At 36.6% G+C, this 144,179-nt stretch overlaps 3 protein-coding genes across 7 annotated transcripts; 1 reads left to right on the top strand and 2 right to left on the bottom strand.

The window, feature by feature from the left end:
- Positions 1–32,644: 32,644 nt before the first annotated feature.
- Positions 32,645–38,102, bottom strand: tmem30b (transmembrane protein 30B). The gene is made up of 8 exons (XM_051133336.1): positions 37,963–38,102; positions 36,627–36,823; positions 36,227–36,334; positions 36,040–36,147; positions 35,849–35,939; positions 35,613–35,756; positions 35,300–35,506; positions 32,645–33,455 (listed from the first exon to the last, which is right to left on the bottom strand). Exons 2-8 carry the CDS (start codon positions 36,810–36,812, stop codon positions 33,274–33,276), a joined length of 1,026 nt encoding a protein of 341 aa, XP_050989293.1. The 5' UTR covers positions 36,813–36,823; positions 37,963–38,102; the 3' UTR covers positions 32,645–33,273.
- A 456-nt stretch (positions 38,103–38,558) lies between these two features.
- On the top strand, positions 38,559–59,395 carry kdm1a (lysine (K)-specific demethylase 1a). 5 transcript variants are annotated; one of them, XM_051133334.1, is made up of 21 exons: positions 38,559–38,662; positions 39,489–39,773; positions 40,092–40,257; positions 40,375–40,508; positions 45,733–45,811; positions 45,958–46,050; positions 46,278–46,384; positions 46,477–46,558; positions 46,676–46,770; positions 47,987–48,004; positions 48,864–49,006; positions 49,125–49,215; positions 50,400–50,534; positions 53,851–53,924; positions 54,036–54,147; positions 54,269–54,401; positions 54,495–54,682; positions 55,605–55,719; positions 57,777–57,904; positions 58,143–58,289; positions 58,376–59,395. In XM_051133334.1, exons 2-21 carry the CDS (start codon positions 39,510–39,512, stop codon positions 58,562–58,564), a joined length of 2,493 nt encoding a protein of 830 aa, XP_050989291.1. In that variant the 5' UTR covers positions 38,559–38,662; positions 39,489–39,509; the 3' UTR covers positions 58,565–59,395. The 5 variants fall into 5 exon arrangements, with proteins under 5 accessions (XP_050989291.1, XP_050989289.1, XP_050989290.1 ...); XM_051133332.1 differs by having other exon boundaries at positions 40,092–40,269; XM_051133333.1 differs by having other exon boundaries at positions 40,089–40,257.
- A 9,303-nt stretch (positions 59,396–68,698) lies between these two features.
- luzp1 (leucine zipper protein 1) lies at positions 68,699–126,055 on the bottom strand. Its single transcript, XM_051134273.1, is given in 5 exon segments — positions 68,699–72,202; positions 73,324–73,510; positions 82,721–84,792; positions 84,795–85,873; positions 125,754–126,055. Coding segments are annotated over 3 exon segments (3,105 nt in total). The 5' UTR covers positions 85,669–85,873; positions 125,754–126,055; the 3' UTR covers positions 68,699–72,202; positions 73,324–73,351.
- Positions 126,056–144,179: the final 18,124 nt, after the last annotated feature.

Raw genomic sequence — 144,179 nt, 5'->3', positions numbered from 1 at the left:
TGCTATTGTACAACTCATAATAGCTTTAACAGTAGCTTTTTTACTAAAACAACTGCACAACTTTATCAACTCGGTTCTTGAAACCTCGAGTAAGGTTGCCAGTACAATCTAAAGAAGCCATTTGTCACAACAACCACTTGTGTAGTTTTCTTCGTCAGCCGTAAATCAAAAAAGCCTATTTCATACATGGGTAGTCAATGAGACTCAGTAACATACCATAAAGTGAATGTTAAATGAACAGAATATCTAGAATGGCAGAACAACTAAATATCTCTCACGCAATAAAGGCCAAATCCACATAGTAAAACAACTTGTGAATTGTGTTATTCCCACTTCGGAGTGCTCATGTACTGCAAGAAATCTCAGCAAGCCTTCATTAATTTTGATCTCAATTGGTGTTTCATTATGGTCCTTTGGGAGGTTGATGTGTTTGAACAGGCTCAACTGATCTGCTTTGGTCTTGTGCTTTGTCCTTTGTAAAAGCACAGCATCAGTAAGTTATAAAGCACTGAAATGAATTTTATGGAGAAACATCTACCCTTTACATCAAAAGCACCCTGTGAGAGACAGCTTTGGGTTCTGGATTAGCAGGTAAAGTGTGGAGATTTTGACATTTTCAGAGGCCACTGGTGTGATAGTGATGCGCGCTGGCGTCACTGACACTGGGCAGGATCAAGGGGGCTTGACCCAGAAAGACTGAGAACTGACTGCATTGCTGGTAGTCATGTGGCTGCTATACAGCACTAAAACAGCAGCTTGGTTAAAAAATAAATAAATACTAAGCGCATTGATTTATCCTGATTTTTTACATGTGCATTCTTAGGATTTTTTCACAGAAAAGTGAGGATGGCTTGAAATACAAAAGGTGGATGAGTGGCAGTTCTGTGGGCAAAAACACCTTGTTAGTGAGAGAGGTCAGAGATGAATGGGCAAATTGTTTTGAGCTAACTGTAAGATGACTAAAATAACCACGTTACAGCAAAGCTGTGTAGACAAACATCTTTGAACACACAAAACCTTAATGTGTATGACCTACAGCAGCAGAAGTGCACACCTGAGGCTACAGAAACTCTACAAAACTGGACAGAATCCTGACTGGTCTTAATGTCTGCTCGACATAAACCATAAAGCCTAGTTTAGTCTGGCAGGTATGGAAACTTGTTGGACTTTTTATCTGTTTTATCTTGCAATTCTGAGAACAGGAAGTCAAAATTGCAAAATGTAAATAGCTATTTAGCATTATTTAAACATCCTGAATATTGACTGAATATTGTTGCTGACAATGTGCATGTCTTTATGGCCACTAATGGCTACTTAAGCAGGTAAAATAAATAGGACTTTTTCAGTGTATTCCAGCAGCCTTTTACAGTCACGAGACCTCAGTCTTACTGAGCCTTTGGCATGTGGCTAAAAATGTAAAGGGGTCCTATTATGCTCTTTTTCAAAGTCTTGATTTGTTTTGGGGGTGTACTAGAATACGCTCTCATGCTTGGTGGTTAGAAAAACACATTATTTTTCACATAATTAACATTATTACAATACCTTTCTCTCAGCCTGGCACAAATGGCTCGATTAGTTCTGGGTTTAATGAAGGCCAGCCTTCCGAAAAAAGGAAATGTGTTATGATTGGTTAGCTGTCCCAGTATGTGTGATTGGTGAACAGCTTGGATGGTGTTTCAGTACTGCCACGCCCCTTGTCAAAGCAGTTAGTGCAAACTAGATTAATAGTGACTGTTACGTTTTAAATATGGATAAAACGCATTGATTTTATTTTTTTATTTAGGCACTTTTTATTATGGATGGATGCACTATATTAGACTTTATTAGACTCCGATTGCATTCATCTGAAAGAAGGAAGTCATATGCACCTAGGATGCATGGAGGGTGAGTAAATAATACACTACAGTAGTGTTGAGTCCTATCCTCAGCCTGTGAGATCACTGATGCATGATATCATCGTACTAATTTATTTAAGTATTTTACATACTTAGGTTCATTGCCCGAAACCAGCTCCAGCATAAGGCTAAAAGCAACCTAACATTATCAAAAAATATCATCACTGATCAGCCTATTCTAGTGCAACTTTATGCATTTTACAAAACACTCACATTATAAGTGAAGCTATCTACACTGTATGATGAATAAATCTCTTACCACACACTGGACACGTCTGCGGTGCATCATGGCTCCGACGCGGCAACCGGAGTAGATCACGGCTTCAGCATGTGTTTCGATCCCCTGTACTGAACATGTCTGCGGCACGTTACTGCGCTGAAGCGGCCACCCTAGTCAATGCTTGTGTTTATACCCACCACGCTGTGGCTCGTTGCAGCGGTTCTCCGCACTGCATCTCTAAAGTTTGGCTAATCCCCCACCTCTTCCCTACACACTGCCCAACAATTTGAATTTCCGTAGGCAGGATTTAATTTAATGATATTCTAATGGTCCGCTTTGTGACATCATTGCATGCGGAAAACAAACATTCTAGTCCAAAGGAGCCATTCGTTGTAGTTCTTGAAAAGAGATTTTTAAACACGAAATATCTCTTTTTGGAGTGGACTTTGAGATTTGTAACTTTGTAGATCTTTTTTATGCCCAAATATACACACCACACACTGACTAAAATTCAAAAAGTGAAAAAGCATAATAGCACCCCTTTAAAGCAAAAAACAAACATAACTATTGAAACTGGACTGTATTTATTTATTTTTTATTTTTTTAGATATATATTTTTTTCAGTTAAACTCACTTGAAATGTAAATTAGCATAGCCATTAGTTTATGTTAAAGTGTTTCGAAACAATAATTTGTTATGGGCAAATGTTAATTGTTAATACTAATTCTCATTCTTAAGATTGAGTCAGTTTTTTTTATTATTATTATTCAGTTAAACTTACTTGAAGTTTTAATTTAAATGTAACATTTTTAAATGTAATTTAACTTTTAAAAGTTTGGGATCAGTAAGATTTTAAATATTTTGAAAGAAGTCTCTTATGCTCACCAAGGCTGCACTTAATTACAGTATTTAATTACAGTAAATGTAAAGTTCTGTCATTAAAACTGTGGATGGTGCAGTCCAATGGGTTCTATCACAGTCTGACATAATGACATCATTACTCCAGCCCATGCTCATGAAAATGCGTGCCTCTATGTACATTTTTGCAGCACCGTAATTATGTACCTTACTGCACGTTTTGCGGCAGTTTCAAAGTGAAATGTCCAGAGAGTGGCACTAAAACACGCGTTCAATACGCGATCATGGCACATTTTTATTCTGTTGGTACAAGCATGTATTACTGCATTTTTATCACGCTGATTGAGGTACGTATTGCAGCTGTTCAGAATTCAAATTTCCGGGGAGTTGGAATGCTAAAGCATTAACCTTTAGCATTGCTAAACGTTAATGCTCTGTTGTGTTGGAAATATCCCCTACACCAAACCCAACCCTAAACCTACCTGATAGCGTTAACAAATGCAAAAGTGATATAAAAATGCATCTGTTGACGCAGCTGTGCTATTTTAACACACTTATGTGGATTTGAGCTGTTTTGTCAAACTGTAGTTTCACAGGGTTCCAGCCACAGCTCTTAATTGCTCAAGTGCAATGCTGTATCAGGTGAGCTACCAAGCAAACCTACAGAATAAAAAAAAACCTCATGCATATGCATGACTTTTAAAAGTATCAGTTTTCAAATCAAGCAGGATGTTGCAATTGTTTTGAAGTCACAACATCATATTCTGCAAGTAACTTTGTAAAAATTAGGCTTTTATTAATTAAAACTCTGTACCTGTAAATCATATTTTGTGTGAAAAGGAATAAAAGCTGTGAGTTTTACTGCCTCTAGTGTTCAATTTAACTGGAAAATGCGTAGTTTTCTAGATGGTGCAGGCTGACGGGTGTTAATGTAACTGATGATATTCACAGCCTTATACCACTTGGCACAAGCTGCTTGGTTCATGTCACGTACGCAGCCAATGAGTTTGAACCTTTACCTTTAAATGGCTGGTTGGCATTCACTTGAGCCTTTTGCAGCAGCGCACGTTGAGTTTCTCTGAAACCCTCCACCTTCCCCAGCTCCACCTGTATAGATCTGCTATGGGTTGTTTTGTATGCTATTGTGCAGCAGCAGCATGTCTTAGATACTTACAGCACTGTATTGCCACATTAACGTTACGGGGCTGTCACGTGATGAACGAACGACTCAAACCCGAAGACTCAAAAGATGAACTAATCAATTCTCCTTCCGGCTCAGACTGCATAGGTTAACATTACGGGGCTGTCACGTGATGAACGAACGACTCAAACCCGAAGACTCAAAAGATGAACTACTTAATTCTCCTTCCGGCTCAGACTGCATAGGTTAACGTTACGGGGCTGTCACGTGATGAACGAACGACTCAAACCCGAAGACTCAAAAGATGAACTAATCAATTCTCCTTCCGGCTCAGACTGCATAGGTTAACATTACAGGGCTGTCGGGTGATGAACGAACGACTTAAACCCGAAGACGCAAAAGATGAACTACTTAATTCTCTTTCCGGCTCAGGCTGCATAGGTTAACATTACGGGGATGTCACGTGATGAACGAACGACTCAAACCCGAGGACTCGAGAGATGAACTAATCAATTCTCTTTCCGGCTCAGACTGTGTTGGTTAGCTAATTGGGCTGTCACGTGATGAACGAACAACTCAAACCCGAAAACTTGTCAGATAAGAGGCAAGGTGAGCGAATCATAGAATAAAGACCCAGGTAAAGAATGAATGAATCTTTTTTGTTTCTTATAGCATTATAGTTTTGTTTTGTTTGTAGTGTGATCAACGTTTGTGTAAGCAGTAGATGTGTTAGGGAGGTAAAACGTAACATTTTAATTATATTTTGCTAAAATGAACGAAATGAACGAAATGACTCGAAAAAAGATTCGTTCATTTTGCTGAACGAGACTCAAAGGACCGAGTCGGTAAAATGATCCGAACTTCCCATCACTAGTTGTCATGGAAGAACTGCAGTGATTCATACATATACGTATGTTTTTTCAGTTTTGCGAAAATGACGCACGTATTTCCAATAAGCCTATGTTGCAACCCATTACTCACATGGCACAGCTGATTGGTTCTTTTTGTATCAGCAGCCAGTGAGCTTGCTGCTCAAAGTTCAAATACTTGGCTAGTGCTTGCCAGCTCCACCTGTACATTGTTGTACACCTGCTACATTACCATGCTAAACTTTCAGAGAGTTGTCATGACAGAAATATAGTTATCTTGTGAAATATTGTACTTTAAAAAAATGTTCTCTGTTATAATATTTTAAAATGTAATTTATTCCTGGGATGACAAAGATGAATTTTCAGCAGCTATTACTACAGTCTTCAATGTCACATGATCCTTCAGAAACCATTTTGATGCTGATTAAATGCTCAAGAAACAAAAGCTTTTATAAAAAAACTTACGTTGACTAAAGGCCTTAGTACTTTACATTTTGACGTCTACCAATGGGAGCGCAGGAAGTAATTTGCCTCATGACAAATTTGAATACTTCAGCAGACCTCCAGCGATTTAATCACAGTCGGTTTGAACAGAGCTTAACAAACTTGACACTTTAACAGCTGAAATCTCAGTGTTCTCTATCTCGGTGAGGTTCGTGTGTGGTAATCCTGACAGGGAAATGTTCTTGTTGGAAAAATCAGACACATGCATTCACTCTCCCAGACACATCCTCTGAGATATATAATAAATGTACACACGATGGATGTTTTAAAATTGATCTTGAAGACATTCCATCATACTGAAGCTTTTAGAGAGGACCACAAAAGCTATTAAAGGTGCTCAAAAACCCACAGCAGCACACGTCTCTCTTCTGAACCCTGACCACTTTCTCACCTGGACTCAACACCTTTCCATTTAGCAGAGCCTCTCCTGAACTGAACACTTAAAACCTGCCTCTCTCTTGTGAAGAAGATGGGTGACAACTTTGGAGATTGCAGAAACCTTTGCAAGACCCCCATAACTATATTCAGTTACATGTTAAAAGTGCCATTTAAACACATTCACAATAACTGTCTTCTCTGTTAAATATATAAATGTTGCAATGTAACGTTTCCTAAATACACAAATCCAAATTGCTTCAGTGTCAACTGTTCATAAATAAACCATGATGTGCTTAGACCTTTACAGAATATGTAATTTTTTACACCGGACACACCTGCATCAAATCACTTTAGATTCAGATGCTCATGAATTAATCATCCAGAATTTTTCTGCACTGTGGTTTTTACAGTACGGGCATCATTTTCAATCCAGTCACACTTGCATTTGCGTTCAAGAGACTCAGGCGCAACGCACCATATCATGGTCATGTTTCGTATAGATCCCAAGGCATACCACACTGCATAAAATGCTGATTTGAAGCACAAACAAGTTGAATGCATGCTTGAGGACTCCTGCTGCGCTGGGTTTGATGCTGTGTGAATTCCATTGTATTTGAGGTAGCTTATATCTAACCGTAACACTGAGTGAAATGGAAAAACAGAGTGCCGTAATGCATTGATTTAAGCTCATGAAAGCATGAGGAGCTAAAAGTGCAATGTTTTTTTAAGCGATAGAGGAGCTTTTGTTGGGAACATTAAAACATCAGTGCTGCATTTCCTCTGATGTGACACCTGAGGGGAATGTATGTAGATTGTTTGAAAAGATACACAGTGCCTGTTTGAGGGTGGATAAATAAGATTATAAAGGACTATAAAGTAGAGCTGTCACTAACGATTATTTTGGTAATCGAGCAACTGGTTGATTATTCTGACGATTAATTAAGTAATTAAGTAATTGGATAATTATAATGAATTTTTTGTAGTAAAAAAGTAGACCTAAGCTAACAATAGCCTTTAAAATGACTTAAAATACATATATAATAGCAAATAATTAGTTCAAATAACGTATCAAAAGCAAGTAATCATATGTTTATTGAACAAAACTGTTAAAATACATAATGTATTACAAACAACAGAGCTAATGTACATTACGCATTATAACAAATGACTACAAATGACTACTGACAATTGTTTCTATGCACTTTACTGTGCGATCTAATCCTTGTTTAATATTAACTAAACAACATTTAATTCAAATGTCACTTAATCTTTAAAATATGGCCATTTCGATACGACATGAACTCTACAGCCACTGTAATTTCTTCAATATATGGACATCAAAACGTGTAAACGTGTAAACTCAGAATGAGTGTTTGAGTTTTATTTTGAAATTGCGATGAACAGTTAGCATATTGTGCTACGTCTATGCAAATTTCTTTTCAGATTCAGATGAGAAAATTTCACTGGAAAGCAATGTTATGAACAGAGGAGTTGTATTTTTAACTGAAAGCAATTTTTTTTATTTTAATGATGGATTTGTTTCTTAAAACTTGCAGATTTTCGCTTTATAAGACATTATGGACTGGAGTCATGTGGATGTTTTTATCAGCTGTTTGGACTCTCATACTGGCAGCACCCATTTACTGCAGATGATCCATTGGTGAGTGGGTGAAATAATGCTAAACTTCAAATCTGTTCTCCTAAATAGACTCTTTTACATCTTGGATGGCTTGAGGGTGAATACATTTTCATTTTTAGGTGAACTATTACTTTAACTTGGGACACACAATTTCCGCCACTGACAAAAAAAAAAAAAAAAAAAAAAAAAAAAAAAAAACTCCAAATGAAATGCCATTTTCAGTTTTCTGCTAGAAGAGAAATGATTAGAAATGTTGACATGGTAAGTGGAACAGAACCTGTTACTTTGAATTATTGCCATGAAGAAAAGCAGTGGACATAAAATGATGCTATTTTAATTCATGTTTAATGCATAACATCACAAAACTATATATGTGGTGTGAGAGTCTTGCAGAGAAATACATACATTCACAACAAGCCCAAAAACAGTTTCAAATTTAGTTGTTTTGAAGTTCTTACTGTGCTTTAAAAGTTATTGGTACAACATTAATAACGAAAATGAGGTGTCTGTTAAATGCATAAATATAAATGTACATTATACAATATTTTATGAAAGCTTTTGAAGACTAGATAGTGTTTTAGTGGCAGCATAGTATAATCATTTAAAAAAAAAAAAAAAGACAGTACAGTTCTTAAAATATTTGTACCGCACTTGGGAGTTTGGGAGTAATAGTCAGAATTAATTAGTCATGAAAGAAAGTAGAAAGTCTTAAGTTTATTTCAAAGTGATAAGAAAGGAATTTACATAATTTTTATGAAAAATTTATCACACTGTTCTTGATAGAGTCTAGAAATAAGGAGCTAAAGCCTTCAGTACATAATAAATAGCGTGTGTTCAGTAAAGTCTTCCTTGATACAATAAAATCACACAACACAAAGTGTGATCAAAAGAGTTCATGGGTAATTATGTTTTGACACCAATGGTTATTATTCTAAATGAGCTTATTAGAATAAATTCTCTTCTGTAGTGAAACTAGAGTGTAAAAAAGGAAATAATGAATCTTACCACTACACACAGTGGAATATCATACACTTGAAGCAAGTAATGAAGCACAGAGCAAACACAGTCATACAATGCGAAATAAAAGGATCATCAATATTAAGTTTTTCCACTTCATCCTAATAAAACTTAAACCAAAACACTTCTTCCATGCATAAATATTGTCTTTCAGCACAGAAACCTCGAGCTGGATTATTGTATCAGATGTTATACAGTACATCTCTGCACATGAAGCTCATTAATCACTTAGAAAGAGGTTCCATCATTAGGCTGCTGTCAGGCTGTAAAATTCCCAGTATTCTCTCTCTGGCCTGGTTTCCTGTCAGTGATCATCTCTCTCTCTCTCTCTCCCTGTGTATGTGTCTCTCTCGTTCTGCCTGTGGGTAGGTTTAAACATTGGTATGCATGGCGAGCAGTGGAGAGTCGTTCTGCTCTTATCTGCTGTGCGGAAAGACGTGCGGAGTAGACGAAAGAGAATTAGGAGAGAAACAGAGTGTTGGAGACCGCAGGCATTACTGAGCAGCTCACATTTGTAATTACAGGCTTTATGCTATTGATTCCATAGTCTGACTTCTCCTTTCCATTCCGAGTCCTCCAGCCAAAGAGATTTGCACAAGCCACACAGAGCTGCTGAGAAAGACCAACCAGTGACAGTCAAACCAAGGGTCTGAATGCAGTTGATTAAACATATTCAACACAAACAAAACTACAGCTGTCACATGACATCTATTTATCTGTCTCTGTATCTATCTATCTATCTGTCTATCTATCTATCTATCTATCTACCTATCTATGTATCTATCTGTCCAGTCATCCATCCATCCATCCATTTGTCTATCTGTCTCTCCTACTTTTTATCTACCTGTCTGTTCATCTGTTCATCCATCAATTCATCCATCCATCCATCCATCCATCCATCCATCTATTTATGTGTCCGTCCATCTATCCATTCGTCCATCCATCCATCTATCTGTCCATCCATCTATCTATCTATCCCACTTTTACTATATACCTGTCTGTTCATCTGTTCATCCATCTATCAATCCATCCCTCCCTCCATCCATCCATTCATTTATCTGTCCATCCATCTACCTATCCATTCATCCGTCCATCCGTCCATCCATCCATCTATCTGTCCATCCATCTATCTATCTATCTGTGTCTATCTATCCCACTTTTTATCTACCTGTCTGTTCAACTGTTCATCTGTCTATCAATCCATCCCTCCATCCATCCATCCATCTATCTGTTCATCCGTCTATCCATCCACCCACCTGTCCATCCATCCATCTGTCCATCCGTCTATCCACCCATCCATCTGTCCATCCGTCCACCCACCTGTCCATCCATCTATCCATCATCCATCCATCCATCTGTCTGTCCGTCCATCATCCATCTATCCATCCGTTCATTCATCCACCCACCTGTCCATCCATCCGTCCATCTGTCTGTCTGTCCATTTATCCACCCATTATTCCATCTGTCATTATTCCATCTATTTATCCATCTATCCATCCATCCTTTCACCAGTCCTATCTGATATGATATCTAATCTGATATGATATCTATCTATCATCTGTCCATCTATCTATCAGTTCATCCATCCATCCATCCATCCATCCATCTGTCCATCTGTCTGTCCGTCCATCATCCGTCTATCCATCCATCTATCTGTCCATTCGTTCATCCATCCTTCCGTCTATCCATCCGTTCATTCATCCACCCACCTGTCCATCCATCCACCCAACTGTCCATCCATCCGTCCATCTGTCTGTCTGTCCAGCATCCATCTATCTATCCATCTCTGTCCATTCGTTCATCCATCCTTCCGTCTATCCATCCATTCATTCACCACCCACCTGTCCATCCATCCACCCAACTGTCCATCCATCCGTCCATCTGTCTGTCTGTCCATTTATCCACCCATTATTCCATCTATTTATCTGTCATTATTCCATCTATTTATCCATCTATCCATCCATCCTTTCACCAGTCCATCTATCTATCATCTGTCCATCTATCTATCAGTTCATCCATCCATCCGTCCGTCCGTCCGTCCGTCCATCCATCCATCAATATCTATCTATAGATAGAAGTGGCAAAAATAAAAATGCTAATGAAATAGCATATATTTACAGTATATACAGTAAATATTAAATATGTAAATATTTTGTAGCACAGTGAAAAGTGAACTAGCTTTGTACTGAGACCATTCTTCTCGTTCACCCATCTTTCTTTCTCTTGCAAAACTGATTTAATGCTTAACCCTGCAGGAACAGAGTTATAATGGAGAAAATATGAATTATGCTGCAAGTGAATGGAGGTGGAAAGTTGAAGAGCAAGATAGACAGAGATAGATGGAGGGAGAATATACAAAGTGATATCTGTATAATAGACCATTGACGAGAAACACATGGTCCAGAGCTCAGGTTAATTCATATGAACTCGGTTTGGTAATGGATGATAGTTTAGGGAGCATCAGTATTACATATGAATGCTTTTGTATTGGCCTGCCATCCATCTGAGCTGAGGTCTGCTTCATATTATATAATAGAAGTGGAGGGATAAGGCAACGTCTGGCAAGCCCTTCATCAAAACCACCAGTCGCAATAATGAATGAACTGCAGCCATCTGTCGTCAAACTTAGCTTGATGTTGGGTTGATTGGAGAAATCTGTGCTCCTTTGTGTCCATATTAGTTCAGACAAAAGCTGAATAATCTCTAAAGCTGCACTTGAACTCAATGTAGTTTCAAATGAGGATTTCAAATCTTTGTAATCACAAAGTCTTACACATAATGACTTGACTCAAGTCGCCATGGGGGACAACTGGGAATTTCATCAAGAGTTTAGGTTTGTTTACAAATATAAAACATAGAAGTTCTCAAATTAAATTAACAAATTGTTAGTAGGAATTACTTTATATAGTGTTTATATATTTTTGGCATCACAAACCACAAGTGTTGTAGCCCACAGCAGTGTTTCCAGCAATGAGTTACACAGAAAACAAACCTACAGACCAATTCACAAACATATGGCTAATGAATGTGAATTGGTTCTTTGAATTAATTGTTCAAAAGACTCACAAACTAAAGATTTACCAGATTAAATAAACTCATAAATCCATCACAGCAGCTAATCAACATATGACACACTTACTGAACTGCAACTTATTTAGCCATTAGGCTGCTATTACTTGCTATGCCAAGTATTATGTATTTGAATTTTTATGTTTACTTCACATTCATGTATTTGTGGATGTTTATCTTCATTTTATAGCTTAAAGCATTCAGACTCAGGCAAAGAAATTGATGAGCAGGCCTACCCAATATAATACAATGACAAAGAAAATAAAAACAGTAACTTAAACTAGAACAAATGCATTTTTTCCCCTCATGTTTTACTAAAATGTTTTCAGTGTCCTCCAGGCCCTGTAATTTTAAGCATCAGCCCTGTGACCGCATAGACATGAATAAATTAATGTTTTTCTTTTACTTGTCTGTTTTTGAGACAAAGCTATTGCACAAGTACTGTACTGCAGACACTGAATTGAAGTGAAGTTGTCTTTTATTATATACAAATTCCTTTTGAATAAACTATAGATGGAGTTCATATCTACAAAAATAAATCTCACTAATGAATTTACTAAAACATTACGTCTGTTCCAAAAACTACTGAGCTGCTTCACTGCCTACATAGGAAAGTGTCTCCAATGACTGCATCCTAACTAAAAAGGAGCCCATTATAACCATGAACTCTGTAGTGGACAGCACATTCCAGGGCCAAGTTTATTGCAAGGGGCCCTCTCTGACCACAATAGTGGACAGAGGTTTGCTACATTTTGATTGGATCTTGGTGAACTAACATAAACAAACTGTCCATCAGATAAAGATGCCAGGACAACAGCCAGACATCTCTTGGAGGGCAAGTAGAAAACCTTTCCCAAAGCCCGGGAAGGACAGAGCTTCCTATTGGTCAAAATGCAGTTTGTGCCCTTCACCCACCTTGAGACTGCTTCCTAAGGGTTTGGCCTGTGACCGACCATAAAAATTCCTTTGGACCTCCAGATGCAGCAGCATTGGGTGAAACAGAGGGAGATCACAAAGATTCATCCAAATCCAATCATAACTAGGTTTTTAAACCCTAAAACCGATGCACACTACAACACACACATCTTATACTTATTCAGAGAAATACATCTTAGTGACAGCGATGTGAGTTTTGGGTATCAGACAATTTTGGATCTGGTGAAGAGTCTGTATCCAGTATTCCTAGTGTGGAGCACAATCTAAGTACTTTTGAAACAGGCTTCTTGTTGAAAGCGTGCCTCAAAATGCTGCATACAGAACCAACTAACTAGGTTATGGGAACAGCTTATCTGAAGCTAAACAGAACTTAACATGTTTTGCAGTGATGCATCATGAAGAGTGGGGTTGCATCTGCTGAATCATTCTCATCTTGTCTGTTAAGGGCAAAGGGAGTGCATTTTTTTTCCTTGCCTATAGTGAAAACGTTGAACATATCTCTCCAGCAGAGACCCGCTGGCATGAGAGGAAATTACAGAAGCCTTACCCTACTTTTCTACATGCATGTTATCGCCCACCTGCACAAACAGGAAATGAGGCATGCTGAAGATACAACTTCCATTATGGCGTCACAGATGAGCGTTCATGTGGAGACAGGGACGCTCACATACTCATCCACACCGTGAAAAAAAACCTCACACTTCCTGTTCCCATCAGCGTAATTGCCATGGAATTCTGATAACCTGCCACAGAGCATGATGGGATTAATTAGAGCGAAACAGAGACTCGTTTGTTACTGTTACACTTTCATTTTCCTGCTCATTTACTTCCATTCACCCTCTCAAAGTCAGTGCAGTCGTCGAAGACTGGCACTCTGTCAAACAACAACACTTCATCACTCAGACTAGGACTCAACCTGAAGGTCCAGAGAGAGACAGAAAGGATTTATGCACTAAGCTCATGTTCAACCACAGCCAAATCAACTGGGAATCATAGAGTAAAGGCCAGTGTTTCATGTACAAAATGCTTTGGGGATTCTCCTGAATAATGATCGCAGAGCTTGAGAAAGTCTAAGTGGAGTCAAGCATTAGTTTTCAGGTCTAGTGGAAGCTGTTTCTGCCTTTTTGGCCTAAAGCATTCTCAACTTTACATTTCCTCAAGCCTCCCTAATGGCGTCTGAGTGCAACAAATCATCATTAATTGGTTACAAGCCTCAGCATTGGTAAACAACCTTCATGTGGGCTAAATATTCATCTGCCTCTCATTCGCTTCGCATTTAGGGAAAAGTGTAAAGAATGCGTCTGTCAAAGCACCCTGCAGGAGAGAAAGACGCTCCATTCCCTACCACCACCTGAAGGCTGTTATAAACAGTAGGCATCCAAATAATGCTAGCATCAGAGATAGTATTGCATCTGAACTTTAAAGCCTTTGGAGAGCGCTTTTTGACAAAGCCATTATACATACATGAACAGAGGCATCAATGCAAGCACATTTAGTATTAAAAAAAATGTAAATAAAACACCCTAAATAAAATATTTGTGTGCTATTTGTGTGTATAGAGGCTAATACACTGTGACAATACACAGCAACAAACATCAAATTACAACAATTGTTTGCCAGGGAGGGTGATTGTTGAGTCAGTGAACATGATACTTGTATTTCCCAATATTCTACATCTAATAGCCAACTTTAAAATGATTGAATTGTCATTGTTTGGCTAGTTTGAACAAGTATTGGGTCAGTTGTTAGCTTAGCAATAGGCTAATGTCAGAATCTGTTGAAAAGAATGGTAAAGTCTTAGTCTCAGTAAACAATAGTTTGCCAAGTCCCTCATAGTGTCAGGAGCACTATATAGCAAATGGAAGAGACTTGCTAATTGTATAGAATATTGCTTTTTTATGTACTAAATAAACTGATCTTATAAAGGTTCAACTGTAGTTTGCAAAGCTATGTTACTCAAAAGTAGTTCAACTTCCATCAAGATAGCCTTTCGAAAAAGCTATCTGAGATAATCTTGAATCTGAGGGTGCAAAACAATCATAATATTGAGAAAATCGCCTTTAAAGTTGTCCAAATAAAGTTCTTAGCAATGCATATTATTAATCAAAAATTAAATTTAGATATATTTACGTTAGGAAATTTACAAAATATCTTCATGGAACATAATTAATATCCTAATGATTTTTGGCATTAAAAAAAATCGATAATTTTTAATTTTCCTAAATATATACCCATGCTACTTAAGACTGGTTTTGTGGTCCAGGGCCATATATTTAATGTTTTAATATTTTGTATTAAGTTTTTTTGTAATAAATATAAGTATTTGTAGGGGAGAGTGGGGTAAATTGAGCCAGTGGGGTAAGTTGAGCCACCCCTGTATCTCAACAACTGTACACTTTTACTGTCATGTGACCATGTATTTTGGAAAAGGAGAAACACATGGGAGGAGTGGAAGGCACCCATTTACTTTAAAAACTCTTTTTGGCTTGTCAAAGTAAATTGTAAATGCTGTTACATCAAAGGAAATTTACTGAGGTCTAAAAATATTTATGATGCATATAGGTAATTTAGCAACATATAAAACTAAACGGCATGCAATTGTTCTGTGCAGGGACTCTGTGAATCATTTTTTGAACTGGCTCATTTCACACAAATCAATTCACTAAAATGAATCAGATTCCAAATGCTTCATATTAGAGTGCATATATCTTGGAAGTGCACTTTTGTTACGTCTGTTCTCATACAGTCTTGCAAAAATAGTGATGCATCTGTATCTACCCTGCTGGAAAATTGAGACCAGTTAGCTGACTAAACCAGTTAGGCTAAGCTAGTGGCTTTGCTACTTTTAACTAGTTACTTGCTAGAACTGAAACAGAGGTAGTGTGTTTACTCAACACGTTGCAGCATCATATTGAATCACGCCCATGAAGGGACTCAAGATATTTTTGTGTCCTGGGCTGGTTATCATTTCTGTTTATAGGTCAAATACCACACTCCACACTTCCAATCTTCTGTCTGCCTCTTATCTCTTTCGAAAGGCTGGCCATTGCTTCAACTTCAACTTCATAGCTTGCTGCACAACTCAGATTAGGCCAGACAGCCACTTAATCTCAGAGCCCGAGAGCTCTATCGGCCAAGAGCCAATGAACATGTGATGGAACTCAAAATGACAGAAGACCAACAGAAAGGAATGGTGAACTGGAGAAGGGGACTGAATAAACAGGAATCCGAGAGAAAAGGGGAGATGGACAATGAGACAGCAGGACAGACTGAAAGCGAAGAGATGAAGGAGAGAGTCCGAGAAAGTGTAAATGGAAACTCAAATGACAGAAGGATAAGGAGAAGGGCCATTACACAGATCAGAGGAGGGAGAGGGCAGGTGCGCAGCGCTTTATAGTGTGTGAACTTTATCTGGCCGCAAAGAGTAGAGAACTTCACAGCGAAGACGAAACGGAGAGAAATCCATTCCACTATTTCCACTCCAGCTGTGATCAAAACAACCTGGAGATATAGGTGACCACCAACACACACTGTGTGAGGTTGACAACCATCCTATATAATGTGAAATTGTCCCATAACTGAGGGCAAAGAAAATGCGTTCTGTATTAATTCCGTCAAACAATGAAATGTATTAATATAAACTGAACTGCACAGAGCCAATATTGCCAAAATGATTAACATGCCTTAGGCCGAACAAGAAAAGTGGCAATTTTATGAATGCATAAACAACATCATATGTGTGATTGGTTTGTAACTGCTAATTGAATTTAAAAATTTTATGCTCTTGGCAGCCATACAAAACACTTTGTGGTCAGCACAAACAATGTTTATTCTTATATTCTGCAATTAAACACATTTAATGTAGTATTTGTCATATCTTATGCTGTTTTTTGGAAATGAGATTTGAGAAGGTGAGATTTATTTCGCAATAATTACCATATTATTCCAGTTATTACACAGCTACATAGCAAATAAATAAATATGTGGGCATGAAATATTTATGTGGGATGAAATTGGTTTATAATATCGTCTGTATATTATCTTAAAGCTTCTGCTAAGCAATCGTTCAAGCAGTTGGTGGTGGCATTCATGTACATTCAACTCATAAATGCAAGTTCTGTCATGAAACTCTAGACGGCACAGGCTATGGGTCGTTAATGCAAACTGATGATATTTACAGTGTTAAACTACTTGTTGTCATATTGCATTCACTCTTAAAAATAAAGGTGCTTCACGATGCCATAGGAGAACCTTATTTGTTTAAATGATTCCACAATGAACCTTTAATGTCTGAAGAACCTTTCTGTTTCACAAAAGGTTCTTTGTGGTGAAAGATGGTTCTTTGGATTATAAAAAGGTAAGAAAGAGATGGTTCTTTAAAGAACCTTTGACTGAATGTTTTTTGTGGAGCCAAAAATGGTTCTTCTATAACATTCTGTGAAGAATCTTTTAAAGCACCTTTATTTTTAAGAGTGTACTCAGCCAATGAGTTTACTGTTTTACATTTAAATGGCTAGTTAGCATTCACTAGAGTTCCTCTGAAACCCTCCACCTCCCCAGCTCCACCTGTATAAATATGCTACTTGTGCAGCAGCAGTATGTCTTAAATACTCACAGCCGCATATCTGCGTATGTATTGGCAATAGTAAGCTCCTGTACTTGCTTTGTAGAAGCAGCAGCAATAATCTACAACAACAGCAATAACCAACAGCAGCAGCAGTAAGTATGTTAGCACTGTCATATCCATTACCATGCTAAAATTGTATTTATCATACGATTGTTCTGACATGCTTAAACACACTATGCTTCTAACAATCTGATCTCATGACGAAAACATACCTATGGGAACTTTTTTGCAAGACGCAAAATATTTAGTAGTATGTACGTTTCGTGACATATTCGATTTTAAATGTCCACTGATTGGCACTAAAAGAGTGTTCTCTTTTTTTCCTGGAACAGATGAACAGACATATGGTACGTTTTATGTGATGTTGGTTTTGTGCATGTCACCACAGTTCTGACTTGAAATGTCTGTTGAGTGGCGCTACAACTCTAATGCGCTGTGACGTTTTAAAATAACGTACCATCTACACTACACCTAAATCTACCCGATAGTATGAACAAAAGCGAATGTGATGTAAAAATGCATTCGCAAGCATGCTTTTTTAGCTTGTTTTTCAATCTTTCAGCTCTTTCATCATGAGTCATGTTTTTCACTGGATTCATACCCAGGATTCCACATTTTAGAAGGCTAATTTCATGCCAGCTGAGCTACCGAGCAAGCTTGTTACATCTGGTGTTCTGACCCCCTGCCAAATTATTACCCCCTCTCATTGAAATTGCTACATGATAGCCTAATCATAACACCACCCCCACACCTAACCCTAAACCTACCAATACTAAGGGTGCAGTAATCTGGCAGGGTCAGAATTCAGCCCAACACTGGAAAGCAAAACATATGGAGCTGTAATTATAACTGTGTACGAAAACGACTACAAATGTTCACTGTTTTACCACCTCTAGTGTTTATTTCTGTTGGAAACTGCAGTGATATGTACTTATTGGTGCGTATTTCGAGCCTTGCGAAAAAGTTTCCACAGGTACGTTTTCGTCATGAGATCAGGTAGGGTTCTAAAGTCCTCTAATGTAATTTTCACTACAAACTGAGCTAACTGAGATTATAGCAGTTGAATTTGTATAAAACACAAGAGTGTAAGGACACAGTGTGATAGGATAAAGTTGAGGTTAAAAGCTGACATCCCCCTTTCAGAATCATTCAAAATGTTAATTATTTTGCCAAAATAAGAGGGATCATGCAGAATGCATGTTATTGTTTATTTGGTGCTGCTCTGAATAAGATATTTCATTTTACATATAGTCCAATACGTTGAGTCTACTAAAAAAAAAAAAAAAAAAACACAGCTGTGAATCATTCAACATCATGAATCATTATTTTCTCCTGTGGACTATATGTAAACATCTTTTATGTGAAATATCTTATTCAGGTCAGTACTAAATAAACAATAAAAAAGCACATTGTATGATCCCCCTTATTTTGGTAATATACTTAACAATTTTAATTATTCTGAAAGGGGATGTAAACTTTTGACCTCAACTGTACAAGAGATATATAGATAGCGATATAACAAGATCAGACTGAAATAGAGTGCACACTGGATGATGAAGAATATTATGAAATTATGAAATATCTTATGCTGAATGAAGCAGCGTCTTCCGCAAGGGAGCGTCTTCCGGTTCAAAGTAAACAAGTGGGACGTGATACTCATTCATTCAGCAGTTGACAGGAGTGACGGGCAAATGAAGCCTCGTGAAGCACTGAGACTTTCCTCTGACTGTTTTGGGAAAAGATTCAAAGCTTCGAGAGTGTCGAAAACAGCGTGATCTGGTGGTTAGTAAAAAATAAAGCAGCCAAAAGCCTGTGAAGCTCCGTCGGAAGAAGCATTCACCACAATTTCCATAGATCGATCCGTGTTATATGCACAAATAAAAGCCTAACCATGTGTTCAGATGCAAAACCAGCTAAATCCATCTGACGTATTTCTTTTAAACTGAGCATTTCTTTCTGGATACTTTGTATAGGTTTCTATGTAAGTACTGGCACTTCTGATTGGGCTGAGGCTGGAATTTAGCGAGTTTGAAGTAAAAGTATTTGATGGACGTGCACTATGTGTCAGGAGCATTCACTCAGTATCATTATCTCATTTTTGACCGAGATGGCTTTTAGCTGGTTTTGCATCTGAACTCTTCGTATGTTGTCCATAGGAACGTAATGACATTTCTCATAAAGGTGTGCATCTTTACAAAGTAAACAATGGTCTAAAAACATTTTTAGCCTCTAAAAATAGCCTCTTTGCTAATTAACACACAAAATACCATTGGCATACTACGTCTGCCGCCTCACCGGAAGTTGTACCCACGTTCTTTTTTACAGTAGTGCCCCCCGGAAACTTGTGGATACGTTGTTATATAGTTGTATTATTTGCGTTTAGCATTTAGCATTTTTTTTTTCCTCTTCTGAGCTCAAACTGATACAACAAAAACCTGCGTTTCTCTCTCTTTTTCAAGTCTTCACTGTGAAAGGTGAATAAAGACGGAGTCCTAGTAGAGTGAGTAAGACACACACGTACACCTGCCTGCTTGGGAGTCCAGGGGATTGATGCTTGACAGTTCTTACCCAGTAAAGAAGAGGAGCTGTCATAACGCTGATAAAAGACTGATGTCACGCTCATCATGATGAGCTCCTGCCAGATCCAAGCCCTTAACCAGAATGAGGGAAAGCCTGACCTCTGTGACACTGCTGTCAGCTTAGAGGAAATACAGCTGTCCAGCGCTTCTCTCACAGTGGTCCAGCATTCACACCGCAGTCAGGGGTTACATGGACTGCTGAGAGTTTTACATAATGTGTACATGCGTGTGAAAAGAGTATTATTAGACTCGGGTCAAAGCCTCAGGTACAGCGGCAATGCAACATACACTGCTCAGCATTGTTTCATGCCTTACCCAAGGTAGCCGTGGCCTCCTTAACTATGTCTACTGGTCAGTAGGGATGTGCCACAAAGGCTCTTGGGTATGGGAATATGAATGCTACTCCATGCTCTAATCAGGCGTGATACATTTCCAGTGACAAGTAATTTGTCTATGCACACCGAATGCAAAACTACTGCATGACGCAAAGTACATTTACATGTGCAGTTATGATCAAGCTGCAATGGGTTTTGCATAGTTAAGTTTCATATCACTTTATAAATATACATGACTATTTTAAAAATTAAATGCACATTGTGTGCAAAATAATCTACCTGAACTCATGACGAAAATGTAGCTGTGGGATTTTCGCAAGACGCGAAATATGCATATATAAGTACATATCACTGCAGTTTCACAAAAGCTTGTGTAGCACAGGCTCTGGGATGCGCGTCCACGACGCTACGAATCACGACTAAGTTTATCGTCTGTGTACTCTGGCTCAAAAAGGTAGAGTGTGGTGAAAAACTCCATCTCATTTTCTCCTACAACTTCAGAATTGTCTGACATCGTTGTGCCTTTTTGTTTGTAAACAGCGTTTGACTTACTTGCACTTCCTTAGTCTTTGCGCGTTCACTTTGTAAACACTGGGTCTGTGGTTCCGCCTACGTTCCACGTGACCTTTCGACCTCATTCAATAGTACGTAGTGTCGTGGACGCGCATCCCAGAGCCTGTGCCACACAAGCTTTTGTGCTTAAAAAGTAAACAAATTTCTATTTTCTGAAAAAAATGACCGTTTCGCTAGATAAGAGCCTTCTTCCTCAGCTGGGATCGTTTAGAGCCCTTTGAAGCTGCATTTAAACTACATTTTGGAAGTTCAAAATCGGGGCACCAATTAAGTCCATTATATGAAAAAAAAAAAAATGAAATGCTTTCCTCAAAAACCATAATTTTCTCATGACTGAAGACAGAAAGACATAAACATCTTTTTGCAAACTGTTGCTCTGAAAGTGGAGTTCTCCTTTAACACTGTTGTCGCGGGTTGTTTTTTTATGTCCACGGGTTGAAACGACCCCAATAACATGATATTTATCCCCTGGAATGCAAATTTAACCAGGGGAACCCCACCAAAAAACATGTATTTTACCCCACAGAACATTTTAAACAGGGGACCCCCCTCGAAACACGATTGAGCTAGTTTTGAGTAGCAACTGGGCGGTTTTGTTGTGACTTTGCTGTGACTAACTTGGCAACCCTGTGTAACAAGATTACTCAGCTCAGCCGGCACAGAATTGGACTTAGGATGCAGAATCCTTGGGTATCCTTGCGTTTTTACATCACATCTGCTTTTGTTCATACTTCAGGGTAGGTTTAGGTGTAGTGCCGATGGTACATTATTTTAAAATGTCACGAGTTATAGCACCACTCAATGGACATTTCAAGTCAAAACTGTGGTGACATACAAAACCAGAATCACATAAAACGTACCATATGAAAAAAAATGAACACACTTAGCACCACTCAGTGGACATTTCAAATTGAATGTGTCACGAAATGCCGCCACGTATTTCACGTCTTGTAAAAAAGTTCCCACAGGTACGTCATGAGATCAGGTTGAAAATAATGCATCTAGCTAGTGTGATTTCAATCAGACTAAAGTGCTTGCATCACATTTAAGAAAGGAGTTGGGCATATTGTTTTAGTCTGACTGAAATTAAACTGAATGAAGTGTATGTCAAGTGTATGCCAGTCAGAATATATTTGATGTTTAAGGTACAATAAGAAGTACAAATGAAATTTTTTTGGGGATACTCAGCATGACACCATGGATATAGAAAGCAATCAAATGGCAAAATGTCCTGCCTCGCATCATTTGTCACGCCTGTGGCAAGTTAGGACATAAAGATGTATAGTGCTGTAGATTTACACTTCTGTTCAAAAGTTTTTGAAATAAATTAATACTTTAAATCAGAAAGGATGTATTAAATTGATCAAAAGTGACAGTAAAAACATTTAGAATGTCAAAAAAGATTTATCCTTCAAATAAATGCTATTCTTTTGAACTTTCTATTCATCCTGGAAAAAAAAGTAATATGGTTTGTATGAAAATATTAAGCAGTAGTTTTCTGCTTTTAAAATTGATAATAACAAGATGTTTCTGAAAAATGCAATGAATTTTAAAATATTATAGAAATTGGAAATAGTTATTTTAAATTGTAAAAATATCTTATAGTATTACTCTTTTAACTTTGACTGGTTGTGTATATGTAAGAAATGTTATCAATTTATCACTTGTTGCTTTTTCGTACCGCTTTAAATGTGGCGTTATCTTATAAACTAAACATTTATTGTTTATATTTTCTGTTATAGTAGAAACCAGCCAGAGGGCAAAGTTAATGTTTACACCATTATACAGATATGTTCCATGCAAACGTTAAAACTTAATACAACAACAAAAACAAAAGAAAACTGCATACATTTTTAAAGTGTATGGAGAAAGATTTTTTGTGTAATAAAAAGGAGTAGAAGGCAATACACCTGCTACCCACAGAAAAGCAGTTGGACAGCTCTTCGGGCTCATGTAAACAGACACTGGTGAGTTCATCAAAAGCTCTGGGCTGAAAATGCTTTAAAGGGATAGTTCACCCAAAAATGACAAATCTGTCATCATTTACTCGCCCTCGTCATTCCAAACCGGTATGACTGTCTTTCTTGTTTTGAAGAGTATGCTGGCCACTCTGGTATACTCAATATAATGAAAGTGAATGAGGAATGAAACCGTCAAACTCCAAAATAACAAAAAGGCACCATAAAAGTTTTATAAAAACTTCAGGTAAGTCACTGTTGCCTAAACGGCACAGTCTAACTGGTGAATGAGTCATTCTTTGAATCAGATCATCAAATCAGAGTAATTAAATGACTAAACTTCAGCAATTAATAGGCCACTGCAGGGAAAGATGAGTGAACAAAAACTTTCATTTGCTTAGACCACCTTTATAATACTTTCATGGGCCTTTTTTGCCCTTTTCGAATTCTCCATTCCCCGCTTTTTCATAGAAGAGCACCCAACACATCACTCAAAATTTCCACAGAAGGAAGATAGCCATGAGGGTGACTAAATGATCACAGAATTTGTTTTCAGGTGAACTAATCTTTTTCCTTTCAATGCCGAGTGATGTGGTTTCACAGTGTCGCACACTTCACGTGATGTCACAGCATTTCTCTCTTTGCTGTCGCTCCCGATAGCTCTCCAGTCAGTCTCCACAATGCAACAACATGCCAACTGCTCCATCAGTCCAAAGGGATTGTTTGAGAGCGAGACAGCCTCAGGGTTGATGGGCAGAGGAAGACAGAGTGTGTGAAGGGCAGTGTCATCTGCTCAGCTCTTGAGTGAATGTGGCAGTGTGAAATAGCGTTTTCCTGTTCAGCGTTTCCATGCTGCACACCATCAAACACTGACACATAAATGTGAAACTACACTTATGAGGTTCAGAAATACATGAGAGGTGTGAAAATTGCGAAATGTGGAAAGATGAGTGAATCTATTCAAGGTTGTTGCATCATGTAAGAATAAAAATCCCAAATGAGACCCCTGTAATATCTCAACTGTTTCTTCTAGACAGCAAGGACATCAAAAGGAGGACAAAATAAGAGAAACTTGGATGGTTCACCCAAATTCTATCATTTGACTCACTGTCATGTTATTCCAAACCTATATGTTGTTTTTTCCTGTTTAGCACAAAAGCAGACATTTGGGCTCTTGTCCACAAGTACAATTCATATGGTTGTCATGCTTTAAGAAAGACCAAAAAAGGCCATAAAAACACCATGAAAACTACTATATTTTGAATATGGTATGGTAGGTTTTAAGCGGATTGCGCTATCAGTATTCACAGAAAATCTCCTCTTTGCTAAAGCTCTGATATGTTTTACAGCTCAGATCAAAAGTTTACATACACCTTGCAGAATCAAAAATGTTAATTACAAAATGCATGTTATTTTTTATTTAGTACTGACGTGAATAAGATATTTCACATAGCGGATATTCACATATAGTGCACAAAAGAAAATAATAGCCGAATTTATAAAAACGACCCCGTTCAAAAGTTTACATATGCTTGATTCTTAATACTGTGTTATTACCTGAATGATCCACATTTTTTTTTTTTTTTTTTTTTTAGTGATAGTTGTTCATGAATCCCTTGTTTGTCCTGAACAGAAACCACTGTTCTTCAGAAAAATCCTTCAGGTCCCACAAAATCTTAGTTTTTGTTTTTTTTTCAGTATTTTTGTGTATTTGATTTTTTTTTTCCAACAATGACTGTATGATTTTGAGATCCATCTTTTCACACTGACAACTGAGGGACTCATATGCAACTATTACAGAAGATTCAAATGCTCACTGATGATTCAGAAGGAAACAAAGCATTAAGAGCCAGGGGGTGAAAACTTTTTGACTTTGAAGATCAGGGTAAATTTAACTTTTGTCTTCTGGAAAACATGTACTCTTCTTCATGTGTTCTGTAGCTTCTGAAGGACAGTACTAAAGGGAAAAAAATATCAAATTTAGGCAAAATAAGAAAAATGTACATATCTTCATTCTGTTTTCACCCTCTGGCTCTTAATCCATCGTTTTTCCTTTTGGAGCATCAGTGAGCGTTTGAATCTTCTGTGATAGTTGCATATGAGTCCCTCAGTTGTCCTCAGTGTGAAAAGATGAATCTCAAAATCATACAGTCATTGTTGGAAAGGGTTCAAATACACAAAAATGCTGAAAAACCAAAGAATTTGTGGGACCTGAAGGATTTTCAGAAAAACAGCAGGCTGTTCTTAACAAACTGTTCAGGACAAACAATGGACTTATAAACAACTATCACTAAACAAAAAAACACAGCTGTGGATCATTCAGGTAACAACACAGTATTAAAAGTCAAGCATATGTAAACTTTTGAACGGGGTCATAAACTTTTGACCTGAATTGTATGTATATGTGCTCAAACTTAAAACCTACATGCTAAAAAATTACTAGGAGAAAATCTACAATACCTGAGCTTTTGCGAGAGTAACATTTTCTCCTGCACTCTCAGAAAAAGGTACAAAAGCTGTCACTGGGGTAGCACCTTTTCAAAAGGGTCCACAAAGGGTCCTTAAAGGTACATATCAGTACCTAAAGTGTACATATTAGTACCTAAAAGGTACAAAAGGTACCTTTTGAAAAAGTACTACCCCAGTAACAGCTTTTGTACATGTGGGAAGCTATGATGCAACAATAAAGATGTAAATAATGAAAACCTTTGGCCAATTTCTGAACAGTCTTCCCTGTTTGTGTTCAAAAAAAAAAAAAAAAAAAAAGACCTGAACTCATTACCGATGTTATCAAAACACTCTTATTGAGGGATGCTTTAGAAAAAGAAAAGCGGGAGATAAATATCAGTCACGTAGTAGATTAAAAGCAGTGCGAATCAGAGATAAACGCACATAACATTTCCACAGAAATGCATTTTCTAATTAAAGATTTCTACTGTAAATTGGCTTTCAAAAATAGAGATTTCCACAAAACAGCTTAGGATGTCAACCCTAAGCCCCCCGGTCACCAAGCACAAGGTCATTGCAATAAAAAGTCTAGAAGTGCCAGAAAGCAACCTTGAGAGGAACAGCCAAAGTTGACAAATATGAAACAATTTTAAGCCCCAAAGCGAAGCTGTCTGTCTAGAATGATTACTGCTATGAACCGCAGTAAACTTCAGGTCTAAAAAGGAAACAAAACAAAATTTATGATATTGCATCATATATAATGGACCACTGGCTAAGTAATAACTTAAAGTTATATTTCCAATGCAACTTTATAAATATGCACCATTTACTTTAACTGCATCTGACAAAATAATATGAAAATATCACATCTATAAAGTAGCTTATTTTCATAGCATTTTCTAATCACAATAATACAGTATGACATATAACATATAATATTTAAATGTGTTATATTCAAATACTATATTAATTTTTTAATTTACATTTTAATATTTTTTTAAAATAACCTAATTCCAAATGATAGTGTATGTTCAGAAGGACATGCACATTTACAGCTCTTGGTAGCTTCATTTGTGGCCTAAATGACACCATGACATGATTTTTTATGTACATGATTAACAAAGAACGTAAGCAAAGTTCATTATGAAAACACCTTATACATAGTTGCATACTAAATCAATATTCTTCCAGATTTGATAAGTGCATAAAAACAGCACAAAACCTCAGGAGGACTGCCACAAAAACAGACAAAGTCACGAGGCAACCTAGAAACCACAATGGCCTGAATCCCAAACTCAGCCAGCGAGTTTGTCTATATCGGAGACAGTGAGGTGACACGAAGAAGCTAAATTTATCCACGCGGACTCGCAACTAACACCCTGCTTTGCATAGAGTCAGCCCATCTCTATATGTGACATGAAAGAAACAGAACACAAACAGACAGTCAAACGCAACGATCAGTCCCTTATTTTAGAACAAACTTTTGTGTCCCTCAGTCATGCAATGAGGGCTAACCGTTGGGTTCTCACAGGATCCAAAATAAAGATGCCAATTCTCATTACCGTCAGACATAGCAACGCAGCAAGACACTTCCTCAAATCTGGTGTGTAGGTTTACTTACAGATTCACTTGGGAGAAAAAATAACAAATTCAAATCAAGCAAGCCCAATTCAAATAACTGAATTTAGGGCCAGTGCAACACTGTGTGGCAGCGTTTCTGTCTGACAGGGTTTCGTAAAACGCGTGGATTGTGCACTACTTTAAATCAATATTAATTTTAAACACACACACATACGGTCGACCGGCTGAATATAACTCAACCTCTCCTCTGCATTTGGGTGGCTGATGAAGTCAGAGCAGGCCAGTTATCAAGCACACCAAATGAGACCACAATTACAGTGATTAGCACTGAACTGCCAGCCATTTACTTCCAATTAGAGGCAAATCAGGGTTTAATGAGAGAGACAATGTAGAAAGATGATACAAATCGTGAATGTTAATGCAAATTTAAGACTGTATCCAGACCTGCTTAAAGTGACGCCTGAGGTCAAGACTCTCAATCTTTATTACTCCTACTGCTTGAAATTTATTATCCCTCTCCCAGTTTAAGCTCCTCGTTCCTAGCTGTCACATCTCTTCTAGATCAAATTCATATATGTATGTGTACATCATAAATTTGACCATTTTTATCACAATTACGAAGCTTTGCCATTTATTATGTTTTATGGCATTATGAAAATGTCTCTCCCAAAGGGACGACCATAGAGAGAGGAGTTCCTTCCCAAATGAAGGTGGCCAGAGGGACAGAGGGACCAGCGTCCACTTGCGAAGGAATCTTTTTCTAATTAACGTCAAGATTGATGATCACTTGGAAAACTCAGCTGCAGGGTGCAGTTCTCAGCCATTTCATTTCATATTAATGGAAAGCCATTTAAGAAGAATCTTTAAATACTTGAGGGTATTATGGGTGTTTGGGGTATTTGTCATTTTTGTAACTTCACTTTAATGCTGATTGTCCTTTTGAAGCTATAAATCAGCACTGAACATGCAAATTAATCAATGCTAACTGGAATGCCACAATATTTAATCCAATGAATAAATTGAGATTTATTTACTCCACATTTTCGGTTTATAATTACATTATATATGCATGAAATGCAAATAATTTGTCAAACTCAACACCCAGTTCAAACGGGAAGGCAATGTATATGACCTTTTCTTATTTTAACCATCCGCTGCCATTCAAGAGTTTTTTTAGTGTTTTTGAATGAAGCTTCGTATGCTCACCAAGGCTGGGTTTGATCAAAAATACAGTAAAAACAGTAATACCATGAAATATTAATAACATTTTAACCGTTTTAGATTTTAAGATATTTTAAAATTTAATTTATCCTTTAGAAACCATTTTAATATGTGACCCTGGACCACAAAACCAGTTTTAAGTAGCACAGGTACAGTATATTTGTAGCAATAGCCAAAAATACATTGTATGGGTCAAACTTATTGATTTTTCTTTTATGTCAAAAATCATTAGGATATTAAGTAAAGATCATGTTCAATTAAGATATTTTGTACATTTCCTACCTTAAATATAACAGAACTTAATTTTTGATTAATAGTATACATTGCAAAGAACTTCATTTGGACAACTTTAAACATGATTTTCTCAATATTTTGATTTTTTTGCACCCTCAGATTCTAGATTTTCAGATAGCCGTATCTCAGCCAAATATTTCCTAACAAACCATTCATTCATTTATTTATTAAGAAAAACTGACCCTTATGACTGGTTTTGTGGTCCAGTGTCACATATGCTGCTCAGAAATTTTTTTTGTTATTATTCATTATTTACAAAAACTGCTGTGTGTAATATTTTGTGGAAATTGTACCACATTTCTAAAGATCCTTTGATGAAAAGAAAGTTAAAAACAGCATTTATTTGAAATAGATATTTTGTAACAACGTGAAACTTGTTAACACTTTACAATAAGGTTCATTAGTTAACATAAGTTAACTTCATTAGTTAACATTACCTAAGAATGAACAATACTTAATTTCAACATTTACTAATGCAATATTAAAATCACAAGTTAATGCACTGTGAACTAACATGAACAAACAATGAATGACTGTATTTGTAATAACTAACATTAACAAAAATTAACAAATAGTGTAATAAATGTATTGTTCATTGTTCGTTCATGTTAGTTAATACATTAACTATAATGTTAATAAATGACACCTTATTGTAAAGTGAACACCTTATTGACAAATTATTTATATGTTACAAAATGTTGCAATGTTTATGCTTTAAAAAGCCCTTCCAAGGATCTTGGTTAATTTTGCTTTTTAAGAAAATATATCTTGTGTTACAATGTTTAGACATTTCTATTGGAAAAAACAAGACACATACTAATTACGATTTTTTTTTTTTTTTTACTGATTGACTGATTTAGTGTTTTTGCAGTTTCTGACAGTCTTGTCAATACTCACATCTTCAGATGAGTGTTGTTGTTTCTCTCTTATCTGACATCCATCACTATTGTAAAAAAAAAAAAAAAAAAGTAAAAAAGAGCAAGCTGTTATCTGTGTGAAACTGATGGGTGCTTCCAGACACCCAGACCATCACTGGATTCATCTGCTCATGTCTGTTTTGCATAAAATGCCTGCAGTCACGTTGGCTGTCTAATTGTTCGACATTTTGCATTCCGTGATGCCGAATCGGCACTAAAACCCTCTCTAAAAGTCACAGGCGTCACAAAGGCTTCCCGTCACCTCAGAAACCATAACATGGATTCATAATTGCTTGATAATGTGGAATCAATCTATTATTAGAGCCTGAGTGAAGTTGTGCACTCATTTAAATAAGGGTGTTGTCGCAGTAGGATGTGCTAGAGCGATCCGAATGCTTGAATTCATTAGAATTGATGTTTGTTTATCAACACTTTGCAAACACTGCGGGACTGAATCACTGTGAAGACACAGGGCTAAACGTACACTCCACTGCGCTAAAATTTCCTCCACTGACTTACAGCATCAATACCACCGACGTGCGCTAATGAAGTCCTGGCGAGTCAGTAAAGATTCGACTCTTCACTTTCATTTAACTTGTCCGGTCCTAATGGCGCTTCAGGAACACCTCGCTCGGGGATCTGTTGTTATGGCAACACTTATCACTTCAATAATAACACAGTGCTTTGCATTATTGGTCAGGGTCCCACAAATGAAATGGCTATGAAGAGTAAAACAACATATGGAGCTTTCCAGAAGGACGGAACTAGTAGGATAATGTCTAATAAATATCTGTTCTGTTCATAAAGACCCTCGCTCTGCAAAAAGAAAAAGAAAAGAAAAAAAGAACACCCACACACAAACCATCATCACTTGCACTTATAATGCAATGCCTATATTAAGAAAAGAGAGAGGAAAAATGAAAGCAAGAGATGCACTTCTGGCCTTGCTGTTGTGTTTTTTTGCTCTCTCCTCTCAGCCTTTCCAATATCAGGCCTGCTTCAGCCATCTGAAAGAACAGGAAATGAAGGCACCCATATCACAGGCTAATAATACAAAAACAGTGATAGCAGCTCGGCCAAAACAGTCGGTGTCGACGGCACAGAGTCATCAACGGGAGAACCGCCACTACAGGCACTTTCACTTACTCAACACACAACCACATCCTGGTGCACCTTACGTCTACAAACCTAACAACCGAACGAGGTGAGACTTTTAATCATTTTAATAAGATTAAAAATCGAAGGGATTCGAATATATAGCTTAGCCTACTCTAGCTTTAATAATAAAGCAGCCTTGTAAGAGTTAAGACATTTAAACAACACAAGTTTACAAAGAGTAAAAGAAGCAGTGAGAGATGGAAATAGCCTATCTATGCATTAGGTTTACTAGCACATTACCTTGACCCAACCATGCCACCTAGTGCACATACAGCAGTGTTACGAATTTCATTGCACATCATCTCATTTGCGTCTTGATTATTTAGCAGCTATTAATCAAAATCTATTTATAGTTCTCTTATAGTATACAGTACCGTTCCAGGATTTTCTTTTATTCAGAAAAGATGCATTAAATTTATCAGGTGTGTCAGTAAAGAAATATAGAAAGTTGAAATTTCTATTTCAAACAAATAGGGTTCTTTTAAATATTCCAGTCATCAGACAATCCTGAAAGAAATTAATCTTGGTTTCTACAAAAAAAATATTAAGCAGCATTGTTTTCAACATTGATATTAATTAAAAGTGTTTATCAACCAGCAAACTAGCATGATTTCTGAAGGATCCTGTGACACTAAAGTAATATTTCACAACAATACCATTTTTACTGTATTTCTGATCAAGAAAATGGTGAGCATAAGAGAGTTTAAAATCATTAACCAATTGTCAACACCAAACTTTTTGGGGGATATTATAGGTTCTCACTGAAGCAGTCTAATGCTAAATGATGTATACAAAAGCCACAAAGGTGATGGAGGATTGCAGTAATTCACTAATATCCCTGATAGAACAAACATCTGGGAGACATCTATTTGACGTCTGCATTTACATCTGGATAACGTAAATGAGTGTTTGCTATCAGATGTCAAATAGACGTCTATTAGATGTCTTTAAGATGTTTATGATTTAGAATGTATGTAAAACTGACATCTTACAGACGTCTGTCAGATGTTTGTACACAGCTGATGCTTTCCAGATCAAGCGATCTTTAACAGACATCTTGCAGACGTGCGTGTGCTATCTGGGATTGCATTCGAATTCATCACAAATCTTGATTATGTCATTTTTACTTGCCAAATGTGCAGACTATGGCCTTTTTTATTTTAAGTAACATTAAAAATTAGGTCCAGACAATCAAAAGTTGTTAACATTATAATATGATCGCTGGTGAAAAAAACAGCATATGCTGGTAGGCATGTTTTGGTGCTGGTTGCTGGTCCTTTGCTGCTTGACGCTGGTCCTTGACCAGCAACATGACCAGCATAAACCAGCAAAGGACCAGCTTAAACCAGCATCAAAACATACCTAACCAGCATCCCAGCATCAAAACATACCTACCATCATATGCTGTTTTTTTCACCAAGGATGAAAGCGATAATTAATGAAGTTCCAAACGTATAGGTTAGAGGAGCCTAATCATTCAGTCCTGTCAATCATCTTTACGAGCCTATAGACCTTTTTCCTCAGTAAACGATGAGTGCCGCCATTACGAAATCTAACTTCTGATTGGATGCTCTTTTGTTCTGGTCTTCTTAAGAACCCATTCAAATAGCACCCATCTGTTTTTAGCTAACCTCAGCAGCTTTGTGTCATCTACACACTCATTAAACTTTGAGGTGTGAGGCACTAACAAATGGTAATTGCGACATTGCCAAGTGATGGCGCTATGGAGCCATGTGCTTTTTAAAACATTTTGATAGGTTCAATATTTAATTATCAGATCGGAATGTACGCTAATTTGACTAGAAACTATGGAGACCCGGAAATGCAAAGCATCTGCGGTCAGGAAAAACGTCTGTATAAGCAGCAGTCATTATGCCATCCCAGTGTCAGTTCTTTCGGCACCCCTCCACCTCCCCATCTTCTCCTCTGTTTTTGTTATTCTCCCTCTGGGCAGTAACCCAATGGGGGCTTCGGAGCTCAAGCTGAGCTTCGGGTTCAAGCCTCCATTAAGGACAGCAAGCCAAGTTTGTTTACCATTAACCATCAGAACTTGAAGGGAAGGCGAATTTGTGAATGAGCAGATTCACTCTGAATACAGTTCCATCCTCACTCTTCAAACATTGTACTTCAAAAGACACTGAACCACTGCGGAATTAGAGTTAAACTCTGCACAGAATACTGCTGCCAAATAAGATCTCCTTCACTAACAGGGATCAATATCAGCGATGCGTGCAAACGAAGTCAAGATTCGCCTTTCACTTTCATTTAACTTGTCTAGTACGAATGGCACTGTCAAAGCGCACCATTTCCCTTGCTAGGAAATAAAATCTTTCATGCTTGAAACAGTTAAGAGCTCACAACAAAAACAGTGTTGCGGTTATGGCTAAATATGATAAGACTGCAATAAAAGACTGTGTAAACTTTTTAGTATTATAAAACAGCATTTTACGTTTATTACATAAAATATACAAGCAGAAATACATTTTAAATCTCAATATATTAAACTAAACATACACAAAGCTTTAACCAAGCTATGAATTTGACAGGTAGATATGGCACCTGAGACTGTCTCTGTCCATATATCTTTTAAACATTTCTTGAACAGTCAAGAAATCCAAGTTTTAAACAAATGTAAAAAACATTATGAGCTTTATCTGTATTGTCCAGAAACTAAATGAAACTGCTAATTCATCATACCTGAGACAGTTAAAGTAGACAAAAAGAAACCTGTAACATTCCCTGAATTGATCTGATTCTAAGACATTTGAGCAACCTCTTAGAATATTAGCCTAATGGTTTAATAGTTTTTCCTTAACTCTAAAGCACGCCCTGTTAAAGCTCCTTCAGTAAACAAAAAACTCCTGATTAAAAATAAATAAATGACCTGAAGTTAGAACCTTCTAGCATGTGAATGCAAAATGATAATCTAGACCATGATGTTTTTGTCTAAAAAAAACAACAACATTTGGCTCCATCTTACTGAGACCCTTATTTCTGTAATTTTTTTTTTGATGAATGTACGAGGTGCACTTTATAAGCACAGCCGCCTTGTGTCATCATGCATCATCATCTGAGAATTTGAATTTGGCATAAACAATTAGCATAACCACTGACATGACCACACACAAGGAGCCAACTACTAAATAAGCAATGCCCAAGAAGTCGTTCTTCCCTCCCATCCAAGACACGTTGCTGAAGACCACCTTCTTACGTCCATCAAAACTCAGTACTGGGTAGTCTGGAAATGATGTAGTTAAGGAACAAACACTGTTCACTCACACTGCACATGAACAACAACAACAACAAAAAAAGACATTTCCTCAGACAACAAGTGCTTCTGAAACTTTGCCTTAAAGATGCACTAAGTAACGTGTTTATGTTGCACAGGCAGTCATTTGGACGCATTACGACACCTGAATAAAAAGCACATTTTCAGTCACCAATTATTGTTAAAGTCCTCTATTCATTATCAGCTATAAATAATTTATTCCACAAGTGAAAATGACAATAAAAGGAGGGTTAAAAGTATAAAGCGAGATTTCAGCTAGTCTTGTGGTCCGTTCTTAAAGAAATTAATGCTTTATGCAGCAAGGATGATTTAAATTGATCAAAGGTAGTAAGGTTGTAGTAAAACTTCCATAAAAAAAATTAAATTTGAAAAAAAAAAAAAAAAAAAAAAAAAAAAAAAAAAAAAATGATTATGGTTTTCATTAAAAAAAAAAAAAAGCAAACTGTATTCTACACTGATAATAATAACAGGGTTCGTACAAGGTGCTTAAGGTACTTGAACTATTTGACTTTTTGAAATTTAAGGCCTGTAAAACTCTTGAAAATAGCAATACTTCTGAAGAGGTACTTGAAAAATGATCTAATTATTTTACATTACATTACATTACATCGAAATGTATTTATTTAAAAAAAAAAAAAAACAATACAACATAAATTTCGTCATTGTTTGTAAAAGTTTTAAAAAGCACATAGTGATGGGTGAAAAATCAGTTAAACCATCGCGTCACAAAGTGATTCACGGTTTCGAAGCGTTCTAATTGGATCGCGTATTGTGAATTATTTGATTCAAATTGAGAATTTAAGATCGTGTATCACAAATCATTTAATTTAAATCTGGATTTTGGAGCGGGTTCGCAAATCATTTGTTTCAGATTGGGATTTCAGAGTGTTTTCGCGAATATTTCTTTTCTGATTTTTTTTTTTTTTAAACAGTAGAACACATCAAACCAATATGGCAGTACAGTTATAAAAACAAAACAACGCAAAAAAGAAAAAGAAAGTATATACAAATACAAATCCCTTAAGAAAATTAACCATTGTTTCATAAGTGAGATCTCTGATAGAAGTCATTGAAAATAAAATTGAGAGTGCTTGAAAAGTCCTTGAAAGACCTGGAAATTCATTTTACAGTATCTGTACGAACGCTGTTGCACCGAATCAGCATATTAGAAGGATTTTTGAAGGATTATGTGACACTGAAGACTGGAGTAATGATGCTAAAAATTTAGCTTTGACATCACAGAAATAGATTAAATTTTAAAATATATTAAAATAGAAAAGAGTTGTAATAACATTTCAGAATAATACTTATTTTACTGTGTTTTTGATCACATAAATGCCTTGGTAAGCACAAAAAAATTGTCTTAAAATATTTTTCAGTGTATTGCGCATGACGTTGTTTTTCGAACATAAAAAATGAATTTTTTACTTTTTACAAATGTGCACCTTTAAGACAAATTTCATCTGCTCCTTTGACTGTCATGCCTTTTCGTCGATTTACATATTCAAACCCCTGGTTTGTTGCTTCTACATTCTGCTCTGGACCAGCTAAAAGCCACACCCAACCTGTAAAACCTGTTCACCTGGATCACAGGCAAACATGGTCAAAAGACATCTGTGAAAAAGGACTGACGCCATATGCGTCTCTTAAGACTAAAACATCTGAAGACTTCCTGATTGTAGCCGTGATTTAAGTCATACAAACTCCAGAACTTAGTAAAATGAATAAAACATGAAAATCCTAATATTAATCCCCATGTCTTAAGTGAGTTTTGACTTTCATGAGAAGGATACTGTAATGGACTGTAAGAGAGTAGTTTCCAGCAGGGAGCCCCGCAGAATAATCACCCTCTGTGATTCGCCGGTACAGCTTCCTGAACTGAGGAAGCGCTGATCTCCTCATCCACACTAGAAAGTCCTGATTCAGAAAGCCATTGTTGTATGGGTCTGTGAGGTCCAGCTCATAAGCTGCCTTAGGCCAGTTTATGGGCTTCACTGTACCTGGTAATCAGCATCAATAAAGAAAAAATATTTCAGTTCTACTCCAAGTTTCAACTCAAATCTTGTAGCTACGTTTTACATTACTATAAACTTTAGGGCAAAGTACCTTCGAAAGCATTTGCAAAAGAGCCATTCACAGGCGAAGGGTTCCTGTACTTTATGTTGTAATCAGTCCACCAGGAGATTCCTTTACCATCTAACGGTACCTGCTTCTTTGTACCATTGATTATTTGGTAGAGCTCAAATGTGTCTTTGCGGAAACACACAAACAAATAATTAGTAATTCATTTATTAATAACTAAACTCATTTACTAAACTAAACATACAAAACTGAAATGATACCATTGAACATGCTATTCGCTATAGCTCCGCATGGGACAATGGGGTTACTTTTGGAGTCATACGCATATGGAGCGCAAACATCTTGTGGACTCTGAAAAGTCAGATGAAAATAAAAACAAGGAAAGTAGGATTCATTACATAAAAAGAAAGATCCAATAAGGAAAACAACATGATAAATGCAAAAGGCAAACCTTGAAATATTTTGTATCGCCAGTGAGCTGATAATAGTCTTTTGACACACCATATTTTCTGAAGTTCTGGAAGTAATTAGACAGGCCATAGTAAAAGAAGACAGGGCCCTGTAAGCACCACAGACATTATTAGTCACTTTCTAACACTGAGAGAGAAATAACAGGCTTCGAAACGCAAAGACTTTACCGTAAACAATGTGCTGAGGGAGAACGTGACATCACAGGTGCAGTTTTGGGAACTTTGGATCGTACAGCGGAAACAGGGTGAATCCTTCTCGACGCCTGTGTAATCCATCTGTGACATGGTAAGAAAAGAGATCATTAATGTTTAACTAATGTCTCTCACCTTCCACAAAACATCATGGTATGACAACACCTCTAAACTAACTAGACAGGTTCATTAACTCTAAAACAGACTTAAATAGTGTTGTCTATCCTTTAGTAAACAAGAAATAACTGACCTCAGTACAGTTGTTTAAACTACTAGATATGCTACTTAATCGAAGGATGAACAAACTCTACTGTAAAATGCCATGTCATCCACCCAGTGAAGTGGTTATTCTTGTTGTCCCGGAGTAAATACGTACCTCCAGCACTTGGATGGTTTGTGAGGTCAGAAAGAGGCCAATTCCGATGCCTATGAAAGCCAAACCAATGATTAGAAAGCCAGGAATAACGATGCCAGCGGAGAGTATTGGCTGCCATGCCGGGAGCCGTTGCTGCGTGAATGCCGTGTTGTCAGGCCGTTCTGACCCCTCTCCCTCGTTCTTCATCCTGAGGTCCTCTGAAATCAAGGACAAGCTTATAGTGTGCACCTCAATTTCATAAATTAAAAAAAAATACTCTTTTAAAAGCCCAATGGAAAAGAGAGTGCAGTGCAACAAATAATACATCAGACACTGGATGTTTCTTCATCTTTGGGAACTTGTGTAACCCGGGAGTTTATATTTTATTAAACAGAACAGATTTTACCTTAATCTTTTTGTTATATTAAGGTTACATAAAGCTGTATCGGAAATGCCTTCATTGATGACTTTTCAACAGATTTTTTTAGTTGAGCTTTGTCCCAAAATCTTAAATTATGAAAGTTCACAAAAAGATGAATTAATGTTAACCATCTTCTAACATAAACCATTTTAACATTCATTGTGTGAAAATTATTCATATACATTCATTAAAAAAAAAAAACTTAGTTGTGGCATCATTTCCACCCTACAGAACAATAACAGTTAACAGCATGCTTGAGATCAAATACGACACGTGATGTGTGACCAAAACAAAAACAACAACAACAAAAAAAACAACAAAAAACTATAATTAAGTAAAAATGTAAAAAATAAACAAATTTACATGTACTAAGCATAATTTCTAATCAAGATTTAATTTTGCCACATTATGGAAAAGGAAAAAAATACAGGTGAGTTTAATTATACTGTACTCAGGGTAAATAAAGCATTAAAAAAGCAATTTGCCACTGTATTGGAAATAATGTTTAAAATGTAATTTAAAGGATATTATGGATGATTAATACATGATTTGAGATGTGGCGAAGATTACTTAAAAATGCTAATTATTCTGTGATGCATACCTGCTGACAATGTCTATTAACTGTACAATGGAAACAATGAAATAATCTAGAGACATTAAAAAGTGTTTTAATAAATTTGACTTAAATTAATGGAATTATTTTTAATGAACCCTCATAAATCTGTTAACTTTCAGTTTACGGCCATAGTTATAAAAACAGCTAAAAAGCTTGGCTAACATGATAAAGACAAAAAAGGATGTTTGTAAGAATGACCTGCACTACAACAACAACGGGTGACGTCGCAGGAAAACAGAACCGTGCTTCATGAATCTCGACCAGAATCACTTACTCTGAAAGTAGAAACTTTAAAGCTTTATAAACAGATCAAAACTCACCTTTAGAAAAAGATCAGCGCGGTCAGTTTTGGCCTTTTATAGGTGCCTCCTGTATAAAATCGGGAAGAATTGTACATCGACAGGAGACACACCTTCACACACTCCCGTACCTGTTTTACCTGTCCCACACCTACATCAGCTTTTCCGCTTTGCGTACGCACCTCCCACCGCGCCTACGTCATACGATTGGCTCCTCCCAATTCCACTTCAGTCCGGTTATGATGGTTTATTATAGAAAAAGACATTTTTTAGGGCGTTTGTAAGCCCCAAACCTTGTTATTTATTGTCTGAATCTTATATTCATATATTATGTTCACAACTTTATTTATTTTAAGTAAAAAAAACGTACAGCTTTCATTTGAAAGCTTGTTCAAATGAAAACGTTGAAAATGTATGAAAACGTTTTTGGAGTTTTCTACAGAGTAATAAATGATGTCCAAATCAATTTAAGCCATGGGACCTATTATGTCATTGATTTAGGACGTGAATTTTGCATACAGGTGAACGTTGCATGCCAAATTTGCATAAAATGAACCTGACGTTCTGAAACATTTGATCGATTGCTCTTTAAACCAATCACAACACTTGGCAATTTAGATCCCGCCTCCTGTACCCTCGTCGTCTACCCGGATTGGTTGTGAGGTTCCGGTAGGGACAGGCGTCTGTTTCTTTGTGCTAGACTCCGCATAGCCGCGAGGAGGTAAATATGAATAATATTTATATAAACAGATCGTAAGACGGCAAATGAGACTAACGTATACATTTTATAAACGTGTAGTATCTTATGTCATAATTATAATGAATAAACAGCAATGAAGAATGGAGTTTTTTGCAGTTTGATAAGCAGACAGAACAGCTCGTGTTGCTAGCGATAGCATATTAGCTAACCAGTGCACATATTTTCTTATTTCCCCATAGTTTCAAAAAATTTGCCAACGTTTAAGAAAATATTTTCTTAAACAGGTTAGCCCACACTTAGAGCTGCGATTTGGTGCTGTGATCTTCAAATATGTGCGGTATAGCGTTTATCTGCTAGCTTTATTAACGCAGCTAAACTTTAATTATATTCAGGCTGGTTATTTATTTCGTCGGTTTTTGATAAAAAGAGTCAGTTTGCTTCAAATACATCTTTAGTTAGGTTCACAGCTGCCAAATTTGTGGTCACGTTGTAATAACAGTATGTTTACGGTCTAATGAGCAAAGAAATTATGCCGAAATATCCTAAATTTAGCACGCCATACAGTGTAAATTAAATTTGCAACATTTGCCATCATCTCTAATCTTTCATAACAGCTTGTGTCTCTCCATCAGTGGCTGTTTGTTCAGAGCAGGTGCACAAGTACAATCTTAAACTTCTGCAAACCTCATGTTGATTTGAGCAGTTACAGCCTTTGGTACATATGCTCTGTGATCGAAAACAGTACGCTCATGTATAAATAAACAGCATGTTGTATTGTCTTTGTTCATATGGTTTGGTCGTCTTTTGTTTGTACACCTACATTCAGCTCTTGTTTTTGTCATTTCAGGAGAGGCTTCTTTCATCTGTAATGCTGTCCAGTAAGAAGTCAGACCCAGGTTCCTCCTCTTCCTCTGGGGGTAACGGTGGAGACCGTGCTCCTGAAACCCTCTCTGCTCCTCAGGCTGGTCCGGCCGGTCCCTCTGGCCCAGGTTCAGCAGATGTGAAAAAGAAAGAGAGAGCCTCTCCAAGTGGAGAACCAGGTGGACCTCCTCTATCGCACCCTCCTGGACCAGGAGGGATTGATCAAGATTCAGCAGAGGGACGCAGGACCAGTCGCCGCAAAAGAGCAAAGGTAAACATCTCTAGTAGCTGTTCCTGTTCTGTGAACAGGAATAATTGAGCCAGGGCTATATATTTAGCTGAAAGTAAAACTGAGTGAAGTGAAATAATTTATCGGCACTGAATTATACGCTAATTTTTAAATATGTACTATATAGTGTTTTTAGATTTTTAAAAAAATCCTTAAATAAAACTGGGTAGATCATTAAAACACACACACAAAAATCAGATAAAAGTTGTGATGCTTTGTCTAAGGGAATAATTGTCATGTTTTACCCAGGTGAAGTAGAGCTAGGTTTTAATGAAGCTTTTATTGTGCCTCCTGCTGCAGGTGGAGTACAGGGAGATGGACGAGAGTCTCGCTAATCTGTCGGAGGATGAGTATTACTCGGAGGAAGAGAGGAACGCTAAAGCTGAGAAAGAGAGGAAGCAGGTGATTCCTCCACCAGCACCACCAATAGAGGAAGAGAATGACAGTGAACCTGAGGAACCATCAGGTATGGAAAGAGGTTGGATTAATTTACAATTTTGCACCTTTTACAGAATTTTATAAAAACACATCATACATCATTTTGACACTGTTAAGATGTTTAATGGATGTTGTGACTTCTCAGGTGTAGAGGGGGCCGCCTTCCAGAGCCGTCTCCCACATGACCGTATGACATCACAGGAAGCTGCATGCTTCCCTGACATTATCGGTGGACCACAGCATACGCAGAAGGTCTTCTTGTACATCCGGAATCGAACGGTGAGTTCACAGCTGGAGACATCATTTTATGATATATATATATATATATATATATATTTTTTTTTATTATAATTTAACTTACAACTTAACCAGAATCACACATCAATTCAACTTCCCCCCACCCTCCCAACCACCCTTCCCTCGCGGTCTCTTTAAAATGGGGTACCTAATGAAAAAAAAAAAAAAAGATAACAGAAAATCAAAGCCACAGGAATCATAAAACATAAAATCCAGCAATCAAGAATGCAAACTAAAAATACATAAAATAAAAACTACAGCGTTAAAACATTCTTTCTGAGCCCTGGTCATTGTTTTGTGCAATGAACTTGGAGATCTTCTCAGCAGCTATAGTCCAGATCTTTAATGTAGACATTTGTGCCAGGTTCACCCGAGCTGTGGATATTTAAAGCATTATAATGTCCTGAAGTTGTATCAACCATTTGTACATATCCAGGCTATGTGGTGGAAGCCAGTGTTGCGCTAACAGTTTTTTTGCTGATGTTAACCCGGCCAGCCAAACAGTTTTTTGTAGCTTAGAGAGATTCAACAGAGAATCGTCACTCAGTAATAATATAGACGGGTTCACCGGTATAGGATATTCAATAATTTTTGAAGATGGCACACACCTCATTCCAAAGTTTTTTTAACTTTATCACATTCCCACATCATATGAAAAAAGGATCCGAGTTGTTGGTCTGGACATTTATCACAGAAGGGACTAAAGGAGGAATCAATACAATGTCTTTTAAGTGGGGTCCAATAAGTTCTGTGACAGAAATTATAGTGAATCAGTTGGTGGTTGGGATTTTTAGATGAAGAGAAAATATTCAACCATACTCTTTCCCAGTCCGTAACACCTTCCTTTTGTTGACAGTCTCTTTCCCAAGTGCGCTGTATAGCTAAGCGTTTTGTTGTAGCCACTAAAGCCTTTCTGTACATCCATAAGGTGAAATGGCTAGAAGAGGACAGATCAAACCAGGCAACGATTGGATGCACGGGTAGATTTTCCCCCCAGGGAACCCCATAGGCCTTCATGGCCGACCTTAGACGCAAATATAAGAACAGAGAGGAGGGTTCAGGTCCATACCGCTCACACAATTCTTGAAACTTAACATGCAGTTAGAACCAGAAATATCTTTCAGTGTATAAATGCCTTTCTGCATCCAATCTCTTGAAAAAAATGGTGCACCACCAGAACGAATATCATTATTATACCAAATAGGAGTATGGGTGTGCCAATTATGTGAGTGTTGAATGCATTTTTCCATCAGTTTAAAATTGGCTATTGTATTGGCAATGATTGGGCCAAAAGCTTGCATACATTGCTTGTTGTTTAGTCCAGAGAACAGTATATCTTGTAACCTATATTTATGTGCTAAACTCATTTCAGTCTCTCTCCAGGAAACCCTAGAAAGCGGGTTGAGCCAAACATTGATGCGTCTTATTTGAAAAGCCCTATGATATAATTCAAAGTTCGGAAGAGCTAATCCCCCATTGTCTTTTGTACGCTGCAGAGTTTCAAATTTTAATCTAGGCTGTTTCCCATTCCAGACGAATTTACGAATCATAGAATTAAGTTTAAGCCAAAACTTTTTAGGAGCAGGTGAAGGAATCATAGAACTAAGGAAATTGATTCGCGGCAAAACGTTCATTTTAACACTCGCTATTCTGGCATGTAGTGATAAGGGCATCGAGGTCCATCTTTGGAGATCTTGCTCCACCTTAGTTAGAGTTTGAGGATAGTTGGCATCTGGAATAGCCTGCAGGGATGATTGAACAACAATGCCTAAGTAACTCATGGACGTTTGTATGGGAACATTACATGGTAGTTTGACTTTTTTAGCCACGCAATTAAGTGGAAGCAAAGCGGATTTATCCCAATTGATTTTGTACCCGGAAAGCAAATTGAACATTCCAAATACCTTCAGTATCCGAGGAAATGATGCTTGTAGATGAAAATAAACAGAAATAAACAGTAATATATCATCCGCATAGAGAGATATATGTTGTTTGTAGGACTTAACTGAAATTGAACAAATGTTTTCCTGTCTTATCAGCTGGGCTAGTGGCTCGAGCGACAGTGCAAATAACATGGGGGATAACGTGTATGACATGCAGTAATCTACGGATCTTATCAGCTGCCAGTCTGCCTGGCATAAAGTCGGTCTGATCTGGATGAACTAATTTGTTTATATATCGTTGCAATCCCAAGGCCAAAATTCTGGCATACATTTTAATATCCATATTTAACAAACTAATGGGTCTGTAATTTGCACACTTTAAGTGATCCTTCCCTTTTTTGGGTATCAACGATATAAGTGCTGTATTCAACTGTGGGTGAAAGGCCCCAGCTTCTACTGCCGCATGGATGGCCGTCAGGAAGACAGGACCGAGTAGATCAAAGTATTTAAGAAATAACGCCCCTTTAAGTTCCTCCAAGGTAACAGGCTGACCTAATTGATCCACTTCCACATGACTAAGACGAGGTAAAGTAAGAGAATGCAAGAAAGTGGTACAGCTTGGACTTGAGGGATTAAGTTTAGATCTCTCTCGCTTGACTTTGCTTCAATCTAAGGGCTAAAAGTTTGCTAGGTCTAGCACCACTAAAATAATAGTTCTGTCTGGTCCTGTGAAGTACAAATTCTGCTTTCCTTCTCAGAAGATCATTCAGTTCAGCCTTAAGGATTTGAAGCGTCTTAAATACCGAGTTGGAAAATGCCGATTTTAACGAACGTTCAAGTGATTGACATTCTTTTTCTAAATAGTCGATTCTCTGATTTTGCATCTTTTTTTAAATTAGTAGCGAAGGATATTGAAAAATCTTTAATAAAACCTTTCGTAGCTTCCCACACAAATATAGGATCTTCAACCGAGCCAATATTAAATGAAAGAAATTCAGACAGACCGGCCTTAAAATCTGCATCGAACTGGTTATTCAGTAAAAGAGAAATGTTAAAACGCCACCGCTGAGATCTTTCAGCAAACAAATTACAATTGAAATCTGCCATTATAGGATTATGATCCGCAAGAATAGCTGGAAGTATCAACGTCTGATCAAAAGAAATCAAAAGTTCCTTGGAGCACAGTAGATAATCTATTCTGGAATATGAGAGATGCCGTGTCGAGAAAAATGTATAATCTCTACTCAGGGGGTTTCCAGATCTCCAAACATCGATCAAATTTAGCGCTTTTACAAAATTATTAAGCACGGCAGAAGAATTGAGCTGAACTTGATTGCACAAGGAAGATCTATCCAATACTGGATCTATAACCGCATTCATATCCCCCCCAATAATCAGAGAATAGTCTATCAATGAGATCAGGCGAAGAGTCCTGTTTTCTGTTTCCGTACATAATGCTGACACTATCGCAAGTAGAAATTACTGACTGTCAAGTACAATAAACTATTTAAATGGAAAAAGAACGGGGGTTTGGGCTGAGCATCAGTATCTCTCAACCATCGCATGTATGGGTCACGTGACCACCATCATTTTATGATATTTAAAGCATTTGGATTTATTTTTTTTAAGCTTTTCTAGAAGTCTTATTGGCTAATAATACATAGTTGTAAAGTTTGAGGTCAGTAAGTGTGTGTGTGGTTTTTTTTTTTTTTTTTTTTTTTTTTTTTTTTAATATTAATAGTTTTATTCAGTAAGGTGCATCATGACAAAGACATTTATAATGTCACAAAAGTTTTCTGTTTCAAATAAATGGTGTTTTGAATTTTCAGTTCAGCAAAAATAGTGAAAAAAGTATCATTTTTTTTTTTATATTAAGCAGCGCAACAGTGTCTTGAACACTGATAACTGATCTTGAGCAACAAATCAGCATGTCATCCAAGAATTTCCTGTCTTTCTTTCTTCAGTCGTGAAGAAATAGTTTCTTGAGGAAAACATTTCAAGAATGTTCTCCATATAGTGGACTTCTATGGTGCCCGTGGGTTTGAACTTCCAAAATGGAGTTTAAATGCAACTTCAAAGGGCTCTAAATGATCCCAGGCGAGGAAGAAGGGTCTTATCTAGCAGTTATTTTCAAAAAACAAAATGTACAATTTATATACTTAGTAACCTCAAATGCTCATCTTGTCTAGCTCTGCAATGTGCATGCAAACTCTATGTAGCCCGGGTCAATACAGTTAGGTGGTGTCAAAACTCCCATCTCATTTTCTCCTCCAACTTCAAAATCATCCTGCATCGCTGTTTTACCTTTTTTTTGTAAAGGGTGTTTGACCCTCTTTGCATGTTCACTTTGTAAACACTACTTCTGCAGCAGAAAATGAGATGGGTGTTTTTCCACATACCCTGACTGTCTTGACCTGGATTAAGAAGAAAATAACTGATCGTTTCTTTAGATAAGACCCTTATTCCTCAACTGGGATCGTTTAGAGCCCCTTGAAGCTGCATTTAAACTGCATTTTGGAAGTTCAAACTCACGTGCACAACAGAAGTCCACTATATGTAGAATATTCCTGAAATGTTTTCCTCAAGAAACATAATTTCTTTACGACTGAAGAAAGAAGGACGCGAACATCTTGGATGACATGGGGGTGAGTAAATTATCTGTAAATCAAAAGGGAACCCTGGGTATTAAGATTTGTGTGGCTTAATATAACGAAAGTTATGTCTCTTACTAAAATATGTAGTAGAACGCCTATGAAAGATTTATTTTATTTTAAAAATCCACATACTTTTATACATATTTTGGACTTTTTTTTATTTTGATTACGTAAAACGGTTATACTCTGTGAGCTACTGACTACTAAGCAGATGTAGGTCTTCACTGCTTTTCTAGCTATAAGAAAATTGATGGTACGGCATTTGGTTTAAGTTTACGCTTAATCCATCACCACGATATGGATGGGTGATATGGGCTTAAAAATTTATCATGATCATTTCTGGTATTTATTGCAGTAACTATATCAGTGACGATAATGCAGGGAAATTATGTTTCTTTAGAGAAAAGTGTTATCTTTCCTATTTTACCCAAAATAGGGTGTTGTGAGCATTACTGAGTATACATGTAATGTAATGACCGTTTAATTCACTGGAATTGTTTGTACTTTCTGTACTGGAAGCTCCTAACATTAAGATGAATTCCTTGTGTGTGAAACACTTGGCATTAAAGCTCTTTCTGATTTCAAAAGCTGCCACAGAATAATTCCAGAATCAACAAGAATCATACGTTTTCCAGTCAGTTTTGAAAATGTCTTTTCTTGAATGTTCAGCTTCAACTATGGTTGGACAACCCCAAAATCCAGCTGACCTTTGAGGGCACTGTGCAGCAGCTAGAAGCTCCATACAACAGTGAGTCTATTTCACCTGACAATGCTCTGATTCCAAAATCAGTTCTCTGAGAATTATGTTGTTAATTGTATGTTAAATACTTACATGTATTTTTTTTTTTATTTTTTTTATTTTTTTTTTTTTTTGTCTGTGTTTCTTCTCTGCAGGTGATGCTGTCCTGGTGCACCGGATACACAGCTACCTGGAGAGACACGGGTTCATCAACTTCGGCATCTACAAGAGAGTAAAGCCTCTGCCAAGTAATTGAAACTTGATGCTAACACAGAGCACATCTAGAAATACTGATGTGTAAACGAACAAGTACAAGGCTTTTTTCCACAATTACTTTTAATGGCAGCTTGTTTGCAGCAGGCATTTAAACAGACAAATGGTTCTAATGCAAAGACAGACAGGGTAACAAACCATAACACAGAAAGCATGCTGTTCTCCAGTGTTGTTCTAATTATACTCTCTTATGTTCTTGTAGCAAAGAAAACAGGAAAAGTCATAGTGATTGGAGGTGGGGTGTCAGGTCTGGCAGCAGCAAGGCAACTGCAGAGTTTTGGGATGGATGTGACCGTTCTGGAAGCAAGAGTAAATACATGCTGCTTTGAAATTCTCTACAGCATTTTACACACTGAGCTGAAAAAGTTTTTATTTTACAAAACCTTGATTGTTCTTGATAGGATCGTGTGGGAGGACGAGTGGCCACTTTCAGGAAAGGGAACTATGTAGCTGACCTGGGTGCCATGGTGGTGACTGGGCTAGGTAAGCGTGATCAAATACCCTTCTCTCCAGGAGGTGGCACTGTTGACCATGTAAAAGAGTCATATGTTCAGGCTGAGGTTTTGCACCAGTGTGAAATGGAAATGTATGTCTTTTTAGGTGGAAATCCTATGGCTGTAATAAGCAAACAGGTCAACATGGAGCTGGCCAAAATCAAACAGAAATGTCCACTCTATGAGGCCAATGGACAAGCTGTGAGTGCTCTTGAAACATTAAATAGACACACATCATATTAGGGTTCATACGTTAATAGCGCATACACTACTAGTCAAAAGTTTTGTTTTGTTTTGTTTTTTAAAGAAGTCTCTTCTGCTCACCAAGCCTGCATTTATTTGATCCAAAATATTTTTACTATTTTAAAATAACAGCTTTCTATTTAAATATAATTTAAAATGCAGTTTATTCCTATGATCAAAGCTACATTTTCAGCGTCATGACTCCAGTATACAGTGTCACATGATCCTTCAGAAAACATTCTAATATGCTGATTTGCTGTTCAAGAAACATTTGATATTACTATTATTATTATTATTATTATTATTATTATTATTATTATTATTATCAATATTTAAGCAGTACTTTTTTTCAGGATTCTTTGAATAGAAAGATCCAAAGATCAGCATTTATCTGAAATAAAAAGCTTTTGTAACGTTTTACTTTATACCATTCAAAAGCTTGGAGTCTATTCAGCTGTTTTCAACATAAAAATAAATGTGTTTTGAGCAGTAAATCAGAATGTTAGAATGATTTCTGAAGAATCATGTGACTGGAGTAATGATGCTAAAAATTCAGCTTTGAAATCACAGGAATAAATTATGTTTTAAAATTTAATCAAATAGAAAAGTTATTTTAAATAGTAAAAATATTTCAAAATTGTACTGTTTTTGCTGTACTTTGGAGCAAATAAATGCAGGCTTGGTGAGCAGAAGAGACTTCTTTTAAAAACATTAAAAATCTTACTGTCCAAAAACTTTTGACTAATATTTTGATATTATGTAGGAATATAAGTAAGAAGTGATGTATTAAAATAGGTGTATAATTTAAAATCTGTCACAGTTTGATCTTCATGATATTAGATGTGTATGGCATCCCTAAGGCCTGTGTTTATAGTGGTATAGTTCAGTTGTTTTTGGATTAGTTACCATGTTTAAAATCAAATATGAAAAGTCAGTGCTCCTCCCATTCTCTTCTGATTGGCATCTTAACGTTGTTTTAAGTCAAGCACCCAGACTCTAATTAGAGAAAAGAACAATCTAACGTTTTTTTTTTCCCTCTCTCTCACTCTCTGCCCCATCTTAACCTCCGTACATTTCCTCTTTTCACATCCCATCCTTCCCTTTTGTTTTTACCTCTCACTCGCTTTCACTCCATTTTCATTTCTTAAACTGATGGATTGCCCTGGTTGTACAGGGAGAGCGCTGCACAAGTGTAAGTATTTCTGTTTATAATGTTATACAACAGATGTAATCAGAGGAACTGTTTTAATGGATTTATTTACACATTTAAAAACAACGCCCAGTGATAACGGCATATTGAATAAAGGTTTATGATTTATAAACAGCGTTTAGTACAGATTGATAGAATTAAATGCCAGATATCCTGCTTTCATAATGCATTCTGATCCTCTAAATGCGTCGTTAATTATCTGCATTGTTTAGTGATACAACTGAAATGATGAATTATTAAATTAAGTGCCGTGTGTCAGTTAAGGTCAGTGTAATGCCTCAGGGGAAACAGTTCTCCATTAATAAAATGTTACAATTTGCTTCTATACAAGTCCAAACATGACATTGCTCTAAATATTTGTGTTTTGCACTTTGTTTTAAATTGAGATTAATACATCATCTGAAAGAACATAATTTGAATAAATAAGCTTTCCATTGATGTATGGTTTGTTAGGATAGGACAATATTTAGCCAAGATACAACTATTTGAAAATCTGGAATCTGAGGGTGCAAAAAAATCAGAATATTGAGAAAATCTCCTTTAAAGTTGTCCAAATTAAGTTCTTAGCAATGCATATTACTAATCAAAAATGACGTTTTGATACATGTACAGTAGGAAATGTACAAAATATGTTCATGGAACATGATCTTTACTTAATATCCTAATGATTTTTAGCATAATAGAAAAATCTGTAACTTTCACCCATACAATAAATTTTTGTCTACCAAAAATATACCCATGTTTCTTAAGACTGGTTTTGTAGGCCAGGGTCACATATATAAACACAAAAAGTGTTTTGCGTTTCATTTAAGCTAATTTAATGGTTGTAACCCTGCTGAAGGTCCCTAAAGAGAAGGATGAGATGGTAGAGCAAGAGTTCAATCGCCTGTTAGAGGCGACGTCATACCTCAGCCACCAGCTCGACTTCAACTTTCTTAACAACAAACCTGTGTCTCTGGGACAAGCACTGGAAGTAGTCATACAGTGAGTGAGCTCTGATTTTATTTGCTGTTTATTTTGTTTCTTGAGCATTGAAAATCAAGTTTAAGAACATAAGCAATTCTTGTCGTAAAGATAATAAACATTGCTGATCTCCGTTCAGGCTGCAGGAGAAACATGTGAAAGATGAACAGATCGAACACTGGAAGAAGATTGTGAAGACTCAAGAGGAGCTTCGAGACCTTCTGAACAAGGTAAAACATGCAGTTACGCATCCCTCAGGGCTGTACGCTTACTTTTCTTTTTAGAAGCACTTGTGCTCCTAAATTTAAAAAAAAAATTTGGAGCACAGGTAAAATTTCAGGAGCACCTTCTAATCAATTATTTAAAAATATGATAAAAAAATTAGCATTCCCTTTACGAGGTGATATTTGACTCCATAAAGTGATTTACAGAGGAATTTTGTTTAACTTTATTAAAAGTATAACATCTTTTGTCCCATTTTTTAAATAATGTTTTATAAGCTTTTTTAAATTTCTAATTAAAACAACAGAATAAGAACAAGTAGGGTAAGAATCAAATTACCATTCAACAGTTACCAATCAAATGAAATCAGTATTAACAAAAATAATTTGTACTACAGAGGTGGCACAGAAGAACACGAAAGTGGCTTGTAGTGACTTTTCATGTTTAATGAGGATTAAAGGTGTCATGCGTGCAATCAAATTCATAAATTTATGTTGAGATTTATGTTTTATATAAATATAACATTTTTAATGTAGAAATATTAAATGATTTAAATAACTGAAAAGATACTTTAAAAATTAAACTAAAACTGCCAGAAGGTGGCGGCAAGTCACTGATTTAATTACTGAATCATTCATTCATTTGATTCGTTCGAACAGCTCATTCTGTCAGGAATAAAGCAAGTGACTGTCTTAATGAATGGGAAATTGAATCATTGACTCACTAGATTTGTTTAAAAATGCATGTTCGTTCATAAACTAAACACGGCTGTGTTTGAATGGAGATGTGCAGGAGCTCAGTTGTGACTTCTTTCAAACTATTTTTGAGCAAAATCAGGCAATAGTGTTATAGTCAGACAATGTAAGTCACTTAATCTTAACATCATTTATTTAACTGTTGTATTAAATCAATATTACATTTACAAACTCACTTAAAAAATCATTAGAACTCGTCTTAGTTCATCATGATCTCACAATGATGATAATCAACAAAGCTCTCTACACTGCACTATGAATCTCTTATTTACACTCTATCTACACTGTTTATGAAAGGATTCATGAGATATGTCTGTGATGCATTACTCAACATTGCAAAAACCGTAAATGCGGCTGATATGGTCGCACTGTAGAGCCCTGCCCAGTTACAGCTTGCTCATCACACAATTAACTTGATTGCACCTGCTCTTGTTTAGATGGTGACTACTAAGGAGAAAGTGAAGGAGCTGCATCAGCAGTATAAAGAGGCCAGTGAGGTAAAGCCACCCAGAGACATCACAGCTGAGTTCCTGGTGAAGAGCAAACACAGAGACCTCACAGCACTCTGCAAGGTAGTAGACCAAACTCCCCACATTGACAGAATCCACAAGACCTCATCCCACACTGACCATACACGCTTACACATATAGAAACTCTGATAGGAAACCACTTCAATGACAGGTTCAGTTCGCTGCGAAAGATTCTGGCTTGGCTAATTTCCTAATCCCATTTCAGTGGCCAAAAAGCTTTCAAACAAGTATGTCTGTCCCTTTCAGCCTACCTCTTTTGTCAATTATAGCCGTAGTCTAATCAAACTAAGCCCTGAAACTCATTCGGTGTCCTAGAAACTAACCCGCCAGCAATGCTAATCACACATTCAGTAGCCAAACATCTTTAACAGCATCTCCTCTCGTAGACACTACTGACACCTCTGGATCCGTCATGCTCAATCTTAATATCTTTTTCCTGCACAGCAGTGTTTTCCAGCCATGCCAAACACCTCTGCGCTTGGTAATGGAGCATAATACCATTTCAGCCTGCTGTTTCAGTTGGGTTGTTTTAGTACATTTTCCAAACCGCAGTCTAACACTGTCGTACTCTCTTTAGCACCCACAGAGCAGAAAGTTGAATTCCTAACTTAAATGGTCTTCACTGGTGAGATTTTTAGCATGTTAATTCACATAATCACTCTCAATTGTAGCCCATTAGAGGCATTCAAACCATTTACGGTCAAAACATGAATTTCGACGCCTGCTCGCTCGCACTGGGGTTTGACTTCATTTTAAACTTTTGAGATGCTTTTAGTGCATTTCTCTTGACTAGATGTAGCCTTAAGCTTTGGCTTTCAGATATTCAAAAATAAAACTGTTTCATGTTTTATTCACATCATTTTCATATACTCAATTAAAACAACTCCGAAGAAAATGTTGCTCTTTACAAATCAATATGCGCAAAATTACTAGTCTTCAAAGAGGCCGAAAAATCTGTTTTCCATAATATGCACTACTGTTTGGAAGTTTGGGGTTGTCAGAATTTTTTTTTTTTTTTTTTAAATGTTTTAAAGAAGTCTCTTATGCTTAACAAGGCTGTACTTATTTGATCAAAAACAGTAATATTGTTACCATTTGAAATAACTTTTGAATTTGAATCTATTTTAAAATGTAATTTATTCTTGTGATGGCAGAGTTACATTTTCAGCAACTATCACTGCAGTCTTCGGTGTCACATGATCTTTCAGAAATCTAATATGCTGATTTGGTGCTCAAAATACATTTCTTATCAATGTTGAAAACCATTGTGCTGTTTAATATTTAATTTTGAAAGGAACAGGGTTAATTTGACCTTTATAAATGTCTTTACTGCCACTTTTGATTAATTAAATACATCCTTGCTAAATAAAAGTATTAATTTCTTTCTTTTTTTTTTTTTTTGAACTTTTGAACAGTAGTGTACATACTTATAAAACGAAAATGTGTTACTATACCTGTAGTATAGCTAGTGCATAGCACATGCTAATGAATGTGAAAATCATGTTCTTGCAGACTATAACAGTCTGACACACTGAGAAACTATAGCATGATATTTCAGAATTCTTTGATGTGGTTTAGGGGGACGGGTTTCCTTTAAATAGTCCCGTGATGGTTAGATGGGTGAACGGCTGGCAGGCTCAGAGAAGGATGACTCTGCCCTCTGGTATAAAACCACTGCTGCTTCCCTCAGCCGTTCAGCAAAGAGTGTACACATCCGAAAACCTCACACTCAGGTGCTTGGGAAAAGAGAAAGGCCCAATTTTGAACTGTTCCATGTTCATGTTCTTCTTTCAGAAGAATACAGTCAGAGTTATATTAAAAAATGTCCTGGCTCTTTCAAGCTTTATTATGGCAGTGATTTTGAAGTCCAATAAAGTGCATCCATCCATCATAAAAAGTACTCCACATGACTTCGGGGGGTTCAAGGGATAGTTCACCCAAAAATGAAAATTTGATGTTTATCTGCTTACCCCCAGGACATCCAAGATACAGGTGACTTTGTTTCCTCAGTAGAACACAAACGAAGATTTTTAACTCAAACTGTTGCAGTCTGTCAGTGGGATCCATGGCTTTGAGGGTCAAAAAAACATACACAGACAAACCAAATTAAACCCTGCGGCTCATGGCGATACATGTTTCTTTTTTGACTCTCAAAGCCAGAGCAGGAGCTAGTTGCTTAAGACCATCTTAGGACCAGCACATGACCAGCTTAAACCAGATCAAACCTGCAGCCATGCCTCAAAACATACCTAACCAGCATATGCTGGATTTTTCAACAGGGGTGGATCCCATTGACTGCCATCATATGACTGACAGACTGCAATGATTTGAGTTAAAAATCTTTTGTATTTGTGTTCTCCTACATCTTGGATGCCCTGGGAGTAAGCAGATAAACATCAACTTTTCATTTTTGGGTGAACTATCCCTTTAATAAAGGCCTTCTAAAGCGACTCCAAGCGTTTTTGCAAGAAAAATATCCATGTTTAAAATTTATAAACCGCAATCTCTAGCTTATGCCAATTATTGTACGCATGCTTATGAGAGAGTGGTGTTCCAGTGGGTAACATGGGCGTAGCGTAAGCTCCAGTGAGAGTATGCTAGTCTTGCAAGAACCAAGTTTTGTTTACAGCAAAGGAAAACCAGTCTCCTCTTGGTTTACATCGAAATGTTTTTCTCACACGTTGATTCACTTCAGAAGGCCTTTATTAAACCCCCCGGAGCCATGTGGAGTACTGCTTGTGATGGATAGATGGACTTTATTGAACTTCAGTATCTCAACAGCCATTCACTGCCATTACAAAGCTTGGAATAGCAAGGACAATTTTAATATAGCTCCGATTGAATTCAGCTGAAAAAGAAAGAAGGCTTGAGGGAAGTAAATCATGGGGTAATTTTCATTTTTGGGTTAACTATCCCCTGAACTGTAAAAAGTGTGCATTTACTTTCCCCAGTGTTGCGTCACATATGACAGCGTTTCCCAACTCCAGTCCTGCCTGCAGCGTCTTCACACACAGACGAAGTGTGAAATGTGACATCATATACCTCTGTAAATAAATACAACTTAAATTCACCTTTCACACTCTTTAATGGGCTTTGAATGGAACATATACACTCGTTTCGAACTGGCGGAATATCCGGTGATGTCCACTTCGCAGGGCACTTCACAGTCGAATAGAACAATTGCCGTATGTGATAAGAGATACAAAATATGCAGAGCGGGGGGCACGAGGACTGACGTTGATAAACGCTGACGTGTGCTATCTTTAAAATGCATTGTGCATTGTCAGCTTTTTGCCACCCTGATCTTTCATTTAAAACACACTTGTTCCTATTTAGTGATCTTGTTCTTCTGTTGCAGGAGTATGATGAGCTGGTGGAGATGCAGGTAAAATTAGAGGAGAGACTGCAAGAGCTGGAGGCCAACCCACCCAGGTAATCAAATACAACCCATGCAAGTAATCGGACACACTGAGGTCACATTAACATACCTGTTTAGCATTCCAAATGGAGTCCAAGTAATGTCATCCTGGATCTCTTTCACAGTGATGTTTATCTGTCTTCGAGAGACCGACAGATTCTTGACTGGCACTTTGCAAACCTCGAGTTCGCCAACGCCACACCTCTTTCAACACTCTCGCTCAAACACTGGGATCAGGTGCTGCACAGACAGATTTTTTATTTTTTTTTGCACCTTTCATGTCTTAGTGTTCGTGTAACTTTAAAGAAAACAAAGTTTGCCTCTCCAACCCGTCCCTTTTCCTTCTGTGTTTGAGTAGGACGATGATTTTGAGTTCACGGGCAGTCACCTAACGGTACGGAACGGATACTCGTGCGTCCCAGTGGCACTCGCAGAGGGTTTGGATATCAAACTCAACACTGCAGTGAGACAGGTCCGATACACAGCATCTGGTGAGTCAGTCAGTCCCGCTCCTGCTGTTTGTGACTATATTTTGGTGTGTTTGTGTACGTACATTTATGACCATCATTTCCTCCCCGTCTCAGGTTGCGAGGTGATTGCGGTGAATACCCGCTCCACTACCCAGACGTTCATTTATAAGTGTGACGCCGTGTTATGTACTCTTCCCTTGGGAGTGCTGAAGCAGCAGCCGCCGGCCGTGCAGTTTGTGCCTCCTTTGCCAGAATGGAAGACGGCTGCCATCCAGAGAATGGGCTTTGGGAATCTCAACAAGGTGTGAATAATTCCTGTTTATTCCTTTGCAGACGGGAGGGTGTTGATGTAATGACAATGCTGGCCTGTATCGGCATGGGACTTCTTATGTGTATATGTCTAACTAATCCACTTTGGCTAATGCACAGTGATGCTTAGGGTTGGGCTGGTTAGGTCAAGTCATATTTAATATGATAGATATAGGTGAGTATTCAGTGAGTCCTGAATGAATTTACCCCCCCGCATATTGAGTGTCCAGAATGCGTCATCCTCCTCCTCTGCACTCTCTCTCCCCTCACTTCCTCTTCTAGTTCAGCTGCAGCAGAAAAATACTGCAGTATTATGCAATTGTCCCAGTCCATTTCTCTGTTTTTGTCACAAGAGGGCACAGTCTGGTACTGGATTCATTCACAGAGCTGCCGTATCAGAAACAGCTGTCTGCATACACCGCAGGAAGTCAGAAATGTTCACTGAAACATTTTTTCAATGACTCTATTGAAAACAAGCATCTTTTTTTTTTAAGACTGCATGTGTTGTTTTCTGTTTATCATTATGTATCATATTTGTGACAAAAATAATCTCTTGGTAGCTTTAGGCTTCTTTGTGGCATTGTGCATTGCATTGTAAGTTTTGCTTCGTAAGCATCTGCTGAAAATATGTGCTTGTGATTTAAAAAAAAAAAAAAAAAAAAAAAAAACCTGCATTATGATGATGCTGTAATTTATAGAGGCTTGTAAGTGGACTTGAATACATTTAAATTATGTTGATGCAGCTTTAGGCTGCTAGTGTTTTAATGGGGTTTAATTAAAGGGCCAGTTTATCCAAAAATTTTAATTCTGTCAATTTACTCACCCTCACGCCATTCCAAACCTGTAACCTGGAACACAGAAGATATTTTGAAGACTGTTGGAAGCCAAACCTAATCTCTGTCATCCTTGTTCTAGGTGGTGTTGTGTTTCGATAGAGTATTCTGGGACCCCAGCGTTAACCTCTTTGGACATGTGGGAAGTACTACGGCCAGTCGAGGGGAACTGTTTCTCTTCTGGAATCTCTACAAAGGTAATCATCGTTTAGTTTAGGGATGCTTCAATATTAAACTTCTGGCAATTAAAGGAGAGTTCACTTCTAGAACAAAAATTTACAGATAGTTTTCTCACCGCCTTGTCATCCAATATGTTCATGTTTGTCTTTAGTCGTAAAGAAATTTTTTTTGAGGAAAGCATTTCAGAATTTTTCTCCATATAGTGGACTTCTATGGTGCCCATGAGTTTGAACTTCCAAAATGCAGTTTAAGTGCAGCTTCAAAGGCCTCTAAACAATCCCAGCCGAGGAAGAAGGGTCTTATCTAGCAAAACGATCAGTTCATTTGTATAAAAAAAAAAAAGTATGATTTATATACTTTTTAACCTCAAATGCTCGTCCTGTCTAGCTCTGCATACTCTGTGCACTTTGATTCTAGACAGTTAGGGTACGTTGAAAAACTCCCATCCCATTTTCTCCTCCAACTTCAAAATCGTCCTACATCGCTGTTTTACCTTTTTTGTAAAGGGCGTTTGACCTTCTTTGCACATCCACTTTGTAAACACTGGGTCGGTACTTCTGCAGTGATGTAGGATGATTTTGAAGTTGGAGGAGAAAATGAGCTTTTCAGAAATGAGCCAACACAATGAAGTTTCCAATACTCAGTAATAAAAATATTGGTTGAAAAATTGTCATTCAGAGCTAGTGTTCATTTCATTAATGAAAACTATGACACGATGTTCATTGACGAGCTTTTTTCTCCATGACTAAAAGAGGTGATGACGACGAGACGACAGTAAGGTCACTAACTTACTATATCAACATGCAATATCGTTGACGCTGAAAGACAAGACTAAAATGTATTCAAAAAGATTCAGACTTTACCAAAATCTCTTTATTTTTGTCAGGAAAAAAATAAATTATTGCGAACTGTTGTACGTACCTCTACTACACAAGCTTTAACGTGTGCGGTTGCCAGATATCAAGAGTTCAGATCCTCAAATCAGAGCTACAGAGCTGTGTTAAAAGGATTAATTTTCTGCCCAGTGTTTTGCTTAATATTTTGCATATGCTCACTCTTGCGAAAGTGCCGGCAATGTTCTGAAACACACCAACAAACAAGTACACTTGTGTTTAACGATTTCAATGTGAGATATTCGGCTTATATAAAAGCCTTATTCAGCCTGTCAGTGTTCTGTCATGAGATCTCGACTATATTTACGATTGTGGTTGCTGATAAAATGTACTTCCCACTTTCCCAACCACTGTAACGTTGCAATTTGGAATTACTATTAGGAGTTTCACTGTTAGAGTATTGTTTTTGTTTGTTTTACAGGTTTTTATAATGTAGAGAGAGTGCATATCATAAGTATTTAATATTAATTTATATAATAAATAGCCTATAACAAATCAGCACATGATGAGGTAAAACAAACCATGTGTTATGAGTCCACATTATGTTGGTTTGTGCTTATTGGTGAAAGTGTAAAAATAATAGGGCTGCAAAATGATTAATTGCGATTAATCGCATTCAAAAAAGTTTAACATACTAAATGTGTGTGTAATGTGTATATTTATTATGTATATGTAAATACACATGTATGTATTTTTTTTAAAACATTAGTATGTATATATATTTATACTTAATATTTCATGTCTAACATATTTTTCCTTAATATATACATGTATGTGTGTGTATTTATATATACGTAAATATACAGTGTACACGCATATAGTATGTAAACATCCTTTTATTTTGAGTGCAATTTATCGTGATTAATCATGTTGCAGCCCTAAAAAACAGATTTGTCAAATGACTACAGTCATTGCGATTATATTTTTTTATGTTTAACCATTATACAGCATGACAAAAATATGACTGAGTTTTCATTGACTAGAACTAGACTGATATGCTCAGACATTTAGTCGACTAAAACTTGACTAAACAAAAACAGGCCAGTGTTGACTAAATATGGCAACTAAAAAGTACATTTGCCACATGACTAAGACTAAATAAAAAATCGCTGACAAAGTGAACACTAATCAGAGCTTACTTTTTTTTTTTTTTTTGAATCTGACCTTTTGTGTCTTCTCAGCTCCCATACTGCTGGCTCTGATGGCAGGAGAGGCCGCAGGCATTATGGAGAATATCAGCGATGATGTCATCGTTGGCCGTTGCCTGGCCATCCTCAAGGGCATCTTTGGTAGCAGCGCGGTACCTCAGGTGAGCTCGGATACGTTAGAATAGAGTTTGCTTAATTTGTAGTTTCGCACTACGCAACAAAAGCTTGTGTGAATAACAGTCATGAGAGGAAACGTCAACCTAAATCTAATGAAAAGAGTTCAGTTCTCTAATATATCACACGCTGAGACTCTGCGGCTCGTTCCCGTGCTATGGAGCGTCTGGCTGTGCTCCAACGACAACAAACTGACTGTGTTTTCTGTGTCTGTCGTCATGGCAGCCGAAGGAGACGGTGGTGAGTCGCTGGCGTGCTGACCCTTGGGCTCGTGGGTCTTACTCGTACGTAGCAGCCGGTTCATCTGGTAATGACTATGATCTGATGGCTCAGCCCATCACACCTGGTCCTGCCATACCTGGAGCCTCACAGGTGAGTGTCATAGCTTATTGCTCATTTCCTCCGATATGCTTATGTCAGCAGAAGCAGATGTCATACTGATTGTGTGCGTTTCGCAGCCTGTTCCACGTCTGTTCTTCGCTGGTGAACACACGATCAGAAACTATCCCGCAACGGTCCACGGCGCTTTGCTGAGCGGGCTGAGGGAGGCAGGAAGGATCGCTGATCAGTTCCTGGGAGCCATGTACACTATGCCACGCCAAGCCACTGCCAATCCAAACCCACAGCCGTCCCCTAGCATCCAATAAACATCTAAACCCACACTTGGTGTGCACCGAGAGAAAATATGAGTTGGGGATTTTTCAGTGAAAGAATGTCTTGCTTGATAAAGAGCGGGCGGGTTAAGTAAGGACACCGGGTGACTCCTTAGACTGGGAATGTGTGTTTGTGTGCATTTATGGGAGAGTTTGTCTGCGTGTAAGAACATGCCTTTAGGGAAATCGTTCACTAATCTGGGAGCTGGAGATTTAAAGCAACCCTTCACTCATTTACCTTCTGCTGCTGCAGCTTTACTGGGTAACTCATCTAAGTAAGTCATCTAAAAGGACAGGTGGATGGTTTCAGAAGAATTCCCAGGTACGTCGGGATTTACCTGGAATGGTTTGTTCCCCACTAAGGCACGTATTACGTCAGGGACTGTTATATACACATAATGGTGTCAGGTGTTTTCAAGGCAGAGCATTAAAATATCAATTGTAAAAATCAGATAGGAGATGGATATGGATGCATTAGTTGAAATCCAACTGCCTACCCAACCCATTCCTTTTTATTTTTGCAGAATAATGAAAAAGAACAAAAAGAAAATCAAAAGCAAATGTTATGAATTTGCTATGCCCCTCACTTTGTAGCTTGAATGTTTTTGCTAGGAAAAAATCGCTTATTAGCTGGAATGCACATTTAGTGTTGCTAATAAGTCTGTTTATGTTAAAATAGAACATCAGTTATAGCTTTGTATCTTTCTTGAGCAGCTCATGTTTTTTTTTTTAAGTTTTATTATTTGTTTAATTATGGTCATTGAAATCTTTTTTTTATATTTGTGTGTTTTTGGTAGTAAAAATAAATATGAAGTCTGCTTCATACCCACAGCTTTCTGGTCGTTTATGCTTTTGTGTGTTTTGTATTTAATCAATACCAGATTTGCCTTATTTATAGGGTTCGTTTGTGTTTAAAGTGCTTGAAGTACTTGAATTTTACTTTCTTGGAAAAGCAATATCCTATTAAGAGAGAGATGAAAAGTACTTGGAAATACTGAAAGGCAGATGTATCTATGAGTTAAGTGTTTAATTGTTTCAGTAAACTCATCTTTTTTTAATTGGTCAGATCGCCTGTCAATCAAGCTGTTTGCAAAGGGTCAATTAAAAAAACATACTTTTTCGCTTATTTCAGTTAATGTCATAAAACTGGCGAGCTAAGCCAGTAGCAGTACTGACGGTGTAGTGTAAACATGGATGAAGATGCGAAAAGAGGAACAGATGAATTGAGTCATTTACTTTGGAACCACTCCGACTGATTCAAACTCGTGACTTCGATCATTTACTTCAAGTCAACGTCCAGCAAAAACCAGATCAAACTAAAAAGAGCCGTTAATTTTCGAAGCTTTTCGAAACTCTGAATCAGTTCGCAAAATGATTCACTGTTTCGAAGCGTTTCAGTCGGATCACGTTTCGCGAATCATTTAATTCAGATCTGGGCTTTCTCAGCGCGAATCAGTTGATTTATATTTTGGAGCGGGTTTGCTAGTCTTTTGCTTCAAATCGGAGCGAGAAACGCGATTGTTTTAGATCGCGATTTCGAAACGGGTTCGTGAATCATTTCATTTTTAGATCGGAGCTTTGCGTAATGAATAAAAATTATTTTATTCAGATTGGACTTTGGACTGGGTTCGCGAATCATTTGTTTCAGATCAGGATTTTGGTAGAGTTTTGTGGATTTTAATTTTTTTGTATTAAACAGTAGAAACATGGTTTGTACAAGGTGCTTAAAGAGCCTACTTTAATTAGTTTTTTTTTTTTTTTTTATAAATTTAAGGCCTGGAAAACCCTTGAAAAAGCCAAAATTCCTGAAGAGGTACTTGAAAAGTGCTTGAATTATTGAAAGACATTGTATCTATGAAATAAGTGTTTAGTTTTTTATATATCTTCAATAGCTTTTCATGCAAAATTCATGCAGTTCAAAAAACAAAATACTTTTTTCCACTTATTTCAGTTAATAAAACTAGTAAAAAAAAAACTATAAAAATGATAATAAAACAAAACTAGCGAGCTAAACCAGTAGTAGTACTGACAATCTTGTGTAAACATGGCTGAAGATGGGAAAAGAGGAACAGATGAGCTAAATCAGTTGAATCAAAACTCATGACTTCATTTATTTCAAGTGATTTTACTAGCAAAAAAAAAAACAAAAAAAACTTGAAATTAAAAGAGCCAGTTATTTTTGAATTTTGACATTGCTTGTAACGATTTTAAAAAGCATGTAGTGATGGGTGAAACTGAGTGTTTCAAAACTCTAACTTAGTTAAATCATTGGATCGCAATATGATTTACTGTTTCGAAGCGCTCCAATCGGGCCATGTATCACAAATCATTTGATTCAGAGTGGGACTTCAGAGCGTGCATCTTAAATCATTTGTTTCAGATCAGGATTTTGGAGTGCTTTCACACATCATCTTTTCTGTTTTTATTTTATTTTATTTTTTTTATTATTTATTTTTATTTATTTATTTATTTTTAATGAAACCATTAAGGCAGTACAGATATAAAAAAAAAAAAAAAAAATACACACACACACACACATATATATATATATATATATATATATATACATAAATCACTTATAAAAATTAACCATGGTTTTAATTTGAAAGAGAACACATTTGATAAGTGAATTTTCATTGACTAGAACTAGACTGATATGCTCAGACATTTAGTTGACCAAAACTTGACTAAACACAAAAAGGCCAACTAAATGTTGACTAAATATGGCAACTAAAAAGTACATTTGCCACATGACTAAGACTAAATTAAAAATCGCTGACAAAGTTAACACTAATCAGAGCTTACTTTTTTTTTGAATCTGACCTTTTGTGTCTTCTCAGCTCCCATACTGCTGGCTCTGATGGCACTTATAAAAATTAACCATGGTTTTAATTTGAAAGAGAACACATTTGATAAGTGAGTTTTGCTATAATAAAAGTATAATAACCATGTTTTATTTTTATAACCACAGTTTTACTACAAATACTATGGTTAAACAATGGTTACTGTAGAAAAACCATAGTTCATTTGTAATTACCATGGTTTAACCATGTGTTTTGTTGTTTTTTTAAATAAGGGATGTGTTGCCAGGTTGACAAGAAAACAAAACATTAATTAGTAATACATTTACACCTAAGGAGGATGCACAGTTTTTTTTTTTTTTTGGGGGGAGGATGAACAGAGCTATGCCTACGTCCTACATCATCCGCTGGAACGCTACTCTCTTGTGAACGTGCGTACGTCAGTTAGCAGAAGCTAGATATTACAGTTTACAAAGTTTGGACATTTTTCTTACACACATGTATCGATTCACTTCAAAAGGCCTTTATTAACTCCCCAGACCCATGTGGAGTACTTTTTATGATGGATGGATGCACTTTATTGAACGTCAAAATTTCATCGCCCATTCACTGCCATTATAAAGCTTGGAAGAACATTTTTTTAAATATATCTCTAATTGTATTCATCTGAAAGAAGAAAGTCATATACACCTAGGATGGCTTGAGGGTGAATACATTTTCATTTTTGAGTGAACTATCCCTTTAACCTGCATCTTCAGCCTCTTTTCATGGTCTCTTTTTCCTCTTCTTTAGGTTGTAGCCATTTCCTTCCTATTTTTGTCTGCTTCGCTTTTTTATTCTTAGTTTAACCAGTCTCTTCCCATGTCATGCTGGCCAGAGGCTTTCTTGGCCTCTCTCTGCCGCTCTCTGTTCCTTCTATAACCCCTCCAGGCCTCTGGCCTCAACCCCAGTTTGTGTGGTGTGGGCCCTGGCAGCTGCACTGCACTGAGGGAGTCTGAGGGACCTGAGCTGATATTGGCCCCAGCAGTTTGGTTCATGATTAGAGCCTTGAGCAGCCTGCACCACGATGCCACAACCATACTTTAATTCATAATACTGCAGTCCTCCAGTGGTTTTGATAATGTGAGTACATTTGGTTCATTGACCGCAGGGCCGAATCGCCCTCAAATCATGTCTATTAGATATTACGGTATTTTGTGGATGCTTTTATGTTGAACTGTTAACTGCAGGGAACTTCAAGACCAGTTCCTCTAGATTTATTGACTTTTCTAGAGCCACGACGTTAGTGGGTAGCAGGAAATGATGCGCTAGCTGCGCCGCCTCAGGACAGACTCTATAATCTGATTGCATAATATTAATATTCATTTTACCTCCTTCGCAATTAAACTCATATTTTAACACCTTTGACGTCCTTTAATATTCTCAGACACCTGGATGCCTTCTGGGATCTCTATCAATGTTTCATTGCGTTAGACTCTGAGTAGGTCTCTTTTTGAGTCTGTTTTCTGATACACGAGCATTGCAGTAATGGGTACAAGAGCGTGTCAGAACTCAAACCTGACTCATCCTGTTCACAGGCAGATGTTACTCTTAATCACCCACACACTACAACAACTTCACAATGTGCCCTTCAACGCAGAAACCCCCACACACCTTGCATCCCAGAGTGCAGAAATATACTTCCCATGGACTAAAATACCCATACATACACACAGATACTCACACAGGCCGTCTAACATTAAGTTTTTTTTAAATCACCATTAAAATGCTTTAAAACTCTTCTTCGGTAATGCTGATGAATGTCCCACACTGGAAGAAGAGGCAGGAACAAGATTGACTTCACTGTCTAGACTTTTCGTACTTATCCAGTTTGAACGTCTTTCAAAACACTGTCCCATTAGGCTGATATTTCTCAGTCTCACAACAGGATTAAACTTTAGGAGCCGTTTCAAGGACTTGGACAAATAATCGTGAATTGTGATGCTGAGTGAACTTTGCATCATCCTGTCATATTTATCTTGATTTGTTGTGTCTTTCCATCTAAACAGTGTTATTTTATGAACTCGTTGAAATTTTGCTGTCAATACTACTTATCAGTACCATGCCATAAAATGGTGACCTTACGTTTACTATGTACTGATGCCTTAAAGGAACAGCTCACAAGTCATTTACTCACCCTGTTGTTGTTCCAAACTGCATGGCTTTTCTTAGTTCACACCAAAAAGAGATAACTGCATTAGTGCCCATAACAACAGACAATAATATTATGTTGCCTGACTGTTTAAACGCTCATTTCTTTAACGTTGTCTGGATTCCTATGGAAGCACGTTTCCGCCACTGAATAAAAAATAAAAAGGTAATTGCGACCTTTTATGTCACAAATCTTTTTTTCTCAAATTGCTATTGCAAAGTATAAAGTCAGAACTGCAATTCTGACTTTATGGCACAGATCTGTGAGTTATAAAATCAGAATTGCGAGATAAACTCACAATTAAAAAAAAAAAAAAAAATAGCCAGTAAGAAAACAGCCTTATTTGGACTTTATAACTCCCAATTCTGAGGGAAAAAAGTGAGGGGAAAAAGTCTGAATTGCGTAATATAAATTGACAATTGCGAGAAAAAGTCAGAATTGCAAGTTATATATTTTAAAATCTTCACATTTTCGCAATTTATATCTCGCAAATCTGACTTTAAATCTCAGAATTGTGCAATCACGCATTTCTGAGAAAAAAAAAATCGGAATTATGATATAAACGAGGTATTGTGAGGTATAATCTAAGAATCGCAAGATATAAACTTGATATTCTGATGTTTTTTCTCTGAATTCTGAGTTTATATTTCAATTTTTAAACACAGATTTGTGAATTATAAAGTTAGAATAAATTTGCAGTTTGAAAAAAATACTAAGGAAGTACCCCATTTTTAGTTTCTATCTCACAATTCTGCCAAAGTCAAAATTGTGAGATATGAACTCACAATTGCGAAATATAAACTTGAGAATCAGATTTTTGAGTTTATATCTGACTTTGTAATTCGCAAAAGCCAGAATTGTGAAATGTAAACTCATAATTGCGGGTTCATATCTTGAAATCTCATTTTATTTAGCAATTTTTAGTTTACATCACGCAATTCTATGAAAAAAAAAAAAAAAAAAAAAAAAAAAAACTGAATTATGAGATATAAACTCACAGTTGAGAGGTATAAAGTCAGAATTGCGAGATATAAACGTTTTTCCTCAGAATTTAGTTTATATCTCGCAATTCTAACTTTGTAACTTGCAATTGTTTATATCATGTAATTCTGAAAAAAAAAAAAAAAAAAAATCAGAATAGTGAGGTATAAAAGAAAAATTTTATGTCTCGCAATTCTGACTTTATAACACAGATTTGTGAATTATAAAGTCACAATTGTGAGATAAAGAAAATAGCCAGTAAGAAAATAGCCCTTTTCCCCCCTCAAAATTGTACTATGAGTTTATATCAGGGTCAGTATCTCTGTAGGGTGCCTTTTGGTGTCCTGTACATACATAACTCATTTGCCATTATAACTTAACATAAAAATGACTATGAAAGGGTGTGTTATATTAGACCAAGTTTTTATATTCATAACAAAAGTATTACTTGGCCATTTCGATACATTTTCTAGATTTTTTTTTTCTAGTTTTGTGTAAAAGGATGTGATATTTTGCTGTGTCACATGCAGTGCATATTAAATTTGAATGAGAGTAGAATATAGTCAGATAATAAAATTAAAAAACTTTGTTCTCCTATTAATAGATTGGTAAATAAGAGAACACTCAATTTGAGTGTATTGATCATTTGGTAATAAAAACATTATTTTTATTTAATAAAATGTCCATGTCTCTTGAATGGTTGTCCACCCTGTCATATTGGGGAATTTCAAAAAAATCTGAATTTACAAGATAAAAAGTCAGAATTGTAAGATATAAGCTTGCAACTGCGAGATATAAACTCAATGTTCAGTTTTTTTTTCCTCAGAATTGCAGATTTACGTGTGGAAATTTTTTTCTCAGAATTTTGAGTTTATATCTTGCGATTCTAACTCACAATTGCGAGTATTACGCAATTCTAAGAAAAAAATAAGAATTGTGAGATGTAAACTGGCAGTTGCGAGGAAAAAGTCAGAATTGCGATCGAGTTTATATCTTGAAATTCTCGCTTTATTTATTGCAATTGCGATCTTATATTCACAATTCTAACGTTATAACTGAGTTTGTATCACACAGTTCTAAGGGGAAAAAAAGCTGAATTACGAGATATAATGTAAAAATTGTGAGATATGAACTTGAGATTCAGATTTTTTTCCTCAGAATTTTAAGTTTATATCTGACTTTGGAATTTGGAAATTTGCGAGTTCATATCTTTAAAGTTTTATTTCACAATTCCGAGTTTATATCAGGCAATTCTGAGAAAAAAAAATCAGAATTATGAGATATAAACTCACAATTGCGTGGTATAAAGTCAAAATTGCGAGATATACTTTTTTCCCCTCAGAGTTTTGTTTATATCTCACAATTCAGACTTTGTAACTTGCAGTTGCGAGTTTATATCATGCAATTCTGAGGGAAAAAAAAAAAGTCATAATTGTGAGATTCTAATTGTGTGAGACTCGCAATTGTGTGGCAGAAACGGGCTTCTGAGAAAGTTCCAGCAACATCGCTGCTCTGTCGTCAAAGTTTGTAGTTGTAGACTTGACTCATTATACTTCTTGGTGTGAACAGGCCTTCAAGTTCCCAATGAATTTTGGAACAATATCCAGCGATGTTCCTCCCAATAAAATTGAAGTGAATCACAATGGGGGCTCTCAAGCCTCAAAAAGACAAAAATACATTGGAAAACCCCTCATTTTTTAGGCAAACACCTAACATTTGCTGTCATGACTGGAATACACTGTTACTTATTCTAACAGCGTTGTATTTAGATTGATCTATCTGGCATTACACAGAGAATATGTTCCGCCAGCTGAAACCAAAGGGGTGTGATGGTCAAATATACTGAATATCTATCAAAATCCTATCTTTTATTGTGTTTTTATTACACTGTTATCACCAATCAATCTATTAAATGAGGGCAGAGCTTCTTGGATGTACATTCAGTCTATCAGTCATGTCTAGTAACCATCTGCCAGCAGATTATCCAGGAAAAAAAGAGACACATATCCAGATAAAAACACAAGACCAAACCTTTTACAAACAAGTTGCTTTTATTATATTAGCTGGAATACATATAGTCTGCAGTTCAGCCTAAAGAGATGTCTAGCTCCATGCACAATGCTGAAACATGTTAAGCTGAAACATGCACAAATATTACAGTACAAAGGTGTAAGACAGAAACACAGAGCGTGTTATTGCTGACACTGAGAGGCTGAATACAATGAGCACGTTCACCTGTGTCCTCACCGCAGGTTCGCTCTATACCAACATCAGAGAGACGCTCTGAACTTCCGTCTCCCTTCTTTAACCATGCAGGCCTGTATTTAGATGTGCAGTGTCTTCGAAAGACAGTGTAAGCAAATATCAGTGAACTGTATGTGTGTTACAGCATGTTTGCGTATGTGTTTAAGGCCTGAAATCTGTCTTTGGCAGCGCTTTTAATACGGCACAGGAGATGAATGAACCCTGAATGAACAGAAGGGAAACCCACAGTCTGAGCGGTTAATAAAAGATGAGAACAGTACAGAACTGAACCATACCGAGCCCCTGGCTCAACATAGCCATCTTACTTCTCCCAAACACTTCCCTTAGAATGGAGGAAAGAAGCAAAAGCTGGTGAATTAACACTTTTAACTGAGTCTGCTAACTTTAATAGTTTATACAAATTCTGAATAAAACATAATATTGAAATTAATAATCCGAAAAACACTCTCCAGGAGCCCAATAAGGTACACATCTACACAACAAACAAAAAAGGGGGAAAAAAAAACAGCAACAACTTAACATATCTTAAACATGGCCCACTTTACAAAATTACACGATGCTTTTAAATAAAACCGATCCGATTGTAGTTTAAAAAAAAAAAAAAGCAGAAAGAAGGAAAAGCTTGACAACAGAAATATTTACCCTTTTAATTTCAATAATGCTCAAGAAGCTGTTCGTTTCCTTGTAAACTACAAAAATATCTTGGAATGATTTTTGGCACATTACGTGTCAACTGAAACAACACAGAGCACTCGGCCTTACAGAAAGAAAGAATAATGACACAAACTAAAATAAACACTTGCAGTCTATACAAATAACGTGGACAGCCCGTTTCTCAACCCCAAAAAATACAAGATCTGTCTCACAGTTGCTGCAGGTGAACTTACTATTCTGTCATTTTGGCCAGTGCACAAACACACGTACATATATACACATCTTTGCTGGCTGTACATTCACTTAATTAGGGGAAGCAATACAAAAAAGGGGGAAATTAGAAAATGAAATCCATAGAGTCATTAAGTGCTGGTTAAGTGCAGAATCTGGAGTGATATTTTATGACACCGTGACCTATTTGTGACCTTTCAGGGCCAACGTCGGCTCACAATGCGGGTAAAACAGCCTTCGAAATGTCTCTTCTGTACATTCAATATTACTTTATTGCTTATAAATGGCATTTAGAAAATAATTACAACTACTTTCCTCAATAAGGCTTAGAAAATTGTCACTAAAAATGATTAAAAACCATTCTGAGTCAACTGTCAGAAGCTAGACAATGTTTTACTGAAGGGTGTCATCATAACTAGGTTAAGTCTGATCTCCTAAATGTACACAAAAGTAACGTCGATGGGAAAACCTTGACGTACGAACAATATTTTCATGATTTAGTTCTGTCAAATTTGAAACTATATAACCTCTGATCCGTCCTGAGACATGTAATCGAAGCTCACAGCCATTATTTCCACAGAGAGCTAAAGACAGAAGTGGAGGAATGAAAATCAGAGACATGTGTTAGATGACTTCTGAGGGCGAACGGCACACTGACACATTAGTAAATGGGGTTGAGAAATGAGGAAGAATTCCTTGAGAATTGCGGTTTCGGTCGGCCTCTTTAAAAAGGCCTCTTTCAGAAACTTTGGACTGTCTTGTGAGCACATAAAAACTACGGTTTCCGACAGCTGCGGTTGTGCGTCGAAGCCGCGGAGCAGCCGAGAGACCTTTGCCTGGCCGGGGGGTTGGGAAGGAAAGAGTCTGCTGGTATTTCCAGTACAGACGTGCACTATATCATCACATCGATTTGGGTCATGCTGCAGTTTTAGGATCACGTTTGCAAGCTTTAAACAGGCACAAATTTATTATAGAGGGATTTACAATTCATAATGCCTGGAACTATTTGTACAATGGCTAAAACTCTACAGAATCCAGGTTGACCTTCCTGGTTCTTCTTGGTACCATGCATGGCATGGCCGTTCACAGCTTCCTCTTTTGCTGCCAGCTGGTCTCACTTCTTCCCTCAGAAGCTATAAGCTCATCAAGTGCAGCACCGACCTCCGACCCGCAACCAACCCGGGGGTCGTATATCAGCCACTGCTTTAGCCAGCTAATAAAATGGCTTTAGGGACCGGCAGCTTGGATTACAGCAGCCCAGAGCGCTAAGGTATTCTGGGAAAGCAAGGGCATGAGATATAGGAACCAGCATGTTCGCTTCAGCCCAAGACCCCTGAACAGGAAGTAGAGGTGAAGTCTGGGGAATGCATTTGGAAAGACACATGTTTGGTTTTACGGTGCAGAACAAAGCAGAAACCAAAATTTGGGAAGTACAAAGCCAAACCACCGCCTGAAGTCAAATGAGTTATTGAAAACTTTCAGAAATGAATCAAAACGTATACAGTTGAATTCAAAAGTTGACACACCTTGTTAATTATTTTACCAAAACAAAAGGGATCATACAAAATGCATGTTTCTTTTTTTATTTAGTACTGACCTGAATAAGATATTTCACATAAAAGATGTTTACAAAATTATAGTTACATTAAAAAAAAGACCCAATTCAAGTTTAAATACACTTGATTCTTAATACTGTGTTGTTACCTGCACGATAGTTGTTTATGTTCATTGTTTGTCCTGAAAGGTTAAACTGCCCGCTGTTCTTCAGAAAAACCTTTAGGTCCCACAAATTCTTTGGTTTTTCAGCATTTTGGTGTATTTGGATGATTTTGAGACACAGAGGACAACACAACTGAGGGACTCATATGCAACTATTATAGAAGGTTTAAACGCTCACTGATGCTTCAGATGGAAACACGATAAATTAAGAGCTGGGGGGTGAAAACTTTTGAACAGAATGAACTTGTGTACATTTTTTATTTTTCCCCAAACATCATATATTTTTTAATTTAATACTGCTTTAGAAGCTACAGAAGATACGTTTCCCTGACGACAAAATAAGTTACATGTACGCTGATTTTTAAATTCCAAAAGTTTTCACCCCTGGCTCTTAATGTGTTTCTTTCTAAAGCATCAGTGAACGTTGAACCTTCTGTAATAGTTGCATATGAGTCCCTCAATTGTGCTCATTGTGGAAAGTGTGAATCTCAAAATCATAAGTCATTGTTGGAAAGAGTTCAAATACACAAAATGCTGAAAAACCATTAAATTTGTCAGACCTGAAGGATTTTTCTGAAGAACAGCAGGCAGTTCAGGACAAACAGTTACTCAAACACAGCTGTGGATCATTCAGGTTACAACACAATATTAAGAATCAAGAACTTTTGAAAAGGGTCATTTTTATAAATTTAACTATTATTTTCTTTTGTGTACAATATGTAAGTGTCTTTTATGTGAAATATCTTATTCAAGTCAGTACTAAATAAAAAAATAACATGCATTTTGTATGATCCCTCTTTTTTTTGGTAAAATAATTAACATTTTGCAAGGTGCACGCAAACTTTTGACTGTAGTCATAAACGCTGTACTCTCTGTATGTTTTTTTTTTTTTTTTTTTTTTTTTTCCTATTAAGCCACATATCCATTTCTGAGGTATAATCCAAACCAAGGCTGTGAAAACAGTATTAATACATCAGAAATGACTTATTTTCAAAAGGATCTACTCTGTTACTTTACTTTATAAGACTGTTTTAATGATTTAAGTGCAATTACAAATTCATTAGAGTGACTTAAATAAAATGGATAAATCAACACACAAAAAAAAATTTCCACTTGTGTATCAAAGCAAAGGGATGAATGACTATACAGACGATACACAGAAGCACATGAAACCAGAACGAAGCAAAACTGACCGTGGATCTTTTTAAAGCTGTAATAACCAAGTAAGATGCTGCCCACGTGAACACAACTCCCAGAACATTACATGTACAGCATTCGATTAAAACAAACAAAAATATAAAACATCCCACATTCCAGTGACATTGGAGACTGAGATCATCTGGCGGGCCGAGGGATAATGGACCCTTCGTCGTCATTGTCAGGTTCAATCACGGTATTGGATAAGAGAGATATTAATACACACAGACACAGAATAGTGTTCAAAGACAAGAGGAATCTGAGTCTGAATGAGAAAATAAGTCTGCACTGGAATTTAAAACCAAAAAATAGAAACAGTACAAGACATTTCAACTGCAGCAGCTCTATTCAATAATATTTCGACAAGTACTAACCGCAAAAGGACAAAGTGATGGGCATTCCGATGCTTTCGACGACGAGGCCGTTTATCCAGGCACAGGCATTCCTAACTTAAGCATTCTGGATCTTCTGTGGTGTCATGCTAGCCACCCTGAAGGCTCAACAAGCTCTACGTCTGAAAAAACTGAAAACACAACCCATCTAGGGGTTTATTAGACTGACTCGGACCAGCAGAATCCCTAACGCTGGTTTCCTGCGACACACCGAGAGTTCGGATCGATGTCTTTCTGTGCAAAGTTTGCGAGTAGAGTCACAGAGCGGCTGTGAGGAGTCCGTTCTGAAAATCCTCCATAAATGTCTAGCATTTGGGTTTAGCTACCCAGATGGACGAGGTCACAGCTCTAGATGATTGGATTTGGAATCCAAAGCCAATATCCCATCAGAGCTACTGAGACGGGGAAGGGTCAACATGCAGATGCGTTTCCCAGATTTTTAGTGTTGGTGGTCCTGCATTCGCTATGCTGGTTGTGCGACCATCAAATCCAGTTAAAGAGAAGATGAAGGAATTAAACAAACTAGTAACAGAATAGAGGTCAATTGACATGATCAGATACAAGGAGCAAATTACAAATGAGATCAAACTTGGACACTAGGTGCTAGGGCATATGTACATGTATGTATACTGGAGACTTAGCATGTGGTTGACTACTGGCTCTACGTGTGAATGAATTTTAGCTGTGTTTAATAATCCCAATGAATTTCTGAATTAAACACCATCCAGAAAAAAAAACAGATGTGAGATTGTCAAACTATTCAAAAGCCACAAGCTGTAACTCGCTCCTTGTGAGAACAACACATGAAACTCAAGTTTGGATGTCTACCAGGACCTGTGGGATCAGAGAGGTTTGTGTGGGGGTCTCAAAATGCTCATAAATGACCCAAAGTCCCTTTCACATCATCCAAACACCAAGACCAAGTCACATGTCTGTGCCTCTCCCTTGTCACATCTGACGACTTTAATACACTATGAGGAGCAGAAGAGGATTCATCGCTGTGACTTCTGTTCCCAAAGCGGCAGCTGGAAGATGGTGAATTCATACAGGTGTGGTTGATGTAAAAGTATGACGAGAAGGTTCCCAGGAGTCACCACCTGGAAATCTGATCATCTGATGGGTCTTTAAAAGATATGGTGTAACTGAAGAGATAAGATGAGCTTCGTTCCTTGCGCACAAGAGCCGCTTTGAGATGTAAGAACTGAGGCAATAAAAACACACGAGGATAGTTTAGGTCAGGACTCATTATCATGTGAGTAATTAGCTTTTAGACTGTTTTAATTAAGCTTAACCCAGAATTCTCTATGGTGTCTAGCTTTAGATAAGTAGGGCCTTGTGAAATCCGTTTAATATTTCGTAAATTCCGTTTTTTTTTTTTTTTTTTCCAGATTTTTCCATTTTAATTTTTCTATACTCCATTTTTTCCTGTTTTAATTTTTCCAGAATTTATTGGTTAAAATAAAATTATTGATCCAAAAGTATGTCTAATGAATCAAAATCATGAAACATATACAATTTAACAGCAAGTTAATAAAAGTTGAACAAAAATTACATTTTTAAGGCCCTATGAAATACATTTGAATTTTTCCTCAAATTCAGTAGTTTTACCAAATTCTGTGTTGTCCATTAACTTTCTGGATTCCATTTTAATGGTTTAATTTATCCTGTTTATTTAAACAAAATAATAAAAATGTATTAGAATTTCATTTATTTCTTGTTTTTTAGTAAATAATTTTTAAATATTTTTCTCTGGTAAATATTCCTTAAAAATGTTTTAATAATAATTTGATCACAAGTAGTAGTAGCACCATCATTGCAGTAAGAAATAAATTTCTGTCATAGTTTCTTCAAGTTAAAATGAACTTTGCTGTGAAGACCTGCAAGTTTCTGTTCGATAAGTTTTTTTTTTTTTTTTTTTTTTTTTAAAGAAAATCGTAAAATGCTAACGAAGTGACTCTCATAGCAGTTCTAGAGATTATGTTTATGTTGCTTTATTATGTTGTTTAGTATGTGTGTAGTAAATGAAACCGTGCATCTGCGCCATTCATTCACACAAACACGTAGAACATGCAGGATTCATATTTAAATATTATTTTTGCGGCTTAATATTCACATACACTAATCCACATCGCATTTTGATTTAAGTGCACGGACCTACTTTTGATTTATTCATCCAAAATTTGGCAAATTCCGTAATATTCTGCATTATACAGTAAATTCCACTTTTATGTCTGGATTTCGTTATTCCGTCCATGTTCCACATGTGGAAATCATAGGGCCCTAGATAAGTTTAAATGAATAAGGTTATAAAAAAAAACATACCTCTAGTTGGAAATGTGGTTAATTTGGGTCAGTTTTCCTGGTGGCGATTTGACCACGACCGGCTTCCATCAGCTGTCCGGTTCCTGCTAGACCAAGCTGCACGACTCCCAGACCTATCATACAGGTCCACGTCGCCTGCGAGCTGCCTTCGCCACGAGGAAGGAGCAGTTTCTCGATCATCTGCAGACTGGGAGGAGAACAAACATACAACAAATGTAACACAGTATACTAATGATTTCAACTGATTTATTTATCCACCAAATTCTGTCATGTTTCGAAGCGTTACAATCACATAACTGCCTGACTGTGAAATTTTGATCTTATTATATGCAATACGACTGATGTGGACATAAAATTCCTTAATTTGAATGACAATATGTAACTGTAATTTAAAGAAAATAAAGAAATGCTATGAAATGCAATTTTCTTTCTCTCTTCTCTCTTTAGGGTTCAGTAAAAATTTCACAATTCGAATTGGTTATGCTTCACAAGCTTTCAATGCGTTTCCAGTTTTGATTTGATTCGATATTGATTATTTTGGATATATTTTGTGTATAGTACACGGCAAATTTTCAAAAATTTCTAAAAGTTATAATACTAACTTTAATTTATTTTAAATTACATAATTATATTTTTACTCCAATTATTTTTTTGAGATTTAAACATTTAAATGGTGTCTGTCTTGTGTGACCTGACAGATTTAATCAAACTTAAGGGGAGACACCCCAGGTGAATAGGGTAAACAAATAACTAATAGATATTACCATACCTACACAGTTGATTGATTACATTAATAATTACAAATATTTTTTGTATTACATGTTTTCTGAAATGCTATGTTAAAATATGCAAATGAAGTGTTATCTATTTAAATATGCACTAATTTGCATAAACCATTCATCAACTTTGATGAAGTCTGGTTCAGAATTCTCGTTTTGTTGACATATTAGACTCAAAGGTTTTTACAGAGGGGGTTTTGGAGATCTCTTTCTATCACTCCATAAAAAAGGCATAAAACACTGTTTAAAAATAAATAAATGAATAAATAAATAAATACAATTTAAAAAAAAAACACACCAGAAAATAGACTTTTTTTTTTATATACAACAAATAAAATGTTGTATAATACCAGGCAAATCATATATGAAAAAAATCACCCCAATAAAAACCTTCAGAATATAGATAGTAATAAATCTAATTGAGAAAACAGCCTTTAAAGATATGCAATGTAATAGAAATCTACAGGCAGAGACAGATTATGTGCAATAAAACAAACACTTAAAGGTGTATTATGGATATTTTCTTTCATTAGTCTGAAAAAATACTTCAAGAAAAGAAGTATTTTATACTTCAAGAAAAGAAGTGCCTGCAGTGTCTCACCTTTAATGAAATACTGAGGAACAGTAAAAATTATAATGAATGTTATATAGTGCATATATTTAGCAAAATACTCCTCTCAAGAGTTCATTTTTCTAGCTGACTAACAAGTTCACGGTCACCGAATACGTTTTTATTGAGCGATTACAAGAGAAAGGATACAGATTTCTGTCAGTTGTACTCTCTTTTAACATACCTTTGGATGTTCACTCATGTTTATTTCATCCTGATGCTGGTATTAAAGTAAAGGAGACGATCAGTTCACTACCGTTTCTTTTGAACTGAGGCATTACAGTGAACTTGTCACTCCACATTAGTGCCAAAACGGCATTTATTGTTTGAATATTGTAATAAAATGGACAGAATTTGAAATCTGAGACTTGGTTTCATATCAAAAGTAACAAATCACAAAGCTTACTGTGATTGATTAGATGGGAGGTGCATTACAATGTTGTGTTCATTAACTGAAACAGGCGTAAAAATGAGAATCGATTAAAATCTATCAAAGTAATCTATATTTTTACTCTAGTGTGAACTAGAGGACCTAAAGAGAAGCATATTTAAAACATTATATTTAAACAGTTCTAGATCTTTAGTTAAAATCTTTTTTTAAAAGAACTATTCATTTTTGTACAGACCCAAACAATTATCAGACACGTCAGAGGAGAGAAACCGCTCAGACCGCAGAACAAGTCCTTATATAGAACGACCATTGTCTCTTTTCTTTACCATGAAGGTGGAGACTTTACACAGCCAACCAAATGGTTTATGACGTCAGTTATAAAAAGTTCCCAAATCAGGCAGCAGGATATGCCACACACTGCTGTGGAATTTCGTACACAGCAGACAGATGCTAATTGTCCATAATAGGGCTTGAGGCCTGCTGGGATACGAGAGGTGGGTGTACAGGAAACCAGTTACGATGCATCGGCTGCCAAATGGGCAGGCGCAACCTTGCAACTTCCTGTGTCACTCAGGAAGGGGCAACGGGTGGAAACGACCCAAGCACAATCTCAAAGAAAGATGTCATGACGGAATGGGTTCCATGTAAATCCATGGCACAGGAAGTTCAAAGCACATTATGTGAATATTCGTAGTGACTGTGCTGAAATGGCAAATGTCTAGTTTTTTTTTTTTTTTTTTTTTTAATTGGCTAACACAGATCAAGTGTTTGTGTACTCAGTACCAAGATTGAACATTTAGTGCTCCTTTTTTCTTCACTGAGTTGAAAGTGTTTTCATTAGCAGACATTAAACAAGATAAAAGCACACCCAAAGTGAAGGAATCATGGATTCAAGCCCAAAAATTTTCCGGGTGACTGTGTCCAGACAAGCTGTTAAAATATTTTTAAAAACACAATACACAGATGCCAAAGCACTATTACATTATGTAAGCAAAGTGTTATATTAATAAACAGCTAATGGTTGCCTGCCTAAGCACCATTGTGCCATATTAACTTCCAGAAAAAACACACTCACAATAAACCTGTGATTAAAATTCCCCCATAAATCACTCCAGATTTGTGTATTTTTATACGCAGGGATAAAAAGTCATTCCAGCTCTAAACATAACACGACATCTGGCCGACCAGGATTACTTTACTTTATACTGCTATCCACGCAGCAGGAGTATTAATGACATTAGCACATATATTTGACTCGCATAGGCTTTGTGTCAGAGACATGAAACAGATGACCTTGATCTGCGAGGACAGTCTTGGACACGTGCCTTCATTAATAATGGAGAAGATAAAACCTCTTCCCCTGTCAGCACGACGACACCGCATCATTGATGGACGGATTGAATCTCCTTCTAATCACTGTGGTATTGATCTTATATAAGACGCAGTCTGGAAATCCATCTGAAGGTTTAAATAAAGACATCCACGGTCAAACTATTTCACTGTGACATAAAAAAGGAACTGTGTGATGTGATACAAGTCCAGAGAAATAAATAGAAATAATGGAATCAACAATTCAATGCTGCATCCACAGCTGTGACCGCAATTCACTTAGCAGATCTGTTTTACTAGCTGAAGTTTGACGGGTTTTACAATGCAACTCGTAATCATCTACAAACAGCTAAAAACAGAGGAGTTTATAGGGTTTCTTCATTTAAACATTGATCACATTGTGTGTGTCACAATCATAGTGATAACTCTGAGTGAGGTATTTATTGAGATGATTAGCCTAAATTCAGGGTTTAAAAAAAAAAAAGAAAAGGAAAATCACATGAGTTGGAGATAAAGTTGAATGCATGCCTGACCATGGCTGATTAGATAAATCCCTCCTAATGGACTCCAGATTGAGTGGGAATGGATGAAGATTGCTTTCAATCAGTTGACGAAGCCTGCTAGACTGAGAAAATGTAGGTGCTTCTACAACTACAGGCATTTTAACGTGTCAGGAGTTAGCATTAAAACTAACAACTATCATTTTTTGCCTTTATTTATGCTACTTTTCACATTAGTTTAAAGTCCCCCTCTAGTGAAAATCAAGATTTTTATGTTGTTTATTTGTCTATGTGGTGTTTTTAATATGCTTTTAGACAAACCATGTGCCAGTCCATTAATCAACACCATAGCTGAGCATTTTCTCCTTAAAGGAGAAGTCCACTTCCAGAACAACAATTCACAAATAATTTACTCCCCCCCTTGTCATCCAAGATGTTCATGTCTTTCTGTCTTCAGTCGTAAAGAAATTATGGTTTTTGAGGAAAGCATTTTAGGATTTTTCTTCATATAATGGACTAATTGTGTCCCTGATTTTGAACTTCCAAAATGTAGTGTAAATGCAGCTGCAAAGGGCTCTAAACGATCCCAGCCGAGGAAGAAGGGTCTTATCTAGCAAAACGATCGGTCATTTTTTTCGGAAAATAAAAATGTGTATACTTTAAGTACAAAAGCTTGTGTAGCACAGGTTCTGGCATGCGCGTTCACAACGTTACGTACTACTGAATCATGTCAATAGGTCAAACCGATTGTAGGCGGAACTACAGACCCAGTGTTTACAAAGCGAACGCGCAAAGACTAAGAAAGTGCAAGTAAGTCAAACGATGTTTACAAACTAAAAGGTACAACGTGTCGGACGATTCTGAAGTTGTAGGAGAAAATAAGATGGAGTTTTTCGCCATACTCAACCTTTTTTAGCCGGAGTACACAGACGATGAACTTAGACATGATTCGTAGTAGTGATGGGAAGTTCGGATCATTTTACTGACTCCGACCTTTGAGTCTCATTCAGCAAAATGAACTAATCTTTTTTTCCAGTCATTTCGTTAATTTTAGCAAAATCACGTGACAGCCCCATAAGATGAACAAACGACTCGAAGAACCTGAAGACTCGAAACAGGTGAACTAATTCCAGTAGAGAACTTAATAGGATGTTGCACATGTGCAACTGAATGAATCACTCCCCAAGACGACTCATTCTTCGCAACATTAAAGATTCGTTCAAAATGAACAAATCGTTCAAGAACGACCCGTGGACACGTATCTGAGAGCCTGTGCTACGCAAGTTTTTGTGCTTAAAAAGTATACAGATTTTTATTTTTCGAAAAAAATGACCAATTGTTTCGCTAGATAAGACCCTTCTTCCTCGGCTGGGATTGTTTAGAGCCCTTTGAAGCTGCATTTAAACTACTTTGAAGTTCAAAATCAGGGGCGCAACTGAAGTCCATTGTATGAAGAAAAATCCTGAAATGCTTTCCTCAAAAACCATAATTTCTATACGACTGAAGACAGAAAGACATGAACATCTTGGATAACAAGGGGGTGAGTAAATTATTTGTGAATTGTTGTTCTGGAAGTGGACTTCTCCTTTAAAACTGTAGTTTTCCAAAGGCTGTCCCAGAAATGCGGTTTGAAACAGCCCTTTTTTTGCTACGACACAAACGTAACCAATCAAGTCAAAGGATAGATTCCTATCATCAGCATGCAAAATATACCAATAGGATTATCAGCACAAAACCAAATACTAAATAGAGCATATAGAGCATTAAATAGAGCACAACCGCTGGGTGCTAACTGCTAACTTGAAAAATAACCCACGGCAACAGTGTAAAAGTAGCCCGGAGTCAGACGCACCTCTCCCTCTTTGCCGTCTGCACTTCACTCGCATATGCTCGCGGACGCGAACTGGAATCACAAACTAAGCATTCGAGACTTCAAGGGATTTTGAGGGCACAACATCGTCAATAAGTAACTTATAACAGTAACAAATTTTACAGCATCCACTGTAGTTGTCTGCTAGTAAAAACATAGTTTTATCAGTCATTACCATCATTACCTGTGTTTCGCCATTATATTGCGTTTACTACAGTTCAGTTAGTGGATCAGAGGGCTCTGGCTGGTGCGACTGCGTGGGGGCGGGGCTAATTTGCATATTTATAGATCCACGTGTAGTAAATGAGTAGTAAATGAGTTACATTCAAGGCATGAGAAAATTATTTTCACAAGAAAAAAACATTTAAATATGCCATTTTGATGATCAGAGATCAGTTTTAAGATCATATGAGTGGTAAAAATTTTGACTACAGGGGGACTTTAATGTACTTTAATGTTTTATTGTTTTAGCCTTGATCCAGACTCAGACTTTCACTCTTAAACTATAAAATATATTTTACATATTTTAAAAATAATATTTCTCAAAACAAAGAGTGATACTAATGTAAAAACTAGGCCTGTTAAACGATTAATAGTGATTAATCACATTCAAAATATAAATATTTTATGTGTGTGTGCTGTAGCCTGTGTCATATTAAAGCACGCATGAAACTACGAGCATACGTTTCAGATCTGCATCATGATTAGCAGCGCCAGCTCTTAATGTAATAGCAGGCAAAAAACCTAATAACCCAGCTGCTGTGATATCTATTAATCAAAGAGCAAAAATAACTTTTGTAGCTTTAATGATTATCTACATTCAATTTAGTATTTAGTTTTGATAACTCTATTCAATTTCTTTATATTTCATACCTGCTGAAGGGCTTAGGTAAATAACGGGTTTATGTGAAGATAAGTTCACTTACATCAAAAGTTGTTATTTTTTTAAAGTCTAATAAATGTTAAAACTGATAGCTCTCAATTATACTGCAATGTTGAATGGCTATAGTCAATAGTTAAATATTAGGAAAAAAATTTCCTAGAGACATCAGTAATATTCATATCAGTGGACCTCACCTTTAATCATAAATAATCTTTAACAAATATTAAAAATATACTGCCTTTATGTTGTTTCTACATTAACTTGAAGCTTGAATGTGAAAGTATTGCAATATAAAAGTAAATTTAAAAACTTTAATGTTAGGTGGGATTAATCGCGATAAATTTAAAAAAAATATGCAATTAATTAGTTATTTTTTTTTTTTAACCGATTGACAGCACTAATACAAATATAACATTTTTCTTGAATATATACATGGATGTGTGTGTGTATTTATATATACGTAATAAGTATACACAACACACATATATTATGTAAATACAAACTCTTTTTTTGGATGTGATTAATCGTGATTAATCGTTTGACAGCCCTAAAACTGTCAATCTTTACACAAAAAAGTATAAAATATTCTTTTATGTGTATTTAGTATATATAAAAATGCTAGCTATAAAACTGTCCTTAGCAAGCCAATGGAGTGAGTTATTTTGTTCTAAAAATTACATGTTTTTCCACTTTCAGTTTTAAAGGTTTATGGTACAAATCACATTTACTTCTACAGATGGAAAGATGCTTTAAAGCTGAAAGAGATAAAAGATTAATGACTGAGGATCCCCGACAGAGAGAAATAAGAGCGAATGAATGATTGCGTGATCACAATAGCAGTATATTAACTTACAGCTGCAATGACAGCATGAAGAACCATCTGTAGTACAAAGAAAACCAACCTTCACTGAGTGATAGAGAGACGAGCGCAAGACAAATGATCTGACCTCTGGTTATGCAAGTGCTAGAATTCACTTGAGCATTAATCTTTCAGCTTTCTCAGATAAACGAACAGCCATTTACCATCCATCAGAGCAACGGACAAAGAAAACAAACATGGCATGAAATAGAACGTGAGAAAGAGAGATTGGAGAAAAGGGGGCAGTTTTTGTTTTTGAAATCGTGTGCCAGGAAGGGGCCATGTTTGAAGGCCATCTCAGTGATTTAATTAGGTCTTTGTGGGTAAATTTGTGGGCTGGGCTGTTTGAGATGTTTAATGAGTGGATGATGGTAATTGGTGCGCTGATAGGATGCAGCTCTATTCTCTTACTTGTGTTCTCAGTAAGTGAAAAAGGCTAAAAGCTGGTGAAAAGCGCCCGCTTTCCCTGTTTTGTTTTGACTGCTGGGGTGACGCCAGACTCAAATTGGTTTAGCTGCTGAGACAAAACCTGCCAGTCGACCTGACTAACAGTTTGACCTTTGACCTGTCCGTCATTAGCTTTCAACAAGTATCAATATCTTACACAGAAATATTACTAGCAAAAAAAATAAAAACAGCTATTCATATAAATATAAAAACATGTAGGGATCTGTCATTTTCAAGCTCTTTACTTCTATTTTGAAGCTTTAGTTTATAAAAAAAATACACCACATGACCAAATCTAAGTGGACATCCGAAGACTACAACCACACTCAATGCTTGACTTCATAAACCTGCTAGTTACAGGCTGAACCTATTAATTAAGAGGTGTCTACATAATTTTCACTATTCATGTGGAGCATTATAACCACTTTAAATAAGCCAAAATATGAACTTGAAGACAGTAACCAGATCATAAATTTCCTTACTCTGTAAATAGTCACAGGAAAAAAGGGGAAAAGCAGGTTTAAACTGCTTATATAAACAGTAAGTGCATTGTTTATTAATTCATACTTTTGCTTCGTCTTGTTTGTACTTAGAATGTATTCAAATGACTGAAGACATAGACTGGCTACAACAACTGGAAAACTTTCCTGGTTAAGATGCCATATCAAGAAAAACAGAAGAGAAAAGATACCTCAAGGGCCTATTTTTCCCTTTCGGCAGACGGAGAATGATCTAAAAATACCTCATGCTTGCAAAATATCTGTCTTATTCCAGATGCAGAGGATTACAAGAAAGTTCCACTTCCAAAAAAAACAAAAACAAAAAAAATATATAATACAAATGTATTATATTCCATGGCTAAACAGTAAAACATATTAATATTACAGTAATGATGAGTACTAATTATTAAATAACCAAATTTTTGGACATATTTGGGAGATTGTGTTCAGTCCTAGAAAGTCGCAGTCCTGCAGAGTTCAGCTCCAACCCTGAAAAAAAAAAAACCTCACTTGCCTATAGCCTTATGCCGCAGTCCAGAATAGGTCAGAATAGGGAACATCTGAGTTGAAATGTCCCACTTCCAACTTCAGTGAGTTCCAGTCAATCACGTCACATTAACATATTTGTCAATTATGGCAAACACAGAAGAAAGAAAAAACAAAATGCTGCCTTTCATTTTGAAAACAGCTGACAAAAAGCTAAAATGAAGGTATCATTTTATAAACTTAATGTCTTGTGCTTTTAAATTTTACAAAAGGTAACTCCACACTATGTTCTTTGGAATCAGTGACGTCAAATGACGTCCTGCCGAGGTCAGGGTATATCAATCTGTCCCGAGTTCACAGGTTGGATATCTGACTTCAAGTGGTGTTACAGACATTATGTCCAAGTAGGAGGTGGGAAAAATCCTTATTTTGAGTTGTCTGGAATGCAGCATTAGTATTCCTAAAGACAGGTGTGTTCGATTATGGTTGAAGCTGAACTCTGCAGACTGTGGCTCTCTAGGACTGAACCTGCCTAACCCTGATCTAAACTGACCATGGTGGAAAACAACCATCAGTGGACTCAGCAAATCTCCTACAATACAAAGTTACAATTTGCAAGAAATATAATGCATTGATACTAACAAACTAACACTTAACATGGCTATGCTTGTCTAGTCTGTGAATGGAATCTACACTTTTTATTGAAAATGCTCAAAAGGTAAAAAAAAAAAATCAGTACTCACCATGAGGTGTTTACGGACTCTTGGTTGAAGTTGCTGAGCACTGACAGGCTCATGTGCAATAGCCCTCTCTGGTGAAGGGGTCTTCTTCTTCCGTCGTGCCAGATCCGAGACCGTTGGTGATGCATTATTGATCCTACGCATGTATGCTTCGACTGGGCTTGGTTTACTTCCACAGTTAGCGCTGGAGTTCGATGGAGTGTCCAACACTGTAGTTGCCCTATATGCTTTCCAGGTGGTTGTAGACTCGCTTTCATCCTCTGAGCCGTCTTGCCTTAGTGCTCGAGCAGATTCATCTACAGAAGGTGCCCCACGGCCCCTCCAAGTGCTCCTGACAGTAGTGACGTTTCTCATTTCCGGCAAACTGTCATCATATGAGTGGTGGTTGTGGTGGGTTCTCCAGTTGGTCACGGTGGTGCTGCTACTGCTGCTCTCAAACCCAGACTCAATGTCATTGTTCAAGTCTGAAGCTTCTGAAGATTGGAGGCTGAAGCTGCTTTGAGATAGGAGGGCTGTCTCCACGGGAGCCTGCTCAAGGTAACTGTGAGATTCAGAGAAGTCTGCATCACTGTCACTTTGACGCAGAGTAATCTCACTCTTAGGGATGGATATTTCATAAGGTATAGAGATGCTACCTCTGGGCTCACTACTGGCACCAATGACAATGTTGCTTGTGGAAGTGTGCCTTTCCTTAGAAGGGGGCTCACTTGATAAACTACTGCTCCGACTGCTTGTTCGAGAGGAGCTGGGGTCATTGGGATAGAAGGTGATACTGCTGGTCATCTTGCTAGTCAATACTGGCTTAGTGGAGATCTTCGGTTTCCCACTAGTGGTCAAAGGCTCTGTGACTCCTCCTGACATCACTTCCTTTCTGTCAATCTCAACAATGGCTTGCTTGATGACAGCTTTTGACCGGAGGGCTTCACGAGGGCTGCATACCCTGCGGACCTCAATTCCTGAGGTAGTATTATGCGTCGTTTCCTGGGTATCCGCTTCTACCGTAAGAGGCCTGTGCTGGTCCTCACTGAAGGGGCCCTTTGAGGATCCATCAGAGTAAGATTCTTGCACCCGTGGGTATCTAGTGTACTTTGAAGGTGTTCTTCCACTTGTACTTGACATCAGAGGGTCATTTTGCTCACTTGCTGATCGTCTAGAGCCAATGGATTCCGTTTCGGAAGCTGAGGAGTGACCATCAGAACCATGATCACTCAAAACAGATGGAGATATGTAGGATCTGTAAGCAGTATATGAACCATTTGCCTTGGACAGACTTAACATTGCAGAAGCATCCTGATCTAAACTCTCGGGTCCTGTTAGTCCTTTCTCAGGTGAAGCAATGATAGCAGCACTGGCTGAAGTTAAGAGTGACCCATCGGAGTTGTTCGATTCACTATCATTTCCAGGGTACCTGGACAACTTCTCTGTTCGAAGCTTGTTGCTATCACTGTCATTTTGCTTGAGAGATGGCTTCCAAGGCTTTTGGTCATTGGCCGCTGGAGGATAGCGACTAAGGACTGAAACTTTCTTGCTTTCACTGAGAGCACTTGATGAGGCACTTCCAATTTTTTCATCTTTCTTTCCATCTTTTGTCCCATTATCAGAAGTAGTCGTACTGGAAGCTCCAGTCTTTATACCTTTCCTGACATTATGTGCTGGACTAAGAGTCCTTCGTACAGTCCTTGGGGAGCTTTCTGTGGAGTGACAAAGGTCTTTGTTCCTCTGCTTAGATTCTCGCCTCTGCTGCGGAGATGCATCTCTGCTTTTGTACTTTGAGGTGACTGGTTCAGAAGCAGCAGGACTCCTATTCAGTATTTTAGGTTTCTCTTGTCTGAAGCCTCGTACATGAATTTCTTCATTTTCTGCCTTGCCATTCTCCAGGACCTTTGTAGTGCTGGTAATCGCAGAGTTCCCATTGCTACTGCTGCAACCATTGAGCTGCATTTTCATCTGCTCAACCTGGTCATTGAGAGCTTGACTACGGTTCCTCTCCTGCTGGTACTTTTCTTTCAGTTCAGCATTCTTGGATTCCATATTCTTCAAGTCCTCCTCCACTAACTCCATCTGCTTCAAACGATTTTCAATCTTTCCACTTCCTGGCTGAGGTCTTTAACCTTATTATCTTCTTGCCCCTCTAAGCTATTTTTCTCATTTTCTGACTCATTTCTCAAATCTAGGTCATCTGAATGCTTCAAGTAGTCAAAACTCTTCTTTCTGGCCAGTCTGCATGTAAGGCCAGCTGAGAACTCATCCTCAATTCGAAGATCTCTAGAATCAAATCGGCCGTGGTCTGCTGGGCCTAGTTTGTTTTTCTGACGTTCAAGCTTCTCAGTCAGCTTGAGTATGGTCTTCTCATCCTCTCTCTGCTTTTCCAGAAGTCTTTTGCGTTCAGTCACAAACGTCTGAGTGAGACCCTTCAGCTTGTCCATCTCTGCAGTAAGGGATTTTTCTGCCTTGTCTAGTCGAGCCTCAGAGCTATCCACTTCCTTGATATGGGCCTTCAAGGCATCAAGCTCTGCTGCAAGCTTTTTGGTCAGGTTTTTCTCTTCATTAAGACTAAGGCACAACTGGGTACAGTCTGACTTGCTTTTACCAAAAGCCTCTTCAAGCTTTTCAAGTTCAGTCATTCTGCGCTGAAGACGCTCGATCTCTACTTTAAGATCCTTGGTGAGTTTCTCTTCCTGATCTAGTTTCTCCCTGACCTCACGACAAAGATCCTCTGCTTTCCTGACCTCTTCATCTTTGCCTTCAATTTTGAGCAATCTCTTTCGCATTGTCTCCACATCGGAGAGCAGTGAGGAATTGCTCCCCTCAGCCTGAATGATTTTGTCCTGAATGTCAAGAAGTTCATCTTCGGCTTTCTGTAGTTTGCCTCTGGCCTCTTCGAGCTCATCCAGACGTCGTCCTAAGCTCTGCAACTTGTGCCTCAGATGGCGATTTGTTGTGTCTGTCATTTTTTCTTTCTGATACTAATCTACTGTGAGGTCTTTATGATTGTTTAATAGAGGGGTACACATTTGTATGGTGGTGTTTTCTAAATGGTTCCAGGACTCTTAAGAAGAAATCATAAAAGACAGGTCCCTGTTTTCCTCCTACCTTCAGGAGGAAGTTTTGAATACTTTTTATTACAGCCTTGTCTCCTCTTTCACTGGTGATCACCTGCAAGACAAAAAAAAAAAAAAAAACACAAAGCTTGAGTGCCTGTTGTAAAACAAATACAAGCATATACATCAGCAAAAGTGCTTCCAAATTTTACACAAACTGAATAATTTACTTAGAACAACTATGGTTTGCATACACACATCAGTCGTAAAGTTAATGATAAAAACCTAAATACATACTGCATTTGTTCAGTTTCGACCTAACCAACTTTTTGTGATTTAAAAAAAATGTCACATTAATAAACCAATGGAAAGATTAGGCCACTAAGCTAAGGAAGACCTTGGAAGGGGGAAGAGAATGACAAAGGAGAAGGGACATACACTGCTTTGTTGGCCCTCATCACAACCTATGATAATGCAGCATCGATTTCTTGCTGCACTTTTGCTGACAGCAGCACAACTCACTGACATTGCCCTCTGTCCACGTGCCTGTCTCTATGGCAACATTCATAGTGACAGCCACCCTTAATCACACTCTCAGGATGCTGAGCAAGATTTAGAACGTTTTACACGCCAAGGACAGTTCTGGCCACAGCAACACACACTATAAGTAGGACAGTGCTACTCAGATCAAAAATAAAAATGGGGTAGCCATTTTTAATTATAAATTTGATGCTGTGAGCTACTACCTCTTACTAATTTACCAATTAAAATCTCACGTATATTCAAAATGACTCTATTAAGTCTAATATAAACTGTCTTCGTAGCAGTTGTCGGTAACACTTAATATTAACTTTTATTAATTAATCATTAACAAATATTTTGTAACCCTTAACTGATCATAAGTTAATATACATTCAAATAGCTAAAACCTGAGATACTTTGCTTGTTAAAGACCTAAAGATTAACAGATAAACATTTCACGTAAATTAAAATGCTTACAAATGTCATTAAACTTTTAATTAATATGATCATCCACATCTTGAAAATCTACAAATGATTTTTAACAGATGTCACACAATTACTACAAGCTTTTGTTAAGGTACCACACTGATACGGGTAAAGTTTGGTGGTATGGGTAGGTTTTAGTTTTGGTTGAAACGTCATCAGTGTACAGGGGTCAATTTGATTACTATAAGGGAACACGATTCAATCTGTTTACAATGTTACAATGACAAATGACAAAGTATTTTCTTCAAAAGCGTATTTATTTTCTTTTATTAATGTATGATTCAAGGAATATCCTGTTTAATGACACATAATTTGTATGCTAATATAAGTGTTGAGGCAATAAAAACACGTTTTGCACCCAAATTACAATGTGTTATGTCTTTAGCAAGCATTTAGCTAAACTTACCTAACCACCTTTTACGCAAACATTGTTGCAGCTAAAAGTCCGATGCCCAAAAAAGGTACTAAATGATTAGTAAACATTTATAAACACTTACAAATGATGAAAAGTCTCAACTATATTGGGTACTGCAGAAACATGAAGATGTGTAAATAGGGTGAATTAAAGTCATTTGGGACAAATTTTGCAATTGAGATGACTGCTCATAAAGGAACTAATGATTGGTAAATGTTTATAAACATTTACAAACTGATGAATAGTTTCCACTTTAGATGGAAAAACTTGAACAAATAATTATTAAATGATTGGTTAAGATGTAAAAAAAAGGACACAAAAAGTCTACACAAAACAAAGACCAAATATATGACCTTTACAGACTGTGATTATGAGTTAATGAATAATGCTAACATGAATAGTTTATGAAGTTCTTAACATTAACAATTTTTTCACAACATTTGTAAATGTAAAAGAGCACATAATATGTGAACTGAAGTTTCATTACATTTGTTAGCGTTTAAAAGTACATTAACAAACAAACCTGTTATCACTGTATAATTTCTGTTAAAATCGTTTGTACATTTGTAAAAAGTGCATGATCATATGAATCGAAAGTTTAATGACATTTGTAATAATTTAATGACATTAGTTAACCATTAATGATAAGTACATTAGTAAACATTAACAAGAACATTATCTCACATTTCAAGCTATGTGAATATATATTAACTAATGATCTGTCGAGCATTAATCATCAATGATTTATTAATGAAAGTTATTATAAAGTGTTACCCAGTTGTCTGTTCAGTCCTGTTGTTGGGTAAAAAACCCAATGCCTTATTAAATATTCCCCTAATATACAGTGAAAGCACTCCCAGTAACAGCAGGTCCAGAGGTAACAGAGCATTTTATACAACTTAATCTAAAGTGAATTTCAATATGACTGTTCGATTGGCAGGCCCACCAAGATGGAGAAGGTCCCAAATGAATGAGCTGCTGTGTGTGGATTGCAGGAATTCTGTCATAATACTTTCATAATCCCATAATTTTATGGTGTGTGAGGCACAGGCAGCAATACTTCAGGGTTTAGAAAGGAAACGAGTCATCCAGTAAATGTACCAGCCAAGCAGGAAGGAGATCCAGCACATCTAAGGCAGATTTCCATGACACATGACATTCATAATCACTCTGGCAAGATCCCTCAGTGAAGGGGCTTCTAAGGTCAGGATTACACACGCAATCATTCACATGCACGCAAGAGCAAACTAACACATGCATGTCAATAATGCCTATCTACCAAATAGGCATTGTATGGGTGTCAAACTACTAGTTTGGTTACACATGTGCCATAACAGTAATTTGCTGTTAAGATAGACAAATGGAGCCGTCTACACAGGGATAGAGAACACACACAGTGATGATTAACTCTTTTAAGCATGTGTCGTTTGGGTTTATGACTTAACCTTTGGCCCCAATTTTAACTATTTAATGAAGGAGAATAAAATCAGTAGTGGTGATGTGAGAGTGAGAGCTGGCTATCACAAAAACACTAGATGCTAAGGATCTAACAGAGAGAAGCAAAATCTTTGACTAATATTGTGAACTATGAATGGTAAGACGATCAAAAAATGTTTTGTAAAAATGAATGAGGGTGAATTTGAAGGTCCACTGAAGTGCTTTGAAACAAGCAGTGTTATGAGAGGTTGTCCTACTATTGGGAGAAGAGAGGGTCTGTGTTACTTACTATTGGAGAAAACATAACGTTAACTTGGATCACGTGTGCTTTGATAACTAATCACATTACAGCCTTGACATCACTGAATTTGTGTCAGAGCTGTGCAACATTTAAATCGCCGTTTACGGATACCATAGGAATGAACGAGAAGTGCCGTAAGCTGAATGCCACTTGTCACAAAAAGTCTGTGACTTCTCTTATAAACAGTGTTGGGGAAAGTTACTTTTAAAAGTAATGCATTGCAATATTGATTTACTCCCTAAAAAAGTAACTAATTATGTTACTTAGTTACGTTTTATGGAAAGTAATGCATTGCTTTACTTTTGCATTACTTTTTAAATCTGGGCAGGGCTTGCTTGTTTGTTTTTAATATAAAAAGTTCTGTTTTTGGCAAATGTAAAAGCCTTTTCACACCAAAAGCCTCAGGCTTTGAGAAAAGTAAATTCACATCTGTACAGTAGATTATCTTGAGTCATTTATGCTTATTAGTATGGTTGAATTGGATCATCGAAGGTCGGCAGCAAAGACATTGGTTAATAAAATGGGATTAAATGTATAAAGGATATTTATTTTATTTAACATATATTCTGAGTTGAATTTCACTGTTTTTATTCATTTTGAGGAATACTGAATCTGTTTTTTGTGAGTGAGATGAATTAATGCATGTTCACATTATTCTAGAACTAACATCTTACTCCCGATTTCTCTCAACATGGGGACAGGAGAGCTTTTAAACAATACATGGGGGAAAAGTAACTGACGTTACTTATTTGAAAAAAGCAACTCTTTCTTTCTTTTCAATTAAAAAGTAATGCGTTACTTTACTAGTTACTTGGAAAAAGTAATAATGTTGCGTAACTCGCGTTACTTGTAATGTGTTACCCCCAACACCGCTTATAAAACTTTTTTTTATTTGGTGTAAACTCTAAAAATCGTTCAATCCAAAACTAATGTTTGGTGTAAAACATGTTGAAGATCAGCCCATAGGCTGTTGATTCAGCTGTTTCGTCAAAAAAGCTGTTTATTCAGCATAGTGAAGCCTCTCCTACATTGACATCCTTTCAAAAAGAAACAGCATCTCATCTCCTTCCCAGCTCTGCAGCATTAGCATGAGCCATTTTTTGGCTAAAGGTTTGGCTAAAGCTTGTCTTCAAGTGGTTTTAGTGTTATTTTATGTGTTGACGTAATTTCAGCTGAAGTAGGAAGACAGGGCGGGATATATCAAGCAGCTCCGCCCCCTTTCTTAAATAGCCAGTAGCGTTTTGTTTATATCACAGTTTGGGCCAGAGCCGTTAAGGTCGGTAAAGCCACATTTGACAGCATATTACAGCCACAATCTTATCCACATCACTATAAAGCATTTTGTGTAGAATTAAAATGGGAACAATACGTTTTGTGGTCTGCGCTGAGTCACGCATACGATCCACTATATGCTAACGTGTCTCTGGACTGGAGCAGGCGGTTTGCGTGATGCCGCTTGAGTTCTTTCACCCCAGTGGAAAGCATATTTACGCTGTCCTGTCTGAATCGTTTCCTATTCCCTATATAGTGCACTACATGCCAATCATCAATCAGAAAATACTAATTCTGTGAATAAGTGACCGATTTCAGCCTCAGCTTCAGAGTCGATTTATAGTGTATTTATAGTGCAAATTTTGTCATTGTTTTGGAGCACACTAGCTTATAGCCTAACATATTCATACTAAAAGCCAAAAAGCTTCAATTTTGATTTCATAGGGACTTTAAGTGTGGAGACAAGCAAAAAACGTATGAAATGTTAAGAAAAAAGTCCCTTCTCGTATGAAAATCTAAAGGATGGTAATAAGACACTCACTTCCTTTGAAAATGCTGCAAATGCACAAACATGGGTTTAGGTTTTCACCTAATCAGGCAATCACAAAGAAAAATCATACTGAAAGAACTTTATGGCGGGTTCAACTTTTATACTGGGGACGGATTTTGCTCTGCCTCGTCTCATCTTTAGAGTTCAAGCTATAATACGTGAGAAGACATTTCGCATGACAAGTAAAAGTGAAGTCCTCAAACTTCTCTTGAGGCAGCCAGCTATAGTGGTGAAAAAAAAGAAAAAGAAAAACAGACCCATGAAGAAAAACATAACAGAAACTAAAGTCATGGTAAAGTACCTGAATGAAAAGGAAATACTTCTTTCTCTTGCTTCTTAGCTTCGAGTCTCTTATACACACACTTTCTCTTTCCTCCTCAAGAGCAGCACACATGCAATCATGCACCATATCATTAGTCCAAGCCACGCTAAGCGATTCGTCGGCCTCCTGAACATTCTGTTCCCCTGGAGGAAAAGACTTTCCCCTGCACTTGACATCAGTTTGGTTGGCCAGCCTGAAGCTCTTTATTCTTTATAAACATCCCTTAATAATCCCTCAAACCCAGAAATCGTGCCAATCACAACCAACAAGAGACAGAGGGAGTGCACGTTTTACAAACATGGCTACCAGATGAAAAATTATCTGGTAAAAATCAGACAAATGTTAGGATCCAAGAAAATAATAATAATAGTAATAACAGTAGAAAAAATAAAGTTAAAAAAAAAAAGTGTTTGTAAATTATTTGCAGTAGTTTGGTTCCTTATGTGGGCAGAAACTACACAGAATAGTGAAACGATTTGTAGTCACATGAATTTCTCCAGCATTTGCCAACAAACTGACTACAGCAGACAGATCACATGTGCTCCTAAATCTTCACTTTTATTGGAAGTCATTGCATCACACATTGCTCAACTTTTCTTAACATCAGATCTCTAAAGATCATGGTCGCTCTTGACACCTTGAATGCTAATTTTCAGTACTAAAAGAATGACTTCTGTTTGTTTTGCTGCTACACATCGATGTTACGCATGAACATTCCTACCAATGCGGACCCTGTATTGATTGAATGCTCTGTCAATATTGTATGGTTAAAAGTAATGCCAAGATTTGAAAAGAAAAAGAGGAGGATGATGAGTGTGTGTTTGGCCTCCTCTGAACTCGTGCAGTTCTGGAAGAAACGGACAAACCGCAAAATAGTGGCAACCTGAATCTTGAAGCAGCAATTTTTTACATTTTTCCATGAAAGCAAAAACCAGCCTATAATGTTCAGTTTGTTGTTTCCTGTGCAGTCATGTCATTTTCTTCTCCCTCTCTTCACCGCATTGGAGAAATGGAAAAGTAAGGACAGGAAGTCTGATGTTTTAGTAGGGCTGTACGTCTGAACGGCCGAGCAGACAGCGGGGCTACAAAAAGACTCTGGTGAGAAAAGAACGGTCTTGTGTTTAAAATAAAGACATGTTGAATTCAGATTTGTTTGGGCTTTCAAAAGAATTAAAGATTTACCAAAAACACAGGGGTCCTTTAAGCCCCATCAGACTAAAGGAAGACACAAATCACTATACAAATAAACAAACCTTTCATCATAAAAACGTAAAGACAATTTGGTTTATGGTAATGAAACCCAAAAATAAATCAATTACTCGCCATTGTGTCGTTCCAAACCTGAATGCATTTCTTTCTTCTGCTGAACTTGTCCTACATAGTCTTTTTTCTTACAGATTCAGGAAAATACTTGGATAATGTGTCCCGTGATTTGTCCTGGAATTGTTTGATTTTTGTTCATTCACACTGCTAATGATTTTTCGAAATCTGTGCATGTTCACGTAAAGATCCCGTAAAAACGTGGTATTTCAAAAGGGCGCCCCGTTTGTGGTTGTTGTGCGCCCTCGATACAAGCCTACCCGGCAGTCAAAGCGAGACAGTCCTCACTGCAGAACACAAGATCCAGGGGACGAGGTTGGATCCGGACCCAACTCCTCCCACCTTACATATCCCTAAACCTAACCGTCTCCATCCCCTGATCTGTAAACCTACACATCTTCATTCCCTGGATGTGGATGTAACCTCGCCCCCTGGATCTTGTGTACTGCAGTGAGGGGCTACTGGTTAAAGCAGCATTACATCACGAAAGTGTGGACTCAGAAGAATAAGCTTGAGGGTTTAGGATACGATTTGGGACAGGGCCAAAGAGTTGCACGATAAACTGCATCATTAGTACGACACACCCTTTTACGGCATTGGTCCTGACTTTTGTGCACAACAGGGCTTGTTCTGGAACTGAACCATCTCGGCAGTGGTACTAGGTCCCCGACCCAGGATCATTCCCGGGACATGTTTGCATTCACATAGAAGGCACTATGGCAATTCTCTGGAATCAACAAGGTGCGTGAAAAGGGCTCATGAATATATTCTGAAGGATGTTGGTCACCAAACAGTTTTGGTTCCCATTGACTTGCATTGAGTTTTTGTCCATACAGTGGAAGTCAATGAGAACCAAAACTGTTTAGTTACCAACATTCTTCAAAATACATCCTTATGTTCTATGTTTTGTTAAAACAAACCCCAACTCAAATAAATAAATAACACAAATAAAAGAAATCTCTTCATAAAGGCCTTTCCTGTGCTCTTTCCATTTAAAATTGGTAACCACTGCATTTTAACCACAATTCAAACAAAGATGCTGCATATACGGAGCATGAGCAGTTGTTAATCTAAATTAGATTGTATAATTTCAAACTTCAGGATGAAGCAAAAACAGAATAGTCTGACTTTAGTTTTGTTAAACTACACATGAAACATCTACAAGAAACAAAAACAGCTGATAGGCTAAATGAAAACGCAATTCACTCTCTGACAGCAGGTGGCACTTAAGAAACAGTGGCAATATAGTGTTTCCTTGGTTAATATACGCAAGCAAGATGAAAAGAAAATAGCATCTAATCTTTTCTAAACACAGTTATTAACCCTCAGAGACATTCATATAAACTCCTACCCCCAACTGTATCGCAATGTAGAGAAGCATCATATATTTGTATCGATTTTCAACCGGCTCTGGGTGCTATGTTACATTCCTACTAGTTACAACTGTCATGACTAAATCCTAAATAGTCTACAGGACAAATGAGAGGCAGAGAGAGAATTAGAGGGAAAGATTTTGAATTATTGGCAGAATGGTAAAAGCAGCTTAGCAACATCACATCTGTGATCACATCTTGTGTGTGCGTTTTTGTGTGTGTGCAAAAATCTGTGTGGCATCACTGCATTAAGGATGAAACATACACAGAGCTGCACATCTGCTTAATAATCTTCATTGTCTTTCCTTTGTCCTTCTTGTACCAGAACAACATCACAAACATGCTCTCTTCTATCTCCTGGACAACAGGGACAAATACGCTTAACAACAAACACTTGAAAAATGTTAGTTATTTACCTTGGTATTATGAGGTTTATTCCTCCTGATTTACAGCCAGCAAACATTTACACGAAAATTTGGTTTAGTAAAGAGACGAATCCATCACACCGGTCACTGACCCCAGCAGACACAAACAAAGCACAACTCCAGAACCAATTTCAGCCCAACTTAGAGGCTGGAGAGAGCAAGAGAGATATCAGCCACATATGTTTGTTATAAACTCAGGTACTTGAGCAGAATTTATGCTGTTATTTGAGTTTCTGTGGAGATTTCGAGGTCTAGACTCACTCACCGTGTATGTTTGCAATTGTCTTTTGATTAGGTGTGCATTTCTGAGAATACCAGTTTAGGTCCCTATAAAGCTGGGATACAAAATTTCACTGGCATTTTTTGAAGCGCTGCATGCTGTGTCAGTGTATTTCAAGATGCTAAGCTAAACTCTAAAGCATTTGTCCTCAGGATCAGCAGATTAAACACAGCAGACGCATTACTGAAAACAGTGCATAATTGCAGTTTACAATCATCCAAAGGGCTACAAAACGGTGTGAGTCTGTATAACACGTTTCTGTGCCACATAACAGCTGTTCGAGAAGGTATGCCTGCTTAAAAAACCTTATGACATCAGAGAGAGATTAATTGTTTCTCATTATTAGTTTTGGCAGTGTGAACAGGAAAGGAACTGAATGAAACAATGTCTGTTGTATCATTAACTGGTGGTTCTCAACTGATAGGTTATGGCCTAAAAATGGGCCTGTTTTGATAGGACTGTGGACAGTAAGAAAAAATGCTAATAATTAAAGGAGAAGTCCACTTCCAGAACAAAAACTTACAGATAATGTACTCACCGTCTTGTCATCCAAGATGTTCATGTCTTTCTTTCTTTAGTTGTAAAGAAATTATGTTTTTTGAGGAAAACATTTCAGGATTTTTCTCCACATAATGGACTGCTCTGGTGCCCCGAGTTTGAACTTCCAAAAAGCAGTTTAAATGCGGCTTCAATGCGCTCATCTTGTCTTGCTCTGCCTGAACTCTGTGTATTCTGGTTCAAGACAGTTAGGATATGTCGAAAAACTCCAATCATATTTTCTCCCTCAACTTCAAAAATCATTTCAAAATCATCCTGCATTGCTGCAGAAGTACAGCCCCAGTCTTTGCAAAGTGAACATGCAAAGAAGATCAAACACCCTTAACAAAAAAGGTAAAACAGCGATACAGGGTGATTTTGAAGTTGAGGGAGAACATGAGATGGGAGTTTTTCGACATACCCTAACTGTCATGAACCGGAAAAAAACAGAGTTCAGGCAGAGCAAGAAAAGATGAGCGTTTGGCATTAAAAAGTATATAAATTGTATTATTTTTAAGAAAATAACCAAACGTCTCGCTAGATAAGACCCTTCTTTCTCGGCTGGGATCGCTTACAACCGCATTTGGGATCGTTTGAAGCCGCATTTAAACTGCTTTTTGGAAATTCAAATTTGGGGCACCATAGAAGTCCACTATATGAAGAAAAACGCTGAAATGTTTTCCTTAAAAAGCAAATTTCTTTACGACTGAAGAAAGAAAGACATGAACATCTTGGATGACAAGGGGGTGAGTACATTATCTTTAAATCTCTTTTAAAAGCAGTAATATGCACTGCTTATGTGGTAAAACTACAGGCTTTTAAACTTTTAAAAGGGATGAAAATGCTTTTTTTGTTGTTCAAACATGAACAAAAGAGGCCTTTAACAAATAATGGTGAATTTCAATGCTCGACTAAAAGGACATTTTTTGTTCACACTTGGAAAGTAAACACCAAATATAAAATCTGGGTCCTGTCGAGAATCACTATCAATCAATCACTCACCTGAAAACCGAACTACTGTAATATGACACTAACCAAATGCCTTTTCACACATACATCCAGACACCTTATGTTTTCCCAAAAAAACGAATGAAAAAAATGAAGCGGTACAGTGATGATCAAATCATTCAGTGAAATGGAAAGTGTGCATTTCATTGTGCTTCGTAAACAAGTGTAACAATGACGTAAGGTTTAAAGGTGGGGCTGTGATAAAGTGGGACTGGGAATGACAAGAACTTTCCAGGCTGATCTCATCACTAAAGTCACAAACAAATAAACACATGTAAAAAAAAATACTACAATAATACTTGACAATATAACTGTATTTTTGATCAAATAAGCGCAGCCCTGGTGAGCAAAAGAGCAAAATCCCAAACTTCTGAACTCGTGACCACATTTCCTGATCCCACTTCGGATGACACAGAAATCAAGCGTCTGCTCTGTTTAGGTGACCTGATTTTGCTGCTTTTGGATTACAGCTCAGCAGCATATCCTACTGTAGAATTACCTAAATAAAACCACAGCAATTCCTTAAAAAAAAAATTAGTTTATGAGGTCCACTAAGATTTATCAACCCAAAAAGATTAATCCCAGTTATCGCTGCCTCAGATAGACAAAGTACAGACTTAAAGAACACAACCTAGCAACAAAACACAGCATTATAGTTTCGTGCCACGCAAGCATGCACATGGGAAGTATGATATTGCTTTTGAACAAGGTACAAGAAATTGTTATGCCAACGATGCATAACAAAACAATCCTGAGACAGCAAGCACTCTTGAGTCAAAGGTCAAAGGTTACTGTCCACAGAGAGAAAGACCGTGATAATGATGGTGGTGATGTGTTGCTTCATTATCATGTTTGTTATGTCTGTTTACAGTACTAATAAGTGAATCATCCTTACTGACACACTTTGGAAGGATGCATTCCTGGAAAGTGTGTGCGTGTGTTTCATTCTTTTACTTTGATATCCAGATAACCACAGGTTCACTTCTAGTGTAAAATCAGTTAACATGTTCACAATGTGTGTGAGTTTGTGAGGAGGAAATGGTTTGTTAGTGTGTACACGGTCCTAGAGTCCATCTGAAGTCTTTGTGAGTGACTTCCTTTAAACCCGGCGCCACTGTTCCTTCCCTCTGCAGCTATGAAGTACTGAGTTCAAGCTTTGGTGTGTCTCACTTGTTTTCATTGTTACACACATTTACATTTTTACTCTTCCTTTCGGACGCACCAAGAAATCAGTGAATCACCTTACTATCGTCAGTCATCACAACCTGATGTGGCACATATGTCAACTGACTCAGTATGACTTTAACTAGGTTGAGACAATTAAAACTATATCATTAATACTGTCAGTACACAACCATAGATCTAACTATCTATTAAGGGCTGTCAGTCGATTACAATTTTTAATCTAATTAACTACATGATGTTGAGATTAATAGTGATTAATAAATATGACTGTAAAAACACCCACAAAAGTTTATTTAAAGATATTTTTGTGTTAATAAATGAGAAAGTATCATGTAGACATTAGAAATTATAGCATTAGAAATAAATATTTTATTTGATTCAACATAAAATTTATTACACACAAACATTTAATGTAAACTATGGAACATAAAAGAAGATCATTTGAGAAACATCTCAGTATTTTTGTTCATACGATGAACGTCATTGATAACCAAAACAGCTTTGTTACCAACAGTCTTCACAATGCCTGCTTTCATGTTCCACAAAAGAAAGGTTTGAAATGACATGAGGGTGAGTAAATGACAACAGAATTTACATTTTTTGAACTATTCAACTATTCATATTACTATTTTTTTAAATAAATGTTAATACATTTTTTTTTTTCTTAATGTTTTTATGAAATTATACTCTAAATAAGAAACTAAATCTGCTAGGAGGTGGCGGTAATTGTGTTTATGAGTCATTCACTCATTCGATTCATTCAAATGACTGCTTTATTCAGAAGCTCTCTTCATCAATGGGCTTTTGAATCATTGATTCACACGATTTGTTCAAAACGAGGATTCATTCAGAAATTAACACTGCTGTGTTGGTCGGAGATGCGCAACAATTCTACTATAGCTTCAAAGGTAAAATGTTCTCTGCAAATTTGAGCAAAAACAAATAATATTGTGCTTAAAATCTAACACAATATCAACTTCCTATTTACTGGAACTGTTGTATAAAATCACATGTGTGACCCTGGACCACAAAACCAGTCACAAGAGTCAATTTTTAGAAATAGAGATTTATACATAATAAGCTTTCCATTGATGTATGGTTTGTTAGCATAGGTCAATATTTGGCCGAGATACAACCATTGGAATATATGGAATCTGAGGGTGCAAAAAAAAAAAAAAAAAAAAACAAAAAAAAAATCTAAATATTGAGAAAATTACTTTTAAAGCTGTTCAAATGAAGTTCTTAATAATGAATATTACTAATCAAAAATTAAGTTTTGATATATTTACAGTAGGAATTTGACAAAATATCTTCATGGAACATGATCTTTACTTAATTTCCTAATGATTTTTGGCATAAAAGAAAAATCGATAATTTTGACCCATACAATGTATTTTTGGCTATTGCTACAAATATACCCCAGCGACTTAAGACTGGTTTTGTGGTCCAGGGTCACATATATTCTTGTGGTAGATCGGGACAAAATCAGCAGAGACAGATGACAGAACACATACAGGGGCATTTTTTGCACCAATATTTTTAATTTTAGGGCATAGCTGCATTTGTGGAGTTGTTGCCCTGCATCATATTTGTCAGTCAACTGTATGAAATATAAGATGATGTACAGGTCTGGGGGTGGGGCCAGTTAAAATACTGTAATCGTGTTATTTTTTCATAACCAATTAATTAAGTTAACATGTTAAACTGACAGCCCTAATATATATAATAATGTAATTAGCGTTTTATTAAAAAAAAAATAACAAATATGCAGTGTGACTTTCTTTAGATGTATGCCATGTACGTGTGTTTGGTAGTTTTGCTTTCCCTCATACTTACATGAGTAAACACTTCGTAAGACGTTGGCCAAGGTAAACAGAGATCTGCCAGACACACACACAAACACACACACAACACACACACACACACTTTTAGACTCTGAGCACTTGTGCTGCTTTGTTGTATGTCGTTCTTCCTCTAGCTGTATCATGTTTTCGTTTCCATACCACTCTTACTCACAAACACTTAGAAGGAATACACAGATCATTAATTATTAATTGCGCAGACCTGTAAGTACACAAGAAAACCACACCAACATCAAGAAAAGATCACATACAGTTTGTACAGACTTAATTTAAAGACGTTGTGACTCCTGTGTGAGTGATTTCATCAGTCAACTATCATTGGTATTTCTGCTTATCACTACACAACAAAAGATGACCACAGCATATGACCACTGACCAAACAGAATATAGTATTCCAGGAAGCACTGCAAAAACGATGCATCATTGAACCAGAAAAATAAGACTTTCATTACTATCTGTTCACTAATGTGTCCGTGTGATTAAGAACTAGAAGCGTAAAAGCAGATTATAGACGTGCAGATATGAGCAAACCCAGCTTAGTGTGCCAACAACAAGTGAGTTGATTGGAACAAAAACCAGCCTATCAGGAACAGCTACTAGAAATCACATTCTGAAACCAGTTTCAAACTAAACAGAAACTTTAAAGCGAAGTTATAAATCACCAAACTTACCGGAGAACACACAATTAGAAGCACCACACGATATACATCCAAAGCTTGTTTTGCCCTTTTTCTCTCATGCTGTACAGGAGCCCATTTCCTGTGAGTGATTAGAAGGGGGGAGCTCACGGTCCAGAGAATTTTCTCTCTTTGTTGTTGTTGTTTTGTCTGCGAGCGAAGGGAAGGAATGCCCGAATTAAACACGTGGAATTCGGGACGCCCAAAGAGGTACGAGGTTCAAAAGATGGCACGAACGACAGAGTGTGTGCGTGAGAGAGGACGAAGGAGAGAGAAAGAAAGAGTGCGAGAGAATTGAGGGGGGAGGGAAGAGTGAGTGGATGGGTGATTAAAGAGAAGAAAAGAAAAACCTTGCAACATCTTTGGAATCCATTTTTTATTGTCTACTGGCACATTAGGCTGGCAGCTGAATGTTTTGTGTTCATCTTCGTATTTTCTGACAGGCAGGAATGTTGAATAAAACGCCTGAGTCCGACCTGAAGAACGTGTTCTCCAAAGCGTTATTACACATACACGCATTCTGTGCAGCGTGCAAAACACTCACACCCACCTCCCGAGGAATTAACCTGAGTGTGATTTCAAATGACAGGCCGCATTCACAACTGGATGAGCAATTACAGAAGACTGATGAAGGTGAAGAAAAACAAAACAAAAGCTTAGGTCAATGACATGACAGCGAATGGGACATAAGGTCAAAAACGTCAGGGTAATACAATCTTCTTGATATCAAAATGTAAAAAGCCTGATGTTTTAAAAAAAATTCTTAAATAGTTAAGCATCATTTTTTTAATATCAGAATTCATTTTTAATTAGAGATGCACAATATTATCGCAATTGGACAATACAGGCTTAAAACGTAAACATCGGCCTGATATAAAAAATTATGCCGACAAGATTAATTATAGTAATTTTCAAAGCTTTAATCATGATTTCCGCAATACGGAACATGCGGACGGAATCGTGGAATCCTGTCATAAATATTTACTGTATAACGCGTCAGTACACTTAATTCAAATTGCAATATGGACTAGTATCTATAAATAATAAATACAAAGACTATTTAAATATCAATTGTTGATATTCTGCGTGTCTCCATGTGTGAATGTCGCAGACGCGCTGTTTCGTTTACTACACACAGACTAAAGTGCGAGTGACGCTCGCGGTGATTTCAGTTTCTGCCGTCTCGCTAAGTGAGGACATAAATACGTGAACAACATTTCCAGAACTGCTCTGAAGTTTCTTAATGAGCATTTTACCGTTTCTTTTGAGAGAAACTATCGTCATATCATATACACAGAAATGTAAAGGTATTCACGGCAACCCGTCAAAATAAATTGTTTAGTAGAATGTACATACTACTACTACTACTACTACTATTACTAAATCGTTGACATTTTATTTCATTAAGGAATAACCACACAATATTTCTTTCATGTTTTAATTTTAATAGTAACTTTGATTGCCAAAAAAACATTTGTTTAATTTTCATTTGATTAAAAGATAAATTAAATAATATATGATGACTTCATGTGATAACCAGAAAAATGTAAATATTGTAAAAAAAAAAATATTGTAAAAATATTGTAAAAATAAACTTTAATAAATGAAGTTGTTTACATGCATTCAAATAATTAGGCATGTTTAAACAGAATTTGGTAACAATAAAGCAGAAGATGAGAAAAAAAAACATTTTATGTAATTTTTGTTATTATTGTTAAACTTTTAATAAACTGATGTTAAATTGTATGTTTCATAATTTTAATTAATTAGACTTGCTTTTTAATGAATATGTAATTTAATTCATTTTAATTTAATTTAATTTAATTTAATTTAACATGATTTAATTTAATTTAATGACAAAGCATGAGTCACATTGCACCCTAAAACTACTGATATTTATGAATTATTAATTTTTGTGAAAAAAAAAAACAACAACTTAGGATTTGATATATTGACTACTTTTAGATATATTGAGTATTTAATACAATTATTTTGGAAACACTACCAATTATTTGTTAACATTAGTTCAAGTATTAACTAACATGAATGACAATGAACAATACATTTATTACACTATTTATTTGTCTTTGTTAATGTTAGTTAATGAAAATACAGTCATTCATTGATCATGTTAGCTCAGCGCATTAACTAATGTTAACAAACACAACTTGTGATTTGAATGATGCATTAGTAAATTAACTAAGATTAATAAATGCTGAAGTATTGTTCATTCTTACTTTATGTTATCTAATGTAGTTAACTAATGTTAACTACTGAACCTTACTGTAATAGTTTTTTTAGATAATGATTATTTTATATAATGAATATAATAATTAAGACATGTGCACTCACAAATATTCAGAGTCTAAGGAAAATATGTTTTTCAAAAGCATATGAAACCAACATAAATTCCAGAAGTACATTGCTAAGAACTTGGGAAATATTTGAAGCTTTTTTTCTCCAAATAAATCCAGGAATAGTTTTTGCACAAGTGTCAGGCAGGCTTATATAATCCATGTGAAGTGCCTGGCTGTGGAGGGAGAGTGGATAAAACGAGAGAGAAAGAGAGATGCCAAGCGCAAATGGTAAATGTGAGATTTGACTGCATCATGTCCTTATAAGGCCTGAATAAAGAGCCTTTTCCCTCTAAATCCATCTGGTTGGCATGACCTACAAACACAGTACCAGAAGCCCAAAATGATAAAACGACATCATTTACACTGCATTCTCCAAAGCAACAATGGAAAAAAAAGAGCGAGAGAGTGGGATGAATATATCAAAGTGGGTGGGCGTTTAATATGCTTGACCTTTGGCACCGTTTTCTGTCTTGACTTTGGGGTAGAAAACAGACGGAAAGCAAACGAACAAAAAAAAAGAATGGCTTGTATGTGTGGTATGTTTGTGTAGACCTCTCCGAACTGCCCTCAATAATTGGGTGGACACACACATACACACTGGAAACACACAGACGCACACACACACATACATTAGGAGCAGTGTTGGGGAAAGTTACTTTTAAAAGTAATGCATTACAATAACGTGTTGCTCCATAAAAAGTAACTAATTGTGTTATGTTACTTTTTTCACCTGGGATGGTGAAAAACAAAAAACTCAAAAGTTATATTTTTGGCGACTGGAAAGGCCTTTTCCCACCAAAAGTGAAATTAATAAGCCTCCAATTTTCTCTCAATACCGGACAGGTGTCAGTGAATTAATTGAAAAACAAAGCAATTTGCATTACTTAAATATTTTGTTGTAAATTTAAAAGTACTGCATTTCTTTACTGGTCACTTGGAAAAAAGTAACCTGATTATATTACTTGTAATATGTACAGTGCGTGTGACAAAAATGTTGTCAACGGAATATAATGTATGTACTGTATGTACACCATCTGATTTTTGTAACTGCGCATTCTTTGTACGCCTAGGTTGCATATATCCATTGACTTGGTTTTGCGATAATTAATTGTTCCAAAAAGTGTCATAACTGGCCCAGCTTATGTTTCACAATAGAAAACCTCAGTTTAAAAGAGTACTTTTATTTTTTAAGCTTGCTAGAGGGCATGTGTCAACCGCCTGCATTCATGCACACCATCAAATGGAGTATACGCGCATTCGTCTGTATGCATATGCTACTGCACGAGTAAAAAACTAAAGTATACTTTGTGCTTAAAGCTGCAGTATGTAATGTTGACAGCTAGTGGTTGAAATGGGTACTGCAGTCTAAATTCAAAATATTGTTTCTCCTGTCCCCTTCTCCTCAGACTTGACACTTATGTGGGATGCCAGATTGAGCACACACAAAAGGGTCAAATGCAACTGACAGTCACACACTGTAAGCTGTAGAGTTGATTTATCCATGTTTAAATATTTGTCAGGTTATAAAACGTTATAAAAATGGACGCCAAAGCTTTTTAGGTCGGGTACAATCTGTGATCTCTGACCTAGTTTGTTTGCTGGCTTCCATAGCTGCAATTTGCTCTGTTTTCACCAAGTGGCAACCCTGGGTGTTGAAATACTATTGGGTAAACAAAAACAGACATTCTGACACAGAATACACATTTGCAAATCAGAATAACTGTTTGTAGGTTTATTTTTAATAGAAACAAGTATGTGAACTTAGCACGTTGCCTAAATATCTGCAAACATATTGTGGTATTTCTATACTTCAGTTTAACCAACGTCATTTTTCCATATCAGGTATTTAGTTTTTTTAAGAAATTTTGTTTTTTGAGGAAAACATTTCAGGATTTTTCTTCATATAGTGGACTTCAATGGTGCCCCCAAGTTTGAACTTGCAAAATGCAGTTTAAATGCAGCTTCAAATGGCTCTAAATGATCCCAGCCGAGGAAGAAGTGTCGTATCTAGTGAAACAAACTGACAATTTATACACTTTTTAACCTCAAATGCTCGTCGTCTCATCTCATCGCTGCTGTCTGTGTAATCCAAGTCAGTTAAGGTATTTCGAAAACCCATCTCGTTTTCTTCTTCAACATCAAAATCATCCTACATATGCTGTTTTACCTTTTTTTTTGTAAAGGGTGTTTGATGTTCTTTGCATGTTCACTTTGTAAACACTGGGGCGGTACTTCTGCAGTGATGTAGGATGATTTTGAAGTTGGGGAAGAAAACGAGATGGGAGTTTTTCAACATACCCTAACTGTATTGACCATACTGACCCGGAAAAAAACGAGTAAAAACGAGAAGAGAGTTCACGTAGACCTAGACAAGAGGAGCGTTTGAGGTTAAAAAGTATATAAATTGTAAATTTAGAGCCATTTAAACTGCATTTAAACTGCATTTAAACTGCATTTTGGAAGTCAAACTCGGGGGCACCATTGAAGTTCCTGAAATAATTTCTTACCGACTGAAGAAAGAAAGACACGAACATCTTGGATGACAAGGGGGTAAGTAAATTATCTGTAAATTTTTGTCCAGTAAGGTCAGTAATAATCTAGAGTTAATACTTGCGCATACAGAGTGACAAGACAAGATCGCTAAGAGGAAGCCCACATGCAACAGCGATCAGATTCACATCTACACCTATGAGGGCAGAAAAATTTGAATAATAATAAAATAAATAATCGCTCATTAATCATAATCAAAAGCGTTCAATTAAATCAAGATTTTGATTTTAGGTCATATTGTCCAACCCCAACTTAAGTGCAGTCAAAAAAAATACATACAGCACATTTAAGCCTTAGGTTTCACTGACAGGAAAAAAAAAATAAATTGTTTAGACTATATTGACACGAGTACTGATGGAGTTGACAACTTTATTGACTTGGCAAAACTACCCACACACTACTGCCTGCATATGAAGGGAATTCCTGTGCAGAAAACTGCCTCATCATCTTGTGAAGTTACTGGACATTTGGAAACAGTCTGTGAATTCTGATATCCATCAGGACTCCTCTCTCTCCTAAAGAATTCCTGATTCTGTTTGTCAACGTATGCGTCTGTGCTTCGTAGGACAAAGACAGAGACTTCTGCATAAGGCAACGACGCCACAGCAGGAGGACGCGTCCGTATCCTATTATGGGTGGGAATGAGTCAGGTCAGAGTCATGTTGACATAGTTGCAGGCAGCACGGCTGACATACTGACAGTTTTGGGGCCGACGGGTAGAAACTGGAATAATAATCGTTAACTGACTGATTGCAGCGTTTATGCGAGACTGATGACTGTCCTATTTGTCATATGACCAGAGTTTGACATGATGAGACAGCGAGTCTTGTGTGTGTACAAAACACAATCACACATTCTTTTCATTATTCACACTCTCCATTAGAAGACTAGGCCTGTCAAAATTTTAAATATCAAACAAAAGTATTATAAAAGTGGCCCATACAAAACGTGCTACATTCCAAGTCTAACAAAGACATACAACATCTTTTAGTTAAATTTAATTCTCTATTCACTGAAAATGTTGCCATTTGCTCAAACTCTCCTTGGCAGGTTTATTAGCATTCCTGAGATGCCCGGTAAGTGAATGAATTGTTTTTTTGAGTCAGATCTTTAATAAATGAGCTGACAAATATTCACAAATTGTTTAAAACCAGTCGAAAATGATCGAATAATTGGACTGATCCGAGTTTTCACGTTTAGCTCAATGATCTGCAGCTGTTAACTGAAAAATCCGTTTTAGAAGTAATTGTTAAAATTCCATTTCAATATATTTAAATGTCAAGCTTCCACATTTCCTTTTTTGAATAACACATAATTGCCTACAGGTTTTTCTCTCTAATTAAGACTAATTATATGTAATGCGTTAAAAATCGAAAAGATATGTATCACATAAGATAATTATATGCCTTTTTCCACAGTTCCACTAAATGACATAATGCGGTATGGATTGGAATTCAACCAACCGAACACAGGTATTTTCTAGTTATAAATATCAAGAAGCAACTAATGACAGGGAAGAGGACACAGACAAGACAGACTTTGATTTAGCCACAGTGACGTCAGATAAAGGAAATTAATGAACTACTTTAAGTGGACTGAGAAGACAGTCATAAAAAGGGATGAACAGGAAATGATGAGTGTATGTGGGGGAGAGAAGGAAACTGATAAAGAGTGAGTGCGTAACAGAGGAAGAGGAATGTTGAAAATGAGATGCATCGTCATCCAGATGGTCAGACCATGAAGATTCACATGTTTATGAGTCTGTGTGTGCGCGCAGACACAGCAAACCTCACTTAACACAAGCCAAAACCAACAACATCCTTCTTCTCGGAGCATCAGTGGTGCCAAAAGCCCCTCAAACTATTCACAAACCAAACGCATCATCACAAGGGCCTAAACCGCCACATTTATCAGACTGAAAAGAAGGGGAGAGAGTAGAAAGTCTGCTAAGTCTATACTGCTTCATACTTTAAGACCGAACCAGAGGAAAAAAAGAGAAGACCTGCAACATGTTAGCCTGTGCATTCCTCTCTCTGAGAACATGTATATTTTCACTGATCACAGAGAAAAACAATCCAGCACAGAAGGGCCATGAGATTGCATGCTTGGACAGAGAGAAACAGAGGAAGGAGAAAAATTATGGGTCTTTTAAGCATACAGTTTTATGCGAAAGTTTGGGAACCTCTTGCAGAATCTGTTAATATGTAAATAATTTTTACAAGATAAGAGATCATACAAAATATATGTTACATTTTATTTAGTACTGTCCCGAGTATGATATTTTTACATAAAAGATGTTTACACGTAGTCCACAAGACTAAAAAAAAAAAAAAAAAAAAATTCTACGACTGTTTTTTTATTTTGTGATGGTTGTTCATGAGTCCCTTGTTTGTTCTGAACAGGGGGGTGAAAACTTTTGAACAGGATGAAGATGTCCAAATTTTTCTTATTTTGTTTTCTTTTCTTTTTTTAAATTAAGTACTACCCTTCAGAAGCAACAGAAGATACTTGCATGTTTCCCTGAAGACAAGTTAAGTACAATTTACCTTGATCTACAAATTCAAAAGTTTTCACCCCCCAATTCTTAATGCGTCATGTTTCCTTCTGGAGCATCAATGAATGTTTGAACCTTTTTTAACAGTTGTGTTTGAGTCCCTCAATCGTCCTCAGTCTGAAAAGATGGATCTCAAAAGTCACTGCTGGAAAGGGTTGTAAAACTGTAAGCCTCAGTCACCTCAAAGAACCTCAAAGTGAACCAAACCAGAGGTTTTTTTTACTATACGAGAAATATGAATATGGTTATAATATACATTTGGGGTCTGAACATAAGATCTATTTTAAATTTTTTAAATAAAATAAAATTTAAGTTTTTATATATATATATATATATATATATATATATATAAATAAAAACAAACACAATTTTATTTAATTCCAGGTTTACAATGTGGACCTCACTGTATACGCCCAGGCTATAGACGAAAGAAAAGCTTCATTGGTGGCGACTCGGCTTGAAAGATCTGAGAGGGTTTCAGAGCTTCAGAAGGATTATGGTGATGAAGGTGCTTCTCACGTATGGTAAAATCACACCTCTCATGCAAGTTTAAGGGGCTAGAACAAAGCCAATTTATTTTAGCAAAGCCACTTCTGTGTTGGTGAGTAGGAGAGAGACAATATGCTTGGGTGCCTCTAGCTCTGCTTACAATTAATCATGAAGTTAATAAGCCCTTAAATCAACATGAACATGTTGCTCTATACATGCTAACAAATGCTGAAAAACTTCACAAAAGCGCTGCTGACACTCAATCAGGCGAATCAAAACAAATCGGCTGAACATTGTGTCTAATGAGGTTTTTAATCAAAGAGCAACCGTTGACAGATGGAAAGTTGGACGTGAGAAACAGACATGGAGTTATTGTCCCAATCTTGGACTGAGAGTTGATGACGGATGATGACATAACAAGGACTGACAACAGAGCTGGAATCCAACCGCTGAGTAAAACGCCGGCCAAGCTTCATCTCCGATTTCTCTTTTCTATTCACCCACTGCTTTCTTTTACCTTTTTACATTTATATTTACTCTTTGTTGTTAGAGACACAGCTACTAAAGCATGTTTCTTGTTCAGAGGTGAGGAGAGCGTCTGGAATTGAATTTCCCCATGTGTTCTGCTTACACGCTGCTTCCTGTTTCAGTGTGTCTGCACTCATATCTCCCCCTCCTGCTCAATCAATCCCACCAACCACAGCACAGGATTTATGAAAGTCAGCTTCAGGATGTTGATACAGGTGCCTGCGTCGCCCCTATTTCTCAGTCTCTCACATACATCCAGGCACTTTTTAACCTCTTTCTACCCATTTGATTTCTATCAGTTCATCTAGTTTTGTCTCACGTGTCTATGGAAGCCTGTTTCTGCCACTGGATAAAAATGTAAGAGTAATTGTGACATTTTATCTCACAGTTGAGTGTGTACATCTCAAAATTTTCACTTTTTTCATGCAACTGTGTGATACAAACTCACAAGTTATAAAGTTTGCGAGCTATAAAGTCAGAATTACAAGATATAAACTCGCAGATCCGACCTTTTGCTCAGAATTGCATGATATAAACTCGCAATTGCGAGTTATAAAGTCAGAACTGTGAGACAAACTAAGAATTCGGAGAAATGAACTCACAATTCTTTGAAATAAAGTCAGAATTGCAAGATATAAACTCACAATTCAGACTTTTTTCTTAGAATTTCAAGTTTCTATCACTAAATTGTGACTTTTTTCTAAGAATTGTGAGTTTATATCTTGCAGTTTTGTCTTTATAGCACGCAATTGCAAGTTAAGTCGAAATCATGACATAAACTCGCAGTTCTGAGAACAGTCTTTTTTTTCACCTCAAAACTGGACTTCATAACTCACATTTGGAAGTTTATATCTCACAATTCTAAGAAAAAAGTCAGTATTGCGAGCAAAAAAGGCAGAATTGGGCTTCCATACATGTCTTTGCTGTAGCGAAACGAGCCTTTGCAAACCAGATACATGACAATGAAGTACAATAACTTTAATATTTCAGTAAGGACACATCAAAACTGGCAGTAAAATCGTTTATACTGTTACAAAAACTGAACAGCAAAAACAAATCCCACACACTACCAAACTATGCAAAAAGTATCAAAAACGTTTATTTATGACGTTTCGGTTGCATGACCTTCATCAGACATCTTCAAACATGCTATCAAAAAAACGGGACACTAGTTAAAATTGCTTATTTTTCTGGATTAAAAAATTCTTGGAAACATTTGTGATGACATAAGTACACAAGTAAACAAAATATATAACACTGTTCTAGTTTTTGGATATTTTAATAAAAATCTTATATTGTGCCTGTTCTTTTGAACTCTGTATCCTTGAAAAATCCTTGAAAAATGTATGGTTTCCACAAAAATATTAAGCAGCACAACGGTTTTAAATAACAAAATAATAATAAATAAAATGATTTTACAAAGAAACTGTCTCATCTGCCTAAAACTGTAAATAAAGATCAAAAAGACAGGAAGATCTAGAATACAGTGTCTATATTTAGGCCTTTCGTCCTGTAGATACTCAGACTTACAGCTCTAAATCCAATCACCTTGGACAGGAAGTGGGATGGTCAGAATATTGTCGTGCGCTGACCATTTCTATGAAAATGCAGGTCACTAAGCATCGCCAAGGGCACTGAGAGCTTGGTCTGATCCTGTGTGTTGTCAGGGTGACTATGACATCAGTGATCGCTTTTTTTAAAATCATTTTATTCAGTGGCAGCAGCAGGCCCCGCTCCTCTTTCAATGAGATAAGAACAGTCCTGTTGCAGTGACGCATGGCCAGACATTAACTAAACGGCAGAACACAGCGTCTGAACAACACAGAAGAACATTCACCAAACTACCAACACTAAATTAGTGGGGTCAACGACAAGGTCTTTTTTTTCAGATGGTTTAATTTATTAAAGGTAGTGTAGGCGATTTGGAAATTCTAGCTTTGAAAGCTCCCACCTTCCCTGCATAATCACTATGCAAAGCCACACCTACTACAAAACACAAGAGCGCACAGAGTCTAATCAGCGACACAATGAGAGATGGTGTTGGTGGAGGATTGAATGCAATGCTGTCAGATTACCTCACGTCTCATTCACTGGTGAGAAATCATTGTAGAACGGAGCACATAATACTACAATAACAGCACCTCCCATTCTCACTCGGTCTGCAATAGCATAGTGGAATGCTCTGATGACGTATCATGTCTGTATACAAGTACATACGTTGACAGGCAGGCAGGAGAGCCTATTGTAATCTTCGGACAGAAGAGTTTGATTGAACGAATGTTTCATGGTCCTACGCCTTCCACAGATGATAAAACTACATAGATATATAAATTTAGACCATTTATTGATTGCTATCAGGATGTGAAGACTTTCAACCAGCACAAAAATGTTTTTGAACCAACTCACCTATGCGGTGTTAAAAAAAATAATAATTAAATTAAAAACAAATTATACATATGTCTTGTAAAGACCTCTGTTATGATGTTTCTAACTTCTGAATGAAATTACAAAACTGCTTCATTGCTTACCAATATTTGACATATTGACTGTCGAATCAGATTCATTTGGTGGCCCTGCAAAATATATGCAACCAACATGCAGGAATAACAAAACAAAACAGGATTTTATATCAAAGAGAGCACCCCTTGTCAAGGTCAGAAAGTCTCTTAAAATGATAATTTGGCCAAGGTAAGTTTACTTCCAATTATAAATTGTCAAGTGGTGCAACTCACCAAAAACAACTGATATTTATGAGTTAATAACGCATTTGATAGGGGTTGACCGATTATCGGCACAGATATTAGCCGATATTGGCCGATTAGCCAATAAAATATTTTAATTTTGAAACGAGCTATTTGGCTCTGATGCTGATGCAGCCTGTCGGAACTCACCACTCTGTGGCTGAATGCAATCTCCGCCCACCGCCAATTTGATTTGTTGAGAGTCACGAGTCGACCAATCAACACGGAACACTCTCCCACACCGAAAGCGCTTGCTAACCAGAGGCTCCACTCACGCATCAATTGTCTCTCAAAGTTAAGGCAGCAAGCAGACTTTGCTGAAGTTGCAATAAATCTCAATCCACTAACGACACACAAGTTGCAAAACACCGCAATATTAGCTATGATTTCCACAATGCGATTTACGCATTGTTGTTGTTTTTTTTAAGTTAATACATTGATGTGCATTAGATGAATTGAATAGTCAACTCTACTATTTTAGGTTGTTTTAGTCATCAGAAAATAATTAATGAGGAATTACGAGAGGTAACAATATTACACAAGTATTTGGCTTCAATAATTTACATTTCCCCAAGCTGTTTAGCTGTAGTACAGTATTCATAGGCTTAATCGTGAAGCATATTGTCAGCAGGGATGAAGTGGCCCCACTTTTAACTCTCTCTTTATATTACCCTTATTGTAGATGGATGCACAGCGGTAGACAAGAGAAAGAGGTGCAGTGTGGGAGTTCTACACTCAATTAACACCCGGGAAGGCAGTTTTCGTCAGAGCCCTTGTTATTCTTAATTTTGACATTAATTTTAATTTTTACACTAGACATATACATACATATACATATATATACATATACGATTATGATGATTATGTGTTTTTCAGGGCCGATACCGATTATTACAGATCAAGTAGACCGCTATATATATATATATATATATATATATATATATATATATATATATATATATATATAGGTTCAAAGTATCGGTTATCGGTCTACTTGATCTGTAATAATCGGTATCGGCCCTGAAAAACACATAACTGTCTATGATTAAGCAATGATTAAGTTGTGTACACTTAAAAGAAGAAATATATTGGCAAATATTACGTTTTATTTGACGTTACACCACATGACATTTCTGACATCACAAAATTTAAACTGGTCTTTAAAATGGTCTAAAGGTTTTCAAATCTATATTTATATTCTAAATCTATATTTATATATATAAAAATATATTTTCCCCATTTTCTTAATAATGAACACTCTGAAATGTCACTGAACTGCAAAACAGACCCTTACAATTCAGCCTCTAACAAGTTTGACAATCGCACTTGTCTCTTTCTCTCCGCTCTACACAAAGGCAGCACACAAAATGAACCTCAAACAAACAGACTCATTTCTGCAGCTCCCAAACTATAATTCATCACAATTATAGATAATAATCATGGAAAACCACCAATATGCTCCAATCTCAACAACAATCTTTTCTTCATCCATTCTTTAATAAGCATGTAAATGGCCTGCAAAACAGTCACCCATACAGCCAACATACTTCTTTATGAAAAGAGTACAATTTTCAGAATAATCTAGGGGTAACATACAAGGGAAAGACACAAGAAAGAGATCAGTATCCCCATGATGAGCTGTTAAAACCCAAAGTTTCTGCTGAGACAGAGAGATTCATTTAATGAGCGAAACTCATGCTGTTTTTCTCTAATAAATGCTCTTTTAAGTTACTTTCAAGTTCTCAGTACAGAACAGGATTCTGAGTGTTACACAAGCCTCTTCCATAGCATGTCCCAGTGGGCAAAAAGCGGACCTTGAAGAAAGCTGGAAAGGCTTCTAAAAAATGCTAACTATGCCCCTTTTCCCCTCTCCCTCCCCAAAGATTGAGTCCAGCCCAACTTAACCATCCAACCCAGAGCATTCCTGTGTTCTCCAGCCCCTTTAACAAAACACAGTGTGAGAGAGACGTCAAACGCATTAATAACACAACTTTCCACTCAGCTGACCCAGACATCCCTTTTAAGGCCAAGCAGTTCAGATTTCTCTTTTCATTAAGTTCCAAAAATACCTCAAGAACAGAGAGCACGAAAGAAGGGGAGAGAAAACATTCAACTGCCCGATTTGAGCTGACGGCCCTTATAAATATATGAGACGATTCACAAAAGTGACAGGTGAGTTTATATGAAAGATATTTTAACATTTCTCCTTCTCTTAAACAAGTATAAAGATTCCTGTCCAGGAACTGTTTTGAATTCCCATGTTTTAGGTGTCATCTTGTCCACTTTATGCCTAACAATCTTCTTTAAGCTGTTTTTTAAAGAGCAAACATCTGGGAGATGTACTAGTAAAACTCAGTATTCAATTCACAATAAATAAACCAATCCAAATGGAGAAAATAATCTATTTTGACTGTGAAAGCGGGAAGTCTTGTTCCATCCAGTCACACATTATTCCTAATGTGCACATTTCGTCCATTTCTCAACTAAATGTTCTTCAGAAAAAGGGAAAACAATAGTCTGAACATCTGCACACAATGTGCACCATTCCTAGAGATCATTTCTATTTTGTTATGCCTCAAAAGAGCATTTGTAGAACATTCTTGGAAAACATCCTGAATGTGTTTGGCTTTATCTAGCCATGCTAAAAACAGAAAGTTGGTTCTGAGATCGCACGGTGCTTTCTGTGAGGTTTTATCCTCATTCATAGCATCTTTTTTGACAGAAAATGACTACAAAACTAATAACTGTAACTGCATTTCTTTTACATCACTTTACAGGTGTAAAAGTAAAAGTAAAAGCGGAGTAGGTTTCACCATGCATGAAGATGGGAAGGGACATGCAGGGCAGAGTTTTCAGGCTTTAGGCTTGAAATGCCCTGTCGAACAGAAAAAAATCCCAACCATATGTAAGCCATTACAGAACTCAGGAAAATGTTTACAATCGAGTGTCACAGTCGAAACATGTTTTCTATCAGAGATAAAGGGAGAATAGGCCACGAACCAGAGCAGACCAAACGTACGTCCGCCTCAGTTTAACTTTCTCAACGTGTTTGGACAGTTCACAGGTCACGGCTATCCTGCCTCTAATAAAAGATAGCACAGTTCCCGGATAAACCACACTAGAGACGTCTTCCATTTAGCTCTGGTGCATCTCTGTGTGCAAAAGTCAAGAACGAGACAAAGGATGTGTTGTTGTTCCTCAAAAGGAGTTGTTCTTCAAAAGGACGCAGCTGATAAACTTCTCTGTCATGTACCCTTGTAATGCTAAGAAGTACTTCAAAATGACAGTCAAATGATCACATGTTCTCATTAGCTTGATACGTGGTGTCCCTCTGGGCAATGTTTTAGGCCTATTCATTTTTAAACAGTATGATGTTTTTATAGTATGATGTTGAATCATAACCAAGAAATGGATGCAGCTGATAAAGTTCTCCATTTTTTACCCCTGTAATGCTGAGCAGTACTTTAAAATTGCAGTCAAATGCTAACGTTTTCATTAAATGAAAAGTTCACTTCTAAAACAAAAAAAAGGTACCGGGTCCGGTACTTTCGGTACTGAAATTTTAAAAAATAGTCCCATTGTGCTTACATGTGTGCGCTCGGTGAGGAGCGTGAAGTGCTTATCACTGTAGCCAATCACAGTCATGTCTGTTGAGCGCGTGAACACTATGGCCAATCAGCAATGTTTAAAAATCGGCTCAACAGTGCTCAAATGTGAGCGGTACTGAAAGTACGGAACCCAGTACAACTCTACAGCCGAGGAAGAAGGGTCTTATCTAGCTAACTGATCAGTTATTTTCTAAAAAAAAAAAAATAAAAAAAAAATAAATAAATAAATTATATACTTTTTAACCTCAAATGCTCGTCTTGTCTAGCTCTGCGAAACTTCGCGAACTCTGTGTATTCCGGTTCATGACAATTACGCTAGGTCGAAAAACTCCCATCTCATTTTCTCATTTCCTACTTCGCGGAAAGTACCAAGTGTTTATAAAGTACACAGGCAAAGGAGATCAAACACTTTACAAACAAAGGTAAAACAGTGCTGTAGGACGATTTTGAAGGTGGAGAAGAAAATGAGATGGGAGCTTTTCGACATACCCTAACTGTCATGATCCGGAATACACAGTTCACGCAGAGCTAGACAAGATGAGCAATTGAGGTTAAAAAGAATACAAAGTGTAGTTTATATAAGCCTATCGTTTCTCTAGATAAGACCCTCAACTGGGATCGTTTATAGCCCTTTAAAGCCCTTTTGGAAGTTCAAACTCGGGGGCACCATGAAGTCCAATATATGAAGTGACATCTTGAAATGTTTTCCTAAAAAACATAATTTCTGTACTACTGAAGAAAGAAAGACATGAACATTTTGGATGACAAGGGGGTGAGTAAATTATCTGTAAATTTTTGTTCTGGAAGTGAACTTTTTCTTTAAATTGTTATGTGGTGTCCCTCCAGGCATTTCACTTTTTAAAAATTTTAAAATTAAGGGTTTGCAAGTAATTAATAAAAAAAATAAGCTTGTTGTTAGGATATGTGTAAAAAGGAAAACACTTGGGTCCATTTAAAACATGCAGTGCAAAAGTAAAGTAGCTGAATAACTTCAATAAAATCAGCCTTTTTGCTGTTCAAGTGGTCCTATTTAGGAAAAAAGAAATTTGGGTTACTAAACATCAAGCATTTCTTTTGATAACTGCCATAAAATGTCAATGACTATCAAGAGTTGGCCACTTAAAAAGTAGGGGTGTACTGAAATTTCAGCCACCAAAAACAGAAAAGACTGGAAATTTTGCTAAAAAAGGAAAAAAGTTATTTTTATATCTGATCTGAAACAGAAATACTGGCAAAAAAGCTGCATTCATGTCAAATGACCCTGGTTTAATCTTACATACATCAACTCAAACAACGCCCCAAATGGTGAACTTGATGTGAACTTGTGGTCGTCACAATGGCCAATACTAACCTAGACTTCTAAGCAGCATTATGTCAAAGTGTGGACTTTGGAGGCAGAATGCAAGGCTTGGAGTGGCATTCGGGACAAGGCCCAAGTACACTCATACGTTAATGTTGCTATCCTCTATAGAGCGTAAACACATAATGGTGATGGCAGATGTTCAAGATAAAGGAAAATCTGATTCTCCCAAATTGTCCTTGCTGCATTATACTCGTGGATTACAGTAAACACAAGTATTACGAAAGCAATGGCTCGCTCTCAAAAAAAAAAAAAAATCTGTCAGATGTTTGACAGATGGGTTCATTCAGTGTTTATTCAACGTGCATTCAAAGTGTTTATTAACACTCACTCTGAACTTTATAGTACTGCGTGTAGACAGCAACGTGGCTAAAACGTCAGCTAAAACTAGAGTTCATGCATCAGTGAGAAACAGTGCGGAGGGAGGTATAGGGCACAGTTGCTTTCCCTGCCCATGCCTGAACCTCTCTGCTAGACTGGAAATCAGGTCAGCGCTGGACCCGAGAATCTCTGCTTGTGTTTCCATGTGGAGGGTAAAAATAGGCAGTGCAGTGCAGAATTAAAAAAACCAACAGCCTCACAGCATACAAAGAGGTGAATGAGTCCTATTGCTTTAAAGAGAATGGAGTATAAATATAATACAGAAAAAAAAAATTCTTTCTTTTTTTTCAGCCTTTCATATTCATGCACTTTGTTATTAAAATTGTTTTAAAAAAAGTGATTTTTTCAGTCAGAGGAGCCATCACTTGAGCAAACCGCTATAGGCAATTAGAGTGAAAATTATTAAATAGATAAAAAAAAATTAAATACATAGAATAAAATGTAATCTAAAAATAGTAGTCAGAATACATTACCTAAAATGAGTAACCTACACTACCAGTCAAAAGTTTGTGAACAGAAAGATTTTTAATGTTTTTTAAATAAATATCTTCTGCTCACCAAGCCTGTATTTATTTGATCCATAATACAGCAAAATCAGTAATACTGTGAAATATATCTATTTAAAATAACTCATTTCTATTTGAATACTAAATTTTCAGTATCGTTAGTCCAGTCTTCAGCATCACATGATCCTTCAGAAATCATTCTAATATGCTGATTTGTTGTTCAATATGTTTTTTAAACTTTTTTCCGTTTATTGAATTTTTCAAAAGTGATCAAAAGTGATGATAAAGACATTTATAATGTTACAAAAGATTTCTATTTCAGATAAATGCTGTTCTTCTGAACTTTCTATTCATCAAAGAAACCTGAAAAAATTCTACTCAGCTGTTTTCATAATAATAATAATAATAAGAAGAAGAAGAAGAAGAAGAAGAATTTTTTCTTCTGAGAAGCAAATCAATATATGTGACCATGGACCACAAAACCAGTCATAAGGGTCAATTTTTCAAAATTGAGATTTATACATCATCTGAAAGCTGAATAAATAACCTTTTCATCGATGTATGGTTTGTTATGACATGATAATATTTGTATTTGGCCGAGATACAACTATTTGAAAATCTGGAATTTGAGAGTGCAAAAAAATTTCAATATTGAGAAAATCACCTTTAAAGTTGTCCAAATGAAGTTCTGTGCAAGGCATTTTACTAATCAAAAAGTAAGTTGTGATATATTTACAGTAGGAAATTTACAAAATATCTTCATGGAACATGATTTTTACTTAATTTCCTAATGATTTTTGGCATAAAATAAAAATCAATAATTTTGACCCATACAATGAATTTTTGGCTATAGCTACAAATAAACCCCAGCGACTTAAGACTGGTTTTGTGGTCCAGGATCGCATATTAGAATGATTTCTGAAGGACTTTCTCATGTGACTTGAGGAAATTCAGCTTTGAAATCACAGGAATAAATTATATTTTAAAATATATTGAAATAGAAATCAATTATTTTAAATAATAAAAACATTTAAAAATGTTACTGTTTTTGCTGTACTTTGGATAAAATAAATGCAGGCTTGGTGAGCAGGAAAGACTTAAAAAAAAAAAAAACAAACAAACAAAAAAAAAACATTAAAAATCTTACTGTTAAAAAACTTTTGACTGGTACTGTACATTAGATTACTAACCACAGTTTTCATCCTGTAATCTGTAATCAGTAATTGACTACAATTTGTATGTAATCTACCCAGCTCTGATTGTGAATAACCAGTATCTTGTCCACTCCTAGTGACTCATAGATTAAAGGTGGGAAAAACTCTGCAAGAGGCCTATTAGGCCTCTGTAGCACACTAGACTTTACAGCACAGGAGAAGGAAATTAGGACAGTGCATGAGAACCATCAGCCAGATCCCTGATGGAATTCCCCATCTCCACCCAATACAAACACGCACAGAAGCTAATGAACTTAAATATAACCATTTGGTTCTGCAGCGGCAGAGAGCTGCAGCTGTGTCCAGTGTGCCGTCCCGGATACAGAGAACATTACACCATCACAGAGCATGTGGGCTGTTGTGTGTGCATCACCCTGGATCTGCTGAGCTATTTCAGGAGACCTTAGGGATATTTCAAGCGCACTCCCACTCTTACTACCACACTCCTGAACAGCAGCGTGGATACTGTCACACAAAAAGCAGGGTCAAAGATCAATGAGAAATCGTTTGGTGACTGACAAGCATTTGAGATGCACGGTAATACCAGGTGTGAACAGCAATCTGTCTCGGTTTGAACACTTCCAATTTCTTCCCCGACGCGGATCTTAATACCAGGTGTAAAAATACCACATAAATGCGCACCTGCTCTATAACACACAATAAATCTTCTGTATTCTGTACACATGCCCAAATGTAAACACGGGCGTGTTTGTGCGCAGATGAGACAGTAAAAGGGTGGGACGCTTTCGAGGAGAAAGACATTTGACATCCTTTACAGATGACTTTGAGTGATTAGAACTGGAGAATCTGATGATTTCTTCTTACAAGTATTTTCTATGATGTAAAACATCACAGAAAGAGCAGGTCTGAGCAGATCCAAGCACAAATCAGCAATCCCAGACGCAGTGCAGTACTTGGGATATCAGTTCTGGCTGGGTGCCTCTTTATTACTTAACTGCTGTGAGTTCTTGCAAGCGAATAGTGGTCAACTGACGTGGGGGTTTTATTTATAGCCAACGGCCGATATAAGTAATGCAATTTGATCACGGCAAATAAAATATACACAAAAGTGCATCACGTCAATGAACACCCGTTTACTGAAACTGTATTTTCTTTTACTGAGACTGGTTTTCCTTTGCTGTAAACAAAACTTGGTTGTCATGAGAGCTTACGCTACGCCTACGTTGTACATCATCCACTAAAAAGCCACTCTCTCGTAAATGTGCGCATGACAGTTAGCAGAAGCTAGAGATTACGGTTTATAAAGTTTTAAGTATAGATATTTTTCTTACACAAACACATCGATTCACTTCAGAAGGCTTTTATTATCCCCCAGGAGCTATGTGGAGCACTTTTTATGAAATATGGACACTATTTTTGGACTTCAAAATCTTAAATCCCATTATTAAGCTTGGAAAAGCCAGGACATTTTTTAACATATCTCTGATTGTATTCATCTGAAAGAAGAAAGTCATATATACCTATAGGATGGATTGAGGGTGAGTAAATCATGGGGTAATTTTCATGTTTCAGTGAACTATCCCTTTAATGCGCCTATCTAATGGACAGGCGGTTAACGTATGGTCACTTCAGTAACCAATTTGCTAAAATTTCCAGACAAAAAGTGTCTATAGACCAATTCAGTGTTTGCAAACACTGACAATGTTTTTTGTGGACAGAGCCTATCTGGTGGCAGAAAATGACCGCTTTCAAGTGGCAGTCTATGGAAACCATGGAATAAAACAGTAAAAAGTTACATTTGAGTTTATATTTCAAAATTCTTACTTTATTCTCAGAATTCCGAGATTATATCTTACAACTCTAATAAGAAAAATCAACATGTCATACTTTCTAATGAGTTTATATCCCACACTTCATGGCTTTTTTCCCCTGAAATGGACAACTCGCTATCGTTCAGTTAAATTGTGTTATAAAGTCCAAACTAGGAGATACAAAAAACTTTTGTAAGAAAAGTCAGAATTGTGAGATAAAATAGGTAAATTAAAGCAATACGCCCCAAGTAGTCATGGTTTACAGTGAATTTATAACATATTATTGTTTTTATAAAATGGCTATTCCATATATGTAGTAAGGTTTCACAAAAACAACAACAAAGCAAATAAAGTGTAATGATATTAATAAAAACATCATCTTACGCCAAACAATGCAGTTCCTCAAAAGCGGTTGTGGTTGCCGAGCAACACGCAGACGTAAACAAAGTTGTATGTTTGTAAAGTACTTTACAACAGCTTAGAATGCGGCTCAACCAATTAGAATCAAGAACCGTAACTATTTGTTTTGTAAGTAAAATTTTATAGGTTTAAATCGTATTTCATGCTGTAACTGTAGGGCTAATATAATCGTCCCCTACGAACTGCGTATGTGAATATTATATAGACCTATTGTTTAAATCGAATTTATGCTTTAAAAGTAGAGTAATCACAGCAAATTTCATCCATTAGTCTGTACGTTTAAACATCTGCGTTTAGCTTTAAATGGCGACTTTGACGACAGTATTCTATAAAAATGATTTGCATTTCGATTCTGACGTCCAAAAGCACAACAATACATTTTATCTTTTATTCCGTGGATATTACATGTTTCACTCCACTTGTTACTGGTATTTTTCTGCCACCACAATGCATGCGCAGCTGCACGTAGTGGCTTTCCAGATTTGATTCTGGAAATTTTAAGAACACATTTTGTAAGTCAAATGACTGCAGAGTTGTTTTGTATGGACAAAGACAGTTAATCAAAATACCTTATTTGCATTATACAGGTCTGAAACCATACGAGGAAGAATAAATGATGAAAGAATTTTCATAATCCTATAAAAACCAGGTGTAAACTTTGAGAAGCACCTTTAAGTCCTGTGGTACTGTGTGAAAATCAGTCCTCAGGGCAGACTGGGACAGCTGGACTGGTTCAGTGTATGTTTGTGTGTGGGAGGAGCTGCTGTAGTCTTCCTGTGTTCACACTTTAACACCTCTTTCTCAGGCTGGATGTCTGTCAGCAAGCTCTCCCACTCCCTGACAGCACAAAACTGAAGAGACACTCAGCTGTGCACCAGATCTAGTCATCCTTCCTCATAAACATCTGATTATATGTCCGTTCACAGGAACACAAAGAATTACTGAAAGAGTTTTGTCATTTTGCGTGTATACTATTCCACTGCCATTTTCAAGATAATGTTAATGTCAAGAGCACATTTTCTAGGTGCCAACAGCTAATCCGCCAATGACGTTTACAACGGCCTTACCGTTTGACATGTAGGAGTACATCTGTGTGGTAAAATACACAATAAATTTCACTTCCCTTTGCATTTAAGAAGAAGTGCCAAATCACAGCCTTATTCTCACAGAGAAAGAAGAACAATGATATCGTGTGAAGTACCATGACGTTCCTGTAAAACTACGATTTTGTAACAGAATGAAGACCTACTGACAATGCGGTGTCAGAATCTGTCGGTTCATTTGAGAAAGAAAGAGAGAAGATTAAGAGAGAAAACACCGGGACTAAACCGCAGTATTCCATTTAAACCTCAAACTAGTCATTTAGCCTCTCCATAATCCTTGGGTCTGGTGCTAAGTCTGGTAATTACTCTTATTGGACACCGATAACCATCACAAGCGTTTCGCTGCATGCTTCCTCCAAGTGGAAAAGCAATCAGTAGACTGGCAAAACCAGAAGCAGGGCCTGCTCATAAAGAAAAGCGGAGAGGGAGGGCAGGAATTACAGCGCACCGGCATTCATTGCTTGATCACTGTGCAAACTGTCTCCTAACTTTCTCTCGCGCAAGAACTGCCCCTGCCTTCGCTCACAAACACCCACCCATCCTGTTTCAGCTGACAAAGTTCACATGTACTGTTGTATAACCAACAATAACAGCTCATCAGAAATCAACCTTTGGCCGTCTAAGGTGAGAGACATGTGAAAAGGCATAGCAGGTCGTGAAACACACGAGAGGAGGAGTGAGAGAGATAAGCTACAATAGAAACGGACAAAGAACAACACACTGCTTCTGGTAGAAAGCAAATACATCCGGCTCTAGAATGTTGTCCAGATCTCCAGCTACAGTACAGTGGCTCTCAGCTGGTGTTGCTTCAGGAAGCAGATTTTACAAGTGACAGCCTAACAAATGTACCTACAATAAATGCTTAATGTCATATTTTCTTTGGCATTATGTAGTCTTGTTGATGATTTTTGAAGATGAGGGCTTCTCAAACAGCCTGTCAGTGCTGGTATCTGACTAATTTGGTTTAAGGAAATGAATACTGTAATTCAGCAAGAATGCAGTGACAGTAAAGTTAAACAGATAGTTTACCCAAAAACGAACATTGTGTCATTAATTACTCACTCTCATGTCGTTCCAAACCCGTAAGACTTTCATTCATCTTTAGAACACAAATTATGATATTTTTAATGAAACCTGAGAGCTTTCTGAACCTGCACAGACAGCAACGCAACTACCATGTTCAAGGCCCAGAAAGGTAGTAAGGACATTGCTAAAATAGTCCATGTGGCATCAGTGGTTCAACTATAATGTTATGAAGCTACTAGAATACTTTTCGTGTGCAAAGGAAACAAAAATAATGTCTTTTTTTAACAATTTCTTCTCTTCGGTGTCAATCTTCGATGCACGTTCATGACAGTATGTTAATTTGTGTTCTGAAGATGAATGAAGGTCTTACGGGTTTAAAACGACATGACGGTGAGTAACTAATGACAGAATTTTCATTTTTGGGTGAACTGTCCCTCTAAGTCAGTAAAGTCAAATGAATGCATTGACACACAGAAACTGCTTTATCAAAGCAACTCACAGCATATCAACACAAAGACAAAGCTAGAGCAAGATACAAGTTTAAACCTTAAAGAAATGCTATAAACTATCAAGTACCAGCAAGCTGTGATGATATTCAGTTGAGTGGACTATTTTACTGTTCATACCAAAACATACGCAGACAAGTGGTTTAGAGCCTTACTGGAAATCTGTCAATGCTCTGCATTTGAGTCTAGGACAGGTCATGGCAGGTCCTCTCTGTGCTCGTCTTCCCTCTCTTGCTTTATGGGCCCCACCTGCCTAATGTAATGGAGCTTGTATGGGGGTTGCTGTTCTCTCTGTGCTTAGTGTTTCATTTTTTTCTGTCAGCTCCCCAGCTCCCCAACCCCCCAACCATCACCACTGCTGCTTACCTGACAAATGAACACTGGTATGTATATACATCAGCAGTATTTTTTCATGTGTGAATCTTTTAATAAAACAAATAATTCCTGCTCTATTTCACAACTCATTTTTTGTTAACTGAAGTCTGCTTTTTTGTGGCATACAACTGCTTTCCACTAGACTATCTATAACCAACTGCATCTGAATGTGGGCTGTAAAGAAGCAACATCATTGGTTGGATCTATTGAACGAACACGCCCCCTTTATTGAATGAGTCATTAGTTGTGTCCCAAATGACATACTATACATTATGTACTCTACTGTCTAGTTAAAGGATAAGTTCACTTCCAGAACAAAAATGTATGTATATTTTACTCACTTCCTTGTCATCCAAGATGTTCCTGTCTTTCTTTCTTCAGTCATACAGAAATTGTTTTTCGAAGGAAACACTTCTATGGTGACAGTGAGTTTGAACTTACAAAATGCAGTTTAATTGCAGCTTCAAAGGGCTCTAAACGATCCCAGTCTTATCCAGCAAAATGATTGGTTATTTTCTACAAAAATGTACAATTTATATACTTTCTAACCTCAAATGCCCGTCTTGTCTAGCTCTGCATGAACTATGCGTATTCCGGTTCAAGACAGTAAGGGTCATTCGAAAAACTCCAATCTCATTTTCTCCTCCAACTTCAAAATTGTCCTACATGGCTGCAGAAGTACCGACCCAGTGTTACAAAGTAAACATGCAAAGAAGGTCAAACTCCCTTTACAAAAAAAAGGTAAAACAGTGATGTAGGATGATTTTGAAGTTGGAGGAGAAAATGAGATGGGAGTTTTTGACATACCCTGTCTTAAACCAGAGTGCACAGAGTACGCATGCGCATCGCATTTGAGGTTAAAAGTATCTAAATTTTTATTTTTTTAGAAAACGACTGATTGTGTCACTAGATAAAACCATTCTTCCTCAGCTGAGATCGTTTAGAGCCCAACTCGCAGGCACCATAGAAGTCCACTATATGGAGAAAGTCCCAGAAATGTTTTCCTCAGAAAACATAATTTCTTTACAACTTAAGAATGAAAGGCATGAACATCTTGGATGACAAAGGGGGTGAGTAAATTATCTGTAAAAAAAAAAAAAAAAAAAAAAAAAAAAAAATCTGCTAGTGAACTAATCCTTTTCAACATTCAACATTCCAACTTTGTATTTTCGATTAAACAAATGCATATCATGGACTCTGAAATGCACTTTTTACTGTTGGAATAAATATGCATAAATAATATGGTGTATTCAGCCATTCTACTTATCTAAAATACTTTTTGCATACTACGTAACTTCGAAGCGTGGACTCGCTTCTCGCCACCTACTGGCGGAACGATGTTACCTGCAGAAAGAGTCACTAGCAAATCAGAACAAGCCTTTGGTGAAATCATTAAAAAGATTCGAATCACTGGGATAAAACAAATCTGCGTGTGTATTTTCAGTCGTCACATGAAAATACTCTAATACACAGAGTGCCAAAGTACATTAGGAAAGCATCAGTCTTCCTGACCTCTACTCGACATCCAGCACGCAAGTCAAAAATAAACACCTGATTTTTAGGCCAAGGCAAAAACAGGACTTTCCATTACTAATATAAGCCTAAACATGAGCCATGTAAGGTTAACCGTATCAAACGCATTTAATTGTGCCTGTCACTGTGTGTGAACGCACATCGCATCTCTAATAACTGCTGTCAACATTAATAGCCACGGCTTGAAATAGCAGGTCGGGACACACATTGCGTCAAAAAGCTACACGTTACGATACAGAAATCCAAATTTAACACGGGATATCTGACAGGCGAACATGAGCTTCATAACCGAAGCCCTTAACACCGGAATGAGTCTTGCCTGCTTGCTTGTTCGGCAGAAACGTGCAAAAAACGCTTTCAAGATTAAGCACACAGTCAAAGAAAACTGCTTTCTGTAAGAAAGAACCTATTTAGACTCTGTCTTGTAACCGAACCAAATTCCCTAAACGTCTGCGGTTTTGTTCTTAGAGAAAGCGACTTTTCCTGTTTGAAAACGCACAATATTGTTGGGAACCTCTGGTGTACGTGGCGAGGAATTTAAATCGGTTTGACATTTAATTGCTAGCGCGCAACAAATAAAGTGCAAATCGAGCTTAAATGCTGTAAAGGTAAACTTTACTTCGCTACATAGTGCGATGCTGCTGACGTAGAAGGTCTCAATGAGAATACAGAGGGAATCTCTGGTTCAGCCCCCTAAAATCAGCACATACTCGATTATGTTTTAGTTACCGCTCGGCTACTAAACATCCGCAGTTCGGAAAGTCCCGGATAAGTTTACTCCCGCATCCCTACGACGCTTTCATTCCTACATCAGTCACAAAATAGCTCGACTAAAATCACCGCAGTCCGGCTTAACGAGCTCCTCCGCTGCAGAGAACTGGAGGGGGAGGAGGGTGACAAAGTTGCCGCAGTTTGGAGTTGTGTCTAGGGGGCAAGATTCCACCATTCAGCTCTCCTTCCACTAAACTAGCTTAACAACCCCGCTTCGGGTTTCTCTTACCTTGAACACCAAGAGAAGAACGGTGACGGTTTTTCGGAGGTAGCTCTCTGGAAGGGCAAACCACTCAGTCGCGTTTGACTTTTTGAGGATGAATAGAGCAGCTCTCAGCAGGGTCCTCGCTAGTTCCTTCTCTCTCACCCCCCTCCCTTGCGCCGCAAGATCAAACCATCACATTCCTTCGAGATCCAAACAATGAAAAAGGTGGGTTTTCCTTTGCCAAGAAAGACCCACCCCTAGAACGACTACGCCGCCTGTGACCGCAGAAAGAACGCCCTTGCTCGGCTAATACGGTCCCGCCTTCCCCGATGAGGGAAAGAGCGACGGGGCAGGCAAGCGATGAGCTCTAGAGGAAGCTTGTGGAATAACGGAAACCCAGAAGAGCTGGACTATTTTTTAGCACTGTAATTAATAAAGGTGTTAAACCTTTTTTAAAATGTTAAGAAATGTAATAAACACAAAAATAAATACAAAATGCTAATTAAAAAAACATGATGACATCGGAAATATTGCCTGTGTTGAATGACTGAGTGACGTCACAGGCAATAACAAATAGCTTATATGAATCTAAATGATTTAAACTGATTTTTTTTTCTCACTAACAAATTTAAATGATTTTTATTTAAATTATATTAACATTACCAGTTATAGTGACAACAACCACAACAGTAATAAAAATCGTTACCTTTAACTTGACTAGTTTATTTATGTACACTATCAATCAAAAGTTTTTGGACAGTAAGATTTAAACTTTTTTTTTTTTTTTTTTTTTTTTTAAATAAATCTCTTCTGCTACAGTAAAATGTTGAAATATTTTTACTATTTAAAATAATAGTTTTCTATTTTAATATATTTTAAAATGTTATTTATTCCTGTGATTTAATATTTAATATTCTGATTTGCTGCTCAAAAAAGTATCATTTTTTCAGGCTTCTTTGATGAATAGAAAATTCAGAAAAACAGCATATATCTGAAATATATATCTATTTAAACCAAGTATTAATTTTTATAATTTATTTCAGATAAATGCTGATCTATTCATCAAAGAATCCTGAATAAAATGTACTCAACGGTTTGAAATATTGATGATAATAATAATATTAATAATATCAACAATAATAATAACAATAAAGGTTTCTTGAACAGCAAATCAGGACATTAGAATGATTTCTGATGGATCATGTGACACTGAAGACTGGAGTAATGATGCTGAAATGTAGCTTCGATCACAGGAATAAATTACATTTTAAAATATATTCAGATAGAAAGCAGTACAAATATTTCACAATATTGCTACTTTCACAATATTACTAATAATACTAATAAATGCAGGCTTGGTGAGCAGAAGAGATTCTTTAAAAAAACATCACAAATCTTACTGTACAAAACTTTTGACTGGTAGTGTACAGTATATTGTGCTTGCAAAACAACAAACAAACAAACAAAAATGAATTTGATACCCAAAGGCAACATTGCAGTAGAGAGTTAAATAAAATATATTGCCAATAACATATATAGAATGGTTTGATATTAGGTGTCTCAAACACTTTTCCAAAAGTAGTGGTCAGAAATAGCTGAAAAGGCAGCAGTCCAATAGAAAGTTAACATGCTTGGGTTTCCAAAGCAGGATATGAACCAGCATCTGATTGCTGGTTTACAGCCTCAACCCACAAGCTACCACCAAAATCACAAACACCCTTATATTTTTAGGACCCACACTGTTTTAAGTTGCATTCTTTTTACTCTTCATTAGAGTAATTTCAGAGCAATGCATTGTGGTTTCTCATTAGGAAAACAACTCCACTTTTTTGGTAGATGTTGAGATGAAAGAAGGTGTGACAGTGTTATTTTCAATGGTGAGTACAGTGCAAATATTTATATCCACTCCAAATGCACACAGTCCTGTTTTTGGTCCAAAGAGAACGGAAAACATTTAATTCTGAGCGCAACAGTATGTTAGTGCGGTGGCCAAGTTTCATCCTAGTTCTGCAATTTACTATTTAAGCACTCAGTGAACTCAGTGAACCAGGCATACATTTAGTATTATTACAACATGAAAAGTGCATCAAAAACAGTAAACCCTGCCCACCATGGTAAGGAAAACACCCTTAGACTGTAGTCTACAACCAGACTCTTCTAAGCTGGTGTTTGCAATTTCATGTATATGAACTGACAACTAATGAGGTTTTGTTTCTTTCAATATACCAGTCAAAATTTTTTGAACAGTAAGATTTGTAATGTTTTTAAAAGAATTCTCTTGTGCTCACCTAGCCTGCATTTACTTGATCCAAAATACAGCAAAAGCAGTAATATTGTGAAATAGTTGTACTATTTAAAATAACTCCTTATAATATTATTTTAAAATATAATTTATTCCTATGATCAAAGCTACATTTTCAGCATTTCACATTATTCTTCAGAAATCATTCTAATATGCTGATTTGCTGTTTAAGAAACTTTTAAACAACAAATCAGAATATTAGAATGATTATGAAAGATTGTGTGACTGAATGATGCTACAAATTCAGCTTTGAAATCACAGGAATAAATTACATTTTAAAATGTATTCAAATAGAAAACAGTTATTTTAAATACTAAAAATATTTCAAAATTTGACTGTTTTTGCTGTACTTTGAGTCAAATAAATGCAGGCTTTGTGAGCAAAAGAGACTTCTTTAAAAAAAAACAGTAAAAATCTTACTGTTCAAAAACTCTTGACTGGTAGTATAGTGAAATAAGAGTGACTCCAATTATGTCAAATGTTTATGTATCAAGTCATTATGAACCAGGCTCACTTTCTTACAGTCCAAGCTTCATATGCTCTGTTCAAGGCAGTTAAAAGTGGCAGTGATCCTGAATAGGCACAAGGCAGAAATAAAACTCTAAAAACAGCCTAGTGGCCTCAGAGTGGCTAAAGTGCACCAACTAATAGTTACACCTGCCATAGTCAAGGATAATTTGCACCATATGACTTTGACCTGCCCTTTTTAGGAAATTTATGCTGTATTTTATTAGCCACTATTTGTCACATAACAGCATTTATATATCTATTAATGTTGCAAGCATCAAACATAAGCAGGGATGCCATATAGGATACAACAATAGTCGGTCTGGACTAAGTTCTACTTTTTTTTTTATCTGCACATCTGAACACCTGTATTTTTGCTTATGATTTTGAACGTCAGGAGGTAAAGCACAAGTGGCTTTCGGATCTCGCACTCCTACACAAGCTGTCATCGGTTAAATCAAAACAAAGTCCTTCACTCTTTAATTATTTTGGTATAAGGCCACTGCATGTCACAGCAGGAAAAAGCTGTAGGTGGAGAGAACATCACAAGCTCGAACGGTGAGCTAAATATACGGGAAAATATGCTCTTACATAACATACTAGACACTCATACTAGACACCTCGCTTATTTAGGTTACTGCCTTACCCAGAAGAATATACAAAGTTAGTACATTTTATGCTTTGCTTGGAAGATGGAACTCTGTATAAATAAAATAAAAGATGTATGGAGATCACAGACAAAAATGTTCAATTTTTTAATTGCTTTCATTTGTATCCCAAAAAATATAAAACTGATCTGTTCAATTATTTTGATCTTAAATAATTTAAAAGCACAGTATCAGCCATGTGAAATGCATGCTGTGAAAGCACAGCATGCTGGGACATGTCCATCAGTGTGTCAAAACACCACAGAGAGTTTTGCTGTTCTGTCTCTTTCTCTTGTGCTGGTGCTTCCTACTTTCAAATGCGGGCTTGCAGATGTTATAAAAAGAGATTTATACTGAGTGAAATATAATAATAATCCTTTATATCTCATGTTTTATTTTTTTAATTTGGGCACGTATACAAGCTGTTTTATCTTAAGGGCAGAGTTTTGAATCATCCATAACAACTGAAAGCTAATTAGAATCTAGAGTGAGAACAGACATTAGACGCCTCGTCATGTCTTTGTCACTATATTGTCAACAGCGCAGTCCCGAGACGTAAGCAAACCGTGTTGTTATGTCATCTAATTGTGAGGGGATGTATGCAGTGAAAGGTGTTTCAGCGTCTTTTGGAATGTGGCTTAGTCCATCTTCACAATAATCACATGAAGCTTTTGGGCTGCAGGCCAACATTCCCCAAAGAGCACCTGGGTGCATTTGCCCCATCTCTTTCCCAGATTCCAGCTGCAGGACCTGCCCTCTGTAAGGAATGATTGAGGTTTTAAGAAATGCAATGAAAATGATGGTGTGTTGCCCAGACAGAGTGCATTTTAAAAGTATTCACTCAATAAAAGTGACATAGCTCCTGAGTTATGTGAAATTCCAATTTTTATGATACAGAATGTAGCTAATACTGAGTAACCTACATTAACTTACTGAATCAGCATTGAGTTTGAGCTGAAAAATGACTTACAGCTGAATTGAGCTTGTTTCATAATTGGTAAACTTTGCAACAAGTGAATGAACTGAATTAAAACAACACTGAAACCACTAAATTGAGCTGAATAATAAGTCTTTCTGTAGAGTTTCTTTAATTAACAAACCAGTCAAAAGTTTTTGAACAGTAAGATTTTTTAAAGAAGTCTCTTCTGCTCACCAAGCCTGCGTTTATGTCATCCAAAGTACAGAAAAAAAGTACATTTTTACTATTTAAAATAACTTTTTTTTCTGTTTGAATATATTTTAAAACACAATTTAATCCTGTGATTTCAAAGCTGAATTTTTAGCACCATTGCTGCAGTCACATGATCCTTCAGAAATCATTCTAATTCTGATTTGCTGCTCAAAAAACATTTATTATTATTATGTTGGAAACAGCTGAGTAGATTTTTTTAGGTTTCTTTGATGAATATAAAGTTCAGAAGAACAGCATTTATCTGAAATAGAAATCTTTTGTAACATTACAAATGTCTTTATCATCACTTTTGATCAATTTAAAGCATTCTTCCTAAGTAACAGTATTAATTTTATTATTAATAAAAGAAATTTTTTCTCCAAAATAAAGTGCCTTTCAACCCTCACAATACTTAAATATTTGGTCTTAATTCCCCAGTTGCTTTATGTCATAAATGGTAGACACTTAAGTACTATAGAAACATATTAGCTGAGCTTACACACATTTTTGTTTAGATAATTATAGGCCGTTTTTCGAAGCAGAAACCATAAGATACGTCTACGCTGTCATGGACATATATTACTGTTAAATAACTTTTCATTGCAATATTAAGATGCATATTTTCTGAAAGGTATAATGTCCCTTTCCTAAACAGGGTTATTTGTTTGCTTTTACATTATAAATAAATAAAAGATTTTATGTAAACCATGTGATTTTATGTAAAACATGACGGGGTGGACACATAAAGCAGAACACACAAAGCATGACAAAATATGACAATGAAACATTTATTTAACCTTAAAAAAAATAATATAATAATAGATAATATCATTAACTTTGCAATCACACTGATTGAGAATATTAACCACAAATGAATGCTATGTCCACCCTGTCATGTGTATGTCCACCCTATCTAGTCTAAGTGGCCAACAGGGTGGACATTTTGAGCTTCAATTAGCATATTAGCTTACAACAAACTGTGACTAGCTAAATACTTTTTCTGGTTGTTGAAGAGAATTTGATGTATTTAAACTTACATATTTTGAAAATACTATATTCCAGTCACTTCCACCATATATTTTATGCAGACAGGGTGGCCATGATGAGCTTAGAAAAAGCAAGCAAACTCATATTAAGAAAATTCGTCAGTTTAAAAGTCACCAGCTTACTCACCTCAGCTGTTGAAATTTTCGCCACTGAAGACACAAAAAGACAAAAAAGTTGTCACTAACGGGGATGGCCTTTTCTTAAAGGGGCGGATTCGCCAATATGACAGGGTGGACAACCATTTAAGGGACATGGACAAACTCGTATCTTTTATTAAATAAAAATATTGTTTTTATTAACAAATGGTATCCAATCTCTTATTTAACAAAATAAGAGATTGGAAACACATTTTTTTTTTTTTTTAATTTTATGATTTGACTATATTCTACTCTCATTCAAATTTAATGAGCAGTGCATGGGACATAGCAAATAACATGACATTTTCCTACAAGTTTAAAAAAAAAAAAAAAATCTAGAACATGTATCTAAAGAGCCCAGTAATGCTTTTGTTATGAATATAAAAACATAGCTTAATATAACACACCCTTTTATAGTGATTTTTATGTTTTAAGTTATTTTGGCAAATTAGTTATTTATGTACAGGACACCAAAAGGCACCCTACAGTGATATTGACCCTAATAATACAAATGTTTCTTGAACAGCAAATTAGCAAAATATCAGCATATTAAAATGATTTCTGAAGGATCATGTGACACTGAAGAGTGGAGTAATGATGCTGAAAATTTAGCTTTGACCACAGGAATAAATTACATTTTAAAATATATTGAAATAGAAAGCAGTTATTTTAAATAGTAAAGCAGACGAGAATTCTTACTGGTATTTTTACTTTTGACTGGTAACACTGTTTTTATTTTCTTGCTATGAAAGTGATGCTGCTTTGAAATAATCTATAGGAGCTACATAAATGAATGTGACCTGCCATTTTAGATCTGTGATCAAAAACGATCCCATATGAAGCAGAATAACGTTTATGTGTTTCCGAGCCACATGCAGATCCAGTACTGCTTCATTCCAGAATAAATCAGTTTTTCCGAGTGAATCGGTTTAGTGAATGATTCAGTGATTCACTCATAATATCAGTCACCAACTTTTAACGATGTAACCTGCAGTTGGACTGTATAACTGTTAAAACGACGTCCACTACAGAAAGCAAACTGATAATGAACTTCATTGGAAACAGTGCCATCTAGAGAACACTGCATGCATGCAGGCCTGCATTTATTCAATTTTACATGAATCCCTCATTTGCTGAAATGCAATAAAACTACATCTAAAACCCCTTTCGTTATTCGGATTCTGTACCACCCAAGTGTTCTGAACCTTAAAAAAAATAAAAAATAATTTCAGAGACCATAAAAGCCACATTGAGAACGTTTCATAAAGATGCCTCGTAGATAAGAGCGTGGAGTGTGTTTTTATTGTGCCCTGTGGTTTGTTCTGCTCCTTCTGAATGTTTCTCATCTCTGTTGCAGGCAGTGCTACCCATCATAACAGCAGTTTGGTTAAAGACTATCGTTAACCTTAATCCAGGATTTAGCCTGTGGCTCCATCAGGGCTAGGGCTGTGTGTTTGTTGTTAAACTTAATATCTATTAAAACTAAAGCAGCATTGCATGAGGCAACTCACTTTAACCATAAACTGAAGTATTTTTCCATCCCTCTATTTTATGTATGAGCTTTGCCTTTAACAAAGGAAAGCTGCATAATTTTGTGAATATAGATTGCTGTCCTTGTTTTGTATGTCTCTTCATCTTCCATAGACTGGATTGTTCTAGATTGATCTCTGTCCCGTGACTGATGAGCGCTGTGAGAGAATATGTAAAAGAGATTGTTGTGCCTGAAGGGGGAGTAACTGCTCTCCCTTATGAAAATGAACCATGGTTTTACTACAAATAAAACCCAAAAACATGGTTACTATACCATGGTAACCACAAATTAACCATGGTCTTGCTACACTAACCATAGATACCATATGGTATCTGTAGTAAAACTATGGTTATACAAACTATGGTTATTACTACACATTTACTATAATAAAACCATGGTTCATTTTCATAAGAGCTGTATCTCATTTTCTGTTGTTGTCCATAGCTAGACTTTTTGTGCTAAAATTTGTAGTAGTGTACCATAGTCATGTTGTGTTCTTGCTTGTTTTACTTGCACTCCACTTGTGGTATGAAATTATTTTTTAAAATGTGGAAAAGAATATTGTAACTGATGTTGTGGTCTCACTCTAGATGGGGTCCTATACTTGTGAATAATATACAGATTTAGCTTTTTTGGGTTGATCATTTTTGAGGCTTAAAAATATAGTAATACTGCTAACTGAAAGATACAATCATTATACGAATAGCTTTTTACAGTCCTAAGGGGAAACAAGAGAAACATTTGAAATCAGTAGGCCTACATAACTAAATGCATAATATAACATTCTTGAGTTCTTAGTTCCCTCTAGTGGCCAATATGAGATCTGCAAATTGAAGCGAGAGAGATACCTTAATGGATGGTGAGGTGGGTTGCTTCCAATTTTTTTTTAACCCTTTAACAGGTCCCTCAACTGATTTTTAAGGCCAATTAAAGGCAAGTTAAGCAAGCGAGTTAAGACAACCTGTTAAATGTTCTCAACACAACTTGTTTGAGCCATAGTATCTCGCTGCACTTTAGAGCTCATTTTCCAAATGAGCTCTGCTCGCCCCACCCCTCTCTTCTCTCTGTGGAGTGACAAGCATGTTTACTTTAGTTTACTGTTTACTTTTTACATTTGGCCGCGTTTAGCCGATAAACTGGATCACGAATGATTTGCGCGAACATAGACGGATATATGTAGATCGGGAGGACAATTCCCTCAATCACCTCAATCTCAACCTCAATCGCTCAATTCTTGTCTAACTTACATCCCTACTCCGGCATCAAAACATGGAGGTTGGACTGTTACAACTGATCTCAGGTAAGACGCCCATGTCAATCAACTAACGTGGGAGCGGCCTCTGTCGGTGTGACGCCACAATGACAGGCATCTGAGAATGGCTCGATTTGAAAAAGGGAATATTATTTTTTCAGATTCATTAAAAACCACTGCATGGATTTTTATTATTACAGGGTAGATTTGTACATACATTGCCAACACACATTAATGTTCAAATATAAAAGTGAACTTAGCATCAGATGACCCCTTTAAAACATTTGTTTATACATGTGTATAGCAAGTTAGTTTGAAGTAAACTTGATTGTTTTACTCATAATTGTGGAAATATAATGTGCTTCTATGCATAAAACGGCTTTAATATAATAATTTATTTAGTTTGGCATAATCAGAAGTCTGATTTCTTTTTCATAAGGATTTCTAACATTTAACAAATCACTTCTGTTAGAGAAACCCCTAAGCCCTTCATTTGAATATAAATTAAGATATTTTTAGTTAAATCAGAGAACTCTCTGACCCTTTATAGACAGCAACGGTCCACTGTGGTTCACTATGGTTCACATGGACTATATTGTCTATGTTCTTGGAATCTTTCTGGACCTTGAATGTGGTAGGATCCTTGCTGTCTACAGAGGATCAGACAGCTCTCAGATTTCATCAAAAATATCTTAATCATGTTCCGAAGACAAACTAAGGTCTTATGGGTTTGGATCGACATGAAGGTGTGTAACTGAATTTTAATTTTTGTGTGAACTATCCCTTTAAACGCATCATAGCTTTTTTCAGTCATTTCATTTCCCAAAAGCATCATTAGCCAGTTGTGGTCGCAAGTTCTGTTGAACACAGCTGATAATGATGAAACTTCTGGGAACACACCCTTGGTGCAGTTCTCAAACCCTTCTAATCATTTGCGATCCAGTACAAACAGCACCACACAGTGGAATACACTCTCAGAAAAAAAGGTACAGTTCTGTCACTGAGGTGTTACCCTAAGGTACAAAAGTGAAAAGACCCTAATTCTAAGATAAAAGCTTATTTTTGGTCAGTGAGTTAAGTGTACCAAACAATCACTAAGAAAAAAAGAATTACATATCTAGCCGAGCTTAAAGTGATTTTTACATTTTGTGGGCATTTTTTTTTTTTTTTTTTTTACCTTTATAAAGCCATTCTTTTTTCTGAAAGTGTGCATTATGTTTTGCATCAAATTCTTATATTTAATCAATAAAGTCACTTAGAATAATTAGATGTTTTAGGCTGTTACCACACAAATAAAATCATTATCCTCAAAATTCATCTTTTCAATATAGGGAAAACACAAACACTGTTTAATGCAGGACATGAATGCATTTAACCTGCAGTTACAAATCATGAACAATGTTGTAATATTTGAATCCTAAAACGTTGAATGCTGATATTTGAAATTATTAAAGGGGTCATCGGATGTCCATTTTCCACAAGTTGATATGATTCTTTAGGGTCTTAATGAAAAGTCTATAATATACTTTGGTTAAAAATTCTCAATGGTAGTGAAAAACAGCACCCTTTTTACTATGCCAAAATCAGCTCTGCAAAAATGATCTCATTCTGGTCGAGGCTGCTTTAAATGCAAATGAGCTCTGATCGCCCCGCCCCTCTCTTCTCTCTGTGGAGTGACGAGCCTGTTTACTTTAGCTGCATTTAGCCGCGTTTAGATGCTAAACTTGCTAACTAGCACATTATTAGGAATGACGATTGCAAAGGTTCTTAAAAAAAACCCTTATACTCACTTCTGCTGTAGGTGAAACTGGATCACGAAATGATTCGCACGAACATAGACGGATATATGTAGATCAGGAGGCACATTTCCTTCACAAACAAATGTAATCTACTGCATCTTCAGTGGCTCAGATGTGGGGAGTAAATGACGATCACTATGTTCATTATTACATCCAGCAACACAACACCTCAATCGCTCAATTTGAGATATTCTTGTCTAACTTACATCCCTGCTCGGGCATTGAAACAAAGAGGGCGGACTGTTACAGCTGATCTGAGGTAAAACGCTCATGTCAATCAACTATCGTGGGAGCGGCCTCTGTCGGTGTGACGCCACATATTATTATTTTTATGGATTTTTTTTTTACAGATTAATTAAAACCACTGCATGGATTTTTATCATTATAGGATAGATTTGTACATACACTGCCAACACACATTAATGTTCAAACAGCATGTAAAAGTGAACTTTGCATCTGATAACCCCTTTATTAAAAAAAAAATGAAAAGGTACTTTAAATGTGTAATTACAACCGCCAGTAGGTGTCAGCAAGTCACTGTTAATAAGCGAGTCATTGCGATTGAACCGAATCATTTAAACGGTTGATTAATTCAGGAACGAAACACTGTCATGTTGCTTAGAGATGAAAAACAGTGCTGTGGCTGTGTTTGGAATGATTTATTGCTGGCGAAATAGATCAAAAATAGGCAATATGGTGTATAAAATGTAAGTCTCTTAATATTAACTTCTAGTTTATTGAACTGTTGTATAAAATCAATATCACCTTTGTGATTTTTGCAAAAAAAAAAAAAAAAAAAAAAATCTTGTGATATTCATTAACTATATTGAATGATATAAATATACATTTTTTTGCCCCCATATCCTGGATTTTGGGAAAATGCATCTTATTAGACTGAATCATGCAGTGACAGAACGACTCTACAGTGTTTAAAGCACTCACACCTCTTCTTATAATCCAGAGGTGGTGAACCTCGGTCCTGGAGAGCCGCAGGCCTGCAGAGTTTTGCTTCAACCCTAGTAGTAAATTAGGGTACCGCCCCAGTGACAGAACTGTACCTTTTTTTCTGAGAGTGTATCTGAAAATGCATGTAACTTGATCGAAATCTATTGTTCATCTCTCCAAAGTGTTTTACTGAACATACGAGTTCCATCAGAATGAAGTCCTAGTGTCAATGTTTAGTCATGTTGTCAATATTATTTTATTATAAGTATTTTCTGATCTAAACTATGGCTACGGTTTTCCAAACAATGACTTAAAATTCACAAGCCTGCGCTTTTCCTGAATGGCATATATCAATTTCACAGAGTATAGATTTACACATTACTGTACGTGGGACATTAATCGCCAGAAACTGGACAGGATTCACACACGCACATATATATCGTGTTGTATGACTGAATATGTACAGTCATGTGAAAAAGTTTGGACACCCTATTGAATTTCATGGTTTGCTGTATCAGGACATAATAAAAAATGATCTGGTCCTTGGCAGGTCTTAAAATTTGGAAAATAAATCCTCAGATAAACATCATCACATGACATATCACACTGTGTCATTATTTATTTAAGAAAAATACAGCCAAGAGGGAAAGGCCAGGTGTGACAAAGTTTAGGACACCCTATGAGTCAATTGCCTGTAGCAGCAATAACTTGAAGCATTCATTTTCTATATGACTTTATCAGTCTCTCACATCGTTCTGGAGGATGCATTGTTGTTCATCTGAGGTTTTATTTTCGAAATTTTAAGAGCGGCCAAGGACCAGTTTTGTTTTAATGATGTCCTGATTCGGAAAACCATGGAATTCAGTAGACTGTATACATGTTCATCACATGACTGTATATGTGTGTTCACTGTTTTTTTTTTTTTTTTTTGGGTGTGCCCATTAGAGGGTGAAGAACTGACATCACTGTTAGAGACAAAAAAGGTCTGTGAGTATCTTGTGTGATGAAACCACTAATGATGCATTACATAGATGATAACAATTTCAATGCCTGTGTCAGCCATTAAGGGCCCATTAGTGGTCTAATTTTCAAACAACATTTGTCTTCTTTATTTGTACTAATTTGACTTTCTTCTTCCTTCCTAACGCTTTCATATGAGTCATTATGGAGATTTTTGCCATCAGCTAACTCCATTTGAATCGGCAAACACTGATAGATTTTTTTTTTTTTTTCAGATATTTCATGTGGTGAAGACATTACTTCATGTTTCGACATGTTTCAATAAACTGCATGACACATCAAGACATGATTGTGGCATACCGGACTTCCCCAATAATTGTAAACATGAGTAAAATTGGTTTTGAGTTGTCATCAGCACATCGCATCTCTGCTGTAGACATTATTAGCATATTACAAGATCCACTGTGAGTTATTGTTATAGAAAATTAATATGCACCTTTTATTCATCTCATTACAAAAACAGAGCTAATACAAGCAAAACCTTTTTCTGTATATTCAACAGTCAGGTTTTTCTGGAATATCTTGATTCAACAATAATTTTTTTGGCTAGTAAGCTGAGTAATTGATTTCAGCTTTGCACTCTTTTGGCATCTATAAATACACAAAAGAACTATTGCTCTTACAGTTTTGTACTGTGTACTTATGGGATTATTTTTGTGCCAATAAGAATGAACGTAACTTTATAAAACTGAACGTAACTTTCCAAGAAACGATCAAAAATATGCCACTGCAAAAGAAGAAAAACACAATGAAAATGAAAAAATGAACTCAGTCGCACGAATTTAACATGGTCTTCAAATATGCTTCATTCTTTGTTAATGATTTTCAAAGAATCGTTTTCGCGAATCATGGATTCTGAATGCGTTGCCACAGCTTTCGCTTACGCTTCGCAAATTTTCGTTTGCTGTTTTGGCACAAACCTCTCGTGGGGGCGGGCTTAACAGCGATCTACTCTGATTGGCTAATGAGCTTTTGATGGACAGTTGCTCTCTGACCTGGAAGCACGGACGGTGACGTCAGTGGCGCACATATTGGAAAGTTGTTGCGTGTGCAATACGTCGTGCTTTGTTTATATTAAGTATTAATGTTATTAGTATTTCACCTACGGTCGTCTCTTAGTTTCTAAAGATGAGCTCCCAGGAGAGACACGGAGTGGCATCATCTTCCATCTCAGCTTGTCCCTCAGGGCAGCTTGAAGTTCGTGTTGCTAAAGTAACGTTAATCAATAACATCGATAAAAGTTTTATTCATGTACAGTGTGCAACAGTTCTGATAGTTTCTATAAACAAAGCACGACGTATTGCACACCGCAACAACTTTCCAATATGTGCGCCACTGACGTCACCGTCCGTGCTTCCAGGTCAGAGAGCAACTGTCCATCAAAAGCTCATTAGCCAATCAGAGTAGATTGCTGTTAAGCCCGCCCCCACGAGAGGTTTGTGCCAAAACAGCAAACGAAAATTTGCGAAGCGTAAGCGAAAGCTGTGGCAACGCATTCAGAATCCATGATTCGCGAAAACGATTCTTTGAAAATCATTAACAAAGAATGAAGCATATTTGAAGACCATGTTAAATTCGTGCGACTGAGTTCATTTTTTCATTTTCATTGTGTTTTTCTTCTTTTGCAGTGGCATATTTTTGATCGTTTCTTGGAAAGTTACGTTCAGTTTTATAAAGTTACGTTCATTCTTATTGGCACAAAAATAATCCCATATGTACTGTGTGTGTGCACTTGGGATGGGTTAAAGGTCCACAAATTCCAAGCATGGGTCACCGTACTTGGTCACACGTCCTTTTTCTTCCCTTTTCTGATTAAGACCATCTTCAGAGATAAGTTACTGAGAAAATAGTTGTTTATATTCATGACAGGATTAAAATTGAGAGTTTGCCTAAGTCAACAGTCAGCAGATAGCATGCAAATGAATATAAACACCATACTTTTCGATCCAAGGGTCAAAAGCACATAGAAACCCTTAGCCAGCTCAGGATCTGCAGACACGTCTTGCTGTGGTTAATATCCATGTGCTCCATCCTCCATTAGGAAACCACTGAACAATACAGTGATTTGGGGAGTCTCTAATTGTTTCTATAAGGGTGATAATAAGGGTGATCTCATGCCTGCATGTTCAGCAGTGTTAAATGTGTTTCACAGTCCATTCTGATCAAAGGACATGGGAAAACATTTCCGGCTCTTTCTGAAGATTATCATGATGGATTTTAAGCACTTAAAATAAATCACATTATTGTAGATGTACTAATGTGACAAATCAGCAATAAACAAATCAAATCAGAAACCACAACATCATTCAGCTTTGTAGAAATGTATATAGTCTATATACAGTCAGGACAGTGCAAAGGTCAATTATTTTAAGTTTGGCTGTCAATGTACCATTTTCTGTTTCCTGCATGGGGAAAGAGCAATGCGTCATCAATTCTGTTTCGTTTCTTTCCTTCCAGTCATAATGTTGCACAAAACCCTCTACGTACACAATGTATAACAGTTAATAATAGAGTAGAGTAAATGTGGTAACACTTTAGGGACCAATTTTGAGTATTAACAAGCCTATTGGCTGTTTATTAGTACTTATAAAGCACATATTAATGCCTTATTCTGCATAACCATATTTTAGCTCCCTTATCCTACCCCAGATACATTAACAACCATCTTAATATAATTAATTAGCAGTATATTAGTAGTTTATTGATTCAAAAGCTCACTGATTCTTGAGACATGGGACAAAACATGTCCAGCAACTGTAACTGCTATTAGGTTTAAAAATGAAAATATTTTCAACTGTAATGTTATGAGGGATTAATAATAGAGTGTATTTAACACAATTACCCCCTTCAGTTTCATTTTATCATTGTTATATCAAATTGTCTTTTGTCTAAATCTATTGTCTTTACACTAGTGTGTCGACAGAGAAGGGTATAAGCAATAAAATGGATAAAAATGTTTCGTTGTTGTTGTTGATTTTTTTAATCAAAAGCAACACTTAATATATCATATCAAAGGAAGGTTGTTTTTCAAGGACACATGCATGTGTCATAAGGTTTCAAAGCTGTGTCCCCACTTTTGGTCAACGCTGTCAGACATTCATTAAAATGTAATTTAAAAAAAAAAGTCAGGAAATATCAGGGGAAGCTGTCACTCGAACAGACCGCCTTACCACATTCCACCTCCACAAATTACATCAGTGTCAGATAGGCCCTGGTTAGTTTTATAGTTTTATAATAGTTTAAATCCTAATGTTAATATTTCCTGTGTTACAGCCATATGAAATCATTTGAAATGTTAAGCTCATTTTATTCTCCTGAAGCAGGTTCTACTGACATCTAGCATCAGCCGAGAAAACAAAATGTCTACATGAAGTCCTTTTTTTTTATGTGAAAGAAATGGCAAATGTGTCAACACCATCAGATGTCACCACTGTAAGATTTTCTGTCTGATGGTGGTGACGGCCAATAACGGAGTTGACATTCAACGTGAAGTCATCATATTTTTGTAGTTTTTAAGTCGTTTTTTTTAATTAGATTTAGTCATTAGTTTAATTAATAGTGTTTTTCTAATAATGTATAAGTACTAAATATACAGCATATATTGCTTTTGTGGATTGATAGTCATCACTTATATGGTTGAGGGAACATAAGATTCAGAGAACAAAAGTTATAAACAATAACATACTGTTTGCGGTGTTTGTTTTAAAACAGTAATTGATTGATTCAATGTATTTGATAGTTAAAAAGAGTTTTAACTTTCAAGACACAGATGATAAAAGATTAACTAATGATGATAAATGAGGACACGAAACAGGAATGACCAAATATGGCCACAGAAGGGAGAAACTAACACAAACAGTCCAATGGGGGTGTAACAGTCTCATTTGTCTGAGTACATGGTTTTTTCACCCTGTTTGTTGTACTTCTCATGAATTAGTGAGCTAATAGTTAGTTATTAGTAAGAATTGGTCCTCAAATTAAAATTGTTAAGAAAACTGGGAATTGCCTATATATAGCCTAGCCATGGCTCTGGGAAAGTTAAACAATTGCATTTTTTACCAAAGAATTTGTCCAATTCACAATTTCTCATGGGACTGAATTAATGGTCCCGCGAGGCTGCATTTTTTTGGAGACCCAATTCCCCTAGTGACACTTCTTTTGAACTATGATGAAGAAAACAGAAGACGACTATAAATAACAGCCCAGGACAGTGAGCCAAATTATTATCTTAGAGGACTCGGTAACGCTTTAGATTACAACCCGCAAAGAACTACGTAAGTAAACTGAATTTACGGTGTATGTTTCTGTAATTATAGTGTACCTATAAAGAACGTACATGTAGGTATAAGGGAACAATATGTTATATTTGGGTAATAAGGGGATAACAAACCAGATATTCAACCTGCAAAGAACTACATAAGTATACTGAATTTACGGTGTACGTTTCTGTAATTGTAATTGGGTTGTAATCTAAAGCGTTACCGAGGACTCTACTGTCCAGCACAAACTGTATGTGATTTTCTTTTGGATTTCCAAGTTTGGCTGAACAAGCAAGATTTTTAAGCTCTACTTAATGAGTTACCCCTAAAAATAAAGAGGTCACTACACTGTAAAAAACAATTTGTTGAGTCAACTTAAAATAATTTGTAACCTGGCTGCCTTAAAATTTTAAGTTCAGTCAACTCAAAAAAGGTTTATTCAACTTGAAATGTTAAATTATACTAAGTGACAACTTAGATATTTGAGTTGAATCAACTTAAAATTTTAAGGCAGCTGGGTTACTAAGTTTAGCAAACACAAATATCTAAGTTGTTACTTAGTACAACTTAACATTTCAAGTTGACTAAACTTATTTTAGTTGACTGAACTAAACAACTAACAAATTATTTTAAGCTGACTCAACAAATTGTGTTTTGTATTTTTTTCAGTGTATAGGCTGACCAAAACAGGGTTTCATCAAATATTGGTTCAAACTTTTTTTTTTTTTAACAGTTTCCTATGTCTGTGCGTTTTTTCGACTTATCTCATTAAAAGGTGGTGGATAACGGGATTTCTTTCACTTTTATTCACAGTATATACCAGGGGTGATTCTAGGATTTTCATTTTAGAGGGGCTCAGTCCCCAATGAGGGTATAATAACAAAAATGAAATGTGTATATATATAAAATAAAATAAAAAATTTGACTAATAGGGGTGGTATACTTATTGCAATATTCCACTGTACTGTATAGATAAGGTATAACATTTGATTACTGAATAAGCCAAATACAAGTCTTTCTGATCACACACACAGACCTGTTTACTGAACAAATACAAACTTTTACTGTTTGCATTTCTAGTACAAGCCTCTTTCCTTAGCTGAAATATGCAAACCTCTTTGCCACATGCACTAGAAACTATTGAAAGTTACATTTTCAAATGAAAATGGCAACATGATCGTATTATAAAGTATGTGTTTATGTGCTTCGTTTTCGCTGGAGGAAACAGCTGTGGTGTGATGAGGGGTGAACGCAGCGAAAATGTAGGCTACAGTACCCTTACGAAAAAGAAGTTTATTCAAGTGTGCTATTGGTATACTTCTTTTAAACTAAAAACAGGAAAGTATACTTTCAGTCTACTTCTTATTTACTTCTCAGAAATGTGCTTTATATACTTCTCAGAAGTATGCTTAAAATGACATTTAAGTATACTTGACTTATATTTAGAAAAAGTCTAAATATATTTGAGATATACTTGTTCTCTGAGAATCTGTGTTTTCATTGTTATACATGAGAGATGCTATTACACATCTTCTGTAAAAAAATTTCCAAAACACAGGTGAAGAAGAAACCAAAACAGATGCTTCCACACTGCAAAAAATGCAAATATGTATTTTCCATTTTACGAAACATTTTGAGTCTCAAATACTAAAAAATGCTATTTTCTTGAAACTAAAAACCCTTGACCAATAAAATTAGGCAAATGTTGTCCCAACTAGTCAAACACAGTTGTCTGAGCAAAGAATTTCATTTTGTTGAAATTTTAAGGCTTTGTAAGTTCCCAGCATGCATTGCAGCATAAATAAATTATCCAGTTACTGTAATAGGATTATT

This window comes from Labeo rohita, chromosome 17, assembly GCF_022985175.1.
Source record: "Labeo rohita strain BAU-BD-2019 chromosome 17, IGBB_LRoh.1.0, whole genome shotgun sequence".
NCBI lineage: Eukaryota > Metazoa > Chordata > Actinopteri > Cypriniformes > Cyprinidae > Labeo > Labeo rohita.
Note: the sequence above shows the minus strand (reverse complement) of the source record. Positions and strands in the feature narration are given on the sequence as shown.

Coding starts and splice junctions, on each gene's coding strand:
- tmem30b (XM_051133336.1), bottom strand. CDS start 36,812: ATGAAGAACGAGGGAGAGGGGTCAGAACGGCCTGACAACACGGCATTC. Junction 36,148..36,226: donor CCCTCAGCACATTGTTTACG/GTAAAGTCTTTG, acceptor TGGTGCTTACAG/GGCCCTGTCTTCTTTTACTA. Junction 35,757..35,848: donor AGCGAATAGCATGTTCAATG/GTATCATTTCAG, acceptor GTTTCCGCAAAG/ACACATTTGAGCTCTACCAA.
- kdm1a (XM_051133331.1), top strand. CDS start 39,510: ATGCTGTCCAGTAAGAAGTCAGACCCAGGTTCCTCCTCTTCCTCTGGG. Junction 54,148..54,268: donor CGCTCAAACACTGGGATCAG/GTGCTGCACAGA, acceptor GTGTTTGAGTAG/GACGATGATTTTGAGTTCAC. Junction 57,905..58,142: donor GTAGCAGCGCGGTACCTCAG/GTGAGCTCGGAT, acceptor TCGTCATGGCAG/CCGAAGGAGACGGTGGTGAG.